This window comes from Kogia breviceps, chromosome 8 (genome assembly GCF_026419965.1).
Source record: "Kogia breviceps isolate mKogBre1 chromosome 8, mKogBre1 haplotype 1, whole genome shotgun sequence".
Classification (NCBI taxonomy): Eukaryota; Metazoa; Chordata; class Mammalia; order Artiodactyla; family Physeteridae; genus Kogia; species Kogia breviceps.
Genome location: NC_081317.1, coordinates 21,715,564 through 21,859,742, shown reverse-complemented (window position 1 = coordinate 21,859,742; position 144,179 = coordinate 21,715,564). Strand labels below are relative to the sequence as shown.

The 144,179-nt window shown below is 37.5% G+C and overlaps 3 protein-coding genes, 1 non-coding gene and 1 pseudogene across 6 annotated transcripts; 2 read left to right on the top strand and 3 right to left on the bottom strand.

Moving 5' to 3' along the window:
* Positions 1-3,418: 3,418 nt before the first annotated feature.
* LOC131762100 (U6 spliceosomal RNA) lies at positions 3,419-3,524 on the bottom strand. Its single transcript, XR_009337178.1, has one exon. It is a non-coding gene; the product is annotated as a U6 spliceosomal RNA (small nuclear RNA).
* A 912-nt stretch (positions 3,525-4,436) lies between these two features.
* On the top strand, positions 4,437-21,403 carry DNAJC25 (DnaJ heat shock protein family (Hsp40) member C25). Its single transcript, XM_059072260.2, has 4 exons — positions 4,437-4,883; positions 17,371-17,523; positions 19,339-19,809; positions 20,966-21,403. The coding sequence occupies exons 1-4, from the start codon at positions 4,551-4,553 to the stop codon at positions 21,086-21,088; spliced, it is 1,080 nt and encodes a 359-aa protein (XP_058928243.1). The 5' UTR covers positions 4,437-4,550; the 3' UTR covers positions 21,089-21,403.
* Positions 21,404-30,472: 9,069 nt separating this feature from the next.
* On the top strand, positions 30,473-38,099 carry GNG10 (G protein subunit gamma 10). Of its 3 annotated transcripts, XM_067040953.1 has the most exons (4): positions 30,806-31,028; positions 32,962-33,029; positions 35,797-35,928; positions 36,945-38,099. In XM_067040953.1, exons 2-4 carry the CDS (start codon positions 32,975-32,977, stop codon positions 36,992-36,994), a joined length of 237 nt encoding a protein of 78 aa, XP_066897054.1. In that variant the 5' UTR covers positions 30,806-31,028; positions 32,962-32,974; the 3' UTR covers positions 36,995-38,099. The 3 variants fall into 3 exon arrangements, with proteins under 3 accessions (XP_058928261.1, XP_058928262.1, XP_066897054.1); XM_059072278.2 differs by lacking the exons at positions 30,806-31,028; positions 32,962-33,029 and adding an exon at positions 30,473-30,647; XM_059072279.2 differs by lacking the exons at positions 30,806-31,028; positions 32,962-33,029 and adding an exon at positions 30,492-30,647 and having other exon boundaries at positions 36,948-38,099.
* Positions 38,100-43,672: 5,573 nt separating this feature from the next.
* On the bottom strand, positions 43,673-130,921 carry SHOC1 (shortage in chiasmata 1). The gene is made up of 27 exons (XM_059071547.2): positions 130,877-130,921; positions 128,108-128,231; positions 124,315-124,402; positions 116,554-116,738; positions 110,367-110,532; positions 110,051-110,162; positions 108,753-108,903; positions 107,698-107,799; positions 106,509-106,617; positions 100,400-100,494; positions 99,426-99,668; positions 92,955-93,368; positions 89,429-89,548; positions 88,276-88,452; positions 84,141-84,245; positions 80,433-80,611; positions 70,903-70,975; positions 66,486-66,552; positions 64,404-64,582; positions 62,608-62,725; positions 61,303-61,414; positions 59,660-59,781; positions 54,768-54,861; positions 50,668-50,799; positions 48,043-48,192; positions 46,421-47,381; positions 43,673-43,773 (listed from the first exon to the last, which is right to left on the bottom strand). Exons 1-27 carry the CDS (start codon positions 130,919-130,921, stop codon positions 43,673-43,675), a joined length of 4,524 nt encoding a protein of 1,507 aa, XP_058927530.1.
* Positions 101,360-103,027, bottom strand: LOC131761145 (heterogeneous nuclear ribonucleoprotein K pseudogene; annotated as a pseudogene).
* Positions 130,922-144,179: the final 13,258 nt, after the last annotated feature.

Sequence of the window (144,179 nt, the reverse complement as noted above, 5' to 3'; positions counted from 1 at the left end):
ACAATGGTTGTGGGGAAAGGGACTTCCCTGGAGGCACAGTGGTTAAGACTCCGCGCTCCCAATGCAGGAGGCCCGGGTTCGATCCCTGGTCAGGGAACTGGATCCCACATGCATGCTGCAACTAAGAGTTCGCATGCCACAACAAAGGAGCCCTCGAGACACAACTAAGGAGCCGGCAAGCTGCAACTAAGGAGCCCATGAGCCACAAGGAAGGAGCCTGTCTGCCGCAACTAAGACCCAGCACAACCACATTTAAAAAAAAAAAGGGTTGTGGGGAAAACATGACAAATGGGTAACCCTGTGGCTGCAGTTAGTAGTACATCCATTCCTACTGGATCAAGATGTAGGGCTTTTTACAAATACTGTTGGATTCAATTAGCTGTTATTATTTTCTTGTATTACCCTTATCTGGCTTTGGAATCTATATTACACTAACTTCATAAAACCAGTAGGCAGGTTTTGAAAGTTGTCTATTTTTTTTGTAACCACTTGTTCTTTTCAGGAGAACAGTCTGATGACAGTCTGATGACTTTTTCAGTTTCTTTAATATTTATACAAGCACCACTTTTGGCACTTATATATTTCTAGGAACTTTTGCATCCCATCCATGTTTTCAACTTACTATCTATTTGGTGGTTTTCCTAATATTTTATTCTAGATTCTGTTTCATGGAGTTTTCTACAATGAGAGAGATGAAGTGAAACCTGAGCAGGTCAACATCTTTCAAACACATCATCTACCTCTCTGAGTAGGGTAATTCTGTCCAGGATGTAGCACCCCCATGACTAGTCTATCATCTGACTCTCACCTGGCCTGGCCCTTCTGTGGTCCTCCCTGGTTGCCATCTGGTTTGTCTTACCTTCTCTCAGAGTTCTAACCCCAGCTTAGGCATCCTCCTTGATGATGCCGGCCATGGTTAATTACCAAAAGGGGTAAAAGAGAACTCTAAGGGGTATAGAGGAAAGAAGTAGTAAATGCGTGCTTTCTAGGTACAGGATCTCCTTCTGGAGTGATGAAAGTTTCCGAACCTAGATCGTGGTGATGGTTGCACAACTTTGTGAAAGTACTTCATGCCACTGCATTGTACACTCACTTTAAAATGGTATGCCTGAAACTAATATAATACTGCATGTCAATTATACATCAACGTAAATACATGCATACATACACTGGTTCAGATGGTAAATTTTGTTATGTGTATTTTTCCACAATAAAAACAAATTAATCTCAGACTTGGGGCAAGAACCTCCTCTGAGTTTCTTAGCTCCTTATTTATTTACATTTCCTTCAGTCGCAGGGGTAGTAGCTACCCTTTGCATTTACTATTTTTAAAATTTTTTGTTATGTATAAACATAACAAAATCTACCACTTTACCCATTTTAAAGTGTACACACACTTTTGTTTCACAGTTCTAGAGGTTATAAGCTTGAAATCAAGGTGCTGGCAGGGTTGGGTCCTCTGAGGGAGAATCTCTTCCACGCCTCTCTCCCAGCTTTCGGTGGCTGCTGGCAACCCTCGGTGCTCCCTGCCTTGTGGCAACATAAGTCCAATTTCTGCTTCTGCCTTCCCATGGCTGTCTTCCCTGTGTGCACGTCTCTGTTCTCTCCTCTTATAAGGTCACTGGATTCAGTGACTTCACTTTAACTGATTACATCTGCAAAGACCCTGTTTCCAAATAAAGTCATATTCACTGGTACCAGAGGTTAGGACTTGAACATATCTTTTTGGGGAGACACAATTCAACCCACAACAGGAGTCATCACCAATGTGGTGGCAAAGGAAACTGATGCCACACAGAGAAATCTGCACATAGACCTGTTTACCTGAGGGAAAAAAAAGTCCCCTTTTCCTTTTCCAGCCTTGCAGTGTGCTTCAAGCACCCTCTACTGGCAGAGTTTAACATCCAGCCAGCTGGCAACACCGAAACGCAGTCTGCAGAGTGCTGTTCCCTGGGGCAAGGGATGATGGGCTTTGCAGCTCAGAGTCAATAAATTCATAACAGCCACAGACTGAAGTTCTGTCTGCTTTGAAGTGAGCCTTCCCTACGTTAGTTTTAGCTTGACTGCGGAGCTCTAAATCAGCTCTGGGACTAAACCTGGGAAGGGAAGAGTCCAAAGAGAGGAGAGGCTTAGGCTAGGTCTGGTAGGTTATAGGAGGTCGGAAGGCCTTGAAGTGGGAGAGGGGTGCTATTTTAGGCACAGGGGCCAGTATGAGCAGAAGTAAAGCAAGTTTACTTTCCTCGTGTTCCTCGTTTCAGGAATGGCACCTGACTTCCTAATCTAGAAATCTTAGCGTTATCAGGACTCAGTGCTCTCCTTCACTCCTCCAAAACCAATGATTACATACTGCCCATTTTGCTTCCTAAATGCATCTCAACTTTTCTCCATTCTCAATGATGCTACCTTGAAACACGCCTGTAGCATCTCTTACTCTGACTCTTACAACTGTCTCATAACGGTCTTCCTGATATCACCCAGCTCATTTTCTCAGGCAGAGTAATTGTTCTGAAATGCAAATCTTAAGGTGTCACTTTATTACTTAAAAACTCTACACTGGCTCTCCATTGCTCTTAGGATAAATAGCAATTTCTTCAACATGGAACAAAATGACCTCTCATAATCTGGCTTTTTCCAGTTTCATCTCCTCCACTCCTCATCCCTCAGCTCCACCCCCAGCCCAGCCATATGGGTTGGCTTTTATTTCTTGAAAAGCTTCACGTGGGACTTCCCTGGCGGTCCAGTGGTTAAGACTCTGTGCTTCCACTGCAGGGTTCCACCAGGGCACTGGTTCAATCCCTGGTCAGGGAACTAAGATCCCACATGCTACACTGCAGGCCAAAAAACCAAACCAAACCAAAAAAAGCCAAAACAAACAAACAAACAAAAAAAGAACCTTTAAAGTTCAGGTTGGGATATGAACCACAGGGGGAAGGAGTGGCTAGAGGGAAGAGGGAGATGGAGATGGTATAATTAGCAATATGCCTAAGACTGGGAAAAACAAACTTGCTCTTTAAAAAAAAAAAATCACGTTTTTTTCCTTGACTGTCTCTTTTTCTCTTCTTGGTACTTACGTCACCACTCCCTTATCCCAAAACTTCTCCCTTACTCCCACCCCTCAAATTATCCTCTATTTTTCTTTTAAAGTCAGTTTAGATGTTAATTCCTCCTAGAATAATTAGTCAATGACCCTAACACTTGTCCTTGACTCTCATAATTTCAAGTTCGGCAACTCTCCTATGTGTTTGCATTAATTCTGTTCTCTCTCTTTCCTATATATATAATATACATATATGTGTATATAATATACATACACGTATATAGTATGAATATGACATATCATATTTTAACCTTTATTTTGTTCCATTTTCTGAAAAGAATTTATTATTTCTTAAAGTTTATTTGCTTGTTTTTTTTTTTTTTAAATCTGGAACGCTTCACGAATTTGCGTGTCATCCTGCGCAGGGGCCATGCTAATCTTCTTTGTATCGTTCCAATTTTAGTATATGTGCTGCCGAAGCGAGCACTATTTGCTTGTTTATTGTCTGTCATCCTCCACCAGAATATATGCTCCTTGAGATTAAGAACCTTGTCTACCTTGCTCACCACTATGTCCTCAGAGCCTACAACAGTGTCTAACTCATAGTAAAGACTCAAGAAATATTTAGAGTGAATGATAGAAACAACTTTTTTTGAGGTAAAGTTCTTCATGTTGCTATAGAGTCCCATGCAATATTTTGGACATAATATACTAAAAAAATGTTTATCTGAAATTCAGATTTAACTGAGCGACCTGCATCTTTTCTGGCAGCCGTACCCCTAGAACACATTTGAGAATACGTGGATACATTTTTGATTGTCACGACTGAGGTGGTGGTACTGCTGGCATCTAGTGTGTAGAGGCCAGAGATACTGCTAAACATCGTACAATGCACAGCACAGTCCCTACAAGGAAAAGAATTATCCAGGCCAAATGTCAATAGTGCGGAGGCTAAGAAACCCGGAAGTAGATGGCCATGAACTTTAAGGCAGAGAACGCCTAGAATCTCTAAGTTAAACGTCCTTTTGGAAAGGGAGAATGGAGTTAGTGGGACGGAGTCGGGGCTGAGACCCAGCTTTAAAACCCTGGGCACACATCTTGAGGCTGATAACCAGAGGGCAAGAGAGCCAGACTACCTACCAATGGCAGCAAACGAAGTCATGATGCCTAAAAGATTGCCTGGGAAGGGCCCTGTGGACAGTAAAGCACTCTGCATACACTGGTTAAGTGCACCTCAGACATAGAGACATCCTTTAGGTCCGTCCAACTGAGAACAAATCCTCTGGCCGCTGAGACTAGGAACGCGTTCACAGACACAGCGGAAGCAGCCGTGCGGCTGAAGCGTCCTGCTCCCCTAGCAACGGTCGTGACGGAAGTGGTTGAAGCAGCCGCGCCCGGTGCGCCTGCGCGGAGGCGCCGCGTGCTGACGTGGATCTGGGGTCCAGCAGCCCAGCCGGGCGCGCGGTGGAGTGCCGAGGTGCGGCTGGGCTAGTGGAGCCGTGGCCCAGCCGGGATGGCGACGCCGATCGCTCCGCGCCGGGGAGCCGGCGCTACCAGCCGGCGCTGGTTGGTGCTGCTGCCGCCCCTGCTGCTGGCGGTGCTGCTGCCGCGGCCCGCGGCGGCCCTGGTGGAAGGGCTCTACTGCGGCACGCGGGACTGCTACGAGGTGCTGGGGGTGAGCCGCACGGCGGGCAAGGCGGAGATCGCGCGGGCCTACCGCCAGCTGGCTCGGCGCTACCACCCCGACCGCTACCGGCCCGAGCCCGGCGACGAGGGCCCCGGACGGACGCCGCAGAGCGCTGAGGAGGCCTTCCTGCTGGTGGCCACCGCCTACGAGACTCTTAAGGTAAGCCTGGGGGCGCGGATGGGCTGCGAGGACACGCTGGCGAAGCGCGCGGCGTGGCCTCTTCAGCCCCTGGCCCGTGGAGCAAGGCTCCTTGTGACTCCGGCGCCGGGCGCGACCACCGCCACCACCCTTAGGATGCTCGCGCTTCCCCACGTGAGAGAGCGCCTGCGGCCCACTGACAAAGATGGGAACCCCCTCGGTCTTGGAGGGCAGCCAGCTCCCTCCTTTTTGTTACAGTCTTTTTTATGCAAAGCTTTGGGCTTCTTACGATTTAGTGAAAATGTCTTAATAACGTGCAGCTCACTCTCGGAAATCAGGGTGATTATTATTACCAAGATCTGTGATAGAACACAGGAAAGGGCTCCAGTGACAGTTGAGATCGCCCGAATTTGAGTTGACAGAAACTTGGTTTCTGGGGATGGTGTTAATTGTGACATTTAGCTTGGGTTTAAGGCTGTAGAAAAATACTAAGAAGAACACCGGATGTTTGACCCCGGCTCTGAACACCCCTGTATGACCTTGTATAGTGACTTAATAGGTCAGAGTACCTGTTTCTTCATAGGCACAATTAAGGCCATGATGCCTGCTCCACGGGTTGTTATGAGGTTAAATGATAAATGAGAAACCCCCTATACAGGACCTGCAAATAGGTGCTTAATGACTTGGGTTTCAAGACTGAGAATTTCTAGTAGGAAATATTTTGTGAGTATATGTGTAGTCATTCGACAAAGGTTTTATTGAGTCTTGTGGGGATGGGGAGATTTAACCTGATCCTGTTTTCTTCTACTGCTGGGAAAAGCAAACCATAAGAAATCACTAAGTACAAATCATATTTGGTGGAAGTGTTACTGCTTCAAGGGCCCCATCATGCTAATGCAACAGCAGTTGCAGTTGTAGGGTACTTTTTTCTAGCTTTTTTTTTTTCCTTTTCTTTTTGAGGCAGAGTTTTCCGTGTTGCTGTATCGTCTGCTTTTAGTGACTGCTTTGAGTGGGTATGCTATAATTTAACCATGGATTATTTTTCCAGGTTAGATTTCCAGAGCTGAAAATACTGAGTCAAGGAGTTAATGGCTTACTTTCCAGAGCAGTTTGGATAATATGGAGTCATAAAATTCACTAAATTCTCACCAGCATTGGTGAGATTGTAATTTTTATTGGCAGTTAACTGAGGAATGGGGGGTTTGGGAAAGTGCTGAGTCCAGAGGGCTTGGTTGCCTATTATTTGGGATAGAGAGTGATTGAGGAAAGCCTTCAGAAAGATGGGAAAGAACTTCATTCAAGGCAGCCCAGCATCTGAAGCTCCAGTCTGCTTTTCTGCAATGAGGAAAGATAGTGGTCCAGACGAGCATCCAGAAGGCCTACCACTGGTCCTCCAAAGCCTTTGTGGCACAAAAGGGAGCACTGGGCAGGTGAAGAACTTCCTGAAGAGAGGCAGCAGAAACAGTGGCGACTGTTCCCTTCTGCTGGGGTTGGAGATGGGGAGATTTGGCCTGAACATGATAGTAAGAACTTTGAAAAAAAGTGCCAAGACTACAGAAAATCTGGCTGGGAGGAATCCCAGGACTCTAAATATTCTTGCCATTTTCTTGAAGAGACAAATTCAGAGGCTGATCTGGCTGTAATGGTTGCCTCTAAATGCTGCTATGAGTTTAGCACTGATTTGTCAGCTAATAAAAAGCTCAATAAAATAATGTGTCCACTCAAGAACAAGGAACTTTGAGGCAGTTAAAAACTAGTATGTCTGTTGAAAGTAACACTTACTCTTGATTGGAACAGGTTTGTGGTAGCTGCAAATGCCTCCAAACAGGAAACTAGAATTGGAGTTGCACAGATGGAGGGTGGGAGAGAGTGATCTATAGCTTCCCCAACCCCACTCATTATTACTGCAGGAGAACGGAAATTATCTGTCAGAGAAAAGGGGTGTCTGGGCTTGGTTTGGACTTAGTTGGGCTCTTGTGAAAACTCCCATGTGAAATTTATAGAGATAGATAGGGATTCCACTTCCAAGTGGAACACCTTCAGAAACTTTTTTAAAAACTTCATTGCAGGTGCTCTCTCCTGGAATAAGGAAGAGGACTTTGACTTGCCATGTGTGAAAGAAGTTATTAAAAACAAACAGGGTGGTCTGATTTTATTGCTGTCCTAATGGAGAATTGTGAGAAGGTTGCCAGAAGATATCATTTCTGGGTAATGCAGAGATCTGATAAACTGGGGTCATTCCCTTGAGACAACAGGGATGTAACCACTGTTTTGCTTGGATTATATCCACAGACTGGAAAGAGGGCTTGTGAGGGATAAGAGGTCCACCTGGCCTTTATTACGAGCAGGTCAGATAGAATAGTGGGAGAAGCCGATAAGTTCCAGTGGCTCTGGAATGAAGACGAGCCGCAGAAGCCTACCTGAAATTCCATATATCATCTCATGGGGGCAGCAACTGCAGACCTGGGACCACATTTCATTTCTATTTGCTCTTTTTGTTATACGCTATATATTTCTCCATAAAGAATAGCAATAAACCCTGTGAGAGCTGAAAAGGAGGGAGGGCCTTGGGAAGACTGTGTCCTCCTTCACAGCCATGTTCAGTTATTGCTGGCATATGGAGGGAAAAGTTGATTCTATATTTGCTTTGTAGAATGCCCAGGTAGATTCCACCTCTGGAACGGTGTATCTAACAGAAATTGTGTCTTTTGTGAAATCTTAAATAAATTAGTCGTAAATTCATTGGAGCCAGGAGCATTTTTTCTCTCCCCATAATTTTTTTTTTTTTTTTTTTTTTTTTTTTTTTTGCGTTATGCGGACCTCTCACTGTTGTGGCCTCTCCCGTTGCGGAGCACAGGCTCCGGACGCGCAGGCTCAGCGGCCACGGCTCACGGGCCCAGCCGCTCCGCGGCATGTGGAATCCTCCCGGACCAGGGCACGAACCCGTGTCCCCTGCATCGGCAGGAGGACTCTCAACCACCGTGCCACCAGGGAAGCCCTCTCCCCATAATTTTTTGATAACCTTCTTAATTTCTTATTCTTGGTCTGTTCAAGTCTCTTAGCATTTTTAACATGTATGATATAAAAAACTACATTATATCCTCATTATAATCTTACAGTGGTGTTCCATCAAAACTTATAACAACCAAGCATCTCTGAATAACCAAAATGAGAATTATATTTGTGTAAGATATAGTGGATTTATGACTCTGGAGTTGTCTTGGTTAAATAAATGCCTCTTTGAGAGAGAGTTTTTTAAGATGGAAATTGTTAAAAACTAAGGAAACTAACATGATTTAAATGCAGTTGGTCAGAGAAGGAGATATTATCACAGTTGGTCATTGTTTTCATAGCAACAGAGATTCTACCCGTGAATAGAGAGATTGAGAAAAACCAGAAAAAGAAGGATGGGTAATAATGTGGAAGGCAAAGGGACTTGTCAGAAGCTTTTACCAAGTCATGCTTAGTTCATGTTCTCAAATAACTTAAACCTCTAGATCTCAGCAGGACTTGAAACCATTATGATTTCACACACTGCTTAATATTTGTTGCATAATGAGTTAAGTCGGTGAAATAACTATTTAGTGTATTTGACTACTGGGGATTCAGGGACACGTGGACTTTGGAAGTTAAGTAAACCGACTCTCACTTGCTGTGTCAACATTGGATCTTTTTATGTGGATATAGCACTTATCACACTGCACTGTAAATCCTGAGTAGCCCTTCTCCCCTCTCCACTAAACTTCATTTTTGCATGTATATCCATGGCACCTAGCACAGTGTCTGGCACATAGATAATGAATGCTTGTAAAATAAAAACTCCTATCTGGAGATAGATTCAGATAGGATGGAAATTGAAAGTGGATTTCTGGTGTTTTGACATTGTTATGTGAAGCCTACTTTGGCATTTTACCCCAAATTAATTGTAGTTTTAAAGAGTGGTACAGATAAAGTAGATTGGATGGGTATGAATGAAAAATTCCTGCATGAGAGAAAAATTATACTTCTGTTTTTAAGGAGAAATTATTTTCTCAGGGTCTTTGAGAACATTAATTATTTTTGATATAGATGCGAACTGGATGAATTAGGTAAAATGAGAAGGATGGCATAGAAATAAGCAGATGAGGGAACAGGTGGTAAGGATGCACTTAGAAAAACTGTAATTGGTAGAAAATGGTAGAGTTTGACAGCATTTTGCAAGATCATGAGAGAACGTAGAAAAGGTCTTGGAAGTATTGCCGGCGTGCCGATTATCTGGTAGATTGAAGGGAGGTGTAGAGACAGCCTTGTCTTGGCAGGGAAGTCACAGGAACACGTCAGTTTCTTTTTGCCAGTCTGGTTGATGTGGCAGGGCTTTAGCACTTAAGAACGATTTGACAAAAAGGGGATTATGAACTTCCTGCCCTGTTATGGTTACTGTTTATTGTTCTCCCTTTGTATATTCGCTTAACCCTTTTTCTAACTGGCACTGACATAGGTGCTGGGGGAGGAGACCATAACAATGAAAAAGGCACAGTTCCTGCCTTTAAGCTTTTAATATAAGAAGAATACAGATACTTATTGTTTGGTTATTATTTATCTAAGTTATATAATAAAAACGTGTAGGTTATATTGCAGCACTGAGAGAACACAATTATTTCTTCTCAGGGGATTGGAGAAGAATGTACTCTTTGATCTGGATCTAGAACAGTCACCAAGGTTGACTGTGGAGGGACATTTCTGGTAGAGAAAAGTCTTGATCCATGAAAACATGGAGTCATGAGTATGCAAGGCTACTTCCAGGAATGAGATGTAGGATCACTTTTATTATGCTTTTCCCAGGGACTTTTCGTTTTGGAGGAAAAAAATTAGCTGCACTTATTGGTATTACTATTTTTCTTTTCCAGCACCGATCCAAATTTTAATCAGGCATTCATAATAATTGGGTATTCATAAAACTAATAGAAATGATGTAAATTTCTATTACAGTTGTGATGCTGATATACAGCCAAGTTAAGTAAGCTTGATGGCAGATAATTTTCATTTCACATGCCAACTGTAATTGGTCTCGACTTCATGTAACACTTGTAAATTTGGGGGCCTTGTCTGGGTTTAGTGGAAAAGATGACATGTTAAACTGTTCTCCCATGGGCCCAGAAGAAGGGTGTGGTACCTTATGTGCCACATTTGCTATTTCTGCTGTGAACCCGTAAGTGTTTATTTTTTACTCATCCCTTAATTTCATCTGTTATTCCCTACTTATGGCCAAGGTTGATTATACACCAGATGTGTTTAAATCTAGTGCTGTGACTACCTGACACATGATGGTATCAACAACCCATCAGAGCTTTTTTGAGTAACACAAAAACTACTGAGTTGATATAATTCTAGCCAGAAACTAAGCACTTGACGTTTTAATTTTGCTTGTGCAAATTTATCATGGGTAAACAGAATATTTTGAGATAGTCACAGCACAAAGACCCTTACTGTATTTTTAGAGACTGTAGGGGATCTACTATTTCTAGGTTAGAAGCCTGTCAGGTGCATGGTAGGGAGAATGTTTCAGGAGACTGGAAATAGTTTGGGATCGACCCTTTAAGCTGTGTTCAGGCATGTGAACCTTATGTATTGAAGAGTTACCAGAGGTTTTAAAGTGCATAAGTAACACAATCTGATGTTTGTTTCAGAAAGTAAGTTCTGGGAACAATATGGAAGATGTGTTGGGGGAAGGCAGGAAGGTATTCTTGGCTGAACTCATTTTATTTCTGTCTTAGTCTTCTGGAATCTCATCATTCCTCTTTGGTAACTTAAGAATCTCTTATTTGGTTCATTTCTCATTCCTTAATTTGCTTCTTTTAAAGCTCTGGTCACATTTTTCTTCTTTCTTCATTGTTGGCTATCCTTACTTCCTCGTCCCCCTTTCATTAAAACTGTCATAGACTGACATGTGCATCAGCACACGTTCTGGAGCTGTTCTTCCTAAGATGAACAGTGATGCTCTAAGCATCAGATCAGAGGGCTGCTCTTCCTTTTGGAACTATTTGTGGCATTTGATGTTGACCATGTAGTTCTTTAAGCTGTTCTCCCTTGACTCCCTTCATGTAATTCTCTCCCCTTTCTCCAAGCTTTCTAGCCATTTCTTTTAGTCTGTATTTCTTTTCCTCTGCCTTCACCTTAAACATTGCATTTCCTTAGAGTCCTGTCCTTTGGGTACTCTTTTCTTTTTATTTTCTAAGCTCATCCTGATGAAACTCAACTACATCCTTGACAACCCTGAAATCCGTGTATTCTCTAGGTTCATATTTTTCAATTGTCTCTCGTTTGTAGCACAGGTACCCAAAATTATACATGAAACTAATCCTGTTTTTTTTGTTAAAGCATAAATTTTAAAAGAGGTTGACTCTTGTACAAATACAAAATGAACATGTGTCAAATATTTTATTTAACTCATTAATTAATGAGGGAACCAGTAAGATATTAAAACTGGTTCAAAAGAGAAAAAGTGCCACACAGTTTACAGTCAAGACAAGGAGTGCTGAAATGCCTGTAATACTGGTCAATATGATAAGGCAGTTATCAGTTGCCTTAATTCCACTGGTCACAATTTGTCTTTTTTTGTGAATAAGAATTATTTGCATTACTTCCAGTTTACCACAAGTTACTTCTTTCTCTACAAAGTTAAAATAGACTTTTCAAAGACAAATAAAGGCACACCCCTCTTACAGGAATAGATAATCCTTGGAGGCTCCAGGCATTGAAAAGCTATCCAGTAATTTTCTTTCCTCCCCATTTCAGAATCTTCCACAATTTTCCCCTGCATCTTCTCCACACTTGCTGTCCTCTTCCTTTATTCTTAAAATAACATGGTTCACATAGTGACTATAATTAGAAACATCACTGTCATGCTCAACATGATTGATTCCTGTACCCTTTTAATCACTAAGTCCTATTTGTTCTACTTCTTAGTCTCTAAAAATCGATTTCTCCTTCATTCCTTTCTTTACAATACTATCAGAGTTATCGTCCAAAAATATATACTTCTACTCAATGCTATTTATTTTTCTCATACTTGAAAACATTTTATGTTTGAATAGCACAGACAGTACACCCTAACACTTTAGCATGGCATATAAGATCCCCTGTGGTTCTTATCCAAACCTATCTTCCTGGCCACATTTACTACTCCTTTCTTCCCTCAACTTCCCCAGTGCTTAAGCTTCACTGAATCTGTTCTATACACTGATGCTTCTGTACCTTAACACTTGCTATCCCCCTTGCCTGGAACAAACTTTACCACATCTTACTTGCTTTTCAGGACCTAGCACTCACTTCCTGTCTTCTGTGAATCCCATTACCAGTGGTCTCAGGCAGAGTTAGTCCTTAGTACATTGAATTGTGCTCTTCTTGCTTGCTAGATTCTTCTTGTAGATGGGAGTGTTATTGAGGCCAGGTCCTTAATTTATTTGTTTTTTTATCCTCCTTTGTGCTCAGCACATGGCTTAAGGCCCTGCATAACTATTTTCTGAACTGAAAATAACTAAGATTTCTTAGAGCTCAGGTATCCAAGTAGATGGTGATACCGTTAGATGAGACACAGGAGCAGATTTGGGTTTTGAGCATGTTGAATTTGAGATATTTATGTTACATTTAGGAAGTGTTCAGGAGGTATCTGAAAATAGTAGGAGCAGGGAAAACAGATCTCAGTGTCACTCGTATATGATACATAGGTGATAATGCAAATGATGAGAGTTGCTATGACCACATGTAGACTGAGAAGAGAAGACGTAGAAGATAGTTGCACGAGTGGCTGGTGGGTAGGGAACAGGAAGAGAAATGAAAACTCAGAGCAGTTAACTTTCTTCCTCTTTAGTAGGGTGTAATGGCCTGGAAAAAAACTTAGGGGAACAGTTGTTATTTTCTTAAAGGATCATTTGTTTGTGTATTTCTCTTAAAAACAGGATGACTATATATATTTAAGAATGAACAAACTATTACTATATTTTCATATATTATTGATTCTTGGCCTTTGCCATCCTAAATGGTTTCTATTATTTGTATAATAGAAGATTTTTAATGTAAAACTGGCTGCAATATCTAATTATTGCAATTTATGTTTACTGAAATCAAACAATTCATTATTTCTTTCAAGGACAAGAACATAATATATTTTTGCCTCTGGGGAGGGGGGAATGATCATTTTCATAAGAGAAGGAAGGATTCAGTGCTTTCTTTGCTTGTGGGTTTCCTCTTGTTCACTTTTGATCTAGATATTGGTGGTTATGTTCCAGTCCTCCTGCATATGCCCAAGAGGATTGGGAGTGGAGTGGACACCAGCAGAAGCACCGTTTTTTCCTGTAGAGATTAGAAACAAGGAGCTTATTGCCCTGCTTGTCAAGGCTCAGGACAGAGAGGAGGAAGAAACAAGTATAAAGGTTTTGGTTTTGGAAAGAAGTTGGAATCTCCTGACCCTGGGACCTTAAGATCCACAAAATTGCTGAAAGAAAAAGTACTACCTTATTGAAAGGTAAGATATTACACTGTTTTAAGGTTTAAGCTATTTTAGCCACATTAGCATATCTTCATAAGCTATGAAATCAAGCAGTCATTTCTGCCAAGCCCAAGTTTTTGTGGCATAATCACCCGTCTCGCCTTCCTGGTGAGATGGAGACCTGTGTGGCTGGAGAGATGTCTAGAGTGAGGGAGAGCCTTTACAAAATTTCAGTTTTGAAATGATATTTATTGAATGCCAGGCACTGTGCTAGGCCTTGGATATACAAAGATTAAGGAATCACCCTACCTGCCTTCTAGAAGTTCTCATTCAAGGAAAAGAAAAAAACTGATGATTACAATGTGATAAGTGCTATAATAAATAGGTAATAAGTGTAATAAGAGTGGTCTAAATCTGTCTACTAATGTTTATGTTCTAAAGGATTAATAGGAGCTCATGAGGTTGGAAGAAAGGCATGGGCATTTGAGTTAAAGTGAATTATCTGTTCAGTCATAGATATAAAAGAGCATGCTGTACTTGAAGAACACACCAAATTCCAGAAATTGCTATCTGAATGTTTGCTATGGGCAAAAGAAGGGAGAGTGATAAGATGTTTCTTAAGTAGGTAAGTTTGGGTCAGTTATGGAGGCCTTGTTGCATGACAAGGAAAATTGAACTTACCTTACTAGACATGGAAGCATTGGACAGAACAAATAAAAAAACTGTGAGGCTACTTTAGTCCCAAGATGGGTAGGAGAAAAAATAAATATATGGTATTAAAAATAAATATATGGTAAAAATATGTAAGAATGTACGTGAAACTCTCTAATTGAGTCCCAGTCTGTCTTTTCTTTTTTGCTAATATGCCTGGTATCCTGTGTTCTTATTAGGTTGATTCTAAACTTAGTAGGCTACTGAAGAGTAGGACTTTGACTTAGATTGTTGAGAATCCCTAACTCTTCCATTTGTGCCAACCTTGAACAACCTTGTAAAGTGTATTATGCATGCCTCAGCCTAAAATCCATTTTCTTCATTCTGGAGAGAAAGCTTTAAACACATTAAAGAAAGAAGATTGTGGCTGAATAAACTCTGTAACAAGGAGATCGCAGACCACCTTGTCTCTAATCATGACCAAAACAGGGTCATGAAATTATGGTGGCCCCAAGGAAAAGAAAACCATTCTAAGAGAAGTCAGACTTGACCCTGAAACCTTTTACAGGCATGAGGTAGTTTGAGGACTCATTATAGAGGGCCCTGAATAGGCCCTACAGGCTCTGGTCACAGTAGAGAGGCTAGGCATAAGGTATAAATTTTGGAGTTGCTGGTACTAGAGCATTAGCTGACCATCCTGTTAAATGAAGCTCTGGACTTGATGAAGTCACAAATCTAGGGACCAGTGAGAAGATGGTGACTCTGGGGGAAGATATGGGTGAAAAGCTTGAAGAAGGATATCTGCATTCTATGGACTGTGACCTTCACTAAGATAAGAGAATAGCCACTAGACGCATGACATCACAGAGCAGATTTCAGTGACCCTCACAGATCTTGCTGTATACTTCAACCAGGAGGAGTACAGACAGTCAGAATGGGCAATGGACTGTGCAGAGATAGTGATGTTGGAGGACTGTAGGAATCTCATCTCATGGGGGCAGTTAGTTTCAAAACTACTTGTAATCTGGTTGGAGCAAGGAGAAGAATCGTGTTTGAAGAGATACATTTCAAAAAGCATCTGCCAAGATTGGGAGGCTGAGTTTAAAAGGCAACGAATTCAGGCCAAAAGCAGAGCATATCTATAAAATTAGCCCAAAGGGCAAAAAAATGGAGGGAGAATGGAAAAATTCTCAAAGGATGTCTTGAAGTACTCAGAATGAAATACATCAAGGGACATAGGCTTTAGTCTTCAGAGCTATCTGTATGACCTGTAACGTTTTGCCCTCTTTAGGTTAGAAACTCTAGAATATGATGATGGCTTATAGGAGGAATAATGGACTGACAGTTGAGGTGTGTGGCGCACAGCTTGCAGGATCTCAGTTCCCCTACCAGGGACTGAACCCAGGCCATGGCAGTGAAAGGCTGGAATCCTAACCAGTAGGCCACCAGGGAACTCCCGAGAAAATCTTTTCTAATGGAAGAGAACATACAAGGAGTGAATTTGAAAATAATATCAGCCTGAGCTCAGCTTTCCTTATATAGTAGATGATTCGCATATTGGCCCTCCATACAGTGCCATGGAATAGACTTTAAATATATTTACATCTAATTATACTAGATACTACTTCATCTAGCTTCAAATTCTAGTCAGAGGTAAGAAATATTTTGAATGTAATGAGTGTAAGAACTGTTACTGAGGGCTTCCCTGGTGGCGCAGTGGTTGAGAATCCGCCTGCCAATGCAGGGGACATGGGTTCAAACCCTGGTCCGGGAATATCCCACATGCCGCGGAGAAACTAAGCCTGTGCACCACAACTACCGAAGCCTGCATGCCACAACTACTGAAGCCCACGCACCGAGAGCCCATGCTCTGCAACAAGAGAAGCCACCGCGATGAGAAGCCTGCGCACCGCAACGAAGAGTAGCCCCCGCTCGCCATAACTAGAGAAAGCCTGCGTGCAGCAACGAAGACCCAACGAAGCCAAAAATAAAATAAATTAAAAATAAATAAATTAAAAAAAAATGTTACTGAGAATGTGCTCATTCAAATTCAGAATTCTTAATAGAAAATATATAATGATATTAATGGGTACAGGAAAGATTTATCATGAGCAAACGTCTTATTTTAAATCTAAGAAACAGTATATTGGAGGACTCGGGAGGAGGCCCTGAACAGACCCCAGCGCCTCTGGTAACAAAGCACTAAGTGCAGATTTTGAAATGTTTAGCTAATAATCTGCAACTTTATAAATGTTGAATAATTAATTTATCATAGAAAGAAGTCATCTAGGTTAAAGAAAGATTTTTTTTCATAATGGTTTATGTTGTATTCACTTATAGAGAGTAAAGAATTTGCTGTAGTTTTAGTCTTTAACATTTTTTGGAAACAAGACAAGTTGAAAAATAGGTTTCCTGTGGGATTAAAAAAAAAAGCAAATCATAACCTAGTTTGGTAGCTTTTCAACCTATGTAGCTCAGTAAAAGATTGGCGTTTATACCTTTTAGAAACATTAAAATTAGAGAAGGTTTTAAGAAATGTTTTATTTGTGACCATTTGAGCAGCATTTCAGAAGGCTGTAATTTTTTCAACATGTTTGCATGATTAAGAAAGAGCTATATATTACCTTATTTATGAACTGGGCTGTGAAAATGTGTTGTAATAGTGAAACACTACATATTTTTAACCTGTTTTTGTATAGTGTTTGTCATCTGATATACAAAATAACCCTGTAAAATTAGTAGGGCAGCTATTAATATCTCTAATTTACAAGTGAAGAAGAGTGAGGCTCAGAGAGGCTAAAAGTTTTGCATAATACCACAAAGCGAGACTTTGACCATTATACTGCATCGATGTCTCAGTGTTTCCTTGGGATGAGCATAATTCAATTTTGAGGGCATAGACTGGTTTTGTCTACTTTTTCGTTGTTTTAATCATTGCTTTCAAAAGAAAACCTTCTCTACAAGGTTGGGAAATGATTGTGAATATATACGACAGAGATAAACATTCTTTTTTTTCTATCAGCAGTTGCTAAGAGTAGGTGTCAACATGCTCTTAAATTATAAGAACATGGTGACATCCTTATTAGCACCACAGCACTGGCTAAAAAGGCATGGTTCATTGCTACTGAAGTGTTTTTATTTTTTCCAGGAGGACTAATACTCCTCAAGAATTTGAGGAAATTTTTTTATTATGCTTTATACCTAGTATTAAAGTCTGGAAACAAATTTGTGTGTCCCTTTGAGGAATTATGGGAAATTTTCTGATTTTGACAGTTTGTTCTTTTATTCAGATTACATAATTACAATATTCTAGATTTGACTTTAACAGATTATTAACTAAGACCATTTTATGAGCTGTCCTATGAAACTGGATATCTTGTTATTTTACAGGATGAAGAAACTCGAAAAGATTATGATTACATGCTGGATCACCCAGAAGAGTACTATAGCCATTACTATCACTACTACAGCAGGCGCTTAGCCCCTAAAGTGGATGTGAGAGTTGTGATCTTGGTCAGTGTGTGTGCTATTTCAGTGTTTCAGGTGTGTATTGATGGATGTGTATATCTACGTGCATGTGCAGGAGTGCACATTGGCTAGTGCTAGCCATTAAAACTGAACTAGAAGTACCTTTTTGTAGAATTTTACTTCCAGGTGAGATTAATTTTTTATATTAGAAAAATATTTATTTAACCAATTGATAATATTGGAATCTTTGTTGGCAGGCAATCTAAGAAATCATGAATGTCATTATAAAACTGTCAAAAACAAACAAACAAAAAACTCAGATCTTTTTCTCGTTGCCCCCTCTAGAGTATTTCCCATATAACAGCCAGAGTGAACGCCAACTAGATCATATCATTTACAGGTGACCCTTGAACAATATGGGTTGGAATTGCAGTGGTCCACTTACACACGGATTCTTTTCACTAAAAGCAGTACCGAACTGTAGCAGTGCGCCATCCGAGGTTGGCTGAATCGGAGGATAGGGAGGAGCCGTGCATACGGAGGGCCAACTATACGTTGCACTCAGGTTCTGCAGAAGGTGGTGCCCCCCCCCCCCGCATTGTTCAAGGACCAAACTACTTTCATAGGACTTTTCAATGATTTCCCATTAAACTTGGGGAAAATTCCAAACTCCTTAATATGGCCTAACAAGTCCTGGTACCTACCCGCCAAATGCCAGGAGTGTAGAGCTTGCCATCATTGTAACAAAACAAATATGTCTCACACATTTCCACATGACAGCTAAGGGCACTCCTGCTCAGTTTGAGAACCACTGAAATAGACTAAAAGTGCTACAGTAACTTTTTATGTTGTTTTAAAATATCACAGAAATATAAGTTTAGCCTGAAATGAGTTTTCCCTACTATTATTCCTCAACCAACCACACCTATCATATCCTCCTCTAGAAGAAAAAACAAAGTGACTAGAATGAAGCAATTTGCTAGTTTCAGAATTACTTCTCCAGTTTAATTCCCAGAAATGAAATTCAATCGATATGATAAAAGAATTCCTATTGAAAACTAAAGCTGTATATTTTAAATGTATCAGCTTTTGTAGTGTTGCCTTTTCAACAGGGAGAGGAAGGGCAACTTTACTTTTCTGTTTTAGATAACGTAATACCCTAGTCACTTTTTTTTCTTTTTTTTTTTGCTATTCCTAATAGATTGCTACTATCATATTTCAGGATATTATTGGTACAACTGCTGTATTTATTCAGTAAAATAGCTGAAATGTGTGGAGGTACTATATGAGGAGTAGGACTTTTTCTGATAATAAAACCCTTTGTGGTTGAATATATTTATGAAGTGACTTAATGTCTTCCTGTCAAAATAAGTAGAGTTCAAACATATTTGAATCTTTCAGTTCAGAATGTGATGAGCATTACTGTGGTATGTGCAGATGGTTTAGAGTTGCCTGAGTCTATACCCAGGGATTTTGTGAAAGAAACTCCTCACTAGCTAGTTTTACTATTCGATTCTTCCTCCAGTAAGTAGACTGCAACCTTAAAAAAAAAAATAGAAGAGGGATTTCTTAATTGTGATCTAGGGAAGAGTCAAATGGTAACGGTGTGAAATCAACAGGTGTGATGTGATTCCACCAATCCATCCTCTGATCCTGGGTGTCTCCTGTGGAGAAGCAGTGGCTTTTTGACTCAGCTCAGGGCTTATCCGACTTATCAGGCCTGGAGATCCCATGTCCACATGGGCATTATTCAACTGTATCTTTAACTTACAGAGTAAGGTTTTTGAGGTCCCTGTTTTTAATCAGAATAGGTTTGGGGCTGGGGGTTGTGTTCACCAAGATGAATTTCGGTAATAAAAATGACCCAGTTTTCTTTGTTAAATATTCTAGTTTTTCAGCTGGTGGAACAGCTACAACAAGGCAATCAGCTACCTGGCCACGGTGCCCAAGTACCGTATCCAAGCCATGGAGATTGCCAAGCAGCAGGGATTGCTGAGAAAGGCCAAAGAGAAGGGCAGAAACAAAAAGTCCAAAGAGGAAATTCGTGACGAGGAGGAGAACATCATAAAGAACATTATAAAAAGTAAAATAGATATAAAGGGAGGCTATCAGAAACCCCAGTTCCGTGACCTTCTCCTGTTTCAAATTCTCTTAGCTCCCTTTCACCTGTGCTCATATATAGTCTGGTATTGCCGGTGGATCTATAATTTTAACATCAAAGGCAAAGAATATGGGGAAGAAGAAAGACTATATATCATACGTAAATCTATGAAAATGTCAAAGTCTCAGTTTGATAGTCTAGAAGATCATCAGAAAGAAACTTTTCTTAAACGGGAGCTTTGGATAAAGGAGAATTATGAGGTGAGTAATTACTGTAACCTTCCTTACCAACTTAAAACTAGGTATGTGACAAGGGATCACAGAAGTGTGCTCAAATTTCTGAAATGGAAGAGGTAAATATAGAAAGATCTTACTTTTGTTGACTGTATGACTATATTTAGTAGTGGTACAGTGGGTTTTGAACCTATAATTTGTCTTTTTAAAAGATGAACTTCAAATACTTTAATTTACTAATGCTAAAAATTTAAAGTACAGTCTAATTTGTTGTGTTAAACTGTACTATGAATTTCCAGAATGATTTGGCAAGTATATATATTCAGCCTACTTATAAAGAACATAAAAATGGAAGGTAACATTGTAGCTCCTAAATTATTTGATAAGTTTTCACTTAGGCAGTTGAAGCTGCCCACTATACAATAAACTCTGTCTGTCATAGATTGCTATCCTGGGCTGAATTATCACAGTATTACATGAGATTATCTTAGTTGTTACTTCCTGAAATTTGTAAGTAAAGTAATTTCTTTCTGAAATTTGATATGGCTGTGTAATTGGTTATGAAAACTTGTCCATTTAGCTTCAACTGATATCCATGAAAGGTTATAGAAATGTAAGATGTTCTTTGTTCTTAACCTCTGTGGTTTATTTAACCTTCTTTGGGAACTTTAGTTAAAAATATTTTGAAAAACCAATAATTATCATTGAAGATAAAAGTAGTTGTAAGTTCAATTTGGAAACAAATGTATTTGTAAGGTCACTTTGTTCCTTGGTTAATATCAACAAAACTGAAAGTCATCCGTTAAATTTACAGAGTACCATGTTAGAAAAATAAAGTGTTGATTCTTTAACATTGGACATTAGTTGTAGAGAGGAAATGTTTAAACCCTTTAAACTCAGCTTATATCTGATTTCAAGGAGGAAAAGAATGTATTTCCAGGTTACAGAAATCAGTGAAAAAAATTACCAGTTCTTGCACGTTATTCTTTTTTATTGAACATTGAACATTAAAATGCTTAATTGCTTAGTAATCTTAGCTGCATGGTCTTCAGAAGACAAACCAATACATTCATTGGAAACTTTTACCTAAAGTTATATTTGAAAAGTATAAACATGCCATAAAGCTAATGACAAATGTTTCTCTTTGGATTGTCAAGTCAGTTTATGTTATTTATACTTACAGGTCTACAAACAGGAACAAGAAGAGGAACTAAAGAAAAGATTAGCAAATGACCCTAGATGGAAGAGATATAGGAGGTGGATGAAGAATGAAGGGCCCGGACGGTTAATGTTTGTGGATGACTGAAGATTGCTGGAATGCTACTATGCCAAACCTTAATTGTGATACTATTTTCATAACTGAATTATTTTAGAAATGTACTGACTGTTCCTCGGCAGTAACTAAAATTCCTCAAGTATGTGATTAAACAGAATAATGTAGAAATTTAAACTTTCCCTTTAAACTTTATACATAAGACATTTATGATTGTTCAATTTTTATAATCAATTTGTGGATTTTGTTAAAAGATTTGACATGAAGATTTATTAGTTGCCATTTAAAATTTTTATATGTTTGGTTAAAAAATTTGACATGAAAATTTATTAGATACCATTTAAAATTTTTACGTGTTAAGTGTTTATTCTTCAAAAGTGTTTCCTTATTTTGTTACAGTGCTACATTTTTCTGCTTTCGTGGCCTCTAATAGTTTCACAAAACATAAAAATTATAACAGCATTTAATTACATTTTTGAGTGTCTTTCTAGACACAGACTTCTTCAGCAAAATTATTCAACTATCATGTCATCTTTATAGGTTTGAAATATGTTCAAAATATCTCTCTAGGAGAGTCTTCTGCTGGACTGTCTTTATAATATCTCCCCCCAGTCATAATATTCTTACTAAGATCAGAAACTCTCCAGGAGAGTGAATCTGCCTTCATGTCCTTGTAGGATGATCTTGATTACAGTCATTATAGGACTATAACTGTATTCTCAAACATTTCTCCAGAAAGAACCTTGTAAGAAGGTCTTTTGTACCACAGTATTGCTTTTTTACCCCCCTTCAATTAAAAAAAAAAAGCAGAAATAGTGTCATGAAAAGTTCATATATTATGAAGTCCTTGAGTGGTGAAAAATCCATTTTATGTGAGCATATTTACATGCATATAAACCAGAAAGAAGAAGTGCATGGCTGTTCTATCAAACAATGAAATGTAAATGTTTTATACGTGTGAAAGTGAAAGTAATTCACACGTAATTTGACTCAATCAAGTATGATACTGCAGCAAAGTATCGAAACACATTCATGGTAGTGAATCAATACTCCTGTTAAAAGACATATCCCAGTCCATCATATTAATAAAACGGTTGCAATATATCACAAGTTTGTTGGTATGACATTTTAAGTCAAAGTAACATATTGCTTTTGTATTATATAATTGTAAAAGACGTAGCATAAAAGTGTAGCATAGGGCTTCCCTGGTGGCGCAGTGGTTGGGAGTCCGCCTGCCGATGCAGGGGACGCGGGTTTGTGCCCCGGTCCGGGAAGATCCCGCGTGCTGCGGAGCGGCTGGGCCCGTGGGCCATGGTCACTGAGCCTGCGCTCTGCAACGGGAGAGGCCACAACAGTGAGAGGCCCGCGTACTGCAAAAAAAAAAAAGTGTAGCATAGTAGCTATGCAGAGTCTGTTTCTACTCAAAAGTAAACTAGTCCTTTCAAGAGCTCAGCCCAAATATGTGACACATACAAAGATGCTGAAGGGAAGAGTTCCATCTTTGCTAATATAGCAAAAGGCCTGAGGTGGGTTATTTAACCTGTGAGTGAAGGCCTCAATTCCTCATTGGAAAATTAGGGGAGGAGTTTGACCAGATTATCACTAAGGCCTTTTGCAGCTCTAAAATTCTGAAATTATATAATATTTATATTTTTGTAAACTTCAGACGAACATGTTTTATGCATCCATTCTTTTTTGGGAGGCTGGGGAAATTACAGTGCTAAATTGTAGGAAGCTGTGCTTCAAACCCCAAATGCCCAACTCTAAACCATAGGTAAATGCCTTTGAAAAGTGCTGTGGTTGCAGTCAGTAACCCGTCCCAGTGAAGATGTTACCACACACATGCCAAACAATAGCATTATCACCTAAGATTAGACGTGGGTACCATATGTTATGCAGACCAGAAAGAAATGGAGGCTCTTGCCCTTCTTTTAAAATTTCAAATAAATTTATGATTAACTATATTTCAAAAAAAACTAGTGATAAGGAAAAATAGGAGGACTGAATATGTTAGCATTCATAAATGTTGGCTGATAAAAACCATGTATCTTTGGATATTATTTTGCATATATACTAGATTGCTGTATTTCTGTCTTTTTAAAAATTTTTATTTTTGTCTGTGTTGGGTCTTCATTGCTGTGTGAGGACTTTTCTCTACTTGTGGCAAGTGGGGGCTACTCTTCGTTGCAGCGCATGGGCTTCTCATTGCGGTGGCTTCTCGTTGCTGAGCACAGGCCCTAGGCGCATGGGCTTCAGTAGTTGTGGCACGCGGGCTCAGTAGTTGTGGCTCACGGGCTCAGTAGTTGTGGCTCACGGGCTCTAGAGCACAGGCTCAGTAGTTGTGGCGCACGGGCTTAGTTGCTCCGCGGCATGTGGGATCTTCCCGGACCAGCGCTCGAACCCATGTCCCCTGCATTAGCAGGCGGATTCTTAACCACTGTGCCACCAGGGAAGCCCTTTCTGTCTTTATATAGAAGTCTAATTTCTGGAATTGTTCCTGGCAGCCTGCTCACTTGGTAAAAGTTTGGTTGGTCTTTTGGAATCATGGTCACTGTATGGGTGAGATGAATGGACTCTCCTTAACGGAAGGACTATGATTCTTTTCTCCCCTTCCCTCAACAAAATGGCTTTATGCTTCAAAATCCTGGAAGGAAGGAAGGGCAATTAGTTGTGTCACAAGTGTCATTCAGGTATTTTGGTATCTTTGCAATCTCCATACTCTGCCAATCCCCCACCAAAGAACCAAAAGTGTCTCCATTTCAGAAACACTTGGAGAAGAATCCTGGGTAGGGGATCCCAGAACCCCACTATAGTTAGAAAATTTCTCTTGTGCTTCATTTTAGGGCTATCACCATTTCCTCCTTGCTTGGAATTCAGGGGTTTATAGAGCATAGCTGCTTATTGCTTTCTATTATCACTTCCTATAATTGAGGTCTGTGCTAAAATTACCCTTAGGGTTACTTATATTCATGTTAAATATCCTCACAGCAGTTTCTAAAACTCACCCTTCCCTCACTGGTCTTATTTCTTTATGAATTCGCCAAGTTCTGCAAATCCTGGGTTGCAGCTTCATAACACATCTATCAAGTAGGGGCCATGCGTAGAATTTTAAACACTACAAGTGGTATACAGAAATTTAAAATGTTACATGAAAAAATAGTTCAGTCTATAGAATTAACTATTTTAGTACTACTGAATTTATGTTTAGAAAAACAGTAGTTTTATTTCCTTTGAGATTCTTTTTGAACTGAAATGGCAGGAAACTTTTTTTTTTTTTTTTTTTTTTTTGCGGTACGCGGGCCTCTCACTGTTGTGGCCTCTCCCGTTGCGGAGCACAGGCTCTGGACGCGCAGGCTCAGCGGCCATGGCTCACGGGCCCAGCCGCTCCGCAGCATGTGGGATCTTTCTGGACCGGGGCACGAATCCGTGTCCCCTGCATCGGCAGGCGGACTCTCAACCACTGCGCCACCAGGAAAGCCTGCAGGAAACTTTTAACACCCACACCTTGGAAATATTTCCTTGAGTAGAAGCCAACTGCTAAGCTAACATGCAGATAGTATTATGGACCAGTGTGCCAGCCCCATACTGAAAGTTCTGTGGAAATTAAAGAGAAACAGCTTTTATTAGACATTAGTATGAACAGGTCTAGCTACTTAAAGACTTTAAATCAGACATGGTCTCTGTTGAGTTATAATTGTGCAATTGAGGCAGATAAATGTTGGTATTGATACAAAATAGTTGTGTACGGATGAATTTCTTTTTCTGTTTTAGCTGCGGCATGTGGACTTCTTAGTTGTGACATGTGAACTCTTAGTTGCAGCATGCATGTGGGATCTCGTTCCCCAGCCAGGGATCAAACCCAGACCCCCTGCACTGGGGGCATGGAGTCTTATCCACTGGACCACCAGGGAAGGCCCCGGATGAGTTATAATTAATTTTATTTACAAAGTGTGATACTCTTCACATTTAAATATGGGCTAAGGCCGAACCCAGCCCCTGATAACCAAATAAAATTTGCTAAACAAATTTAACCTTTCTGGTTTCCTCATCTGTGAAATGAGGGGATCTTTTTAGATAATTAGGACTTAAAAATCTATAAGCCTGCAAATTTACATAGGTTTAGGGTTTGAAGGAGATTAGATTGCCTGCAACTGAGAAATGTTATGAGTATTTAAGTAAAAAGCCTATATGATTTGTCATAAACTTTAATCAGTTTCTTAATGGATTCAGAGTATCCCTGACAATTATGTATGGAGTGGATCACATAGTCTTAGAGCAGTGACATATGGGATTTCCTACAGACTCCTCCCCAGTTTCATTAGGGGATGAAGAAACTTCCTCCCATTTGACAGTGTCTCCTTTTATAACCTCAAGAAGAGTGATCAGGATGCAGGGGAATGGCTCAGGCTTTGCAGCCAGATAGACCAAAGTTTGGTTCCTGGCTCTGCAACCAATAGTTTGACTTTGGGCAGGTTAACCTCTGAACCCCATGTTTCATCTCTAATAGTTAGTAGGGATACTAACTACTTCACAGGATTATCATGAGAATTAAATAAGATGGGGTAAAATGGCTGGCATATATTAATGCTCCAGAGGGAATAGGAAAGTCTCGTTTGTTAAAATCCATGGTAATAGAGTGTTTAGTGATGATTACAAACCCGTTATTTCTTTAATATTTAAATAGATATTTGAACCCTTTGCTTTGTGCATAGTATAGAGTGAAAAAGTGATGCTCCTTAGGATTGGAATTGTGTGTCTTAAAGGCAGCTGCCTGCCCCTTGTTGTACCCTGGGGTACAAGGTGAAGCAGCTGAGATGACAGCTCAGGAAAGAAAGAACTTTCAGAGCGAATAGAATAATCTGCTACTCACTAGTTCAAGGCCTGCGTTTACAGAAGGGACACTTCTAGTGAGATACAGAGGCATGCCTGGAATGGCTGCTCAAAAGAACATCAAGTAGCCCTAAGTCACACTGCCTCTCAAAGTCTCAAGCAGCCTGTAAAAATCTCTCCAGAGAAGCTGAATCCACACACCTGTTGGTGAATCTTTCACTCCTGAGTCATTAAGTTCTAAAAATAATGCAATGGGTAGAAGGAAGTGAAATGATTTTTTCTGGTACATCATACTGTGTCACATTAAATATAGTTGTTAATGTGTTTCCCTGTTTCCTTTTTAGAAGACTGAAGGTAACAGAAACACCTTCCCATTTTATCATTATTTTTATGGAGAAGAGTCATTTAAAGCTGCTTTTCTGGAAAAATAACCTACTGTTAGTAAAAGGGTGACAAAATACATGTCAAGAATGAAGAATTACAGATCACAACAGGGAAACAAATGAAATGTTTGTTTTTACAAGGACACTGACATTTCTCAAAAGTACTGAGACTCTTAGAAACAGTGGAAATTTATAAGTTTTTATCTTAACCAAGAAAAAAATGTGTAACAGATTATCTAAAATAATATACTGGTGATCTGTGCGTTTTAGCTGGGGTGAGGAGGAAAGGATACTCTGTCCCCATGCCTCACCTTTCAGAGCTCTGGAAATAACTGCATCTGTGGGGACAGACTCTAGTCCTCCAGGTGAGCAGTGACTTCTCTTAAAAGCTAAAATGGAAGTTCTTTTCCTCCCACTTTGCGTGATACTAGGCAAGTCACTTTTCTTAGTGGGCCTTAGTTTCCTCGTCTCTAAAATTGGGAATGGACTACCTCATCTGAAGGTCTCTTTCCACTCTGAAGTTCCACGATGCAAAAATAATGGATGAGAAGACATTTTGGTGACGTATAAAGCAAAGCACAGATGGTCAGCCCTCTGTTACAAGTGGCACCTAGCCTGCCTGTCCATGGATCACTGCAGGAGGCTGGATGCTAAAACCTGGCTGTTTCTTTCAAAGGCAGACCACTTCTCTCCAAGAAAAGCACAATCAATCATACAGCAGCAAGCAGGGTGGTGGGTGTGATCGGGCATGAAGGGGGGAGATGGGGCACACTCCTAGACCTTTTCTGCTACCTCATGGCTGACACACAAGTATCACCTTGGGTGTTCCCTCACCATGGGCAACCGCAAAGCCCCCTTTTCTAACTAGAGATCATTTCATTTCTTCAGCTACCATTAGGTTGTGCAGATGTCTCCCACATCAGCATTTGCCACTAAACATTTTCAGCAACCTAGAGGCACGAAGCAGTACAGTTGAAGACTTACTTTCTCCTAAGCCAAACTCATCCTTATTCTTCGCTCCTACCTTCAAACCTAGTCCTGTTTCCTAATTTCTGTTTCAGGCATCAGATCTCACCTATTCTCTGCTTCAGAAGCCTCTGCCCACTTTCCTTTGCATTTCACAACTACAATGAATTCCTACTGATTTAGTCTCTTGAATTTGTTCTCCATCCCACCTTCACAGTGCTCTCTAGGGCCTCAATCCCGCCACTCCACCAAAAAGACAAAACTACTACTGAAGTCATCTTGTCTCCCCAGCTTCAGTTCATTTTCTATCCTCATCCCAGATTAATATTCCTAAAATGTCTTACCATGTGGCTACCCTGCTGTTTCCCACAAACTCGTTTCTTATGAGGTTTTCTGTGACTTTTCTGTTACTCACTAGAGCCTTCTTTTATTCATTAACTAATTCATTCCACGTGTGCACGGCCTCCTGTTCTCCCTGCTTTCCCCCTTCCTTTCTGCCATCTGCAGGACACATGTTTCCAAGGTCTAGGTCTCACCATCTAAGATGAGCTTTTCCTGATCCTTCCAGTCTATATCTTTGCTCTGAGTTCTTTGCCTCATCTTTCTGACACACAACTTTTCTATTCTGTCACCAATTTAGTCACGTTTCTAACGTGTACTTCCATGTTTTGACAAGAATATACGTTCTTTGTGGTGAGGGAGCCCACGGGAGAGGGCTTTAAAATTTGCAAATCTGCTCTTGTCATGAGATAAGAAAAACTCTTTAACACCTCAAAGATTGAACACATAGCTCACAAAAGGAATAGAAGAAATGTTCAGCCTCAACAGTTAAGACATCTAAAAGCTTAAGACACCACTTTTCATCTATTAGATTTTTAGAGATAAAGAACCACAATACAGAACTGTGAGGGTGCAGAGAAACAGGCAGCTTTCTGGTGGGAATAGCAATTGCTACCACCTTCTGGAGGATAAAGAAGGGAAACGTTTTTAAAACTGTTTTATATTCTTTGATCCACTAATTCCACTTTTAGGAATGCATCATAAGGAAATAAAAAACATACACAAAGCTGTATGTTTAAGGTGGCCACCACAGTGTTAAATAATAAGGCAATAGGTAAATAAATTATGACCCAGTTGTACAATGGAATATCATGCAGTCATCAAAAATAATACTTGAAGAGCAGATCTTTTTTTTGACTCCCCCTGGCCCCCTTCTAGTATCAGCATCCTGGTTTTCCTTTAGGGAACTGATCTTCCCCTTTCAGTCCATATGGTTTGGGTGGGTGTCTTAGTTTGGGTTCCCCAGAAAAACACACTCTGAGATGGAGATTTTCATGCAGAAAGTCTGCTGGGGAGTGTCAAGATCAACACCTGAAGGGCGGTCCAGGAACTGGGGATTAGGCAGAGGCAGGAACTGAACTGTGAGGCAGCTGCCATAAAGGCCTCAGATGACCCCAGGGGGAGCTCTGAGCTGCCATCATCCTTCACTGCTGTGCCAGCTTGAGGCAAGGGGGTTGGGGTGCAGATCTTATGTATCCCACACATCCATCACTGGATGAGAGATGACCCTGGGAGGGGTGGCTCTCGGGCTAAGGGCAGTTTCCAGAAGGACTCAGCTGGGAGGCATCAGCTGCTGCTACTCCCGGCAGGTGGGGCAATGAATGCCTTGGTCCTAAATGGGAAGTTGGGTGGCACACCACAGGGCCCACTAGAGGTGGGGCTGACCCCAGCCCGCATCCTGCTCTCGGCCAGGGGCAGCTAATCCGGGCATTCCAACAACACACAAACCCTTGCCTTCAAATAGACTGGTTCAGGGGTGGACACATGACTCAATAAGGTCAGTGAGGTCCATTATGGGGATTTTTGCTGCAGCTATTAGAAAGACATAGGCTGGGGCAATAAAAGCATGAAACTTTCCTTCGCAGCACTAGAGGGAGTCTATTTACCATTGGAAAAAACAAGGCCAACACTCAGAAAAAGCAGAGCCAAGAGATGGAGAATGAGAGCCCTACAGCTATTATTTGGGCAATTAAACCCATTACTTTAAAGTCCTTGGGCTTTTCAGTTACACAAGCCAGTGTATTACCTTTTTGCATTACTCAGTTTAAGTGGGTTCTAACAAATACAATGGCGCACAAGAATAATAAGGAAATATTCATAATGCATTAAGCGAAAAACAAAATCAACAAAAAACACACGTTTGGGTCTTCCCTGGTGGCTCAGTGCTTAAGAATCTGCCTGCCAATGCAGGGGACACGGGTTCGAGACCTGCTCCGGGAAGATTCCACATGCCGCGGAGCAACTAAGCCTGTGTGCCACAACTACTGAGCCTGTGCTCTAGAGCCGGTGAGCTGCAACTACTGAGCCCAAGTGCCACAACTACTGAAGCCCACACGCCTAGAGCCTGTGATCCGCAACAAAGGCAAGCCACAGCAACGAGAAGCCCACGCACCGCAATGAAGAGTAGCAATCACTCTCTGCTACTAGAGAAAGCCCTCGTGCAACAACGAAGACCCAACGCAGCCAAAAATAAATAATAAAATAAAATAAATTAATTTAGAAAAACCACACATTTCACATATAGTAATGATGCCACTTTTGTGAAACAAACTAATGTCCACCATTAAAAAAATGCAGCACAACAGAAACAATGGTTACAGTTGAACGGCGAGACGGGAGTGAGGGGGGCTGAATTTAATTTTCTCCTGTATGTTCTGCAGAGATGTCAGGGTCTGCGATTTTCCTCTGCTTACTTTACTGACTCTGCCGGGTCAACCGCTAGGATTCCCCTCACAAAGTCACAGGCTAACGCAGAAACCTGTTTCTGTTGCATGGACACCCCATCGACCGTCCTCACCTACCCGAGGATAACTCCCTGGCAGGGCTTCGAAGCCTTCACACGTGGCCCCTCATTTCTGCCACTCGCTCCACGCCTTGCTCCATCCACACGCAGTCACAGTTCCGAGTCTCCAGGAGAGCCTCTTCACCTTTTCCATCCCCCACACCCACTCCTGCTCCTCCTAGAAGCTTCGATGTGCAGGTGGGCGCCCTGTGTAGGCCCCGCGACGCGGCTCGGGGGACAGGGGTAGACGCAGGCGTCCTCCCTGCTTAGAACGCAGAGTTAGGTGTCAGTCAGCTCGGGACCCCAAGGTGTCGCTTACCTGTTGCGTCTGCCACTGAGGGGGGCGGCTGCCGGGAGAGGCCGGGAGCAGCCGGCGGGAGGTGGGGCAGGCGCAGCGGCTTCCCCGCCCCGGGGCGGTGCCGGGCCTCGGGGCCTCGCGTCTCCGCCCGCCCACCGGCTCGCTCACTCGCTGAGGGCCCGGGCCGCCGCCATGTCTTCCGGGGCCAGCGTAAGCGCCCTGCAGCGCCTGGTGGAGCAGCTCAAGTTGGAGGCCGGCGTGGAGAGGATCAAGGTGAGGCCCGCGCCGGCGCCTGGCCTCGGGGTGCGGAAACCGCCCGGCCGTCCGCGGGCCTGGGAGGAGGAGGCCGCGCCCGGGCGGACAGCTGCGGGGCCGGCTAGAGCGCGAGCCGGTTGGCCGGACGCGGGGGGCGGTCCCTGAGGACGGCGCCCGACGAGGCTCGCGGCTCGGCCTCGGGCGGTGGGAGTCCGCGCAGGGCCGGGCCCGGATCCCGGCACCCGGGAGAAACGCACCTGTCCCCGCGAGGGCGGTCCGGGACCGAGAGCCCCGGCGCGGTCACGTTTCAGTGATGGGGACAATGACTCGGGGTGCCCGACGGACACGAGGACACCAGGAATGCGGGCGACGTGCTGGTGGCCCCCCCGGACTTGGCTGGTGCGGTAGGATGGGGTCCAGAGCTGCGGAGGAGACTGAATGGATGGGCCTCGGTGATGGGTTGATAGGATGAGGCGGGAGGAGGGCGCTGCTCGGGTTTCTGGCCTGGTGACAGGATGGATGGCGTTGCCATTCGCTACGGTAGGGAGGAGAGATGATGCGTAAGTTTCGGATACGTGGACTTTGAGGGGATGCCCGGGAGGTGTTTGACTACCTGGGCCGAAGCTCAGAGAACGAGGCTGAAAGAACGTATGGGAGTGAAAACTGTAGGAAGTGACCAGAGCGTGGAACCCAGGGACCCGCCGAAAGAGATGGCCGCGAGAAGGGAAGCAAGGGAAAGCAAGGGTACTGAAGCGAGGAAGGAGGGTTTTTCACAATTCTGGGGCTTAGTCAACGTGTCCAATGTTTAGTCAATTGATTAAAAAGCATCTGATGTGTAATTGTGTTTACCAACTAGTATATAGCATTATTTGTAGAATGTGTGTGTGAATGAATGGACACTGCTGCGATAGTCTGTGGACCTCAATAGTGCCTTTTCTTTGTACCAGGCCCTATTCTAGGTACTGAGAATACGTCGTTCTAGTGGGGAAGATAAACAATAAACACACTAACCAATACATAAAATAATTTCAGAGAGTAATTGATGTAATTGATTGTAAAACAAGGTAGAGAGAGAGCTGTGGAATGTAGAAGAGGTTTCAGTGACACATGTAGTAGTAGATGCTGAATCTAGATTGTAATAGGATAGAAAGACTTTTTTGAAAAAAAATGGTTTTAAAGAGGAAACCTTTTTTTAAGAAATTTAGGAAATGAAAAGCTGTATTTTGAGGTTGAGAGGAAGAAACACTGTCTTTTTAGGTCGGGGGGGAGAAACAAATGGAGAAGGAGAACTGGAGGTAGAGACAGGTAGTCTGTCTAAGGGGGTCTGGGGTTGGAGGGGCACCTTCTGAGACAGGAAGAAAGATATGTGTTAACATAGATGTTTCCAGATAAGGTCTTAAGACCTTGTATGATGACAATTTTCTTTGTGAAATAGGAGGCCAAGTTTTCTTTTAAGGCAGAAAAAAAGGGAACTTATGGTGTCACAAGCGCTGAGGATGAGGGAGAGAGTGCTGTTGGGAATGGGAGAGGACCCCCTAGCAGGCACAATCATAGACACCTTGTGATTCTGAAGACCCAGCTACTGTGAGATTGATTGTCCTACTTTTTTTGTGTGTGTGTCTCCAGCAGTATTTGTCTGCCCAGGAATCTGAGTGCCCAAGGTGAATGGTAGTTGATCCAAGTAGTGGGTTAGTGGGGGAGTTTTGCCAGAAAGATAGAAATGGGAGTGGAGAGCAAGGAATTTGAGGGTCTGGCCGGTAAGAGGCTGAACCCAGGCTGACTGGAGAAGGAACAGAGCCAGCCTCCCTGTGATGGGCCAGACAAAAAAGGAAGAGAGGTTCCCCCTGAGGTCAAAGAGCAGGTGTAGTGAGGAGAAGGGAAGCAGTACCCTGGATGAGCAGGAGAGATTGTGATCAGAAGGCAGGATGTTGGAGTGTGAAATTACAGATGTGGAACAGTTACAGGTGTTGGCTGTAACGACTGCTGTTGAGGAGAAGGTTGTTTGAAGAGAGCTCAGGGAAAGGAAACTAGGGTTGTTGGAAATGTTTAAGATGATGTGGGGACCTGAAGTGGAAAGAAAAACTGTGAGCCAGATGCCTGCCTACCCTGTGAAGTAGCTGGGGAAGGTATTCTTATCTACATTTAAAAAGTAGCTACAGGTGATGAAACTGAGACACAGAGAAGTCAAGTGAATAACTCAAAGTCACACAGATAATAAGCTTATTTGCGGGGTGTCCTCATGGGAGTATGGTTTGGGGTGCTTGGCAGGGCTTTTCTCAGGCAGCACCTTAGGGAGTCACAACCTTCTAGGGTCTGGTTTGACTCATTTCAGGGCTCAGTGACGGATGGGTGTTCTCAGCACACCCAGAGACGTCTTCTCTTTCACAGACTTGCCGACTGGTAAATAAACCAGAATACCAGTTTCTTAGCGTATGATGGAGGGCACCCCTTCCCAGTGCTTCAATGCTCAGTATCCTTCACCCATCCCCTGTAGATAACCAGTCTCATTAATGTCTGGCTCATCATCCCTGTATTTCTTTTTTGCATAGTGACCAAAAATATATATACTTTCTTATTATACTTTCTTATTTCCCCTTCTTTTTTATACAAAAAGTGTCTTATTATGTATTGTTTTTGTAATTTGCTTTTTTAAAAAAGTTTAAAAATATATCCTGGAAATCACTACTATCAGTTCAGATTTCCCTCATTCTTTTCTACAGCTTAGTACACCTTAGTGTAAATGGACAATTTAATCAGTCTCCTATGCATAGGTTTTTAGGTTATTTGTAATAATTCGCAAGCACAATAAACACTAGAAATTTTCATACTGTTGGAAATGTATCCCCAGAGTAAATTCCGAAAGAGGAATTGCTATATCATAAAGTAAACACATGAATAGTTTTGTTAGATATGCCAAATTCCCCTCCATGAGGGTTGTACTACTTGGCATAAAACGTTGAGAGTACTCAGTATCCTTCCAAGGACCCCTTCTTTGCTTTGGAGAAGTCTCTCAGAAGTTGATGGGTCAGCCTGGGCTCAAACCAAGGAAAGTCATATGATTTGGGTAGGGATTATCCCACTTCCATTGGGAGGATATAACTTCTAAGGGTTTGGGCTTGTATTCTCCCAGGCCAGAGTTTCTTTCCCTTGAAAGTTCTAGAGAAATGCTGACCACTTTACTCTTCTCTCATTTGCTTTGCATATCCCTCACCTTAACTTTTTGACCATGTTCTTTAAGCTAGGGTGCAGTTAGTCCCATTTCTCTGGGAGTCCTGGGAGACAGTCTCTTTCCACCCATCATGTGTGGAGTTCACTTGTTCCCTCTGAAGCTGAGATAACAAGCATGAGCATAATTGGTTCCAAATTTCTTTTGAATTAATAACATATATATATATATAAAATCAGTAATTCCAATTATAATTAACATGAAAATATCAGAACTTCTGTTGAGGGAAAGGCAAGCTTAAACATTAGTTTGGCAATATTATATTACATGCTTATATGATATAAAGTAAACTGTTATTACATTAATGAAACTAAAATTCCTAAAGTATTCTAGAAACTAGATAGTAACTGACACTTAAGGAATTGATTTTTTCAGTTATTTGGAAGCTTGGAAAATTAACACAAATTAGTAGTAATACTTGAACAGCAATTGGAACATTTTTGTACAATATGGATGAGATTTTATACAAAACACTTTTTCAGTACAAGAAAAATGGAAAGCAAGGAAAGCCTCCAAGTACAAATATGCATCAAATGGAGGCTAAGAAGAAAGGCAGAGGGCTTCCCTGGTGGCGCAGTGGTTGAGAGTCCGCCTGCTGATGCAGGAGACACGGGTTCGTGCCCTGGTCCGGGAAGATCCCACATGCCGCAGAGCAACTAAGCCCGTGAGCCATGGCCGCTGGGCCTGCGCGTCCGGAGCCTGTGCTCCGCAACGGGAGAGACCACAACAGTGAGAGGCCCGCATACCGCCGCCCGCATACCGCAAAAAAAAAAAAAAAAAAAAAAAAAAAAGAAGAAAGGCAGAATAAAATTGTGTCAATGCTGCCTAATACACTTCTTCAAAACTTAGTGGTTTAAAACAACCTTTATAAACTCGCAATTCTTGGATCAACAGTTTAAGCTGTGCTTAGCTGTATAGTTTTGCTGGTCTTTGCTGGGCTCTCTGTGCATCTGCCATCAAATGGAGGGTTGGCTGATGGCTGGATGATCTAGGATGGCCTCACTTATATGTCTGGAGGTTGGTAGGCAGGTGGCTGGGGTTTGGCTGACTGGTTCTCCTCCACAAGACCTCCAGTAGGCTAGCTTGGGCTCATTTGATGGTGGTCTTATGGTTGCAACCATAGCAAGAGAAGTAGCTGCAAAGGCTTTTGAGGCCTAAGCTTGGAACCTACCCATTATTTCTGCCATTGTTCTGGTCAAAGTAAGTTTCAAGCCCAGCCCAGATTCAAGGGATGGATAAAGACTTTACTTCTTGGTGGTAGGAGCTGCAAAATATTGTGACTGTTTCTGCAGTCTGCCACAAATGATTGCTAACTAGTGTCAGTACTATTCTAAGTGCTTTACGTGCATTAACTCATTTAATTATTACATCAACTCAGGGAGGTAGGCACTGTTACTAAATACATTTCACAGATGAGAAAACAGGTACTGAGAAGTTAAGTAACTTGTCCAGAGACTGCACTCTTAACCAATAAGCTGTTCTGCTTCAAAAACAAGATGGAGGGACCTCGTCACTTGTTTTGAGCAGACCAGATAAGGCTCCATCCAGCCTTGTAAACATTAAAATAGTCTGTTCACATGGCAGACCTGGATATATCAATGCATGCTTTATAAGTGATAATTTGTAAAGGGCACACTAGGATAAGCTATTTCTTTACAAATTCAGTCTCAAAACTAGGATTCTAAATGGATAAAAGATACGGCCTTATCTTTCCTTTGTTGAGTAAGCCACTAAACCAAAAATACCCTAAGTCAAGGTTATAGAAATTGTAACTTTTCCTCTTTGGAGTTCAATTATTAGAACTTTCAGCAAAAAAGACTCTTGGAGGTTGTACAAAGTATGACCTTTGTCAGGTTGTTTGATCATTTTTCAGAGTCTCAAGTGACTGCTGGATGGATCTGGCTGTGAGCAGCGTGTCAAGCTCTTGTCCCTTTGTTTCAGGTCTCTCAGGCGGCGGCAGAGCTTCAACAGTACTGCATGCAGAATGCCTGCAAGGACGCCCTGCTGGTAGGTGTTCCAGCCGGAAGCAACCCCTTTCGGGAGCCCAGATCCTGTGCTTTATTCTGAAGACTGGTGAGTAATGATACACCAGGCCGTCTTGGGGCCATGGCATTATCATGGGGCTTCCCAAAGGACTTGGGCAACTGAGTTTTAAATATCTACTGTTCTTGGGGGAATTAAAATAAACCCACCAAAATGTACAACTTTCCCTGAAGGGTGACTCTAATCTGCCTACTTGTGGAATACATCTAATTAGAAGAGTCTCTATGCTCTTTGCACTAACTCATGAGATGCTAATATCCTTATGTACTTGAGCTTTTGAACTGAGCTGGCCAATAATAATTTCTTGACCTCAATACCATCTTCTCTGTCCTTACACCATCCTGGAGTTGTGATTTGTTGCTTGGTGCTATCAACTGACTTGTTACTCTTGGGACTAAGGACTCCCCAGAGGAGACTTGGTCCTATCACCAGCTGTGATTTCTTTCCTAGAAGCTTTCAGAATGTATTTCTGTGTTTTAATGGAGGAAGAAATGGAGTAACTGGGGAAAGTGACTAGGGTTAAAAGACCCTTAAAAATTTATTCTTGAAATGAAAACACCTCTTTGGTGGCCTGTAATAAATTTCCTGGGTTCTAGTGTGTTGTGTGGGGTCTCATTCACATTTTCACTGTTTTTTTTTGGAGGCGGGGGAGCAGGTCAGGGCATAAATTGTTAGAGTCTTTTGGGGCCAATATATTTCAAATTACATCTTCTAAGGGGTGTTTATACAAGAAGTAATCATCTTAGGTCTTTTTTCATATACTTGAAAAGGAAATTATTCACATTAGCAAGAAGGAAGTAATCATGCGCTCAGATACTATTGTACCTATTAATGGAAAATGTCCACATATTTGGTATTAAAATAATAGTCTTATGCTGGCATAGCATTTTTCTTTTCACAGAGCACTTTCATGGTGTAGTTTGGATTTTCGGGTATTAACATGTTGCTTTCTTCTTTGAGAACCCTAAAGTGACCTATGAAATGATGACTAGTTAATTTTATGTATCAATCTTACTAAGTGAAAGCCTACCAAATTCTCTTTCCAGTAGGGAAGAAGTCCGCTGAGGAATGCTTTCAAGCACCAAGTGATGAATGACTGCCTCTAAATCTCAAGAACACACTTCTCCAGCCAAATGACTTTTAGATATTTCACAGGACCTTTCCTGAGGCCTGGTCCTTTAGCCAAAATTCTATGGAAATTTATGAATTTCTACTCAAGGAAACTGGGTGAAGGAGTAGATTTTAAATAATAATGGCCTGGTTCTTTGTTGAAGTGCTTTATACTTAAACAAAAACCTTACCACCAAATATACCAAAATACACCTCTTTCATTAAGTGAATTACTAGTGCTTCTATACCTGGAATGTTACGTATGTTTTATTTACTAGTTGTTTACATTTGGGGAAGGAAAACAGTATTGTTTGTTAAAAAAATTAAATATTTGTAATTTGTTGTTCCCGACTAAGATTTTTATACCATAACAAAATTTGTTCTTTTCTCATGAATTTATAATTTCTAAATGAAGACAAGCAAGTATAAAATTGGGGGAAGAATGGGCTTTATTAATCAAATGATGTCTTGATTTTTCTAAATGAGAAGATTGTTTTATTTTTAACACTAAATATGGGAGCTGTTTCTTAGCAAACTTGTTTGAAAGGATTAATGTTGTGTTGTGTATTAGATTGCCCCATCCTGTATATGAAGCAGATTTGATCTTTGTCTTCTTAAGTTCCTCTATTTTATAATGGTGGTTTTACTTAAAAAAATGTTTTAAATGTGATCTACAGAATATTGCAAATGATTAAAGAAAAAAGTGGGGCTTCCCTGGTGGCGCAGTGGTTGAGAGTCCACCTGCCGATGGAGGGGACACAGGTTCATGCCCCGGTCCGGGAAGATCCCACATGCCGCAGAGCGGCTGGGCCCGTGAGCCATGGCCGCCGAGCCTGCGCGTCCGGAGCCTATGCTCCGCAACGGGAGAGGCTACAGCAGTGAGAGGCCCGCGTATTGCAAAAAAAAAAAAAAAAAAAAACTAATGTGAAAATATTACAACCTAAATGAATTCTCAGTGTCACAAGTGTTTTACTTTGATGATGTGCCTTTGACTTAATTTGGGACACTTAAAAGAATACTTTATATGTCTGTTATAATCTTTGAAGAGCTTGGAAATAAAATTTCTGCTTAATTTCTGCTAATGACAGCAACATTTTGTGTCTGATTTTGTTTTAAGGCTTCACAGATTTTGTTTGCTTGTAAGATTGAGTGCTGGAAGTGGGAGGTGAAATTTTTGTTTACAAGTCCTCATAGAATTTTGTGAAAAATAGATATATGTATAACATGCAGAAATATCTCAATTACTGGCAACATTTGCTCTTTGAAATAGCTATGTATAAATCCATAAATAAATAAATGAGAATATATTTGAACATAAGTAGTGTTATAGTAGAGAATGTAGAAGTCATAAGATGGAACTTTTTTAACTTCCAGCCACTAAACTTCCAAATCTAAGTGATCTGAATCCCTTCCATTTGATCAAAATTCAGGTGTCCTTTTTCTAACCCTCTATTCTGTGGATCCGTTTCACCTCTGAAATGTCACACTATCAGTTAGCCTTTTTCTCCTTTATCTTCAACTTCTCTACTGCATCCTTTTATCAGCATTTAAACATGTTCCATTCTCCATCTTAACAAAAAGCATTAAAAAAAATCTCCATTAAAAAATAAATTTTGGGGACTTCCCTGGTGGTCCAGTGGTTAAGACTCCAAGTTCTCAATGTAGGAGGCCCAGGTTCGATCCCTGGTCAGGGACCCCGCATGCTGCAACTAAGAGCCTGCATGCTACAGCTAAAAGATCCCTCATGCCGCAATGAAGATCCTGCGTGCCACAACTGACACCCAGCACAGACAAATAAAATGGAAAACAAAAAAACAAAAAACAAATTTTCAGCTCTAAAAGATGAGTATATACTAGAAATCTGCTGTTCAGCACAGTGCCTGTAGTTAACACTGCTGTACTGGATACTTTAAAATTTGGTAAGAGGGTAGATTTTATGTTAATTGTTCTTATCACAAAAAATAAGGCAGGAGGAAACTTTTGGAGGTGATGGGTAAGTTTATGGCATAGATTGTGTTAGTGGTTCATAGGTGTATACGTATCTCCAAATTCATTAAGTTGTATACGTTAATTATGTAGAGCTTTTTATGTGTCAAAAAAATCTTGATTTCACTTTTCCTTTGGCAAAAACTTGGTAAGATAGTACAAGAAAACTATAGACATCTCACTTATGAGTATAGATAGGTCTTAAATATAAGCAAGTCAAGTTCTGTAGTTTATCAAAAGAAGATACAGCCTTACAAAGCTAATTCAACATAAGCAAATCTATCAATGTCATTCATTACATGAAGGGTTTAAAGAAGAGAATGTTTACATCATTTCATTTTTTCATCGTACTGCATTAGCTAAGACTTCCAAAGTAGTGCTGAATACTAGTGGTGATAAAAAGTATTTTGTTTGTTCCTAATATGCTGAATGCTTCCACATTTCACCATGTAATATGAAATTTGCTGTTGATTTTAATAAACTGTCTTTATCATCTTTAATTTCTTTCTCTTATTTCACTAATTCACTTAGATTTTATTCAGAACAGCTATTGGATTTCATCAAATGACTTGCTGGCATAAACATTTAAGAAGAAATAATATCTGTATTTATGGATTATATAATTTTACACTTTGAAAACTCAGTTTAGTAAAAGAAATACTTGAATTTGTAATATTACAATTTGGGAGGCTGGCTGGATACAGAGTATATATAGAAAAATAAAAAGCATTTTCTACACTGACAATAGCTAATTAAAAATGGAAATGGGCACAACTCTGTAAATCAACTATAATTTTAAAAAAATACAAATGGAAACGATCCCATTTCCACTTCAATGACAAAACTATAAAAAACACTTGAAAATACATTGAACAGAAGTATAAGAATCATAAAAGATTTTACTGATGTTTACAGAACAGGGTCCAAATAAATTTCAGGATATTAGGACAATTTCATTAAAATGCAATCTTAATAAAATTTATATAAATTTAGTGGAATTCCTATTTTATTTTTTAAGGGAAACTGGTTAATATATCTAGAAGTTTATATGGAAAATCAAGTGTCCAAGAATAGCTTTTAAAACTGTGCATGTGGGCTTCCCTGGTGGTGCAGTGGTTAAGAATCCGCCTGTCAACGCAGGGGACACAGGTTTGAGCCCTGGTCCAGGAAGATCCCACATGCCACAGAGCAACTAGGCCCATGAGCCACAACTACTGAGCCCGTGCACCACAACTACTGAAGCCAGCAAGCCTAGAGCCAGTGCTCTGCAACAAGAGAAGCCACCGCAATGAGAAGCACATGCACCACAGTGAAGAGTAGCCCCCGCTTGCTGCAGCTAGAGAGAGTATGCATGCATCAACGAAGGCCCAATGCAGCAAAAATAAATAAATAAATAAATAAAACAAAATCGTGCATGTGTGTGTGTATGAAACATGGGAGGGTGAAACTGGCCTTACCAGATACTAACTTACTTTGAAGCTGCTGAATCAGAACAATATGACTTAAAAAAACAAAATATTCAAAACAAAATGCAAAATAAACAATATTATTGTAGTATAGGACTAGACAAATAGATGATTGGATGGATCATAATAGTTCAGAAATAGACCTGACTCTTTTTTTCTATTCAGTGGAAAGTATAGTTAATTTAACAAATGGTGCTGGCATTATTGGCTATGCATTTGGAAGGAAATAAAATTGGGCCTGTATTATACTATGCAAAAAAAATTCCACATAGGTTAAAGAAAGGTGATAAAAAAGCATTAGAAGAAAAGTTAGGAGAATAGTTGTGTAACTTCAGGGTAAAAAAGGGCTTCGTAAGCAAGGCAGGAAACCCAGAAATCAAAAAAGAGAAGATGTGTATACTTGATGATCAAATTAAATTTAAATAAATAAGCAATTTAAACAAATAAATAATTAAGTATGGAATTTAAAATTCTTGTATGGTAAAAATGATAAACCAAATAAAAAAGCAAAAGACAGAAAACGTATTTTTTTCAGCTTTCATTTTGGATGGCTACAGTTTGCACTCCCCATCCCCTCCAACCTAGGCTACTCCATTTATTAAAATCGTTGGATAATTTGCTTTAGGGCAGGCTTGTTATTTGGGGAGAATAACCGGGCTCTTACTGTGAGAGGCAAAGCGTGGGACACCCTGGTGTTGATCCCCAGTTGTACGCCGAATCTCGCTGATGACGGAAGGAGTATCTTATGTCCACCCACAACTGGAAGGGACAGCTGGTGTTCTGATGAGTCCTACAGAGTTTGGGCTGGGCCTAGGAACTTGGGGGTAAGGCCACTCAAAAGCCCTCAGAGGTGAGCATTACAACTACCAGGCATAGACCTAAGGGCAAGTAACTCCCCTTAGAACATGTAAAGCCTCATGGGGAAACACTCTCAGAGAATCCAAGTTTCTATGGCAAGAGCCAACCTGGGAAGTTGGGCCTATGCTAAATAATTCCATGTGATATGGTGTTTGGGAGAGGATCTGGAGGCTGGACTGACAATTCTGACCCCCTAACAAGGACCTATCCAAACCCTTCAGGCTTCTCCTATGGACCAACCCAACCGGTCATGTGACAATCGCTCCCTGGGAGTGCTCTGCTGAAGCAGAACTCATTTACTTTATCCTCTGTTCCCAGGCTACCAACACAAGACTTGCCTCCCAATAATACTTCTGATGGGCAACAGCACTAGAGGCTGCTACAGACCCAGGCAGAATGAATGTGTCCTTAAACACCGAGCATCATTGAGAAATACAGGCAGGAGGACTCGGATGCTTTCACTCTATTTGGTGAGGAAGCAGAGGGTTGGGTGTTGATAGCTTGGCCTAAGCTTGCCGCAGTCTAGGGCCTGTAAAGAAACTCCTCTTCTCTGCAAGCTGATTAAAGATGGGATCAAGGGACTTCCCGGGTGGCGCAGTGGTTAAGAATCTGCCTGCCAATGCAGGGGACACGGGTTCGACCCCTGGTCCAGGAAGATCCCACATGCTGCGGAGCAACTAAGCCTGTGTACCACAACTACTGAGCCTGAGTACCTAGAGCCCATGCTTCACAACAAAAGAAGACACTGCAACGAGAAGCCTGCGCACCGCAACAAAGAATAGCCCGCGCTCGCGGCAACTAGAGAAGGCCCACGTGCAGCAACGAAGACCTCACGCAGCCAAAAATAAATAAAATAAATAAGTAAATAAATTTTAAAAAAGTTAAAATAAAAGATGGGATCAAGGAGATCCGCAAACTGGTAAGACAGCCTTACCTTAGTTTAGGAGAAATCCTGCCAAAACTTTAAGAAAGCACAACAGAAATTCCAATAAAATTTCCAGAAATAGTTTCTCTTTGAAGTCTCCACCCTCCACACACCCAAGCAAAACCAAACATCCTATAAATAAAAGTGTAATAAAAGAGTAAGAGAGTTGGTTTAAAGTCAAGTTAAGCCAGTTTCAAAAAGGAGGACGTGATTAACAGTATCAAACACTGAAGAGAAATCAAGTGAGGTGATGTCTGAACGTCCTTTGGGTCTAAAAAGGTAGAGGTCAATTTTGGTAGTAACAGGGTAATAATTTCAGAAGCCAGGAAAGAGAGAGAGAGAATGCTTGTGGTCTTCAAACATTTTTGCAAAAAGGATGTCCCAAATCCATGTACCTCCATTTTAGAGTTGACATGTAAAAGTTTCATCAGAACTTTGAATAGTTGCAAAGAATAAAATTTTATTAGAAATATGGACATTTTAAAATAAAATTATTACATCTTTCTTTTAAATGTATTCAATGGAATACAAATACTATAGTAATTAGAAACCTACAATCATCTATGTAAAAATATACCAAATATCTTCCCCAAATGTTGTACCAACAATACAGGAAAGCGTTCTTTCTCCCATATGCTGACACTGGAATTCTCAAAAATTTTGCTGATCTGATATGTGAAAAAGCAGTAATTTATTGTTTTAATTTGCATTTGCCTAATAAATAATGAAGATGCATATTGTTTCAAATGTTTATTGGCTATTTTTGTTTCTTCTGTGAAATATCTATTCATATATTTTGCCCATTTTTCTATTAGGTTGTCTTTTTTCCTATCAGTTTGTAGGAATTCTTTGTATATTAGGAATGTGTGCCCTTTTTCTGTCATGTGGGTCGCAAATATTTTCTCTTAGTGGTTTGTTTGAAAATTTTGTTTATGAAGACAGCATTTAAATTGGAAGTTCTCTAACTTGAATTTTGCCCTAGGTTTTAACTTTCTTGGTGGTGGAGGGTTGACTGTGGTGATCTTCACTTCTGGACTCAGAGGGTCAGATTGAGATGGAGGCTCATTTCAAAGGCTTTTGCTGGAGGAAAGGTGGAGGCAGCAGGCCCTTCAGGAGACAGCAAACAACCCTTTGATATACATCTGGCAAGGTTTTCTATTTCTCTTAAAAAAAAAAAAAAAAGGCTTTTTACGTTTAAGTGAATCTGGGAGCTATTTGGATCTTAGAAACAATATTATGTTAATTAGAATACTTTACTTACAAAGATATAAACTATGAGGCGATATACATTATGAAAATTTAATGTAGAAACACCGAGAACATTAAAGAACAATTGCATTTTCATTGATATATGAGCAAACCTAAATCATTTTATTACTGGTTTATCATAAAAAAGAATGAAATGTGGCATGCAGCACTATCCTTTCTTTCAAAAAAACCTCAGACGAGTTTGTCCATCATGTCTACCAGGGACTTTTTCATACACTAGACGTCGTTTTTTGAATGGTGGTAGTTGTGAGCACGTGAAATCTGTTAAAAGGAGAAAAAGGAAAACCATTTTATTACTGATAATAATACGTGTAGGTATTTTTTTTTCAGCTGTTCAAATGGATCCTGTATCTTCATCATCTATTTACAAAGCGTTAAAATTTCCAAACTGAGATAAAATAATTATTAAAAATTACATTTTTTTTTAGCATATATGTGCTTGTTCTTAAAGGCCCAATACTGATTGGTGTTAGATACATGTATTTGTATTTGTATGCTCATGCCTTATACAAACAATTAAATCTTCCTGGATTTAAGACTCTTGCTTTTAAGTTTTCCTTCATTAAGCCTGTTTCTTAATGCATATCTGTAATGTTGTGAAATTTATCCTGAGCTCTGATATATGATAGGTAGTGATCATGTATAGACTCATCTTTTATGATTGTATTATATATGACACATTATCCTGAAATATTCTAGATTTGGATACTTATAGAGATTGATTCATTAAATCAATAAAAAGGGAGGCTAAAATATTTAAAACAGTAGTAATTATTCCTGGCCATATAATCTCAATGGCAAGAGTTGGATGCCATTATAAGCAAATTCAAAAGGCAATGCAATAAATAATTTTATCATAGAGACCACAAATATACATTCAGAACAAACGGAAAATTATCTTGAGGTTATACCAATAGCTCTGGACAAATTTTCTAGGGTTGCATCAATATGAATTCAAAAATGTTACATCTTATTTATTTATTTTTTATTATTATTATTTTTTTCGGTACGCAGGCCTCTTACTGTTGTGGCCTCTCCCGTTGCGGAGCACAGGCTCCGGACACGCAGGCTCAGTGGCCATGGCTCATGGGCCTAGCCGCTTGGCGGCATGTGGGATCTTCCCAGACCGGGGCACGAACCCGTGTCCCCTGCATCAGCAGGTGGACTCTCAACCACTGCACCACCAGGGAAGCCCATAGTGTTACATCTTAAACAACATAGTTCGAGGTAATGATGTGCTATGAAAAACCACAGTAAAAAAGTCAAAAGTTGCCATAGTGATAATGAAGATACTAGCATCAAAGATTCTTGTTAACTGTTTGAATTAAGTTATTTTATAAAAATAATTGCAAAGTGGAAAAAAGCAGTATTTTTAAACCAACATTATTTATATGATATATGATTTAAAAATATATTTATAACTAAATTAATGAATTAAAATATAGGTAGACATTGACTATTCCATCTATATCCCTAAACCTTAAATACTAAAATTTATTAAAAAATAATTTCTGAGATCTTCTCATTGAAAAAATGGGTTATCTCATACATTGGGATGCCCTATGTTAAAAAAATATACAGTAATTCACATGCTTAATTTGCTCCAGGGTGGAAAAAAGATGAAATTTTCATCCAGTTCATTTATGAAGCCAGAATCACCTTACTGTCAGACTGTTACGGAGTACAAATAGAGCACAATAAATTAATTTCATTATGAATGTAGATATGAAAATCAAATAAATATTAGCAACCATATTTAATAGCATATTTTAAAAAATCATTCCTTAAAAGCCAATTAGGGGGATATGGGGATATATGTATACATATAGCTGATTCACTTTGTTGTATAGCAGAAACTTAACATTATAAAGCAATTATACTCCAAGAAAGATATTTTTAAAAAGTCAATTAGGTTTATCACAGAAATGACAAAAATGATTATTAGTAAACCTGTAAACATTTACATTAATGTCAACAGAGAGAACATGTTTGATTTTCCCCAATAGACCAAAAAGAGTTTGAATAAAATTCAGCATCTATTCCTCACAAAAGTTCTTACAAAACTAGGGATAGATTATTTTCCCTTAAAATCAGGAACAAAACAAATTATGACTATTAAATGGGACCAAATCCAAGTTTTGTGAGTCTGGGACTTATATAGTTTGAGTGTTCCTCTTTTAATAAAACAAAGAATATAAGATTTTCTGGGCCCCTTTTGGCCTCACAAAATGGCCTGGGCAAAAGAGGAGTTTTGAAGCTTCCAGCTTCTCCTTTCTTTTTGTTTTTTCCCCATCATAGTAAGGCCACCTTGGTATGACCATCAGAACTTAATATTTTGTTCTAAATGCTTAGGCCAAGGCAATAAGAAATGACACAGAAATAAAAGATATAATTACCAGAAGTGAGAAAATAAAATTGTTCTTTTAAAAAATTGATGACTATATGTTCAGAAACATCAATTGTAAAATAGAGAGCCAATAGTAGTATCTATTTAATAGGATTGTCGAAATTAAATAATCCACATAAAGGAAATATAATAAGTTCTTAATAAATGTTAGCTCATTAAATATCCCTGCTTGACAAAAAGGCTACTTTTCTAATTCACTAATTTCTTTATTTAATCTTTGTTAATTTTAGTCTTCTGCTAGACTTAGATTTGTTCCATGTTTTTACTTGTAACTTCTTAAGTTAAATGCTTAGTTCATTTAAAGCTACAAGAATTTGACATATTTTCTTTGCCTTTATTTTCTTAAAAGTTTATAATTAGAATTTTGATTTTCTTTGATGCCAAAGTTATTGAAGATTCTTAAGTGTAGTAATTAAAACAAAACTTTTTTTTAACTTGGAGATGAATCTATCTTTTAAAATTACATTAGAGAGTAGTTTTATCAACTATAGACAGTATTACCTGTTGATTTCTTGTCTCCTGTGTTAGGTGAAGATACAGAGTGCCTTTTCTGTCCTAAACATTTTCCAGCTCTTTGGTAGAAATAAACACTGTTGAATTCTTGTTGACTTACATTAGAATCAGAAGCACAAAATAAATCCAAACTGGGGACGGATGGTAATTCTTTCCAGAAAGTCTTTTTAGTCTCAGCATTTGAACTTTCACATATGAAGCCTTCTAACTCATCCAATAGACATTTTTGCTGATTAGTGAATAGGTTATCTTTCTGAGAGTACCATTTGTCACATGTATTCTGCTCTGCACCATATTGTAAGTTGAATGAATGATTCTGTTGTTGCCACACATTTCTCTTAAAGTTCCAATGAAGAGGAGATTGAGAACCCTCTAGTGAAAAGACAGGGGCAGACAATTCTTTATTTGTAGGTCCTTTTGCTTCATGTGTTCCCTTTTTCTGATAATTTATAAAGTTAGGGGTAACTCTCTTCTGAGTGTCAATTGGTGATATCATGGTTTCACAATTCATTGCTGTTAGACCCAAAGAAAAGACATCTGACTCTGAATCATTCTGGTTCAGAAAGGAATTACCAGACACATTCCTTGCTTCTATATTAGTCAGGAAAGAATTATTCTGCACTATGTTAGGGTTACAGCTGGACTCTTTCCAGTAGCTGGTCTGATTGTAAGAAGTCACAGGTGGTAAAATGCATGGCATTTCTTTTAGTTTCATAAGAGAAGAGTTATAATTTGAAGTGGTGTTTGTGTCTTCGTGCACTGTCTCTCCTAAGTCTGAATATTGGTAATATTCATTATGTTCTTGAATAACAGAATCTGAAGAGCCAGAAGCTGAACTCTGAGAAGTAAAGGCACTAGTTTGATTCCTATTTTCCAGAGGTGATGAAATTTGAGGTGATTTTGTTACGGAAGGACTAATCTTGAATAAGGAAGTGATGTCACAAAAATGCTAAAAAAATTTTAAAAATTAATTAATATAATAAAAATACAACATAAACATCAGTCAAGTAAATATAAGTGATGACTCTTATCTAAATGGAAATAAGGAAAAATATAAATAAGTAGTCCATCCAAAGGTATTATATTGATCCATGTAGTGAGAACATAACTTAATTAGGCTCCATTAAAAGAAAAACTTATTGTAATTTGCATCTATTTTCTAATCACTTAAAATAAAATTTTTAGCTACACAATTTACATGAATACCATTTCCTTCATAAAAATTAAAGAAACTTACTGATAAGGCTAAAATTCTCTTTAGATACCACTACTAAGAAGGGTTTCAGGATTATTTGGAAGAGATAATGTAAACACATATGAATAGAGTGTGTAATTGAATATCTGTGGGCAGTATAACACTTCAAAATGATTTGAAGTGTGATAAACGATCTGTACAGAATTATCTATATAAGATAGCTTTAAAATATATAATGCGATTGATGACCAATGAGAATTCTGTATGAAATTTAGTTTAAGTAAATCATTTCTTTGCTCTGTGAAGTCCAAAACAAACTTGGATAACTTCATTTTGAAAACCCTTATGGTAAAAATAGATACTCAGATGCAAAGGAAATAAACTCATGGAAGACTATGGATCTCAAATAGCTAACCTTTAACACTTTTTCTGGAACTTCAGGTAGGAGTTCCCGAAGTTGACAAAGAGTTGCTAATAGTATCCAGTTCAGTGAAGGTCCTTTATTTAACATGAGCTGAGCCACCAATGGATTAACACTTGGAAAATCAAGTAAGTACATTTCTTCCTAGAAAAAAGTGTAAGGAATAATCAGCCAGTGTTTTTTTCTTACTCTACTCACTCTAGCAGATTAAAATTTTTGTTGTTGCACCTACCACTCAATTTGAGATGCTTGGGGGAAAAAAGTATGGCCAGGAGGAAGGAAACTTGTTTGTCAGTAAAGATTCATACACCCAGAATTGGGAAGGATCTTAAAGTTCATTCAGTCTAATCACTCATCCAGAGACTCATTACAGTCCATTTCCTTCAAATGACAATCGTTTTATCTAATGACAGCTCTTCTACCTTTCAGGGCAGGGTTCCCCAGCCCCCCGCCCGCACAGCAGGAGGTGGCGGAGGGCCAGCGAGCGAAGCTTCATCTGCTGCTCCCCATAGCTCGCATTACCGCCTGAACCATCCCGCCCCACCCCAGTCCGTGGAAAAACTGTCTTCCACCAAACCGGCCCCTGGTGCCAAAAAGGTTGGGGACCTCTGTTTTAGGGGACTTAGTTATTTAGCTCAAGATTTCTTTAGCTCTCCCTTTGTAGACCATATACTATCATGGTTTGGTTAAATGAACCATGTTTATGATATCTAACAGATGTTATAATTTCAGGAAAGGCTTATTGTGAAAAGTACAGGAAGAATTACTATCAACCAGAACTGACCCTGACAGTCTAAAAATATACATTTTCAGAGAGATCTCATAAATGTCTAGAAATGTAGCAGCCACCTTTATTGCCAAATTTCTTTTTTTTTTTTCCTGGTTACACTGGCTTTTTGCACCCTCTTTTAGTTTATCAAATGACAGACATGTGAGTAGATTGGACGTGCCTTTGTAGGAAGGATATTGCACATACATACATATATGTCATAATTAATTATACCCATAGTTGTTGATAGTGCTATGTTCTGTTAGGCATGTAAAAGTCCTGTGATTTAATATATATGACTGTTTTATTTATTTGTTATATAATTTTATTTTTTCTGTAAGTAAAATTCAAAAGGCACTAAAAGGTATACAGTGAAAAGTCCCATTCCTACTCCATTACCTCAGTTCTCTCTAGAGATAATCAATGTTATAAATTCTTGGTATCCTTCCAGAGATATTTTATTCATTTACAAACAAATACATATAAATATTAATTTTCCCTGTTTTACACAAATGGTAGTGTACTGCATGCTCTGCACTGCAACTTTCATGTTTCACTTAATATATTTTGAAGGTCATTCCAAGTTAGTACATAACGATCTTCATCATTCTTTTCTCATGGCTTCAGGATTTGAATATATTAAAAATAAAGGTAACAGAAACACTAGGTTGGTATGAAAGCCTGGAAATATTTATGCTTAAACAAAAGGAATTTCTAAAAATTAACTATTTAATCTTATAACTATTTCATAACTCTACTTTCAATTATATAATTGAGTTATTGACAAATCATAGAATGACAGAATTTTGCTATTCTCATAATATACCTACTATTCTTTTTTTTTTTTTTGTGGTATGCGGGCCTCTCACTGCTGTGGCCCCTTCCGTTGCGGAGCACAGGCTCCGGACGCACAGGCTCAGCGGCCATGGCTCACAGGCCCAGCCGCTCCGGGGCATGTGGGATCCTCCCGGACCGGGGCACGAACCCGTGTCCGCTGCATCGGCAGGCGGACTCTCAACCACTGCGCCACTAGGGAAGCCCATACCCACTATTCTTGAGTGCTGAAATGTAGGAATTAGAAAAATTATTTTATTTAAAAAATATTAGACATTGAAGCCATTGGATCACCTTATAATAAGTTAGATTTGAAAGTTCATTATAAAAGATCCCATTAAAATAGTTCTATGAGGGACTTCCCTGGTAGTGCAGTGGTTAAGAATCTGCCTGCCCTCAAATCAACTTCAGGATTTTAATGTACCTGTTTACCTTTTAACAGGCCAAGAGCTAAGGATGGTTTTTACTTTTTTAAATGGTTGGGGGGGAAAAAGACTATTTTGTGACATTTGAAAATTATATTGAAATCAGATTTCAGTGTGACCAAATAAAAATTCTTGGAAGAATCCGCCTGCCAATGCAGGGGACAGGGGTTCGAGCCCTGGTCCGGGAAGATCCCACATGCCACGGAGCAACTAAGCCTGCGAGCCACCACTACTGAAGCCTGCGTGCCTAGAGCCCATGCTCCGCAACAAAGAGAAGCCACTGCAATGAGAAGCCTGTGTGCCACAACTAAGAGTAGCCCCCGCTCGTCGCAACTAGAGAAAGCCTGCATACAGCGACGAAGACCCAACACAGTCAAAAGTAAATAAATTTATAAAAAAAAACAGTCCTTTGAGATTGAAAAATACTCATAATTCTGGAAAACTGTCTAAATAAATGCTGTGTATTATGGCTATTGTTACGTATGTTCATGCAAGCATGACAGAACAAGAAAATGCTACCAGAAAGAGAATTCAAGTACATGTATTTATATTTGCTTTGCAAACATCTAATTTATATATTAGGAAATAAACCTTAGATGGTGAAACTTCAAGCCAGGACTTATCCAACCATTCATGAGGATCCCTCTTCGAGGTCATTAAATTGTGGTCAGCAATTTGTCGAAATAGCAGTGCAGTCTCTTCCACTCCTGGGGCAATTATAAGCTAAAATATATTTTTATGTTAGATTATAGGAAATACTAGGAAACAAAATATATCACTCAAAAATTGTTTGCAATTAGGAGAAGAAGACCCCCAGAAGATTCTAATCTTTGTACACTATTTTAGATATAATTTACGAATTTATCTATGTGAAATCCAGGATGTTTTATTTGTGAGGATAAACAATTTACTTTCCTTCTTTAAATATGATATCCTTGTAGTTTCTAATTTTTGGAACTAAATTGTTATTCTTCACTTCCATTTGGCATTTATTAATAAAGTCTTTTAAACATATTTGGTGTTTTATTTCATCTGTATTAGAAAAAAAGCAATTTGGATGTCACTAGCAATAATTAATATTTTGTTTTTTCTAGGTTAAACTTAATAGTTCTCAAATAAAATAAAAATTAAACAATAGTGCAAGATTTTTCAAAAAAAAAGTTGAAAAATAAGGATATTTACAGATTAACTTGATGCTGTATTCAAAAAGAAGAATATGTTTTGATTTAGAGTATTCTTGGAATTGTTCATCCAATCTTGGCTTATTTGATGGTAAGATACCCCTGCCAAAAATGTGTGATGTGTGTGTGTGTTAAACTTAACTCTAAAAAGAATTTCTTAATATCCCCTATTTCCTGTCTGTCTCTTGTGTTTTCCTCCATGCCCTTCCCTCTTCTGAAATGCCAGCCTTTTCCTTCCCCTTTCGTTTCTATTTTTATCTTCTTCTTCATCTTTTGGCTTTGGTTGAAGGAAAGATAGTTCATGGGTTAGCAGTTTAATGTGGATAGAGAACACTGCCCTAAAAAATCACATCTTAAAAATATGAATATTCTGTCCTGTAGTGGAAATTTAAGAAACAAAGACTGTACAAACCTCACAAAATAATTATGACATTTTTTTTCTCCCATAAGAATAACAAATACAAAACTGCTAGCATATACCTAGGGGTATATGCATGCTAAAGAAGGATTTTCTTTTTATATTAAATATATAGAGTACACAGAAATATACTGTTTGATTCCAAATTTATTTTATTAAAAGTTTTGGACGTTTTGAGAAGATTTGAGACTTTTATTTAAATATAAATTTTATTTTAAAGGGCATAATTTTATAATAGTAATGAATATTACCTTAACTTAAGGGTAAGGATTCTGGAGCTCATGGCTAGACTTTGGGAGATTCAAGAACCCCTGCTAACATTGTTTTCAAAAATTTGCATATGTGTGTATCTATGCATTTTTCTGCAAAGAGAATTTATAAGAAATTTATAGAAGTTTTTTATATTAGAGTAAAATATGGCATGACACTACTAGCTGTGTTTTCTTTTAGTTTAAGAAAATGTACTTAAATTTCTTAATATTCCCTTTATGGCTAGGCTCTCCAGATGCTTGGAAATAAAAATTAATCCAACCTGATGGATTTTTTTGGCCTAAGAGGCCAAAAGCCATATTACTAAATGTATTCTAAAATAATACGAGTCTGGGAACCCCCTTTAATGTCATAAGGTCATCAAGTTAGGAGAATGGGAGGCTTGAGTATTGGTGATACATTGATACAAGAATTAGAGCAAATTAATCATCTTGTTTCTCAAATTCCATGGAAAAACGGACATACTTTTAAGATTATTATGTAAACTTGAAAAGCTTTTGGAGTAGTTTGATCCAGGTGGGAAGGAACTTTCATTTGGAATGGATTGTGCCTGAGCAGTACCTCCTATTTCATCTCCAAATGCCTTCCTTGGAACATGTCCTCTGTGGATCATGTCACTGGACCTGAATAGGGTCACTTACTGGTGTCAGATACCCCATGTATAGATTTTTTAAATGATTTTCTAAAGCATATTTTGCATATGACTGCTTTCTATTAGCTGAAGAGAAAAGAGGCTGATTAAGTGGTAAAACCTCACTTGAATGAATAAATGAGACAAATTTATATTTATTTAGATAACTTTTCTAAGAATTTTACTTCTATGTTTAACATGCATCACAGGATCAAAATTATCTGGATTCTATTTCAAATAGATCATTTGTTGATTTTCTTAACAGGTTCTGCTTTCACTGAATTCTATTTAGTAGATGTTTGTTGAATATTTTTACTGTGTACAAAACACTGTGCTAGATGCTATAGGTTTTACAAAGAAAAGGGCCTAGTTCTCACCATCCAGGGTGGAGGATATATGAACAAATATCTCATATTATAATAAAGGTATAAAGCATTATTAGGAAGATGGGAGGAGAGATTCATCTTGAGAGAGTATAACTGGTGCAAATTTTTTAAAGGAGGTGGTATTTGAGCTGGGTGGAAAAAGAACTATGAAGACTGGCAGTAAGGGGATGGGAAATAGTATTTCTGGGGGAAGACAGGACAGAATCAGATGGCTGAGAGGTGGGGGCATATTCAGGAAAAGGTGAGTAGAATGATGTTAAAGGAAGGATTACTAGGGGTCAAATCATTGAGGAGTTTGAATCCACCTAAGGTTAACTCTATTTTGATGAAGTAGGAAGCTACAGAAGGTCTTTTGAGCACAAAAATTCAATTCAACAACAAATATTTATCAAAAGCCTACTACGTAGGCTCTGTGCTTGGTGCTAGGAAGACAAAAATGAAAAGTATGTTCCCTTTCTTTTATGCTTACAGTCTAGGGAGTGAAATATTCACAGCTGTATTTCAGAAATGTAATTGGTGTCAATATACATGATGCACAGGAGTGGGAAAAGAGTAGAAATAAAGAGATTAATTAGGAAGTTACCTTAGAACGCCAAGTGACAAGTGAAGGCCTGAATTTAGGGAAATAGAAATGGGAGTAGAAAGGAGAGGCATACTCTAGAGACACTGCAGAGTTAAAAGGAAGATTTAGCTACTGATTAGATTAGAATAGTGATGCCGTAAACTAGGTGTAAAAAACTAACAGAAACCTTAATTAAAATAGAGTTGGGAGATGAGCAGGAGGAGCTCTCATGCCCTACCATGATAGTACAATTCAATAGGAAGAAAGACTTCCTCTTCTTTCCTAGCAAGAGCTCAGCCAATAAGAGGCTGTCACAACTCAGCCAATGAAAAGCCACTATACTTCGAACTCTCAACTCCTCCAATGGACTCTTTGTTTACTATAACCCTCCCAACTTCCTTTTCCCCTCTTTAAAAGATTTCCCCTCACCTTGTTGTGCCCGGACTTGCACATGGCTTGCCATGGTTGCAGGCCCTGAGTTGCAATTCTTTGTTGATCCCGTATATAAACCCATTTTTGCTGCAGAAATAACTGGCAGTCTACTTGTTTTAGGTCAACATCAAGTTTGGGGAAGGATGAGAAGTTGTGTTTTGGATATGCAGAATTTGAGGTACCTGTGGGATATTCATGTAGGGATTTCCAGTAGAATTCTAGAATATAGGTACAGACCTTAAGAAAAGTTAGAAAAATTTTAATGATTTTCTTAAAATGAAAGCTAAATTTGTGGGAATGTCTGAGTTTATCAAGGAAAGAATATAAAGTGATAATAGTAGAGGACTGAGCCCTGAATTTTGAGGAAATATATAAACTTCAGAGTGGGACATTGAAAAAAAGCCAAGAAAGGAGACTGATTATAGATCACCAAGATATTGCTCTATTCATATGTCATAAGATTTCCATCTTACAGCAGATAAAAACAGTAATGTTTCTCATAAGTGAACATTTTTGATCAAGGGATATTTATTTTTATTAATATCCTGACCTGTTTCAAAAAATCTTAGTAATGAAGAGATAAAATATGAATTTAAATTCATTAAAGGCTTTTAGAGCAGAAATTTAAGTGGAAAGAATATTTGTTAATTTGAAACTGTTCTTTATATGGCTTTTAAGTGTTTTTTAGTTTACCCATTTAATGTTTCTTCTCACTGGGCAGTTGAGTTTCAGATTTCATAAATTTTGGTATGAAAATACAAACATACATACATAAATGAAAAATACAAACAAACATATAGAAAAAGAATACCTTTACATCCAGTTCTTCTGATTTTAGCCCAGATGAAACCAAAGCTGCATAAATCAAAGCTAGGTGATGAAGTGTCTTTTCTGTAAGATAGTACCTAAAAAAAATTATATTATTATATTCTACTCATTTGATGTCTGACTATACTTACTAAAATTCATTTTATTTTTCACATTTTATAAAGTTTTTAGAATAACCTGGCTAAAACAATGCCTGTGTGGCAGACTCATGTTTTTGTCCACTCAGCACTCTTTTGTAAGAACAGTTCCACCTTCATTCTTCAATAGTACTGTTAAATCTAGGGGATGCTGAGTGTGCGTGTGTGTGTGTGTGTGTGTGTGTGTGTGTGTGTAGAAGAGTTTAACTCATCCCCTTACTAGCCCCAGGGATGGCTATGTGACTGAAGCCTAGCCAACTACCTGGCCAAAGTATCAGGTTCAGATATGAACATATGACCAGAGCCAGGATAACTAGAATCCTCCCCGGGTCTTTTCCCTGAACTGTTAGAAAAAACACCCTTTTAAATGATCATTATATGACGTGATAGAGGTGTTAATTAACACTAAGGTGGTAATTATATTGCAGTATATAACTGTGTCAAATCAACAGAGTGTACTCCTTAAACTTACACAATCTTATATCTGTTACATCTCAGTAATTTTAAAAAACACCACTATTGGGCTTCCCTGGTGGCACAATGGTTGAGAGTCCGCCTGCCGAGGCAGGGGACACAGGTTCGTGCCCCCGTCCGGGAAGATCCCACATGCCGCGGAGCGGCTGGGCCCGTGAGCCATGGCCGCTGAGCCTGCGCGTCCGGAGCCTGTGTTCCGCAATGGGAGAGGCCACAACAGTGAGAGTCCCGCGTACAGCAAAAACAAACAAACAAACAAAAACAAAACACCGCTATTTTCCTGTCTATAGTTATTAAGCAGGTCAGATGTGACTCGAGCTGTGGGTGGATATTTCTACTATCTTTATCCACTTTAAGTACTCCACGCAACAAAAAAGAAATTTATTGGCTTATAATACTAAGGGGTCCAGGAGAAGACATTTTTGGACCCAGGGACTCAAACAATGTCATTGAGACAATGGCTCTCTCTTAATCTCTTTGCTCTTCTTTCCTCTGTCGGCTTCTTTCTCAGGTAAGCTCTTTTCAAAAGAGTGGCTGATAAGAGAGACACACTGTGCCTAAACTGTTCAAACAATGTGGTTTCTATTGAACACCTGCTTTCTTTTTGGAATCTAGAGTTTTGATTTGTGACTAGCTCTTAATAAAAGCCCTGGGCACTGAGTGTCTGGAGAGTTTCCCTGGTAGACAACATTTTACAAACGTTATCACAACTTGTTACTGGGGAAGTTAAGCATGTTCTGTGTGACTCTCCTAGTAGAGGACTCTTGGAAGCTTCCTCCTAGTTTCCTCTGGACTTTGATCCATGCCCTTTTTCCCTTTGCTGAATTTGCTTTGAGTACAAGAATACTTTCAGTGCTGTGAATACTCCTAACAAATCATCAACTTGGGGGTTGTCCTGGGGACTCCTGACACATTTCCTCAAACAAGAACTAATGGCATGAACTACTAAAGTAATTTAAAAATTTTATTTTGTAGTTTCAATTCTCCTCATTTGGTCAGTTGATTAAGATACTTTAAAAATGTTCCAATGATCTAAAAATACGAAACCGAGATACCCAGATGTCTGAAAAGAATTACATTTTATAATAATATATTATTGTGAATAAATGATAATTCTATCCTGAACACAAAACAATCTGAGTGTTACATAATCAATTTTTTTCATGAACATCTGGATAAAAATAAGTGTAAATCTCCTATTATCTCTTGTACTTCAATTGCACCTCTAGGTGGATAGCAATCTAAAAACAACTTTAAAAAATTTCAAATCAATTATTTATCCAGAATACTTCCAAGTTCTTGATAAAGCTTAAAATGCTTTACAGGCTTTATTAATCTCCAAAATGAAGATTTTAGACCTGAATAATTAAAATATATATATTTATTGGAATATAATTGCTTTACAATGTTGTGTTAGTTTCTGTTGTACAACAAAGTGAATCAGCTATAAGTATACATATATCCCCATATCCCCTCCTTCTTGAGCCTCCCTCCCATCCTTCCTATCCCATCCCTCTAGGTGGTCACAAAGCATTGAGCTGATCTCCCTGTGCTATGCAGCAGCTTCCCACTAGCCACCAATTTTACCTTTGGTAGTGTATATATGTCCATGCCACTCTCTCACTTTATTCCAGCTTTCCCATCCCCCCGTTAGAACTGAATAATTATTTTAATTTTTCAGTTCTGGTAGAAAGGAAAAACTACGTTAAGTGACTGCTAGAGGTTATTGTTAATAGAGGAAGGAATAAGAACCAAGTTGTTTGTATTCTTACATTCTAACTTACACTTATCCTCACATGATAATAATAATTTTATACAAAGAGCTTGGTACAGTAAGGTAAACAAAAATGGAGTCAAACAAGAAAGTCAATAAAGGAAAAAAATCACAAAGATAATATAATGTTAAATAATATAAGATATCTGTACCTCATCTAATAACTAAAGAATATTTTTGAAACTTCTTCTATGATGTGGTATGTGTAATGTAGTATTGTAGAGATTAAAAAAGTGAATAAGACTAGTGTGCAATTTAGTTGGGAAGATTCATTCATTCAATCAAGGAGTATTTACCAAGCATCTATCATATGAAAGCAATGTTCATTGCTGTAGGGCAAGTGCCCCAAAATGATAATACAAAACAAAATACGAGGGCTTCCCTGGTGGCGCAGTGGTTGAGAGTCCGCCTGCCGATTCAGGGGACACGGGTTCGTGCCCCGGTCTGGGAGGATCCCACATGCCGCGGAGCGGCTGGGCCCGTGAGCCATGGCCACTGAGCCTGCGCGTCTGGAGCCTGTGCTCCGCAACGGGAGAGGCCACAACAGTGAGGCCCGCATACCACAAAAAAAAAAAAAAAAAAAAAAAAAAAAAAATACGATAATATCAAAGATGAGGAAAAAACAGGGAGCTAAGGAGTTCGAAGGTTGTAAAGGTTACAATATCTGTTTATATGCATGAGTGGGGGATACTGAAGAAAGGTTGAATAGAAAAAGTAGATAGGTCCTGAAAAATAGGCACAATTTCACCAGATGGAATAGCTGGAGGAAGGAAGGAATATCGTAGGAAGAGAGAACTGTATGAGCAGAAGTAGAAGTAGGACAGCAAGGAGGATGTTTGCAAGCCAATGAGCAGAGCTTTTGATTGAAATGGAAAGCAGTGAAAAGTAAGCCTGAAAATGTAAGTTAGGATTATATGCCAAAGACTTTGAATATTAGGGTGAGTAGTCTGTATATATTCAGTAAATAACAGGGAAGTCAGTGAAGGTGTTTAATCAGAGTGAAATAATAAGAGCCTGGTTTTAGGAATATTAATTGAGTGTATGACAGATTATAGAGAGTAATGTTGAGAGTCATCTGGAGGTGGGAAAACCGTTTGTTATAATAGTCCACATAAAATAATGGGAAACTGAACTAAGATGTTGGTAATATAAATGGAGCGAGGGGAGAGATGAAAGTCCAGTGGTTGAATCTATAGGATTTGTTTTCCAGTCTTGATGACTAAAAGAAAGGCAATGGTCATAAATATCTAAAAGGCAGAAAAGAGGAGATACAGTTTTGGAGGGAATAGAGAATAAAATGAACTCATACTATGTTAACTTTGAGAGCCTGTGGAATATCAGAGTGGAAATATTATATATAAAATTAGAGATATTATGTCAGGAATTTCAAAGAGAGAATGCAGCTGCAGATAGAAATATAATAATTATATGCAGAAAGATGATAACTGAAGCTATGGGAGAGGATAAGATTTTTAATGGACAAAATAGAAGAAAAAAGATTTCATATCTATCTGGAGATGGGACAAGGAAGAAGAGGTAAAGACAGAGAAGAAGTAGAGAGGTAGAAGATCAAAAACATAGAAGTGCCATGGAACTGAAGAGTCTGAAGACAGAAAGCACTGACAATAGTCTTAAATACTTCAGAGCAGTGAAAGATAAAAATATTTTTGGATATGATCATAAGAAAGTCACAGATGATGAGTGACATCTGAGAGATAGAGATCAGTATAGAGATAGAGAGAAAAGCCAGATTGCAAAGAATAAAAGGAGAAACTGAAAGCAGTACATTCATAAAATTTAGAATGAGGGAAAGGAGAGACATATAATGATAATTTGAGCCAGTGTCTCGGCGTGGATTTGGGGGGCAATTTTTCAGTTAAGCACATCAATGAAAGAAAGTATAGTAAGATGCTAGTTAGTTGGTATATCTAATAAAATTTTAGAGAGAAGTGATTTAAGAATGACATTTTTTGGGCTTCCCTGGTGGTGCAGTGGTTGAGAATCCGCCTGCCGATGCAGGGGACACGGGTTCATGCCCCGGTCCGGGAAGATCCCACATGCCGCGGAGCGGCTGGGCCCATGAGCCATGGCCACTGAGACTGTGCTTCCGGAGCCTGCGCTCCGCAACGGGAGAGGCCACAACAGTGTGAGGCCCGCATACCAAAAAAAAAAAAAAAAAAAAAAAAGAATGACATTTTTTAACAGACGAGTCCGGAATTAAAAATTAATACAAAGTGAAACACTCACAGCAGCAATTCTTAGTGAGGTAGAGGAGGGGAGCATGATTTGCACTGACTGTCCAGGGGAAATATATCATCTCCCAAATTCCGATTTGTTTTCCTATGGGCATGCCTTCACCTTGAGAATCCCTTACTTAAAGCAAACTAGATGAGTAAGAGGAAAATTTACATAGCTACTTTTATTCAAAGAAGAAGATGGAATAACTTAAAAGATATATATGTGACTTTGGATGGAGATGTGTATACTTACTCTGAGTTTAATGGTTTTTTGGCATATAAAATTATCCAACAATAGCTGTACTGGAATGATAATGCCATCAGTCTCATAATGATATTGTCGGATGCCTTCTCACAGTTTAATTCTTCTAGGTCCTACCAGAAAATAAATAAAATAAAAAGATTCACTAGGTTGACCAGTTGTTATGAAATTATTGTTGCCATATTTCTAGAATCTATGATATATAAGTTATAACTTGAGAAGAAGCATGGGTATGGGTTCCCATTTTATGGAAAAATTAAAGTCACACTGGAAGTAGTAGGGGAAAAGCTACAGTAATTGTAAAACGGTTAATGATAGCCTCAGCAAGGAGGGTTCATGAATCTCCCAAAGTCCTAGACATGAAGCAAGCAGTCTGCAGAGTGCTCCTATCTGGGCAAAGTTCTTTGTAGACAGGGATCTGGCTACTCTTAAGGACAAAAACCCATGGGATAATCTGCACTTAATGCTTACTTAAGGAAGATGAAAAAGCAGCAGTTAATGGACTTATAGGAATGTCTTTCTAATGATCTAGAATCCCTTTTTTCCTTTAACAATATTAATTTTTGATAGAGTGAATAATTCAAGAAGTATTTTATTCTAACAGTAAGTTATGTAAGCACGGATTAAAACAGTTTTCCCAAACAGGATTTTCCTCCCACAAATAATTGTTATTTAATAACCTTAAATATGCAAGACACAATATTCCATAAGAATCTTTCTAACAGAGCTTTTTTGTTTCCATCATATAATTCTTATAGTATTAACATTTGCTTATCAAATCAGACTTCTACCTTACCATAATACGTGCCATTAATTTATACTCCATACCATCAAACTGCTTTCTGCTCTCCACTCCCACACTATTAAATTAATTGTTTTGTAATTTGTACTCCAATCAAGCAAACATATCAGGGAGATTCATACATCTTAAATTCTAAAATATATGGATTTTTGAAGAGATTTTCTCTCTCTTTCTAAAAACTGACTAATTTATAGGCAATCCCCACTTTAGAGGAAATCCCGTATTACCAATTACAGATTAATGTTACCTCCTTTTAAGAAACACAGTGGCTAGAATTTGATTTTTAAAGTTTTCAACACTATAATTATTCTGTAAATGTATTTTTAAAAAGGTCAATACATAATATTAAAGATACTATAGGGCTTCCCTGGTGGCGCAGTGGTTGAGAGTCTGCCTGCCGATGCAGGGGACACGGGTTCGTGCCCCAGTCCGGGAAGATCCCACATGCCGCGGAGCGGCTGGGCCCGTGAGCCATGGCCGCTGAGCCTGCGCGGCCAGAGCCTGTGCTCTGCAACGGGAGAGGCCACAACAGTGTGAGGCCCGCGTACCGCAAAAAAAAAAAAAAAAAAAAAGCAAAACTATATTTGCTCTATCTTCTTTAAAGTATGTTAAAAATTATACAAGGCATTGAAAAAGCTTGGTTATAGCCATTTTCCACGCTGATGATTTTAGCACTTATGGCCCATTTGCAAAGTTTTGGAAGAAATCATGAGTAAATTATAGTTAAGCTCTCTAAAGCTAATAGATTACATGGTTATACATGTATTTTAATATATTTGATTTATATATATTTTTTGTTTGTTTTTGTATATTTTTTATTGTATAGTTTTACCTGCAAAATTATGGTGGTGTCCTCATCAATTGTCACCACTACATAATGTTCTGTACCTCCAAAGAGTTTCAATGATTCACTGCAGCATCTCTCCACCAATGTGATATTATACCTGTAAAATATAATATTTTGGGGTGACAGATGGTTAAGAAAAATTCTTTAAGAAAAACTGTATTGTCCTCCTGCATATTAAATTATTTGAACTACTGTTCAAGTTTCATACCTCAATTTATTCTACTTAAGAAATTTGAGGAATGAAATTATGAATTATTCAGTTTATGACAAATTAGTTGAGATATGTGTTGCCTTCCTTAGGTATTTTGCCAAATATTACTGTACATGATACTATTATAAATGTCTTTTTTGTTTGTTTGTTTTTTGGGGATTTTTTTTGCCCAACCCACGTGGCTTGTGGGATTTTAGTTCCCCCACCAGGGACAGAACCTGGGGCCCCGGCAGTGAGAGTGCAGAGTCCTAACCACTGGACTGCCAGGGAATTCCCCTATTATAAATGTCTTGACCAATTTATTCTGGCTCCGTAAGTAATAATTCATGAAATTAAAACATTGTGTTATGAGACTAAAACATTGTGCATTTATCAGAATTTTCTTTTTTCTCCTGAAAAGTTGCCTAGATTTAAACAATCTTTTATAAGCTCACAGTTTTCTGTGAATGCCCCACAGCCTTAAGATATAAAAACAAAAGCATGGAAAATAGATCTGCATTTTAACGAAGGTCACAGCATAATTATCCTTCCTTGATACATAGCCCAATGTCTAAGCTTCCTGTGACAACTTGTATGCTATGATAGTGTTTTAAATCATTTAGAAATGCTCCGTGTTGGTATGATGTTAGAACTAAAGGTCTAAAAACTTGAGAATTCATTTAGAACTTCATAATCTTGTTTCCTAGTCAGTATTTAAAGTCCTCTAAATAAGAATACTCATTCTCAATAATATCAATGACCCAAAGACATGACCATGTAATTCACAGAACCCCCCGCACATAAAATGCTCATATTTGCTGGTGACAAAAGAAATGCAATTAAAATATGAACTGAAATAATAATTAACTATTTTTTCCCCACAAAATTGATACATAACCAAAAAAAGACAATATTCAATAATTATGATGGTGTACTATAGGGAGAGAAGTATAAGTTGACATACACTCTATGGAAAACTATTCCTATGTGATATAATTCCAGGCTTGAATCAGAAATAAATAGTGCCACATATATAGCATAATATTTAGCCAATTAGGGTATATATATATCTTTCCTAAGTTATGAAATCAATAACTTACTTGGATTCTAACAACTGAAGTATTTCTGGAGTATTAAGAAGTCCTTCAGATGCAAAAAACACATATGGAATCTGAATTTCCAAAAGAAAACCACCAAAACTATCCAGCAAGGTGCTTCCTAAATATGAAAACATTTATAAATATTTCTCTTTTTTCTCATCCCTCGGTTCTTTCTCTTTTTACTAAACATGAGAATAACAGGTGTATGCTCAAGGAGTAGTATAAAAATAAAACATATTCATTGTAAAAATATGAATTCAGAATAAAGAAAGGTCTGAAGAATAAAATAAAAATCACTGTTATTCTACTCCTAGAAATAATAGTTAATAGAATTTATTAAAACTACTATATACTAAAAACAGAGTTTAACACATACTTCCACTCTTTTTTCCATATGTTTGCTTGTCTATACTTACACATGTACATTCACTTGAAAAAATAAGGAAAAGAAAAAACAGGATCATACTCTACCTGAATGTTAATATCTGCTTTATTCAATTAGTACATATTGGACATTTCCTGTGTAAATATATATACTGATTTACATCAAAATTTAAAATTATGCACAATAATCCATAGGGAATGCAACAGATCAATAGGAAAAAGATCATATACCTCAACAAATAAGTGGACAAAGGACATAAACAGGCTATTTATAAAAGAATGGCTATACAAGATCAATTCACTTATGAAATGATATGGATAATCAAAGAAATGCAAATTAACACAAGTATAAAATATTATTTGCCTCTAATCCTTTCAAAAATTTAAAAGATTAATAATACCTACTCATAGTAAAAATATGAGGGAAAGGATTCTCTCACACTTTCGGCATAAATATAAATTGGGATAGAATTTCTGGAAAGCTCTTGGCAATATATAAATGTGTGTATACCTTTGAACCAGCAATTCATTTTACCTTGGAATTTTTACTTCTTAGAAAAAGTACATAAAGATATATAAGATATATAAACTACTATAAATCTTGTGGTATAATAGTAGAAAATTGAAGCATTATAAATGACCCAAATAAGGAATTGGTTGAATAAATTCAGTTTAAAGTTGAATGTTTACCTTTTATTCTTTGTTGAACCCATGTTTTAATTATTTAATGAAGTTAATGCTTAAACCTCTGTATCAAAGATTCCAAAGTAATAATTATGGTTACTGTATTTTTAGAATTGAATTGGAATGTCTCAGAATTCAAACTTCTTACTCATACTTGAGGTGGATGGAAAGTGACTTATGGCAAGTTTTGAATGAGAGATGCACTGGGACTAAAAATATACAGGCTTTTTAATTTAATGGATCTGAGAATTCGCAACCTTAGTCATGTGTAGTGTTACTAAGAAATACAAAGAAACCAAATGCTATGCAAAGTGGTTTAGACTCTTTGCCAAGCATTTGTGCATAATTTTTTGTTGTGTATTAAAAGTTCTCTGTGTCAGTCAACATACTATAACATATTTTTCCCTAAAATTCAATAAAAATATTGCTGTATAAAAGTCAGATTAAGATTAGATATAATTATAATTTAATCGTGCTATTATAAGTAAAATTTAGAAGCTAAAGGGATGAAGACAAATAGAATCAGTAAAGTCTATTTTACAAAAGAGGAATATGAGGCAAGAGATAGTTAAAGGCCTTGCTCAAGGTCACACAGTTGGTGGTGAGGTTAGAGCTTGAACTCAAGTCTTCTAATGCTATAGTTTATTCTCTTTCCATAGATCAGAAATAGAAAACAGAAAATTTTCATGCTAATGGAACAAAAAAGGAATTTTAGTTTATATCCTTACTCTTTAAAACTGTGTCTGGAAGAATCACTTTAAGGGCCAAGTAAGGAATATTCAATTTTTCGCAATGTTCAGCCCAACAAGAGTTTTCTACAAAATTGTATTCCACCACAAATGAGAAATTACTCCAGGGGAAATCTGCTCCAATATATTGATTGTGTACAACTGCACAGAAACTTGTACTGAAGACAAAAGAAAGCCAAGAAAATAGAATTAGTCTTGTGTCATTATACACTTGGAATGCTAAAAGATGACTGTTTTGGCTATTTTATTCTTCTCTAATCTATGCTTACTTATCTTGGAAGGACACTGGTGTATTGTCTGTTGACTTGTTTTCCAATTGTGCTAATCTCTTTTTATCTTTCTTTTTGATGGTCATACTTTAAAAAAAAAAACAGGATATAAAAAAACTGTGGACTATTTCACATCCTCATATGCAAGGGACCCTATTTTATTACCTGAGTCTTATCACTAATACACAAATCACCATGAGAAATCAACCTCATTTTCTTATAAATGTGAGATATTAATCTTTGAAAATCTATATAGTAGAATATTACCTGATTACTTTGTTTTTTATTTATTTTTATTTATTTTTATTGGCTGTATTGGGTCTTCATTGCTGCATGAGGGCTTTCTCTAGTTGTGGCGAGCAGAGGCTACTCTTCGTTACAGTGCGTGGGCTTCTCATTGCGGTGGCTTTCTTGTTGCGGTGCATGGGCTCTAGGTGCACAGGCTTCAGTAGGTGCGGCACGCAGGCTCAGTAGTTGTGGTTCGCGGGCTCTAGAGTGCTGGCTCAGTAGTTGTGGGGCACAGATTTAGTTGTTCTGCGGCATGTAGGATCTTCCCAGACCAGGGCTTGAACCCGTGCCCCCTGCATTGGCAGGTGGATTCTTAACCACTGTGCCACCAGGGAAGTCCCTACATGATGACTTTGAAATGGCTTTTTTTTTTTCCTCAATGGGCTTCATAAGTGATTTAACAACAAAAAGGTGGGTACTTAAATATCATAAGTTTATCTTTCCCATCTTTGAATTTCATATAACATAGAATTTACTCTAATTAAAATTCTCTACTGCTGCTTTCTATCTAGAAATAATTTCTTCATAAAATAAGGCAAAACGAAAACATTTTTAGACAAGTCAACACTAAATTTATTATTAGCAGGCTATCACTGAAAAAATTTCTTTTTTTTTTTGTGGGGGGGGTACCCGAGCCCCTCACTGTTGTGGCCTCTCCCGTTGCAGAGCACAGGCTCCGGACGCACAGGCTCAGCGCCCATGGCTCACGGGCCGAGCCGCTCCACGGCATGTGGGATCTTCCCGGACTGGGACACGAACCAGTGTCCCCTGCATTGGCAGGTGGACTCTCAACCACTGCGCCACCAGGGAAGCGAGAAACCCTGCAGGAATTTCTAAGTGATGTACTACAAGAAGAAGGAAACTCAAAAGGAATGAAGAAAATATAAGAAACAATGTTGAGCAAAAACACTGGTAAAAAAGAAACAAGTGTAAGTCTAAATAGGTACTACTTGTACTGACACTAACAATAACAATGATAATTTGGAGATATCAAAGAAAGATTGAACTAAAATTCTGGACGACAATAATACATAATACACAAGGCAATAAACTTAGTTAAAGCATTTTTCAGGAAGAGGGTAGAGACATTGATTAATTTCAGGTTTTATTAAACCTTTTTGGGGACTTCCCTGGGTGGTCCAGTGGTTAAGAATCTGCATTCCAAAGCAGAGGACATCGGTTCAATCCCTGGTGGGGGAACTAGGATCCCACACGTTGCAGGGCAATTAAGGCCGCGCGCCACAACTACTGAGCTTGTGCGCTCTGGTGCCCACATACTGCAACTAGAGAAGTCCACGTGCCTCAACGAAAAGACCCGCATGTCGCAACAAAGATCCCATGTGCCACAACTAAGACCTGACGCAGCCAAATAAGTAAATAAATAAATAAAATTTTAAAAATTGGTTTAAAAAAACTGTTTAAAAAGTGAAGTTCTAGGAGAAACTGCACTTTTCCTGTGGAACTGGTATGTCTCCTCCCCATAGATGAACAAATATGTTTTTACCCATTTAAAACATCTTTGGATTCCAGAAAATCTTTTTTGTTTGAATGTAAGACAGTCAGTGTCAAACCTGTTGGAAAAAAGAGTAATACAAAAAGTTTTTTTCAATATTTTGTTCATATATATTTTTAGGTGTGTTATATATTTCACTACCATAAAAATGAATTAAAGATCTGTGAACAAGGATTATTTTTTTCTAAGTCTAGGGAATCAGAAAGTTTGAGCCATGGGCACTGTTTCTGGTGTGTATGTAGGTTGTGTGTATATAAGCCTGGAAATTCTGAATTTATTATGTAAAATAATAAAATGGATTAAAAACTTAATGTTAAAATAACTAAACACTCACCAATTCTATGCAGTTCATTTTATTTTGCTAAAAATTATGGTAGATTTTACCTTTTTTCTAGCCAAAAATTTAAGTACATAACTAAATAGCAAGAGACTAAATTTCAGTGCAGTAGGAATTTTTTTTCCTTTCTCCTTGCTGTATAAGAAAAAGACTTCCTGGACACTACGTGTTTTGTAGATTCACTCCTGCTTCTCAATTATAATTTAAATTACTTATATTATTTATGCTATATTTTAAACAAAATATAATAAACTTAAAAATTTTATTATACCCACATATATAGTTTATTTTTGGTAGACATAATTGATTTAAGAGTAGCTAATTCTAGTAAAAATAAATTCTATACTCTATTAGTGAACTTTTGTCAACTGTAGAGTTCCCAAAGGTGTGATGTAATAATGGCAGGGTAATGTTTAATAATTTCATGTTTACTTGATATGACAGTAGTTTTGGTGATAATAAGAATGGAGTTAGTAGTATTTCTCTTTTATAATTTATCTTTCTTTTTTTTTTTTTTTTTTGTGGTACGCGGGCCTCTCACTGTTGTGGCCTCTCCCGTTGCGGAGCACAGGCTCCGGACGCGCAGGCTCAGCGGCCATGGCTCACAGGCACAGCCGCTCCGCGGCATGTGGGATCTTCCCGGACCAGGGCACGAACCCGTGTCCCCTGCATTGGCAGGCGGACTCTCAACCACTGCGCCACCAGGGAAGCCCCCTCTTTTATAATTTATAAGGTCATATTATTTAAAACCTAATCTCCTTAAGTGGTTTGTACTAGCTTTGATCCCAAAGCAGATTACTTGCTGAGCACATTACTAGGATCTTTCAAACACATGGAACGATGGAACCACATCTTTATTTTCTAACACTAGACAGAAAAAAAAGGCCTAGTTTCTAGATACAGAGGATAGTTGCCAGTTACAAAGAGAGTAAAAACATTTTTCAGTATGTAGAGTCAATATTTTTGTGTCAGCAGACGTTGTTGAAACAAAACAATAAGAGTAGTAATGATATAATCCCAAATGGCAAGAGAAATAGGAACGTTTGGCATGAAGCCTACATAAGAACCGATATATATACAGCAATAATTTGCCAATATATCTTATGTGACATCAAAGGAAAATGTGTCTCATTTACTAGGTTTAAGTATTCTTTTCTGTGGGGCAGGAATATTTCCTCAGCTTCTTCACAAAAATATTCCTTTAGTTATCCAAATCTTTTTGTCTTATTAATATTTTAAAATTTACTTTTTAGAATTTTTATTGGAGTATAGCTGATTTACAATGTTGTGTTAGTTTCACGTGTACAGCAATCAGTTATACATATACATATATCCCCCTTTGTTTTATAATGCTAACATTGGTCAGTGCAATATACACTACTATGTATAAAATAGATAACTAATGAGAACCTGCTGTATAGCATAGGGAACTCTACTCAGTGCTCTTTGGTGACCTAAATGGGAAGGAAATCCAAAAAAGACAGGATATATGTATATATATATATATATGTATATATATATATATATATATATAGCTGATTCACTCTGCAATACAGAAGAAACTAACACAACATTGCAACTATACCCCAATTAAAAAAAAAAAGTTTCCAATTACCCTGATTGTCTAAACAACTGTGGCAGCTTCAGCTCCACAATTGTTAAGTATTGCTCTAGCATTTTGGTACTAGTAAGGATCTTGTGATTTGGTAAATATGAATTTATCTTCCCAGGACTGGAAAACTGAACGAAATAATAAGATCCAAGCTTGAAAATTTGGACTCTAGCACATGATAACATCGGCAAGAAATAGTACCGTATAAGGCTCTGCTTAAAAGAGCTTTCCATTCTCACATTACTATTGATATGTTTTAATTGTTTACTTACTTCACAGAATAGCAGATATTTGTCACACTACTTGCATATATTTCAGTTAAATCTTTCTCACTAGTCTTAGTCTAAGTAGGGTATATAGGGAGGTATTCAATAAATCTTTATGAGGTGCCTTCCTTGTTCCAGGCATTTTTGTGGGTGCTGGAGGTACAAATCAGGGCATGGTCATTACCTTCCAGAAGCTGAAATTTTAGTGAGGAAAACAGACAAGATAATCAGTTATTATAGCCCAGGATGGTAAGAAGTGCCTTAGAAGGATGCACATAATATCCTGAGAGTAGAGAGGGAAAGTATTTAAATCAAGGTTTCCTAAACAAATGTTTTAACTAATTTTTAAAGGATGTGTAGGAGTTAGCTTCCTAAAGAAGAGAGAAGAGCATTATGATAGCAGGAACAGGAAGTATAAAGGCATGGAGATAGGAAACAGCAGGATAAATAGTTTGGTAGGGTTAGAGCAAAGAAATATTTTGGGAGATGACAAAAGATGCAGTTCATAGAGGGAAGAGAATAAAAAAAAGGTTGACACAGGTTGAGGGTGGTATTTTATTTTATTTTATTTTTAAGACTGGAAGTCTTAAAGATTAAGAGAAAGAGTCATTAGGGAAGAAGGCTGGCTAGGAAATAACTGATGGAACAAAGTGTTTGAGACTGCATGAAGAGATGGGATCCACAGCACAAGTGATAGATTGGTTCTCAAAGGGTGGAGATTCACCTCCTCTGTAGAGAAAGGAGGAAAGATAAAACAATAGAAGAAATAAATGTAAGTTTGTAGATGGTGGGGAAGATGAAACCGAGGAGGATTATTACTGGACTAAAGGACATTAGAAGGCATAATTCCCTTCTCAAAATGAGGGGATGAGTGGCATGGTACGGGTTTATGGTACAGCCATTAGTATGATAGGAATGGGAACTAAGAACATATAGAAAGATTGTTAAGAATTATTAAAAACCCTTATAAGTTCAGAGAACCTGATTTTGTAGTGGTACCAATCTATCTGATTTTCTCCAGTAATGCTCAGCAGCTCAGGTGTAGGAATAGAGAGATTAAATCTTGATTGATTGAGGGCTGAAGTTTAAATGGAAGGTATCAATACAATAGAAGAACAAGACTGATTAAAGTGATGGCCACCACCAATTCTGGAAGGAGAATAAAATGAAAAAAGGAGTTGACAATTTACAAATCTCTAGAATGCTGAAGATCATGAAAGAGCTAGAGGTAGCTGTAGACAGAGAACAATGTATCAGAGTTTAAAGTTTAGAGGCAGGACAGTTCTGTATTATCACAAGGTCAATAGCAAAGTGAAGGAGTGAATATCATATTTGTTGTGAAGGTCAATGAAACTAAAAGGTCAGGGTATTGAATGAATCATTCACATTAAAGACATCTAGGATAATGGCAGGACCAGGAATAAAGAGAGTACCATGAACCAGGTGCAAAACTGTCCATGGATGATTGTGGGGTAGTAGAGAATGACATGGAAATATGGCATAGCCTCAAAGGATGGAGGAATAAAGTTTTGGAAAGGATAATGGAAAGCAAGAAATGGCCTTCTCATCCCTATACATAGAGAAAATTGTCAGCTTCTATATGAAAGGGATACAGGGGAAGCATTATCATCTAGGGAAAGTTGGGTCTCACTTAAGACAAGGAGATGAAGAAGGAGAAAAGTTTACATCTTAGCAATGGATTCCACAGCACAGGTGGAAAGCGTTGACAGAGAGGGCAGTAGTGGGTTGAAGAGTTGAAAAATGACCCTGGAACAAGAGAGACTTAGGTTCAAATCCTGATTCCCTCACTTACTACCTATGATTTTGGTGTGATACATCACTTTTATGAATTTTAGTTTCTTCATTTGTAAAAATTGACTTAATAAAACCTATTCATAGAGTTGTAAGTATCCATAATATTAGCGATTAGTAGACAATAAAAGATGTCAATTGGTAATAATAATTAACAGTAATGATAATGTATGTATAAGTACATTGTAGTATATTTATATTGCAGACTAATATAGTCCACATTGATTTAAAAACTGATTAGATCCCACTGAATTATATATTTTTAAAGTGTGAATTTTATGGTGTGTTAATCATATCTTAATTAAAAACTTGGTTAGATCAGCATATTTTTATATATTCAAGCATTTGTTATCAGATGAAGCATAATTTAAAACTCCCTACCTTCTATTTTGTTAAGGATTTTAATGAGTAAATGTTTTTCACCATCTGAATCCATTCTTATTATAATCAGCACCTGTTCAAAAATAAGAATTTCATATACATGTATATCTGAATGATTATTCTTTTTCATATTCTTTTGCTACACTGACAAAAATAACAAACTTAATTGGTTACATGAAACTAATGACAATAAGGTGGCAAAGTAAATATTTGCGTTGCAAAAGATATCAGTGCTTGAACACAAGGGAATAAATTCTGGTAAGATCAAATATTAATGAGGAAAGTATTTTGGAGTATGGCATTCTTAGTATTCCTAAAGAATTCCAATACAGGTGACTATATATAAGTTGTCTCTGCCTGTACTGTAAGTGTTAAATTTAACCCAGGCAGGTCTGAATTGCTGGAGAAAACCAAAGATTTGCTGCTATACTTTCCTACTTGCCATTACAGTTTTGGGGGCATGTAGGGTGGAGATAACAAATCAACCATATCTTGGCTATTGTAAATAATGCTGCAATGAACATAAGGGTGTTATCTTTTCAAACTAGTGTTTTTGTATTCTTTGGTCAAATACCCAGAAGTGGGGTAGATGATTCATAAGGGATTTCCATTCTTAATTTTTTGAGGCATCTCTATACTGTTTTCCATAGTGGCTGCACCAACTTACGTTCCCACCAACAGTGTATGAGGGTTCCCTTTTCTCCAAATCCTCACCAATATTTATTATTTCTTGCCTTTTTGATAATAGCCATTATGATAGGTGTGATGTGATATCTCATTGTGGTTTTGATTTGCATTTCCCTAACAGTTAGTGATGTTGAACATCTCTTCATGTGCCTATTGGCCATCTGTATGTCTTTTTTTGGAAAATATCTATGAAGCTCCTCTGCCCATTTTAAAATTTTTTGGTAGTTGTTGTTGAGTAGTATGTGTTCTTTATATATTTTGGATATTAGCACCTTATTGAATATAATAATTTGCAAATATCTTCTCCTATTCAATAAGTTGTCTTTTCATTTTGATGATTTTCTTTGCTGTGCAGAAGCTTTTTAGTTTGATGTAGTCCCATTTTTTTATTTTTGCTTTTGTTTCCCTTGTCTGAGGAGACATAGCCAGAAAGATATTGCTCAGACTGACGTCAAAGAGTGTACTGCCTATGTTTTATCGTTTCAGGTCTTACATTCCAAGCCTTAATCCATTTTGAGTTGATTTTTGTGTATGGTGTGAGACAGTGGTCACTTTATTTTTTTGTATGTGGCTGTCCAGTTTTCCCAACACCATTTATTGAAGAGACTATCATTTCTCTATTGTTTCTTCTTTGTTCCTTTGTTGTAAATTAATTGTCCATATATGTGTGGGTTTATTTCTGGGCTCTCAATTCTGTTCCACCAATCTATGTATCTGTTTTTCTGCCAATACCATGCTCTTTTGATTACTATAGCTTTGTAATGTAGTTTGAAATCAGGGACTGTGGTGCCTCCAGCTTTGTTCTTTTTTCTCAGGATTGCTTTGGCTAGTTATGGTCTTTTGTGGTTCCATATAAATTTTAGGATTTTTTTTTCTATTTCTGTGGAAAAATGTCCTTGAGATTTTGATAGGGATTGCATTGAATATGTAGGTTGTTTTAGGTAATATGGACATTTCAACAATGTTAATTCTTCCAATCCATGAGCATGAAATATCTTTCCATTTATTTGCATCTTTAATTTCCTTCAATAATATCTTATAGTTTTCAGTGTACAGGTCTTTCACATCCTTGGTTAAATTTATTCCTAGGTATTTTTTGTTCTTTTTGTTGTGATTGTAAATGGGATTGTTTTCTTAATTTCTCTTTCTGCTAGCTCATTTTTAGCATATAGAAATGCAATCGATTTTTATATGTTGATTTTGTACCCTGCAACTTTACTGTATTTGTTTTGTTATTTCTCATAGTTTTTTGGTGGAGTCTTTAGGGTTTTCTAAACATAAAATAATGTCACCTGCAACAGTGACAGTTTTACTTTTTCCTTTCCAATTTGGATGCATTTTATTTCTTTTTCTACCTAATTGCTCTGGCTATAATTTCTAATACTATATTGAATAAGAGTGGTGAGAGTGGGCATCCTTGTCTTGTTCCTGATTTTAGAGGGACAGTTTTCAGCTTTTCACCATTGAGTATGATGTTAGCTGTGGGTTTGTCATATATGGCCTCCATCATGCTGAGATACATTCCTTCTACACCGATTTCATTGAGAGTTTTTTTTTTTATCATAAATAGGTGTTGAATCTAGTCAAATGATTTTTCTGCATCTATTGAGATGATCATATGTTTTTTATCTTTCATTTTGCTAAGGGGTATCACACTGATTGATTTGAGAATATTGAACCATCTTAGCATCCCTGGAATAAATCCTACTTGATAATGCTATATGAACCTTTTAATGTATTGTATTTGGTTTGCTAATATTTTGTTAAGGATTTTTGCATCTATATCCATCAGAGATATTGGTTAGTAATGTATATTTTTTGTATTGTTTTTGTCTGGACTTGGTATCAGGGTAATGCTGGACTTGTAAAATGAGTTAGAAAGTGTTCCCTCCTCTTCACTATTTTGGAAGAGTTTGAGAAGGATGGATATTAATTCTTTAAATGTTTGGCAGAATTCACCTGTGAAGCCATCTGATTCTGGGCTTTTGTTTTTTAGAAGTTTTTTTTTCATTACTGTTTTACTCTCTTTACTAGAAATCGGTCTATTCAATTTTTCCATTTCTTCATAATTCAGTCTTGGAAGGTTGCATGATTCTAAGAATTTCTTCATTTCTTCTAGGTTGTCCACTTTGTTGGTTACTAACTATTCAGAATATTTTCTTACAATCTTTGTATTTTTGTGGCATCCATTGTTATTTTTCTCCTTTATTTTCTTATTATATCTATCAGAGCCTTCTCTTTTTTTTTTCTTAGTTAGTCTGGTTAAAGGTTTGTCATTTTTGTTTACCTTTTCAAAGAACCAACTCTTAGTTTTGCTGATCTCTTCTATTGTCTTTTTAGTCTCTATTTTATTTATTTTTGCTCTGATCTTTATTATTTCCTTCCTTCTACAGACTTTGGGCTTCATTTGTTTTTTTTCTAGTTCCTTTAGGTGTAAGGTTAGATGATTTATTTGAGACTTTTCTTGTTTCTTGAGATAGGCTTGTATTGATATAAACTACCCTCTTAGTACTGCTTTTGCTGCATGCCATAGATTTTGGTATATCGTATTTTCATTTTCATTTGTCTTAAGGTATTTAAAAAATTCTCCTTTGATTTCTTCATTGACCCAATAGTTTCTCAGTAGCATGTTGTTCAGTCTCCACATATCTGTGATGTTTTCAGCTATCTTCTTATAGTCTCATAGTGTTGTGGTAGGAAAAGACGGTTGATATGATTTCAATCTTCTTAAATTTATTGAGACTTGTTTTGTGTCCCAACATACGGTTTATCCCTGAGAAAGTTCCATGCATGCTTGAGAAGAATGTGTATTTTGATGCATTTGGATGGAATGTCCTGCACCAATCTATCAAATCCATCCAGTTTAATGTTTCATTTAAGACCACTGTTTCCTTGTTGACTTTCTGTCTGGATGATCTATCTATTAATGTAAGTGGAGTGTTAAAGTCCCCTCCTATTATTGTGCTGCACCAATTTCTCCCTTTAGGTCTGTTAATAATTGCTTTATATATTTTGGTGCTCCTATGTTAGATGCATAGATATTACTAACTATTATGTCTTTTTTTGTTGTTTGTTTTACTATTATGTCTTTTTGATGAATTATCCCCTTTATCAGAATATAATGTCTTTCCTTGTCTCTTGTTACCTTTTTTTTGGCTTAACGTGTATTTTGTCTGATATGAGTATGGCTACATCTGCTTTCTTTTGGCTGTCGTTTGCTTGGAGTATCATCTTCTATCACTTCACTTTGAGCCTATGTTTATCTTTAGAGCTGAAGTGAGTCTCCCAGAGGCAGCATATAGTTGGCTCTTGTTTTTTAATCCATCCAGCCACTTTGTGTCTTTTGATTGGTGAATCCAATCCATTTATACTTAGGGTGATTACTGATAGATGAGTACTGAGAACTGCCATTCTATCTTTTGTTTTCTGGTTGTTCTATATCTCCATTGTTTCTTTTTCCTGTGTTTCTGTCTGCCATTTTGGTTTGGTAGTTTTCTATGATGTTTTTCTCAGTTTCCTCTTTTTTTAATGTTTTGTGTCTCTGTTCTAGATTTATGCTTGGTGGTTACCAAGAAGTTTGTGTGAAATGTATCATAGATAAAGTAGTCCTTTTTCTGCTGATAGCATCTTATCTTTATTTGCCTATATGGGTTCCCCTATTTTCCTCTTCCCCTTTTATGTTTTTCTTGTCTCAAATTATCCCTTTTTATATTGCATTTGTTACCAAATTGAAGTAGCTATTGTTTTTTTCCTGATATTTCTCCCTTTAACCTTTATGTTGTAATAAAGTATTTAAAAACCTATTCTGATACAGAGTTGCAATTTTCTGATTCTGTTCATCTATTTATCACCTTAAAGTTTTATGTACTTTTGCCTTTTTTTTTCTGGTAGCAGAGCTCCTTTCAACATTTCTTATAATGCAGGTCTAGTGTTGATAAAAATCCCTCAGCTTTTGTTTGTCTGGGAAAGCCCTTATTTCTCCTTCATATCTGAATGATAACTTCACTGGATAGAGTATTCTTGGATGACAGGTTTGTTTTTTTTTTTTTTTTTTTTTTTGTGGTACGCAGGGCTCTCACTGTTGTGGCCTCTCCCATTGTGGAGCACAGGCTCCGGATGCGCAGGCTCAGTGGCCATGGCTCATGGGCCCAGCCACTCTGTGGCATATGGGATCTTCCTGGACTGGGGCACGAACCCGTGTCCCCTGCATCGGCAGGCAGACTCTCAACCACTGCACCACCAGGGAAGCCCTTGGATGACAGTTTTTATCTTTCAGTATTTTGAGAATGTCATTCCACTCCCTCCTGGCCTGTTGAGTTTCTGCTGAGAAATCTGCTGATCTGCTAATAGGGATTCCTTTGTAGGTTGCATCCTTTTTTCACTGACTGCATTTAAAATTCTTTTTCATTGACTTTTTTTTTTTTTTTTTTTGCGGTACGCGGGCCTCTCACTGTTGTGGCCTCTCCCGTTGCGGAGCACAGGCTCCGGACGCGCAGGCCCAGCGGCCATGGCTCACGGGCTTAGTTGCTCCGCGGCATGTGAGATCTTCCCAGACCAGGGCACGAACCCGTGTCTCCTGCATCGGCAGGCGGATTCTCAACCACTGCGCCACCAGGGAAGCCCTTCATTGACTTTTGACAGTGTCTTGGAGAAGATCTTTTTGCATTGAAGTGATTAGGTGTTCTCTTAGCTTCATAGACTTGTATATCCAGTTCCTTCCCCAGGTTTGGGAAGTCCTCAGCTGTTATTTCTTTAAATAAACTCTCTGCTACCTTCTCTGTTTCTTCTTCTGGAATAATCATTATCCTAATGTTGCCCTTCCTAAAAGAGTCAGATAACACTAATAAAATTTCCCCCTTTTTTATATCTTAATTATTTTTCCTCTTCTACCTGTACCGTCTCTAGATTTCTAAATTTGAGCTCAATAATTCTTTCTTCCATATGGTCTTCTCTATTTCCAGTGCTTCCTAATGAATTCTCAGTCTCATTTATTGAGTTCTTCAGCTTCAGAATTTGTTTGGTTCTTTTTTACTTTCAGTCTCTTTGGTAAAATATTCCTTCTGTTCATTAATTATATTCCTGAGCTCATCAGACTGTCTTTCTGAGTTTTCTTGTAGCTTGTTGTTTCTTCATGACAGCTATTTTGAATTCTCTGTCAGTTAGATTGCAATATTCCATGACTTGAAGTTTGATTTCTGCTGAACTGTCATTTTGTTTTTGTGATACAGTGTTGCTGTGGTTCTTCATGGTGCTGGATAAGTTGTTCCTCAGCTGACACGTCTGAAGTAGTGAACACCTTTCTTCTTTAGGTAAAAATAATTTTTTCTACTTGATTTTAATGAACCAACAAGTTATAAGTTATAAGCCTTTCTCTTTTTTTTTAAAAAAACATAAGACCCTGTTAGGAGATTTATTTATCACAAGGAAAAGATTTATCCAGCAAAAAAAAATCTACTGAGACACAGCAATTCTCTTTTCAGAGGTGCTGCAATAAAGAAGACAATAGCAATATCTTTACTGTTTAGGTCGATACAATTATTGGATGGGTGAAAGCAAGGAGCAAAAAATATAAATTTCACACTCAGTGACCTAGTAATTTGTCAGTCGTTTTTCTTCATTAAACCTAATGCATCCTCTGGGACTGGGGCAGAGGATTCCAGAGAAATCACACTCCTGGCCTGGCCATGCTCCAAATTCCACACCATCTTTTCTATTCCTTTCTTTCTTTTTAAAATTTTCATTGAGGTATAGTTGATTTACAATGTTGTATTAGCTTCAGTTATACAGCAAAGTGAATCAGTTATACATATACATATATCCATTCTTTTTTAAGATTCTTTTCCCATATAGGTCATTACAGCATATTGAGTAGAGTTCCCTGTGCTATACAGTAGGTTATTATTAGTTGCCTATTTTATATATAGTAGTGAGTATATGTCAATCCCAATATTCCAATTTATCCCTCCTCCCTTATCCCGTTAACCATGTTTGTTTTCTACATCTGTGACTCTATTTCTATTAGGTAACTAAGTTCATCTATACCTTTTTTTTAGATTCCACATATAAGTGGTATCATATATTTGTCTTTCTGTGTCTGACTTACTTCACTCAGAATGACAATCTCTAGGTCCATCCATGTTGCTGTAAATGGCATTATTTTGTTCTTTTTTATGGCTGAGTAATATTCCATTGTATATATGTGCCACATCTTCTTTATCCATTTCTCTGTTGATGGACATTTAGATTGCTTCCATGTCCTGGCTACTGTAAATAGCGTTGCATGTATCTTTTCGAATTATGGTTTCCTCTGGGTATATGTCCAGGAGTGGGATTGCTGGGTCGTATGGTAGTTCTATTTTTAGTTTTTTAAGGAACCTCCATACTGTTCTCCATAGTGGCCGTACCCCTTTACATTCCCACCAACAGTGTAGGAGGGTTTCCTTTTCTCTACACCCTCTCCAGCATTTACTGTTTGTATATTTTTGATCATGGCCATTCTGACCCATGTGAGGTGATACCTCATTGTAGTTTTGATTTGCATTTCTCTAATAATTAGTGATTTTTAAAAAGATTTATTTATTAATTATTTATTTATTTAATTTATTTTTGGCTCCATTGGGTCTTAGTTGCTGCACTTCGGGCTCTTCGTTGCAGCACATGGGCTTCTTGCTAGTTTTCTCTTCTCTAGTTGTGGCGCATGGGCTCCAGAGTGCATGGGGTCTGTAGTTTGGGGCCTGCAGGCTCTCCAGTTGAGTCGTGTGAGCTCAGTAGTTGTGGCGTGTGGGCTTAGCTGCCCCATGGCATGTGGGATCTTAGTTCCCTGACCAGGCTTTGAACCTGTGTCCCCTGCATTGTAAGGTGGATTCTTTACCACTGGACTACCAGGGAAGTCCCTAATTAGTGACGTTGAACATCTTTTCATGTGCTTTTTGGCCATCTGTATGTCTTCTTTGGAGAAACGTCTATTTAGATCTTCTGCCCATTTTTTGATTGGGTTGTTTATTTTTTTGATATTGAGTTGCATGAGCTATTCGTATATTTTGGAGATTAATCTCTTGTCGGCTGCTTCATTTGCAAATATTTTCTCCCATTTTAAGGGTTGTCTTTTTGTTTTGTTCATGGTTTCCTTTGCTCTGCAAAAGCTTTTAAGTTTAATTAGATCCCATTTGTTTATTTTTGTTTTTATTTTCATTAGTCTAGGAGGTGGATCAAAAAAGATCTTGCTGAGATTTATGTCAAAGAGTGTTCTGCCTATGTTTTCCTCTAAGAGTTTTACAGTGTCCGGCCTTCCATTTAGGTCTTTAATCCATTTTGAATTTATTTTTGTGTATGGTGTTAGGAAATGTTCTAGTTTCATTCTTTAGCATGTAGCTGTCCAGTTTTCCCAGCACCACTTACTGAAGAGGCTCTTTTCTCCTTGTAAATAGAAGCCTTTCTCTTATTTTCCAGTAGGTGGCACTATAGCACATTGTTTTCTCTTGTGCTGCCTCTGGTTGTGTTTGAGTATTGGCACTTTCTACCCTCCGTGTCTACATCAGAGGGGTCACCCAAAGCATTTGTTGTCACTGCTTGTGCCTCTGGAGTTTTTGGTGCCTTGCTGTTTCTGGTGTTACTGATGTCACTGCCTGAGTACTAGGATGGTGGCCTCATTTGGGATCCTTGAGTCACAGGCTCTGCCACTGCAGGAGGAGCAGGAAGGCCGGGAGGAGGAACTGGGGTGGCTTTTCTGGTGGCTCTTGGGTTTCTGGGCTCACCCACTGTTGATGGAGGGTGGGGCACCAGAGCTGTGGGTGGCTCTGAGCTGGAGGGACAGGGTCACAGGCCTCGTGCCACGGCAGCTCAGCTATCTGTGGCTGTGGGTACCAGTTCAAGTACGAGGCCAGGGTCATGTGGGATGCCGCCCTTGCTGCTACTGGGTTCTCTGGACTGGGGTTCAGCTGCTGCAGCCCAGCGGCCAAAATTGTAGGCACTGCCTATGTTGATCCTCCACTTCCGCCTCTTCTATGGGTTCCATTCCACCTATCTTTACATGTACAGATAGGTGGAACTCTCCAGTGTCCTGGTGTTAGGCAAAGGCCCCTTTGTTGAGTTGTGGATGTTTTCCTGGTTGCAGATTGAAGGGGAGAGCCGAGAGAGCATTTCTTCCTGCCATGATGCTGACATCACTCCCCAATTTTAAATTTCTTAATGATTGATTTAATTTGTTTTAATGACTTAGGCAAGTTACCCAAGTAACCATAGAGTTGGGGATAAAAATATCCCCAGCAGGGACAGAGAGGAAAATGAAGAAAAAGGCCAAATTTGTTTCCAGATTTAGTGTAAAGATTTTGAGATGCTTTTCTGCTTGAAAATATTTTTTAAAGTATTTTCTCTTAAATCTTTACTTACGCAAACTTTGTTCAATGCTTGAGGTAGAGTGGGCAAAAAGTTTCCAACATAATCCAAGGAATAAACAAGTGCTTTTTTTTTTTTTTTAGAATTATATAAGATGAGATTCTGGCTCAATATCTAAAAATTAATTATTGTAGTTCTATTGTTGGGTATGTATTCATGAACTTACAAGTAGAAAACAAAATTTTTGAGATTTAAAGGATTAATCCACAGAAAACTATGTATAATAAAAATTAAAGTATTTAAAAATTCAATACGTATAAATAATGATGCCAATGATCCTTTCTCTGGGTCTGATTCTGTCCTATTAACTTACTTAAGGTGAAAACTGTCAAGGGACCAAATAGTATATACTATACTATTTCATAATTTCAAATTAAATGCAAAAATTTATCTTACATCCAATTCTTATATAAGCTGATTGCTGTTATCTGCTTTATTTCAGTACTTACCTTAATTTGCTGTCTACTTTGCATCCAATTTAGTATCTGACATTGCAATTCTTGTATCTTGTAGTTGGTTTCAGGCTTTTTTTCCCTACTAAACTGTACAATCTCCAGTTGTCGCCAAATGTCATCCAAATAGGAGCCTAAAATGCTTTTGTAGATATCTTTTGCATTTGACAAATATCCTGTTAAAAACAAAAGTGGGAAAAAAAGCATGTCTTTTTGTTCTTTTGGAAACTGCATGGTAAAAACCTAAAAGGAAATAAGGGTCATAGCAGAGACAGTTAAACTTCCCTTTACTACTTTTCTGATTTTGATCAAAGATAGCAACTAATGAAAACCTTAAATTTAAGTGAAGCTGAGAAATATGTAGCAAATGTCTATTTTTAAGCTACATAACACCAATATAACTGGATATACTCTACATATTCTCTGAATATTTCTCATCCTTTCCTGCTTCTGGCTTGTTAAATGTTATTGCCTTCTTCCTAAACCCTAGAATCTACACTTACATGCAAGTCCTGTGGTAATGCATTTCACTGAGATTTTCTTGGTACGCTATCGCTACAGCTTTGCACTTGATTTCTGGTTATTTATGTATATGACTTAACAACCTCACTAGTCTATAAGCTCTCATAATCCATGATATTTAAGCATAATTAATTTATGTAGCTGCTAAAACATCAGTGCCTAAATTCAGACTCACTAAGAGCAATTTTAAACACAGAATCCTGAGACCTATCCTTGAAGGTTCAAATTTAAGAAATCTAGGTTGAGTCTCAGGGATTCCTATGTGTAAAACTTCTCCCAGTGATTCTACTGCACAGTGAATTTTGTGAATTACTGAAGTAGAGCACCTGGCAGAGTAACTTATGTAGATCAGGTATTCAATGAATATCTGGACAATAAATACAATGATAAATCAAAAATTTAATGTTCATGTTCATATTTTATACTATATACATATTAATTCTAATTTTATATTAATACAGCTAGAATGGTGGGCAATTTAGAGACTGACTTATGTTCTTTCTTCTTACTAATCTCCAAACTTCCCACTGATTCTCCATACTGCCATTAGATGTAACCTTCTGAAAGACAAACCTAATCCAGTAGCTTCCCTGTTTCAATGGTTCCCTATCATTTACAGAGTAGTGACTGAACTCTTTTGTGTAGCTTAAAAGGCTTTTCATGATTTGGCTCTTTCTTACTTCTTCAGGCTTAGCTCTCTTTGCTTTCCACCTTGTACTCTTCAATTTAGCCACATGGAACTATTTGTCACACACCCACTAAGTCATTCTTCTGTGCTCTTAATTCTGCCTACAATACCTTTTCATACCTTATTTACTTGGCAAACTCCTACTTATTTAAAAAAAAATTCAGCTTGAAAGGGTAACAGTCACCATCCTTTGTGCCATTACTATGTATCTCTACTACAGTACCCATTACACAATACTGAATTTATTTCTGGGTTAAAGCCCAGAAGTGAAACTCTATACTTTTAACCTTTAAACTAATTACCTTGCTAGTTTGGGAGAAGAAGCAAATTGGAAGCTGGGAGAAAATACAGAATTCTGGGTCCAGGTTAGGCAGCCAGACCCACATGGACCTTTCTTCCTCTGTCACTATTCACAGAGAAATAAAGGAGGACAACCTAACTTGCTCTTTGATTTTGAGAGGTTTAGAGGAGTGAGAAAGCCTTCTACTAAAAATGTCCAAGGCAGCAAGGTTACTCATTATGGCTTGGTACCTAGTGTTTAAGAAGTTATGTTTTCCAACAAGGATTTTACTTTTATAAGTATTCCTCAAGGTAGCCAAATAGTAATGCCAAAGTTTGATTTAGTAAAGGCATTTCTTTGAGGAACAGAAACAATTCAGTTCAAGTATATAGCTCTTAATGGTCTCACTTAATCCTAGGGTAAAATATAGAGTATTTAAGGTGAATATACTTTAAGCAATCCTCCATAAATATTATTTCTCTAATTCAAGATTTTGAGAAGTATTGAGCACGAGTGAGTCACAACTGCACCCTCCCTGGGAGCCCAAATATTCTAGATTCTGATATTCTGCCTTACTGTTATGCTTTTATAGTTAGCTTACTTGTTGGTAGGACTGACAATCTTCTATGGCAGCTGAAAATTATAATGAAGACAGGTGACTAAACAGAAGCATGTGACTCTATACCATTATACTAACTACAGATACTGTAAACTAGGGCTATAGTTGTCTGGGAATGGAGACAAGACAACTTGATCCAGCATCAACACTCAAATGCTTTAATTGGAGAAGAAAGGAAAAGCACCATGTTGGGCTTTCTAAAGGTAGCTTTAATTTAGTTACAATACCTGGCCAGATAATACTAATATAATACTTGGCCAAGTATTACAACTCCCAGTGATGTAGAGGGAGTACAGTTGTAACTCGCTGTTGCCCAGTACTTATCCAAACCTTGGATTAGAGAAATAATATTTGTCTGAGTCACGGATAAGAGAAAATGTCTGGGTCACAGATCAGAGAAAAATTATTTTCACTTTGCATATAATGGGTTCTAGAAACTTTAAATTATAAAACATAATCCTAAAAATATATCATTACTAAACAAGTCTAAACAACATGCAATAAGGGGCCTAAAACAGTAATGCAGTCAGACAGATACTTTAAGGATTTTAATAGTTTAGAAAAAATTTCCAAAATCTGTAAAATTTTCAATACATTCAAAATAGTTTGATTTTTAATACTCAAGTAATTCATATCCTAACTTACATGCACAACTAAAAAAGAAGTTGCAGAAGATCTTGCTATATAGCTATATTGCATCTAGCAAAGATTCGAAGCCACAGATATTCAATGAGGACCTAAAATGTATATGTCAAAGTGTCATCTTACATTAAAAAGCAGTGCATAACAAAAGGAAACGAAATTGAGTTATTTGTAGCAAGGTAGATGGACCTAGAGACTGTCATACAGAGTGAAGTAAGTCAGAAAGAGATAAACAAATACCGTATGCTAACACATATATATGGAATCTAAAAAAAAAATGGTTCTGATGAACCTAAGGGCAGGACAGGAATAAAGACGAAGATGTAGAGAACGGACTTGAGGACACGGGGAGGGGCAAGGGTAAGCTGGGACAAAGTGAGAGAGTGGTATGGACATATATACACTACCAAATGTAAAATAGATGTCTAGTGGGAAGCAGCCACATAGCACAGGGAGATCAGCTCGGTGGTGCTTTGTGACCACTTAGAACAGTGGGATAGGGAGAGTGGGAGGGAGACGCAAGAGGGAGGAGATATCGGGATATATGTATATGTACAGCTGATTCACTTTGTTATACAGCAGAAACTAACACACCATTGTAAAGCAATTATACTCCAATAAAGATGTTTAAAAAATATGCAGTGCATAATAATGATTACACAGTCAAATCCCTTAAGGCCATTAAGAGTCTGTAATTCACGCCTAGAATAGAGAATCCTACACCTATTTTTCTAGGTGATGATTGTTGTTACAGAAAATTTCTTTTAATGAATATAAGGAGAATAAAATATATATTCCATTATAATTATGTCAATATATATATAATGTTTAATGCAGAAGGAAGAAAAGTATATAATTTCTTACAAAGCACATCTTTTTCAGAAAAGTAAACGTTATTTCAGACAAAATATTTCAATAGGAAGAAAAGGGGAAATAAAAAATTTTCACACCAACCCAATGCTGTGTCCAAGCTACATGTTAAAAGGACATCTCTAATTGTTACCAAAAGGTGTAAGACAGCAGCATACTTGAATGTCATTTCTCTTTCAACATTTTTACCTAGGTAAGCAAAAACATATTTAAAGATAGAATATACATTAGAATTTTAGAATATATATCAGAATGCTTAACAATAATAGATAACATTTATTACTGAGTGCTTACTATGTGCCAAGCTGTATATAATCTGTTTATTTCATTGAATCTATAACAATAACCCTATCAGACAAGTTTACTATGATCTTGATTTTATGGATGAGAAAACAGTCTTAATGAGGTTAGGTAACTGCCCAAGGTCAATTTGTGAATAAACGATGGAGCTGGCATTCCAACCCCTACAGCTAACCTTAGAGTTCATACTTTGCTGCTTCCAAAGAATGTTCAATTATTTCTACTCTTGGTGGGAAGAAGGACAATGGTTCCCAGTTATGAAACAAGAAGAAAATTAAACTCATAACTTGCCAACTGGTTTAGATAAAGGTGGACAATAATAACGTAAAGCAATACATTGAAATGGAGGTAGACACCTGGGAATATTTGTCCAAAGATATGACTCAAACAAAAGAGGTACTTATAGGGACAAGACAATTATCTAATTAATACGTTCCATGTAGTTCCAGAGCTTATTGAAGATGATAGATCGGATTTTACTGCATGCAAAAGTGGGGCCAAGAAGACTGGATTCCAGGCCTAATTTAACCAGAGAAGCGCTACTTCTCTCTGCTTTATATAGTGGGATGCCATGTAATATTTATTGAACAAAGAGTTCTGCTAAAACGTATATGTATAGCTGATTCACTTGTTATAAAGCAGAAACTAACACACCATTGTAAAGCAATTATACTCCAATAAAGACATTTAAAAAAGTATGAAAACTATTGATTTAAGCAATGAAGATCAAAGCAAATAATCAGTGGTCACTGGGAATCTCCAGCCCTGAGGAGGACTTGTGTAAACAAGTCAATCATGACCAGGAAGGGAAAAGAAGAGAGCAGAAAAACCAAATTTGGTATCATTTTCCTCTGTCTTTAGGAGAACATTTCTTACAGTGCAGATCCGCAGCCAATGAATTCTTTCAGCTTTTTTTGTATGTCTGAAAACACCTCTAATTCCCCTTTGTTTTTTGTAATGTATTTTTGCCTAGTACAGAATAGGTTGGTAGTTTTTTCTTTCAGCTATTTTAAAGATGTTATTCCACCGTCTTTTCACTTGCACTCTTTCTGACAAGAAATTTGACGTCAACCTTGTCATTGTTTCTCTTTTGCAGCATATAGTTTTTTCCTTCTGGCTGCTCCTACAATTTTCTCTTTATCACTGGTTTTGAGCAACTTGATTATAATATGCCTTGGTGTAGCTTTATTATGCTTCTTGTGCTTAGGGTTTATTGAGTTTCTTGGATCTGTGGGTTTGTAGTTTTCACTGAGTTTGGCAAGATTTCAGTCATTATTTCTTCAAATATTTTATCTGTTTACCCCCTTTTGCCTCTCCTTTGAGAACTCTAATGCTAGTACATAAGGTTATTTGAAGTTGTTTCACAGCCCACTATGCTCTTTTCTTTCCTTCTTTTTTATCTTTTATCCACCTGGGTTTTATTTTAGATAGTTTCTATTGCTATGCTTACAAGTTAGCTAGTCTTTTCTTCTGCCATTAACTCCATCCAGTGTATTTTTCATCTCATGCACTGTAGTTTATTCTCTAAAACTACGATTTGCATCTCTTTTATGTCTCTAGCTTATTGAGTGTATGGAATACAGTTATAATAAGTTTCAGTGTCCTCTCTGATAATGCTAACATCTTTGTCAGCTCTGAGTTTGTTTTGATTGATTATTCTCCTTATTGGCTGTGTTTTCCTGTCTCTTGTTATGCTTGACAATCTTTGATCAGATGTCAAACATTGTGAATTTTACCTTGTTAGTGCTAAATATTTCTGTATGCATATAAATAGTCTTAAGCTTTGTTCTGGGATGCAGTTAAGTTCCTTGGAAATAGTTTGATAACTTTGAGTCTTACTTTTATGATTTTTTTAGGCAGGCCCAGAGCAGTGCTAAATCTAGGGATAATTACTCCCCACTACTGAGACAAGACTTCTCTAAATATGGTGATCAATACTCCATGAATTATGAGTTTTTCTAGTCTGGCTGGTGGGAACAGACATTATTTCCTGCCCCATGTGAATTCAGAGTACTATTCCCTCTAATCCTTTCAGATGGTTTGTTTCCCAACCTCTGGTAGGTTAGCTCCTCACATATACATTTTTTTTTTTTAGATGGCTGTTCTTTTTTTTTTCCATATTCTTTTCCATTATGGTTTATCACAGGATATTGAATATAGTTTCCTGTGCTATACACTAGGACCTTGTTGTTTACCCATTCTCTATATTATAGTTTGCATCTGCTAATCCCAAATTCATAATCCATCCTTCCCCCACCCCACCCCCTTGGCAGCCACAAGTCTGTTCTCTATGTCTGTGAGTCTGTTTCTGTTTCATAGATAAGTTCACTTGTGTTATATTTTAGATTCCACATATAAGTGATATGGTGTTTGTCTTTCTCTGTCTGACTCACTTTACTTAGTATGATAATCTCTAGGTCCATCCATGTTGTTGCAAATGGCATTATTTCATTCTTTTTTTATGGCTGAGTAGTATTCTATTGTATGTATGCACCACATCTTCTTTATCCATTCATCTGTCAGTGGGCATTTAGGTTGTTTCTATGTTTTGGCTATTGTCCTCACATATACTCTTTGATCAGTACTCTGCTGAATACTTCAGGGAGACTCTGCAAACTTCTAGGACTCTCCTTGTGAAGCTCTCTGCTCTCTAACCTTCTATCCTTTTTTTAAAAAAAAATTATTTATTTTAATTTATTTATTTTTGGCTGCATTGGGTCTTCATCGCTGTGCATGGGCTTTCTCTAGTTGTGGCAAGTGGGGGCTACTCTTCACTGCGGTGTGCAGGCTTCTCATCATAGTGGCTTCCCTTGTTGCAGAGCACGGGTTCTAGGTGCACAGGCTTCATTAGTTGTAGCACGCAGACTCAGTAGTTGTGGCTTGTGGGCACAGTAGTTGTGGCTTGCAGGCTCTAGAGCTCAGGCTCAGTAGTTGTGGCAAACGGGCTTAGTTGTTCCACGGCATGTGGGATCTTCCCAGACCAGGGCTCAAACCCATGTCCCCTGCATTGGCAGGCGGATTCTTAACCACTGTGCCACCCTGGAAGCCCCTAACTTTCTATCCTTTGAATTTTAGCTGCCTTGGTCTCCCTGGACTCTTAGCTCTGCTTCTTCAACTCAGATTGTCCACTGAGCTCTGCCTCTGGTACCTCTCCCTGTGCCATGGCCTGGCATTTCTTTCAAGGCAGTAAGCTAGGGCAACGGTAGGTCTCACCTCACTTGTTTCCCATCTCTCAGGAATCATTGTGCTTCGTTGCCTGATGTCTAGGATCTTAAAAACTGTTTCATCTATTTTGTCTTTGTCTTTTTGTTTGTTTGTTGTTGTTAATTCTGGAAGGAGGGTAAATTCAATCCCTGTTACTCCATTTTGGCCAGAAGCAAAAGTCCAGGATTGACTTTAATCAATTTACTTTTTGACCTCCCCCCACCTTTTCGGGAGGGATCTAAGTGGTTCAGATGCTAACAATAATAGGGTTAATTTGGTTTCTGCAATAGGAATCTGTCAAGTAATATATATGTCAACTAGAAGCTTTACTGAGAAGCAATGCCAGATGATACAGTTTTCCCCCACTATCTGAAAATAGAGAGTTCCTATGAAACCTTTTATAAGCTGAAATGTAGTAAAGAAGCAAATACCTTTTTTCATAAAAATGAAAATCCTCTTTGATTTCTTTCAGTTAATGAAAACAGATATTAATGTAGGTCTTCATAAAATCAAAGTGACATAAAGTAAACATGAAAAGCAGGTGACACTTGTATTTCTTACCTTTTTATCCTTGCTTAGCTGATATTCCAGCATTGGTCTGTGGGTGCCATATGCTGTATTACAGTTATGCCTCCATCTATGACTAATTTCTGCATTTTCTAATAATTCATAAATGTATATCCTTTAAAATAATGTGACTTTTATTTGTACTCACCTTGGTGAATAGCATCACTTATTACTTTTTCTTGTTCTTTTAAGAGGAACCTTGTTTGGTCAAAAATGACAGTGTCAAATTTCCAGTTAGCAGCAGGAAGAGTACAGAGGCATACAAGTTTTTTTAAGATAGGAGAAGCTGCTGCTTCTAGGAGACAGTATGCTTGGCACTGGCTATCTGCAAAAATAAAAGCATTAAAGGCAGTGTTTTTATAAGGATGGTATGTTCTTTTTGACAAATCAATCATACATGTTACTTCATGGAAACCTGAACTCTATCCAAATTATTTTCTGAGTTAAAAATCATTAGATTCTATAGAGGCTTATTTTAGGAATTTTATTCTAAATAAACTAGTAAAAACAAAAAAAAAAACCCTCTGTAGAATTAATATAATTTTATGTTTACCTTGTTTATTAGAAAGGATTTATTCAGTGACTAATTTGGCAGGGCAAGTATGAGGAAGAGAATCACATAATTTTTTTCTTTTCCCTCCACTATTAGCTTACAACCTTAAGATGAACACATTTATAACAATGACAAATTGTTTTTAGTTTTCACTAGAATATCAATATTTAAAGATCTGCATTGTCATCTAAAGGTCATAAATGAAATTTAGCCAAAAGAATGAAATGATATTCAAGAACTAGTGTCATATTTCCTTATCGATTTTAATAGTGAGCATGATGTTCTTAAGCAGGCTGTTCTTTAGGGGTCAATGTAAAGAATATTTTTCTTTATAGCAGAACAAATAATTTTAATTGATATAGGAATCAATAATAACTTATTTACACCACCTTGATCGTGGGTAAGAGAACAGAGAGAGCAGCCATCAACAGTTCATTTTTCCAGACTGGGAAGAAAAGTCTGAGTGAGGAGTTGCAGTTTGCTGTTCTCTGATGCATGTAGGGAAGCAGCAGTTTAAATGAAGAAGATATAACACTTAGTGGACTGCAATAGGGTGATGGCGAGGGAGGGGGAGAGGCAGTGAATAAGGCACTCCAGGTTTGGAAATAACCTGAAAGTAGGACTGGAATGAAGAAATATCTGAAACAAGTGAAGAAAATTACATGGAAAATAAGGTGTGTCCTAGATACCCAGGAAAGGGCTTTCAAATTTACTTAATTTGAATGCATTTAAAAAGCATAATGCATACCTGATGCTTGAATTTCAATGACATTATCTGCTCTCCTTTCCTGATTTGCTTTCTCTAGTGTTTTATTAGTACAAACAATAGGATTTTCTTCTTGAAGAGTTAAAGAACATTCTTCTTTGTCTTGAAGTTCTAATAAAAATATTAATTTGTATTGTTCAGGGAAACTTAATGTTGATTAAAATGCTCTCTTGTAATATGATCATAATTGTTAAAATTCTTTGAAATGCATCAGTATTAAAGTGAGCAACTATTCAGGTCAATGGACTTATTGTGTTGGGTAGGAAGCTGAATGGTAATAAAGGAAGGAACTTTGGCATCAGATCAGTGTTTCAATTCCAGTTCTGACACTAGCCTCAGTTTCCTCATTGTAAAATATTGATTAATATACCTACTTCGAATATTGTTGTAAGGTGTTATAAACACCAAGGATGATTCCTGACACCTAAAAGGCACATACTGTTTTACTTCATTTCTCTGTGACTGTCCACAGACCCTTCCTCTGTTACTAATTCTCTCCTATGCTCCAAACCCTACCTGTCTCCATCCTTTCTTAATAAGGTCATTTCTTACTACTTACCCTTTAGCTCTCAGGCATTTTCTATAGGAAGCCTTATAAAACTGCCCACTCTACTTCCAGGCCAGCAAAGTGCCTCTCCTTTTTGTTTCCTCAGCACTCAGCATAGTCTCCTGGCAGTGACAATGCTGTATGGAAATCATCTGCATGTCTGGTCCACTCTATTACACTGTAAGTTTCTCAAGGTCAGCAACATTATCATATTTATCTCTGAAATGTGATTTAGTGCCTGGCACACAATGTTCAATAACTGTAGTTTTCTTCCTTCGTTTGTAAGTATTGTAGAGGATTAAAAAATATATATATAATTTATTTATGATTAGAGTTATATTAACTAGATTGCAGTGTTGTCCATTAATAATATGATTACAAGATAATTTTAGAAAAACATTGCCATCTTGAAACGTTTGACTATATGAGCTTTAAATACACAGTGAAAAAAGAACACAGTACGGGCTTCCCTGGTGGCGCAGTGGTTGAGAGTCTGCCTGCCGATGCAGAGGACACGGGTTCGTGCCCCGGTCTGGGAAGATCCCACATGCCGCGCAGCGGCTAGGCCCATGAGCCATGGCCACTGAGCCTGCGCATCCGGAGCCTGTGCTGTGTAATGGGAGAGGCCACAACAGTGAGAGGCCCGTGTACCGCAAAAAAAAAAAAAAAAAAAAAAAAAAAACAGAGTAAAATATCTTAAACTAGCTTTTGATTATTTTCAAGTAGACTTTTTATTAACTATAAATAATTTAAATAACTATGATTAAATACTACAAATTATTGGAGTTTTTGAGGGGGCCTAATCAGTTGTAGCATTCTTTCTCACCCCTGTATCAACTATAAAATAAGACAAGAAGTAAAATATATATCAAAATATTACCTCTGTTACTAATAAAAACTAAGTTGGAGAAAGGAGCTTGGTTTGAGAGTCAAAAGAGCTTGTTAATTAAACAACAGAATTAGAGTTACCTACCCTGCCCCAGGCTATACTGGACTGGGCCAGGATTCTGCACTGTTGGGGAACTGCTTGGGAAAGATTCATGACTTAGAGAAGCAGAGGAGAATGCCTGTTTCTTGTGAGGCAGCTCATTCCTGCAAGCTTATGCTCACTTTATTCTTTTTCAAATTTACAATACAGATAATTAATTCCAGTTCCTCTGGGGAGAACACATTAAAGGGCAAAGAGGCCAGGAACATAATACTAATAGAGGAAACATCAGGAGTACAGAGCATTCCCAACCTAACAACAGTATTCCTTTCATTGTTTAATTAATGGCTAACTTTTAAAATAAGAAAATATTCTTTTTATCTTTTTCTCCTTTCTTGTTGCTTTCTCTCATTTTCTGTTGCCAGTATACCTTGTTACAAGACATCATCACAAGTATGACAACCAGAAAAGGATGTCAGTGCTAATTTTGGATTGGTTTCCTTTTTTTGTTTGTTTTTTGGCCTCAAATATGAATAGAATCTGAAAACATTCACAAACCTGAAAACAACAAATCTTTAAAAAAATTCCTATTTATGCATCACATTCATAAGATAATTCTTTATATTTTGCTTATTCTTTCATGTAGAAATTATGCTCTGAATTATGGTGCAAATTGGTTAGAAAGTTCTGTTACATATAGAATTGTCACCTAACAAGGTAAGTTATAATGTGGTCAAACAATTACATAAAAAGAAACTTTATGACAAATATATATAAACATAAAGGGTCACAAAATTCTGAGATCTTTAAATACTTTTCTCAATTTTTGTTGAATTTTTCATTGTGAAAATGCACTGATGGACAAAGTAATATAACTTTATATAGATCTATAAAAGGCTGTCATATCATGCTGCATGCAAAGAACAAGCATTCTTTTCTGCTTTTCTATGTCATGACTTTTTCCCAAGCAGCTCCCCAACCATGGGGAATCCTGGCCCAGTCCAACATAGTCTGGGTCTGGGTAGGTACTCTGCCCAATTCTGGTGTTTAGTTAGCAAGCTCATTGGACTCTCAAACTAATTTTTGGTATATATTTTACTTCTTGCCTTATTTTACAGTTTATTCAGGGGCAAGACCTTGTGTACATGAACAGTATCAATACATAGGACAGTAAGACCTAAGTATACTCTAACTCTCACAAATAAATATTTTTGTACTTATTTCATTTTGGTAATCTGTGTCAAACACATTCTAGAATACTAGAATTCTAGAATTTTTTTTTTACCAGAAGTGAAATGATATGATGCATTATACTACTTTGATATGTTTATAAGCGATGAATGTAAAACAGTTACAACTTAAACAGAAACTCTTTGATAAAGTTAAAAAGAGTAATAGGCAATCAAACAGGCAAAAGGTTCTTAAGTACACATTAAAATACAAGTGAAAATATGGAGGTAGAACTGTGAGCTAAAAGAGAAAAAAGAGGGTTTCCCTGGTGGCGCAGTGGTTGAGTCCGCCTGCCGATGCAGGGGACGCAGGTTCGTGCCTCGATCTAGGAGGATCCCACATGCCGCGGAGCGGCTGGGCCCATGGGCCATGGCCGCTGGGCCTGTGCGTCTGGAGCCTGTGCTCCGCAGCGGGAGAGGCCGCAGCGGTGAGAGGCCCGCGTATCGCAAAAAAAAAAAAAAAAAAAAAAAAAAAAAAAAGAATGGCAGAATGATCAGCAAAAATTAGAAATGTTATGAATCTGTATGACCAAGTTGTGGAAAGTGAGTTTCTACAAATAGTGGCTTTTCTTAAAAGTTCAAATGCACTTTTAAATTTTTTGGAAAATACATATATACATCTATATCTGTATATCCCATATCTATCTCTGTATATAATGTGTCATGAATCAATGACATTTTCTTTGACTTTGAAGAATAATGTGTTTTATCTGAAGAGCTTTATTTCTTTACCTTCTATAATAAATTATACATTTAGTCCTTGAAGCTATCATACTTACACCAAAATATTACTAAATTACTCACCATCATTTCCATCATTGTCTGTGACTTCAGTCTTTGAAGTGCAAGTCTTATACTTATTTCGCAGCATAATAAAGTCATTCAAAAGGTCCAAATTATTCTCCCGTTTTTTACCATGTTTAAAAGGTGCTTCTTCAATTTTGGAAGAGGAAGATGATTCAGTAGATGGTACTGTGCTGTCAAGTTCCAAGTAATCTTTATTTTCTTTAGTTCGGATTATTCTATAACTTAGTTCTAGGTCATTCTTTGGTTTTTCTTCTTTTCGTGGTCTTTCAACAGCAACATATTCATCAGAAAAATACGAGTCTGTTACTTCTTTTGCCAGAGGTGGAGTCTTTTGTGAAGGTGATAAATGATCATTTGTAGATATCTCAATAAGTTTAATAGGTGAGGAACAACTTTTATGTTCTAGCCATGCTGAAAACAGAAAATGAAAATATCCAATGACTTCCATGCCTAAATGAATGATCTACTAGGGTATTAAGATAACCTTTAGTTCTGGGTTCTTATTAATATAATTTGATCCTTACGAGTACTTTGTTTACTGTTTTTTTTTTTTTTTGCGGTATGCGGGCCTCTCACTGTTGTGGCCTCTCCCATTGCGGAGCACAGGCTGCGGACGCGCAGGCTCAGCGGCCATGGTTCACGGGCCCAGCTGCTCCGCGGCATGTGGGATCTTCCCGGACCAGGGCACGAACCCGTGTCTCCTGCATCGGCAGGCGGATTCTCAACCACTGCGCCACCAGGGAAGCCCTGTTTACTGCTTTTAAAATCAATTTTTGGTCTGAATAAAATAATTTTTTAAAGGATAAAAATTCAGCACCTCTTTTTCCTACTACTGGAGCTAAGGTTACTGAGCAAAGAAAGAATTCCAGACTATTGTCAATAGTCTAACAACAAGTCATAGCCTTGGAGCTATTATACCTACAGTTATTCTAAGGGTCAAAAACTTACATACAAAGCAAGCCACAGACCAGAAGAAAATACTTGTAATACATATACTTTAAAAAAGACTGTATCCAAAATATATAAAGAACTCTTATAACTTAATATTTTAAAAGAAAGTCAATTAAAAATTTGACAAAATATTTGATCAATATTTCATATAAGATATGCACATGCTGCAATATGGATTAATCTTGAAAACATGCTAAATGAAAGCAGTCACGAAAGACCACATATTGTATGATTCCATTTCTATGGCACATACAGAAGAGACAAATCTATAAAGACAGAGAATGGGAGTGACTGCTAATGGGTACAAGATTCCTTTTGGGGGAGGATTAAAATCTCCTAAAATTGATTGTGGTGATGATTATACCTCTCTGTGAATATACTAACTTTGAATGGTAATTCAAAGGTTTTTAGTGTATTCACAGAGAGGTGTATACTTTTAATGGGTGAATAGTACGGTATGTGAATTACATGTCCATAAAGCTATTAAATATTTTTTAAAAGAAGGTATAAATATAAATATAGCCAATGAGCTTGTAAAAAGATGGCCATCGTCATTAATTATCAGGAAAATATGAATTAAAACCACAATGAGATACCACAACATACCCATCAGAAGGGCTAAAATTTAAGATTTTCAACGCCAAGAGTTGTCAAGGATATAGAGTAACTGAAACCCTCACACATGGCTGGTGTAAATGTAAAACAGAGCAACAACTTTGGAAAAAAGTAGTTTCTTAAAGAGTTAAACATACATCTACCATAAAACCTAACAGTTATACTCCTAGATATTCACTGAAGAGAAATGATAACAAATGTCCACAAAAAGACTTCTACAAGAATATTCAGAGCAGTTTTATTCATAACAGTAAAAAACTAGAAAAAAATCCAGGAGAGTTGATAAACAAACCTTGGTACATCTATATAATGAAAAATTCCTCAGTAATAAAAAAGTAATGAACTAGAGATACACACAACATCATGAGTGAATCTCAAAAATGTTATTCTGAGTAGAAGTCAGACACAAAAGAATTCATACTGTATGATTCCATAAATGAAATTCCAGAACGAGGGAAACTAATATATAGTGACAGAAAGTAGACCAGTGGTTACTTGAAGTCAGGGGAGAAGGTTGGTAGGAGAGAAGGGTGGGATAGAAGGAGAATCACTATAGAATGCAATGGAGCACAAGGGAGCTTCCTGGTGATAGAAATATTTTATATCTTAATGGTGGTGATAGTTTCATGGTATAAAAATACATGTGTCAAAATTCATTAAACTGTACAGTTAGAACAAGTGCATTTTATTATATGTAAATTATACCTCAAAGTTTATTTGAAAAAAACGTAAGTGCCTTATAGGCCAGCTAAATAATGTAAATGAGTGAAGTACAGGGCCAGTGCTTAAATCATAATCTTTGGGAAGACAGATTTTGTTTTTTTCTTCCAAAATGTGGTCTATAAATTTTTTTGCTTTTGCTTTTATTAGAGATACTGGTATTGGAAACATTTTACTTTTCTCTTAACTATTATAAACATAAGACGAAAGTGCAAGAGTAATGCTAAATACCAACCAACACCTGGCCTCAATTTGTGAGTGCTGGGAACTACGGTGAACTGGAGGGTGTATTGTCTGTCTAAATGGTGAGCTACTACCAGCCCTAACCAGTTGTTGCCATGTGAGAATCTGAGTCTGATTTTTGGAATTTTAAAGACAATTTCAAAATACAGATCACTTTCGTACAACCCTCCAAATTTTAAATGCTGGTAACTAATTAAAATACCATATGGGTCAACAGTACATGGGCTGAACAGGATCTGAGTGCTACCAATTTGCAACCTCTGAGATATTTTCTAGAGATATTCTGGAGTGTTTAGTAGGTAAATAAGAACTGTTTACTATTTCACTTTTCTGATTATTTTCCTCTACTACTCTCTTTAACCACCCGTATCCTGACAATGTGGCCATGGGCTCCTGATAAAGTTATTGCTTTTTAAACTTCAGAATGAAACTTCAGGATTCATAATTCTACTAGATAACAAGATGAGTTATATGTTTCATTTTAACCTCAATATAGTTACATATCATAATAAAGATTATACATAGTTTTATAGATTTAATACATTATGGATATCGGAAGACTCCATAAAATCATCTTCTCTCTTTTCTTTGTCTCACAATCTGACTTCATCTCTTTTAAAATTCTTTTTCTACCATGGGTAACCATCTGGGTCTTAGGATAGACTGGTGTGCATCTGCTTGACATAGTCTGCTTATCTACCCTCTTTTCTACCACATCCAAAGCCCTCTGTCTTCTGTCTTTGAAACATCCCTTGATAACAATTCTCACCCCAATTCCTGTCTCCTTAGAGCAGTCTTCCAACGTACACAATAATGTCTAAAATTCACTTTTAAAAAATATTTATTTATTTATTTTTGGCTGCTTTGGGTCTTTGTTGCTGCGCACCGGCTTTCTCTAGTTGCGGCGAGTGGGGGCTACTCTTCGTTGTGGTACACGAGCTTCTCATTGTGGTGGCTTCTCTCGTTGTGAAGCACGGGCTCTAGGCACGTGGGCTTCAGTAGTTGTGGCATGCGGGCTCAGTAGTTGTGGTGTACAGGCTTAGTTGCCTGCAGCATGTGGGATCTTCCCGGACCAGGGCTCGAACCCGTGTCCCCTGCATTGGCAGGCGGATTCTTAACCATTGCACCACCAGGAAAGTCCCTAAAATTCACTTTTAAATATATTTACTTACTCTGTAATAAAATAAAAGTAAACTTCCAGCTCCTTTAAAAGCTAAATTTATTAACTATTGCACAAACTGATTTTAAAACAATACATATTTAAAACAATACATATTTCAAAAAGGTATAATTGAGTCTAAGTATGTTCCATTTACTATAATGGCATACATAGCAACCAAAATAACTCAAAAGAGGAGGGGGAGTGGCCAAGATGGTGGAGCAGGAACACCCTGAGCTCACCTCCTCCCATGGGCACACCAAAATTAGTACAACTATTTGCAGGGCAACTATTGATGAGAAAGACCTGAAGACTAGAAGAAAAAGATCTACAACTAAAGATATAAAGAAGAAACCACAACGAGACAGAGAGGAGGGGTGGAGACAGAGTAAAGTCAACACCCATACCCCCCCACCGGGTGGGTGACCCACAAATGGGAGGATAATTACAGAGGTTAATTGCAGAGGTTCTCTTCAAAGAGTAAGGGGTCCGAGCCCCACATAGGCTTCCATGGCTGGGGTCATGCACCAGGAGGATGAGCCCCCAGAACATTTGATTTTGAAGACCACAGGGGCTTACTTTTGGGAGAGCAGGAGAGCTGTAGGTAACAGTCTCCACTCTCAAAGGAGGCACACAAAATCTCACTCACCCTGAGACCCAGGGCAGAAGCAGTACTTTGAAAGGAGCCTGGATCAGACCCACCAGCTGATCATGGAGAGATTTCCAAAAAGGCCAGCAGCAATTGGAGCTCACTCTGGGGACACAGAAGTTGGCAGTAGCCATTTTTTGGGAGCTCATTCTGCCATGAGGATTCTGGTGATGGCAAGTGCCATTTTGGAATCCTCCCTCCCTCTAGCTTATTAGCACTGGGACTGGCCCCACCCATCAGCCTGTTGACTAGTACTGGGACGCCTCAGGTCAACCAGCTAGCTGTGTGGGGACACAGCCCCACCCACCAGCAGGCACCCCTGAACCTCTAGCTGCCCTGGGACCTGGTCCTGCCCGCCAGAAGGCCCAGGACCCATTCCTGCCCACCAGTGGCTGGACAACAGCCCCAGAATCTCCTAGGCCTCAGCCCTACCCACCAGCAGGCCAATACCAGTTATGACACCCCAGGACCCTGCAGCCAGAGACCCCAGCACCTGTCTCCACCCATCAGTGGGTGGGCACTAGCCCTGGATCCCCTGAGTCCCACTGCCACCCCCCAGTAGGCTAATGTCAGCTCTGGGACACCTTGGCCCCTCAGCCAGCTACCTCAGGGTCTGACCCCACCCACCAGCTGGCCGACACCAGCTTCAGGACACCCAGGCCCCTGAAGTGTCAAAAACCAACCCCGCCTACCAGCAAGCTGACACTAGATCTGTGACCCCCAGGTCTATAACCAGCCATCCTAGGACCTGGCTTTGCCCATGAGTGGGCCAACAGTAACCCCGGGGGCCCCCAGAGCTCCAGCCACCTTGTGACCCAGCCCCGCCCACTAGTGGCCTGCAGCCTCCACACAAGGGCAGGGCTTGGCAACCAACTGGACAAGGAGCCAGCCACGCCTATCAGACCACTCACATTAGTCAGTCTGCCACAACAGAAGTGCCTAGACAGCCCACATAAGAGGCACCCCTAGTGCATATAGCTCTGGTGGCCAGAGGGGAGTGTGCTGCTGGGACGCATATGACATCTCCTACAAAAGACCACTTCTATAAGACTGGGAAACATACCCAACCTACCACGCACATAGAAATAAAAACTGTGAATCAGGCAAAATGAGGGGACAGAGGACTATGCTCCAAATGAAGAAACAAGATAAAACCTCAGAAGAAGAACTAAGTGAAGTGAAGATAAGCAATCTACCCAATAAAGAGTTCAAGGTAACAATCATAAATATGCTCAAAGAACTTGGGAGAACATAAAGTTCCTAGAAGAAGAAAAAAAAATTAACTCAAAAGACATTTTGAGTTAATTATACAAGTAAAAAATTATACAAGTAAAATTATACAAGTAAATTATATAAGTAAATTATACAAGTAAAATTATACAAGTAAAAAATTATACAAGTAAAATTATACAAGTAAAAATTATACAAGTAAATTATACAAGTAAAAAACCCTTAATGAGGGCTTCCCTGGTGGCGCAGTGGTTGAGGGTCTGCCTGCCGATGCAGGAGACGTGGGTTCGTGCTCTGGCCTGGGAAGATCCCACATGTCCGCGGCTGGGCCCATGAGCCATGGCCGCTGAGCCTGCGCGTCCGGAGCCTGTGCTCCACAACGGGAGAGGCCACAGCAGTGCGAGGCCCGAGTACCGCAAAAACAAAAAAACAAAAACAAAAACAAAACCCTTAATGAGTAAACTTTTTGGTAACAAAGGAAGATTTTCTATTGTTGAAGAGAGATTACTAGATATGATTGAACACTTAAAGCTCAGCTGTCAGGTTGAAAAATAACAGTGCTGGTTTGTATCTAGGCTGATGTAAACAGAAAATGGGCTAGAAATTAATCATTTATGAAAGAAAACAAAGACATTAATTGAAAATGGCTAGACATTTCAAGCTGAGACTATAGAATTTTAGGACAGAAAGAGATTTAATGATTAGCTAGTCAAATTTCCTCATTTTTTCAAGGAAGAAAATGAGGCTTAGTGAAGGTCAAAGTTATAAATTCTGGCAGAGCCAGAGCTATATTGAATGTTGGAATTTAGTTTTATTTTCCCAGTAACCTAGTGGAAAGCCAGTATCTAACACCTCATTCTGAAAATGTTTACACAAGTGATATTTACTATTACATACTTACATTTTGATTGAAGCACATTGGTAGGCAAAAATGTCTCCAGTTTACTATCATCAGAAGATAGATTATTATGATACAGATATGTACATAGATGTTCCAAAGTTTCTGTCATTATCAGATTTAGTCCTGCTCGTTTCCACCACTCTGCATTTTCAGGATTAACCACAAGGCTTTCTTCTTCAATAGAAAACATCTTTTTAAAATCTGCAACTGAATATAGACTGTTGGGCTCTTCAGTTCTTGGCACTTAAAAAACCACAACAAACCAAAAAACAAATAGTGAGAAAGAGTTCACAGGGCAAAAAAGATAAAAAAACACAATAAACAGAACCATACTGGAAATTTCTTACAAAATAGATTCTTACAAATTAGAAAAATAGTAAAATAAAGTTATGTCTAGTATTTCATCTTCAAGATGCTAATATTTGTAAAAGTCCAAAATATTATAGCAATAGAAGTCACATAAAGGTTTATTTCAACTTATGGAAATATCATGAAGTTAAAATTATTCTACTATTTAGTAGGAGATAGGACTATTATTTTGTTTGACCATTTTAGTAATTACTAAATTAATACATTCGACAATATTTTGAAGAATTAACGTAAGATTTATTAAATCAGAAATTCCAATTCATTATAATGAGCCTAAACAAGATGATATATTTTATCAGATTTTTATGATGACTATCATTTTAAATATTTTGACACAGAACTTTCCGCTTCATTACTTTTTAGCCTAAGTAGGGACACAGAATATTGTATGGAGGAACTGAAGTAGCACAACTACTTAATATTATTAACTGCATTCCAGCCTCAACCCAAAATTAGGATTATAAATTTTGAAATCCTAATTTTGGAATGGTGCTTTTTATGACAGTATTTTCAATAATAATAATAATAATATTACAATACATTTCTACTGATTGTACCTTTTATCTATACTTTCTATTTAGCATTCAAAATCAATTAACCTTTACCTCTAAACAAAAATGGATTCAAAGAGCTTCTGCAACTTTCTGATTGCCACACCATACAGTATTTGTTAGCTGATTCTTCAGCAATAAGCAAACTACTGAAAAAGAAGAGTTAAAGTTTAATTTATTAATTATATTGTCTTTTTGCATAATAAAATTTCAAAAAAAGTATTTTTTTTTTTACATGTAGCAGGAACTCAGAATATTTGTTAACTGGGCATACCTCCAGTCAAAGTGTCGTGTTCTGAAATAAAAGTAATTAGGGCCATAAAAGCAAGTTAAGAGTATAATAACATTACATATTATTTTTCCTTTCTGTTTTTTTATAAACACTTTTTCTCTTTGTTTTTAGTTTCACAGTTGAGGTGAATAGGAATTTTAAATAGGAATTTTTAAATTTTTAAGGAATAGGAATTTTTAAGTTTTAAATAGGAATAGGAATTTTAAATAGGAATTTTTAAATAGGAATTTTTAAGTTTTAAAATAGGAATAGGAATTTTTAAATAGGAATTTAAAAAATATTTTTAAATAGACTTTTAAATAGGAATTTTTAAAGTTTTTGTATTCATGAACAAATGGAAACGATTTACATTTCGCCAGTGATGAGACAATTCCTTTAAGTTGTTTCAAATGGTCCTGGAACCTTTGGCTAATTTATTTATTTATTTTTTAGGTTCACTAAATTTATTTTAAAAATCATAAAACGTGTCTTACAAAAGAGCATTACATTCTGCACACTGCTCTGACTAGATGCCAGGGACATATGGACTATTGCTACTTTTCCTCCCTGTCCCACCCCCCAAATGTTACAGTGACCACAAAGCAAAGTGTTCACAATAATTACATGGGGGAATTTTTTTTTAAACTACCACCAATAAGCAAAAATTAAAATTCACTCACTCTACTGCTGTTTCAAAATTTCAGTGTTTTTGCACACCCTCCCCCACCCCCCACCCTTTTGTAAGGAACTGAAACATTACATCTGGTGAACAGCAAAGATTTCACTACACCTCAAATGCAGAACACCTATGAAGCAGAGGAATGTTGGCTTTTTAAACAGAAGCAGATAAAAAAAAAAAAGATGCAGGACTCCTTCAATTCTTCACTAGTCTTAGAAAAACTTTCCAGAATACTGCTTCACACTGTTCTGCAGCAAATACTGTGCAGTCTGTATCTGGTCCCGTGTTCCTGTAATGGTGATCCGATCTTCAGACGCTTCTAAAGGCTCATCAATTTTGATCGAAGCTCTTGACTCATGACGGGTTTGTTTAATCTGCTGACTACCTTTGCCAATAATAGATCCAGCGAGATCTTTGGGAACAGTTACTGTGTAGTAATAATAGTTCCACCAAGATCACCATATGAGCCACGACCCCCAGCATAGGAATAGTCACATCCAGAGCCACCCTGTGGTTCATAAGCCATCTGCCACTCTGATGGGCTCCATGTATCTACTGCAGAGTCCCAGGTTTCATCAGCACTGAAACCAACCACACCATCATAACGGTCTCCAGGTCTCCCTCTTCTGTCATAGGCCATTAGATCTCCTCCTCTAGGTGGTGGTGGTGGAGGAAGAAGATTCCGAGCTCTGCCACCAGCCGGGCCCCTCGTCCAGGAGGAGGTGGAGGAGGTCCTCGGCGAGGGCTCCTATCATCATAATCTCTTCTGGATGGAGGCATGGGACGCCCACACCGACCAGGAGGCATTCTGTCAGAACCACCTCTTCCCCACATGGGAAATCCCACGGGACGTCCATGGCGGTCATCAAACATCATTGTAAAACCACCATAATCATAGGTTTCATTGTAAAAATTGGGATCATAAGGCTGAGCACGTCCTTTGATGGGAGACTCTGATATAAGATCAAGGATGATCTTTATGCACTCTACAACCCTATCAGGTTTTCCTCCAATAAGAATGACTCTGTCAGTGGAATGAGGACATTCCTGGAAAAGCTTGATTGTTGTCTGAGTGTTCTCTCAAAGTTCTTTGATTTTAGCACCTTTGACCCCAATAATTCCTCCAGCCAGACTCTGATGGATCAACAGTCTCAATTCGCAAAGTCACTTCCTTTATAGTGTTGGTAATTTAAGCATTCCACAGCATCAGATTCGAGCGGGAGCAGTCTGGTTGCAGTGGGTGATGTCAACTGCAGGCCCTCTTCCAAGGTAGGGATGATTTTCTTCAGAATTTCTCCAATTGTTTCAATATCAGCACTGATACTCAACATGCGCTTGGGGCCACTGCTGTCTGGGACTGAAACACTGGCATTGTAGTCTGTACGGAGAGCCTTAATATTCTTGCCTCCTTTTCCAATCACTTCCCCAGGATTCTTGCTCTGAAGCAGAATGCGTAATTCAACCATCTCATCAGTGTTTCTAGATCTTGTAAAAGCTTGTTTGTCTTCCTTATCTTCAGCAGGGCGTTTACCAAATTCGCCATTGGTTCCGGTGTTGGGAAAGGTTTCCTCTGGCTGTTCAGTTTCCATTTTCTTGTATTAAAGGGACACACCAATCAGTTATTAAATATATCCTTGCAGGGCAGAACTGAAGTGTTCTGGGCGGGACCAACTGACACCCTAGTGCTGCAGTAGCCAGGCAAGGCTACCGTCCCTATGCCGCCGTGCTGCCTCAGCCAGTCACAGCTAGACAGAGAACAAGCGTAGGCTTTTAACGAGCGTAACGCTTTGAACGAGCGTTAGAAGTCTTTTTGTTCGTTTCTTTTTATGGCTGAGTAATATTCCATTGTATATATATATGCCACGTCTTCTTTATCCATTCATCCAATGATGGACACTTAGGTTGCTTCCATCTCCTGGCTATTGTAAATAGAGCTGCAATGAACATTTTGGTACATGACTCTTTTTGAATTACGGTTTTCTCAGGGTATATGCCCAGTAGTGGGATTGCTGGGTCGTATAGTAGTTCTATTTGTAGTTTTTTAAGGAACCTCCATACTGTTCTCCATAGCGGCTGTATCAATTTATATTCCCACCAATAGTGCAAGAGGGTTCCCTTTTCTCCACACATGTACATATATACACCACCAAATGTAAAACCGATAGCTAGTGGGAAACAGCCACATAGCACAGGGAGATCAGCTTGGTGCTTTGTGACCACCTAGAGGGATAAGGAGGGTGGGAGGCAGGGAGAAGCAAGAGGGAAGAGATATGGGATATATGTATATGTATAGCTGATTCACTTTGTTATAAAGCAGAAGCTAACACACCATTGTAAAGAAATTATACTCCAATAAAGATGTTAAAAAATAAAATAAAATAACATTGCTATTTAAAACACCAAAAAAAGTCTTTTTGTTCTAACTTTGGCAAATCATAATACACAGATAAGACAAGTTTCATAAATTCTCATTAGATATTTGAATTATAACAATAAGTAGGTATATATCTTGTGTGATTAAAGAGTTTACTGCAGTTTAAGTAAATACTTTCAATATCAGATTGAAATTCAAGATTATACTAATTTCAGCTAGTTTTTGTTTCTAACTGCCAATCTGCCTCAACAGATGGATTAGGGTATATGGAGTTAAAAAAAAGTGTAAAAGAGCACACAAAAAAAGAAGTATAGGTCCTGCAAATAAACATCTTGCACCTTAACAAGGGGATTAAAAATATTTAAACCAATTATAGGTAGTTTCTGTACTCATCCCATACTATTTTTTTAGAGTTCATATCTGATATGGGCAGTTCTAGTTCATGGTAGAGTTCTGTATAGCACAAATTTATCCCCCAAAGGAAATACCTCTTTGCCAGAAGATGAAGATAATTGGGGCCCTCAATGTCAGGCTCCTCCATCTCATGCTGTGACACCTTCCTGAGACCATTAATAGAAGCCTGAGCCGCTAGTGATGAGATGCTCCAGTTGCTTCCAGTAATCCAAGAGCATTCTCCTCTGGCAGATCAGCCAATCACAGCTAAGAACTCAAAACCCAGCACACAGTGTCCACTCTGGGAATAATTTATTAGAGACTTGGAGATGTTCCTGTAATTTTCCTTAAAATGTGTTATTTTAGGACATATTAAGTTCCAGGATTACAGTGGGGAAGAAGGGCATTGTACTGGTTATGTTCTTAGTTGTGTAACTAGCATAAGAAGTAGGGGAATGAGGTGACTTTATGCCAGGATGGCAGACTAATCTAACATAAAAAACATTAAATTACAGGTATGCTGTATGGTATAAGATAGCAATCAAAGCTATCTCATACTCAGAGGACAAAGATGCTGGGCTATTAAGCTATGCAATTTTGGATCAAACTAGAATACGATGATCCAACCCTGCAGTATAAATTCTGAGAAGATTACAGACCATCCTGGGCTGTACTGAACAGATTTGTGGCTCAGTATTTGGTTCTACATATCTGGTTTCCCCAACACCAGTACCAACCACATTGACACAGGTAAAGAAGGTCAGTGGATGTCCTCTGTTAGGGAGGGGATATGATCTCTGGTATTCCTAGGGAAGTAAGCTGAAAGCCAACTCTATTGTTCAACCACTGAACACACTGCTCTGTTATCCTTGGCTCTTCCTGGTCAGAGAGGTATGACAAATCTTTTGGAAGACCCCAAAACAACCCTATGAGGTATGTACAATTATTATCCCAATATTACAGATAAAGAAACTGAGGCACAGGGCAATTAAGATCACAGAGCTAGTAAATGATACAGCCAGGCAATCTGGCTCTAGTTCAGAGCTCTTAACTACTTATTATGGGCTGAATTTGTCCTCCGCAAAATTCATATGTTGAAGCCCTAACTCTCTGTACCTTAGAATGACTGTATTTGGAGCTAGGGCCTTTAAGAGGTAATTAAGTTAAAATGGGGTGATTAGGGTAGGCTCTAATCCAAATAACAGGTATCCTTTTAAGAAGAGGAGATTAGGACATAGATGTGCATGGAGGAAAGACCACATGAAGACAAAGGGAGGGGCTTTCCTGGTGGCACAGTGGTTGAGAATCTGCCTGCCAATGCAGGGGACACAGGTTCAAGCCCTGGTCTGGGCAGATCCCACATGCCAGGGAGCAACTAAGCCCGTGTGCCACAACTACTGAAGCCTATGAGCCTAGAGCCTGTGCTCCACAACAAGAGAAGCCGCGATAGTGAGAGACCCACACACTGCAACGAAGAGTGGCCCCTGCTTGCCGCAACTAGAGAAAGCCCTCGCACAGAAATGAAGACCCAACACAGCCAAAAATAAATAAATAAATTAATTAATTAAAAGCAAGTTAAAAAAAAAAAAAGACAAAGGGAGAAGACAGCTATCTACAAGCCAAGGAGAGAGGCCTCAGAAAGAATCCAATCCTGCTGATATCTTGATCTTGGACTTCCAGCCTCTAGACTGTGAAGAAATAAATTTCTGTTGTTTAAGCCAGCTAGTCTATGGTATTTGTTATGGCAGCCCTAACAAACCAATATACTGCTACACTGTATTTCATGGTAGTAAGTGACAATAGAGGCAGTGCCATTGGTAAGCATCCACTGGCAATGTTCTAAGCAGATTTTTTAAATTTTAAATTTAAAATTAAAATTTTCAAGTTGTTTATATTTAATGGTAATATATTCCCATTCAAAATACTAAAAGTATAAAAGAGCCTAGCTTGATTACTAACTAGCTCCTATATTGCCAGGTTACCCAGTTCCCTTCTGGGCTCAACCAACAGTACCTGATTTTTTTTTTTGTGGTATGCGGGCCTCTCACTGCCGTGGCCTCTCCCATTGCGGAGCACAGGCTCCGGACGCACAGGCCCAGCGGCCATGGCTCACGGGCCTATCAGCTCTGCGGCATGTGGGATCCTCCTGGACCGGGGCACGAACCCGTGTCCCCTGCATCAGCAGGCAGACTCGCAACCACTGTTCTACCAGTGAAGCCCAAGTACCTGATTTTTGTGTGCCCTTCTAAAGATATTCTATGCATATAAAAACAATTATGTACATATATATTCATATATTCCCTTCAGTTGCTTACTATGAGCACCATTTAATCTCTTACATTTTTTTCACAGAGCTATCTGGGAAATTGACTTTATATGGAGAGATTTAATTAAAGATTGCTTCTTCTGAATTGCAATTTGAGTTCTAGATTTAATCTTTACTTACATTTTACAAGCAGGAGAAGATGGAAATTTCTGAAGTTCTGCACATAATGAATTCACTGAAGAATGTTCGTTTGTTAGGTGTAGATGAGTTAATGGCATTTCTAACTCTACTAGAATATATAAAAATTTTAAAAATCATATTACATAAATATTGAATAAAATTATGTATAATTCATAACTTTTTGTAAGCAACTATTATGTTTGATCATTGTGTTACAACAGAAATTTTCAATCAAAAGAAATTTGGGTTATTTTAAATAAAAAATAACAGCTTTAAATTTCCATCCATATAAAGGATTACACATATACCACATGGTGTCTCAACTATGATACTACTGATTTTAAAAAAATACATTGGCAACTAAACTTTATTGTTTACTATATAAGATAAATTCTAAGACTTTATGTGTAATAATGTTTTCAATTCTGACAACTTATGTTGTCAGGACTTAAGAGGTAGTATTATTTTTATCTCCATACTAAATACTGGTGATGTTAAACAAGTAGTATTAATAGACAGTAATTTTTCACCTTGAAAAGTATGGAGTCTAGGTAGCCTAGCACAGAGTTATATCTTTTATAGGGTGGGCTTGAAAAGCTAATCCTCATTTATCATAAGTAGTCAGTGTGTTTCTGTCACTTTCATAAATAAAGCAGTATACTTCCAAATAGATGATTAATATGATCAGATATAAATGTAACTAAATAATAGCATCATCAATATAGTTAGGGAGCAATACAATCTGGCATTACACTGGAACAAGAGATGATTCTGAGATTCCAAATTTGGTAGGATAGTGATAGTAACAATAATGATGGGATTGCTTTGGGGATTAAAAAGTTAAATTTACAAAAGTATAACAAGGGTCAGCAAGATTGCTAATACTGAGGTAAAATATAAAGTTCTTTTTAACTGAGCTATAAAATTATAAGATTTCTATTTTTAATATTAATGCTATTTCCTCCATTCCTCTTCCACAATCTTTGTAACTCTCCTCTTTTGATGCTAGAAGGATGTTAATGATAGTAACAAATGTAAAGGGATAGATAAGAGAACAACTTGGCTTGCAATAATCAAATTTCAAACATGAAAACTGTCTCATAGTAGACTTTATATGTGAATGTATTGTACTTTTACATCATATATAGATATCCCCTGATAAGCTCCATGATTTATTCAAAATTTCTACCTGGTTCCTTGTACTCTGGTTCACATTGACTTTGAATGGCCAAAATTTCTGTGGAGCTGCATTTTATATCCTCAATGTCAATTCCATGCTTGATAGTAAGATCTGGGAAAAAAAAAAAAGGAAAAAGTCTACTACCAGCAGAAGTACCATGATATTAGTTTTTCTGTAATCTTGTTCATTCCGCAGTGGCAATGATTCTGAGGAGTCATTTAGTACACCATCAGGGCCAAGTGAAGGCTGGGAGTGTAGCACCACAGTCATTCAGTACATTCACCTGTCCTTTTCCATTACCATGCATATATTTGTGTCCTTCTAACAAGCCCATGGGCCACTTGCAGTTTTGAGCTCTGCTAGGTTTTCAAGTTCTGGTATAAATTTGATCTATTTATTTAGGTTGGCTTTTCATTACCTTGCTTGACTTGCAGGCTCATCAGTAATCCCCTTGATTTAGTCTTGTCTGCAAGAATTCCTTCAAGTCTGTTGATGGCAAGCATCCCTATTCTCAGTGGATATCACAAATCCCCCCTCACTCCTCCCTAATATTATTTATCTTCGATTATTTCAACTGAAATGTATGAGAGGACAGTTAAATATTTGGGTTCAAATTATATTAAAAGACTTCGACAATATTTACTAGTCTAACTGGGAAGAAACCATCTAAATTCTAGGTTATGACTCTCCCAGTCATCTGATTCCATGAATCATAACCTTACTCTGGGCTTCTAAAGTCAGCATAGAAGTTGTTAGTGCTTTGTCACTATGTATAAGAAAATAACTCAAAAAAATTAATACAGTCATATGGGTTTTAGTTCTATCTTTATAATTATCTTGAAATGGTTAGATTAATTTCAGAGACATTTTAAGCTTGCAAGTGTATAAAGAGGAGACCATGAGAAAAGTGTCTTATCAATAATAATTCTGAGATTTCGTTGTGTAAACTTACAGGACACTTTAAAAATCTGAAGGTTCAGAAAAAAGTTTAACGAACATGAATTTTTATAACAAACATTATTAAGTAGTTCTAACAAGTAATAGATTTAAAAATTAACTCTCACCTCTTTTGAAAAGCTTTTCATTTTCATCTACATAATTTATTATTTCTGGCATTAAGTTTAATGACTCCTTCAGTTCTGAGAGTGATGGAATATCAACTTCTTCTCTGAGGCTTGTAGATACTAAGAATTCACACTCAGGCAAAATTGATGACTGAAATAACATATAGGTAAAACTAGTTTTTAGTGAGGTTTTCCAGATAAATACTTCTGAGTTCATAAATGGATACACTTGCTTAATTGGTGTACCAATTTTTTTTTTTTTGCGGTACGTGGGCCTCTCACCCTTGTGGCCCCTCCCGTTGCGGAGCACAGGCTCCGGACGGCTTCACCGGCCTAGCTGCTCCGCAGCAGGTGGGATCCTCCCGGACCGGGGCACAAACCCGCGTCCCCTGAATCGGCAGGCGGACTCTCAACCACTGCGCCACCAGGGAAGCCCTGTACCAAATTTTAAACTAAACCCACACTCAAAAACTTTAATGCTCTGCATACATTTTATTTTAAAAGTAAGTGTAGCAGCCAAAAAAAATATTACAAGCAATGTTCTCTCTGAGTAATATCCTTCATGGCCACCGATTACATTAGTGACATACAATATCCCTAGATGCAGAAGTATCTTCTTTTATTTTAATAACAAATTTTCAAAATTCTAAATTAAAAAAAATCACCGAAGCAAATGAGGGCTGGTGAATGGAGAGAAGTAAAAAGAGCAGATGGAATGGAATGGATCTTTACTGCACTCCACAGAATTTATTTCTCTTTCATTCCTACAGAACTGGATTCTTCAGCAAGTGAGACTGTATGTGCATAACTCTCAGAATTAACAGGGGAGGAAGAGGGGGACTGTAGAAGAGGGGCTAACAGGTGAATTAATATTTTTACCATGTGTGTTAAAGTTTTTATTTAAAAAAAACCTTTAAACACCTTAAGACCTATATATATATATATATATATATATATATATATATATATGACCACTTAATGTCCTATACCAGGTATATTGATTAAATTATTAAAAAATTCCCTATACCTGGGCTGTACACCAGACCAATTAAATCAGAATATATCTGAGTAGGATCCAGGCTTCAGAATTTTATTAAAATGTATCAAGTACTTCCAATGTGTAGCCAAGGTTTAGACCGCTGTCTCTGAAGTAAATTTGACTCCTTAATTGATACACGTTCAATCCGTTATCAAGTCTTTTTAACTTCACAATAGTAGATGGCCAATGTATATTACTACATCTTGTAAAAGTGTGATTTACTAACTTTTATTTTAAAATTACTGAAAGCAAATATTACAGCTTCATTTAAACCTACCTTGTCTTCTAGCTTCTCCTGACAAAAGTTCTCTTTATCCATGTAAAAATCTTCCACAAAACCTTTCATATCTCCTTGACAAGAGAAACACCCCCTTAACAAAAAATAAAACATTAAATTAGTGTTTACTAAAAGCAAGGTACATACCAAATGTAGTTAATCAAAATACACAGTGATTAAAATTAGAATTCAGGTAAATAATGATAAAATACTATGATTGATAACATCTAAGACTTGTGAGCATACACAGAATATTTTCTTCTCTTAAAAATATTCACAACACGGGGCAATTAAGTACCTGAAAAAATTAGCTTCTGTGAAGATCTGTCCTTTGAAATCTAACAGGGGATCCTTTACCGAAAATAGCTTTAGCCTACTCAACAGAGTATTCGAAGTTGGTAGCTGATTTCTATAGGCCATCAAATTATTTGCAAAAATTATTTCTTCATCATCAATAGACAAATCTGAAAATAAATAAGAAATATAAAGGAAGAAGAGGAAATCTAAAAGTTATACAAAAGGATTTAGATAGTTACTGTAGTCAGCCATTGATACAGTCGGGGTTTTCAAACGCATTTTTAAAATTTATTTATTTATTTATTTATTTATTTATTTATTTAAAGTATAGATGATATACAATATTATATAAGTTACAGTGTACAATATAGGGATTCATAATTTTTAAAGGTTATACTATATTTATAGTTATTATAAAATATTGGCTATATTCTCTGTGTTGTACAATATACTGTTAGAGCTTATTTTATACATAATAGTCAAACACATTTTAAATTCTTTAGTTCTTCATTATACTGTGCAAATAAATCATGTAGCATAGTACTGGTACATAGGCAGAAGCTCAATAAAATTTAACATTAGTACACTGAGTGGTGACCAAATGTCCTGAAAGAGTTGTAAAGGCTCATATTTTTTTCCAACAAAATTAATGTAATCAATGGAGGAAAATATCTTGTGGTCTTATGCCTCAAAATAGCCAGGTTTAGCCTCAGCAAGATGGTAAAGAAATAAAAGCATTTGACTTTTGCTGACCCTAGTGTTTTCTTCTCTGTAAGATTTTAACTCTTAAGGTCTCCAATTCATCCCCAGAGAATGACAGGTAGGGAATGGAGATGGTCTAAAAAGCCTATAACTGAGACCAACTCTGATTCTAGCACGCTAAGGTTGTTCAAACATGTTTGTTATAAAATTAATTACAATGGAAGCTGTGTAGTGAAGTATCTACTAGAGAAGTGTGACACAGCTTACATATTAGGAAACACAACTGCTAACAGTTAATTGTTGGAATAGGTTTCTCCTCTCTATCCCCACCCTATCATGTTTGGGTCACTTTAGAATCTTAGCTAACAGTGTCAGTGCTTTAGCAGTTTCTAGGCCCAGGAGGGAACATAAAACCTACTCCCATTCCTCAATAATCTCTGAGTGGAAAAAGAAAGAGGAAAATATAAGCTCAGATGAGGAACTACTTAGAAAACCAAGCTCCCCAAAGTGAAAGCCACCTTGAAGGGGAAGCAATGGTCTCTTGTTTTGGGCAGTGGCCTTTCAGTTAAGTAATTTTAGAATGGTATGAGAGAAGGATAGTATGAAGTGATGTCTCCCATGACCAGCCACATCACTGGTATACATGTGCTTAATAAATATGTGGTGTAGAGTAGAGAGGCAGGGACCATCTCTTTGCCTAGTGCTAACTTAAAATACCAAAAGAGAACTTGTGTAAACTAGCCTCCTAAGAGATTGTTTATCTGTTTATTGGAGCTTGTTAAGTTCTTGACAATCCTGTGGCAAAGAGCTTCCCATGCATGATGTACCGCAGAAAGCTAGCCAAAATCAGTTCCATGTCTAAGCAGGGTTTAACTGAGACGATTTAAAGATGGTTTGTTTGTAAATCCATTCTGTAAGTACTAATGAAGTCATGTTAACAGTAAAAATCCAAAGAGCATTCATTTATATCCCCATCTCCACCTCCCACTTTCAATCACAGCCCCTCTAGCCGTCTTTCCTTCCTACAGGCTCATCCTGGTATTTCTGGGAGTCCTTGAGGAAGTCTCATATCAGTTATGAGGTCTTGTTTCTAATCACCTTTTTTTAAAAACATCTTTATTGGAGTATAATTGCTTTACAATTGTGTGTTAGTTTCTGCTGTATCACAAAGTGAATCAGTTATACGTATACATATATCCCCATATCCCCTCCCTCTTGTGTCTCCCTCTCACCCTCCCTTTCCCACCCCTCTAGGTAGACACAAAGCACTGAGCTGATCTCCCTGTGCTATGTGGCTGCTTCCCACTAGCTAGCTATTTTACATTTGGTAGTGTATATATGTACATGCCACTCTCTCACTTTGTCCCAGCTTACCCTTCCCCCTCCCTGTGTCCTCAACTCCGTTCTCTACATCTGGGTCTTTATTCCTGTCCTGCTCCTAGGTTCTTCAGAACCATTTTTTTTCTTTTTAGATTCCATATATATGTGTTAGCATATGGTATTTGTTTTTCTCTTTCTGACTTACTTCACTCTGTATGACAGACTCTAGGTCCATCCACCTCACTACAAATAACTCAATTTCTCTTTATGGCTGAGTAATATTCCACTGTATATATGTGCCACATCTTTATCCATTCATCTGTCGATGGACACTTAGGTTGCTTCCATGTCCTGGTTGTTGTAAATAGTGCTGCAATGAACATTGTAACCACCTTTTTCTGTTGGAGCCACTTGAGGGCAGCATCACACCACAACTAACGTTCTTTATAACTATCAAAGGTTTTACCAGGGGTGTTACTTCCTTATATTCTAAGAAATCCAGCATACCCTGGATTTCTTACCTTATTCACTAGTATATGTACCAACACAGATATGAGGAGACTGTTTTCCTCTATTATAGAGGAGTGTTAAATTGTCATTAGGAAACATAATTTTGGCTAGTTAACTATGAAAAAAAGCAGAAGGAAAGGGGTCTACTGACAGGAAAGAAGATAGGGTTATTCTTTGCAGAAGATACTTTTGTATACTTATATACAATACTTTGTATTGTATATAACAAGGGCTATATACTATAGCCCTCCCAACTTCCTTGTCCCCTCTATAAAAGAGTTCCCCCGTTGCTGGGCAAGGACTTACATGTGGTTCACCATGGTTGCAGACCTGGAATTGCAATTCTCTGCTGATCCCAAATAAACCCATTTTTGCAGGAGAAATATCTGGCAATCTATTTCAGGTCAACAATACATTTAGGAACATACTTTTAATTAAAAACAACATTAATTGGGAAATCTATAATACATGAATAAGATTAAAAGCTGCAGTCATTAAAAGCCATGATTTGGAAGAAAACTTAAATATATGGTGAAATGTTCCCAAAATACTGTTAACATTTAAAAATACTATAAGGCATATACAATAAGATCACAATAGTAAAACAATTTTGTTTAGAATATAGGATTATAAGTTTTTAGTAAAGGAACATTCTATGTACTTAAGATGTAGGAAAACATAAAATTCATTAATAAAATTTTAAATGAATGAGAACTGATAAAATTCATTCCTCATTCATGATCAAAAGCTCTTAGCAAACTCAGAATAGAAGAAGCTTCCTCAACCCAATAAAGTATGTAAGTTTTTCTAACGTTTCACCGTTGAAAATGATGTAAACATTGAAATAATATTTACATCATTTTTAATGGTGAAACAAAGTATTTCCTTTACTATCAAAACAAGACAAGGATGGCAACTATTACTGCTTCTATTGAACAATATACTGGAGATCCTAGCCAGCACACTAAGACCAAAAAAGATATAAACGTTGTAAAGGGAGAAACAGATGTCTAATGAAATCACTATCTCGACGAGAGTCTTCCCACATTCACTGCAGCATTATTCACAATAGCCAACAACCTAAGTGTCTGTTGAGAGATGAATGGGTAAAGAAAATGTGATACACACACACACACACACACACACACACACACACACACACACGGAATATTGTTCAGCCTTGAAAAAGGAAATCCTTCCATTTGCAACATGAATGAAACTGGAGGGCATTATGCTAAGTGAAATAAGTTAGAGAACAACCAAAACTACCGCATGGTATCACTTATATACAGAATCTAAAATTTTTTTAAATTAAAAAATAAAAAGCCAAACTCATGGAAACAGTAGAATGGTAGTTGCCAGGGGCTGTAACAGGGGTGTGGGGGAAATAGAGAGAGGTTGGTAAAGGGTACAAACTTGCAGTTATAAGTAAATAAGGTCTGAGGATCTAATGTATAACATGGTGATTATAGGTGATAATACTGTAGCGTTTAAATTTGCTAAGAGAGTAGAACTTAAGTGTTCCCACCAAAAAGAAAGAGAAAAAATAAGGTAAATATGTGAGGTGATGGATGTGTTAATTAACTTGATGGTGGGAATCCTCTCACAATGTATACGTATATCAAATCATTACATTGTACACTTTAAATGCATTACAATTTTATTTGTCAGTTATACCTCTATAAAGCTAAAATACATGTGGGTCATTTATGAAGCTAGGGGGCTGCTGCTTTTTGTTATAACATTGAATAACTATTTGACTCTCTAAACTATGTACATGTACAATTTTTTAAAATTAAAAATTTCTATTTGTTTATATGTTCCTGGGATGTCTAAAAAGATATTCATAAAAATGGTTACATTTATTGACAAATAATATGTGAATATTATAGAAAAATTAGTACATATCAACAAACCAACAAACAATAAAAAAAACCCACTGATTTTATGTCTTAAAGAAATATGTTTGGAATTAACTTATAATTTAGTAATAACTATATTTGACAGAGCAAATTTACAGTATCAATTGAATCTCAAAGTATAATACATTCCTTTCAATTTAGACAGTGAGACCAAAGTATCTATAAATCTAGTAGCAATCAATATAACTGCAAGGAAAATAAATGGAATTGCAAAATTAAATTTATAAAGTGACATCAAATGACACAGGACCCTTAAGGAGATATAGGATATGGACAATTCATATGTATTTGGGAAACTCAAGCATATTTTCATTCGGTGTATAATAGTTAAAGAAGCTTCTGGTTCTAGATGATGACAGATATTATGAAATTTCCCAATAGATGCTTCTAGCTTGCCACATTAATATAATAACAGCTGTGGTTGGGTAGCCTGTTATTTTTTATAAATCATATCTTTACATGTACATATATATAATTTGATCCCCACAAAATTGTTTATAAGAAATTAAAAGAATGAATTAAAAGAATGAAATTATAGAAGAAAATTGAAAACCATAAACTTTTTAATAACTGTCAAAATTGTACCACTTTTTTTTTTTTTTTTTTGCGGTACGCGGGCCTCTCACTGTTGTGGCCTCTCCCGTTGCGGAGCACAGGCTCCGGGCACGCAGGCTCAGCGGCCATGGCTCACGGGCCCAGCCGCTCTGCGGCATGTGGGATCTTCCCGGACCGGGGCACGAACCTGTGTCCCCTGCATCGGCAGGAGGACTCTCAACCACTGCGCCAACAGGGAAGCCCCTGTACCACTTTTAAAGATTAGATTTAGACTATGATCAAATCTTCTGACTCCAAATTCAGGCTCTTCCTATTATAGCATGCTCTCAAGTTTAGTCTTTAATGCAATCTCTATCTTCTCAAACTATAAGAGGGATTTAACTCTCTCTATATCACACACATATTTGCCAACACTAAAAATTTTATACACCATTTATGTATCTACATAAAAACAGCACTAAAAGAACCAAATTATTTTTCATGTTCAAGCTAAAGCATATCTTAAAAGATAGTAGCAATTATATAATGGAGACATAAGTTTTATAATATAAAAAGGGAATAGGTTGTTATACATACAAGAAAGGTAGTTCTCAGCAAGTTTTTACACAGTTGGAAAAATTTATCACCCTCTAGTAAGATGAGAGATTTGGAATATAGTTTGGATAAAATGTATCTTTAATTATTACTTACTGTAAATTTGTAAAAACTGAGTGAATTTCTTGACCTAATACGGCAACTCTTCTATCTCCACTTTGAATTATGGTTTCATATAAATTAGATAAGTTTGAAAATCTTTAGCATATTTGAGAAAATAAAATAAAACTATCACTTAATAATCTACTAGTTTAATGTTACACCAGACTGCTGTGTCATCAGATCTGTACATAGATGCTAATAGCGTTATAGCAATATGTTGTGAGCAACCTATGATCAAACCTCTGAGGCTATTCTGAAGCTCAGCACACTTAAACTCCAAAAACAACTACATTTACAAAAAGGGGATTAATATGAAAGAAAATATTTCACTAATGTGAAACTTAGAATTACAATTTTGTGGGTGAATACCCTTAGCAAAGTTAAAAATTTAAAAATCCAATAAAAGAAAAAAGAATCACCGAAATGAAAATTTGTATATTAGTAAGAAATGTTTTATAACAATGGAAATAACAAATGTTTTACCTTGCTTCTGTCCTTGAAGTAATGGACATTTTTCTAAGCAGTTGACAAGTGTAAAGACTTCATTGTACTCCTTATAGGTATATAAGCTGGCTTCTTCTACTTCAGTTTGGGAGTCTGGGTTTGAACTTGGAACAATTTCCTCAAATTCACAGTTAAGCTCGGTCACCATTCCTGTAACTGTTTTCCTGTGACATTAGAAAATTACTGAGTTTGTGTATGTCCTATTTTAAAACATCTTTATTAACAAATAGTATATGTTCACTGTAGAAAATTACCAAATTCCAACAAATCCAGAGAAAAATTACCCATAGCTCCACCATTCAAGAGATGAATTTTAAAATTTTGTATTTTCTCAATTATTTTGGAATATTTTAAAATAAAAGTGGATTCAAGTATATAGTATTCTGTAACCTGTTCTTCTTCTGCTAAACAATGAAGCATGAGCACATTTATATGTCAATAAATGTACATTCACTTCATTTTTGAGTGGATGAACAAGAATCCATTGTATTGGTAAATAATAATTTATTCAACCAGTTCCCTAGTATTGGAAATTTAAACTTGTTGTAATTGTTTGCTATTATGAGCAACAATGCAAGGAATATCTTTGTGCACTTGTTTAATCGTTTTCTCAAAATGCAGTTCCTAAAAATGGAAATGACGAAGTTAAAGATACATAGATTTTTAGACTTTGCCATGCATTGCCCAAATGCCCTTGTGCTGGATATTGAATGTCTGCTTTTCCATGTCATTATCCAACCTTTTACATTCTGTTCTACAACCTCGGAGACTGATCTCTGTGAACCAACTAGGCTGCCTTGCTCTGTCTTCTGGTTGCATTCAACCAGTGGAAGCATTGGCAGGAGATCAAAGGTGGGAAAACAAACAGGTTGAAATATTATTCTTTCCAAATCTTTCCCTCCTGGGCCACAGTTTGGAGAAGTGGCTGCATTCTTCTACCAACAGTTACATCTTTTATCAGACAGCCTCTCTCCCATAGCTGCAGTTCTTACTGTTTTGGTTACTGCTCCTTCAAGCTTAGGGTGGTAACAACTTCCAGCTGTTGTTAGTCCTGGGAACTTTTTTTTTGGCTCTCTTGACCCTGCCTGTACCTTACCTGTTTCCTGATTGATCCAGGTATATCTGCCATTGTCTACATCATTGGGGTATTTGAACTTACAAGAGCTCTTTCCACTGATTTTTGCAACAGATAAATATATTATTGGCAATTTAACTACACATTCTGATATACATTTTTTATGATATCCTAAAATATTTTAGCCTTAATAATTCTCTGTACAGACTGAAAGAACCAAAATCAATATAATTCCCCAATGTAATTAGAGAAAAATAATGAACATGTCATACCCAAATCATATATAGAAAAATCTCTAAAGTTTCTGCTTTACTCTTTAAGAAAATACAAGGTACAAGAAAAAATATTTCATCTCACCCAGGTCCATATTACTCATAAGAACACTGATTCCTATGTGGATCTTTATAGACTTCTAAATTTAGTGCTTAGATAACTGCTTTTTTAAAAAATAAATATTACTGACAGAGTCAGTACTTTATAAAAATGCTTGGTACTACAGTTTTGAGAAAACCCCATCAATTCTCTTTCCCTAGATATAAGTGAACTGTAAAGACCAGTATTTCCTGGATCTCCTCCTTGTCCAATATTATCTATTCTTTGTTCATTGGTGTCACTCCCTCTAACTACAAGTGCTGATGTTCCCCCGGCTTCCAGTCTATATTGTCTTTGCTTTCTTTCCATATAATTCTTTTTGAGCAAATTCATCCACTGCAGTTCACGAATTCCTTAACTTAAATGAAATATTTATTGAGTGTCTACAATGTGCTAACACCTCTTTAGGCACTGGGAGTGGAATGGTTAACAAAACAAAGTTCTTGCCCTCATGAAGTTTACCTGCTAATGGGACAATAGACAAATACATAAATAAGTAAATAACATAATGTCAGGTGGTGAAAAACTGTTATGAGTGAAAAAAAAAGAGATATTAGAACATCAAGTAACAGCCAGAGGGTTGACAAAAGGTATATATATATATATATATATATATTTTTTGGTGGTACGCGGGCTTCTCACTGTTGTGGCTTCTCCTGTTGCGGAGCACAGGCTCCGGACGCTCAGGCTCAGCGGCCATGGCTCACGGGCCTAGCTGCTCTGCAGCGTGTGGGATCCTCCCAGACCAGGGCACGAACCTGTGTCCCCTGCATTGACAGGCAGACTCTCAACCACTGCGCCACCAGGGAAGCCTGACAAAAGGTATATTTTAGAGAGTGTAGTTAGTAAATGGCCTTCTGAGGAGCTACAGCTACCTGAATAATGGTAGGGAGTAAGCCATACAGAGGCTTAAAATAGGGGAGCAAGGTTGGCATAGTCTAAGAAAAGCAGAAAGGTCAGGGTGACTGGAACTGAGTACGATTAGATAGGTGGGCAAGGACCAGATCATGTTGGATCTTACAGGACTTGGTAAGAACTTTGGATTTTATTTATGTGAAATGGGATACTATTGATGAAATGGATAAACCACCAATAACTGAGACATTTCATGATCTGATTTATGTCTTTAAAAAAAATCACAGGCAAACTCTTAGAAGAAAATATAGGAGTAAATCCTTGTAATTTTGGTTTAGGTAAAGGCTTCTTATATATGACACCAAAAGCACAAATAACAAAAGAAAAAGTAGATAAATTGAACTGCATCAAAATCTAAAAATTTTGTGCTTCAAAGGATACCACCAAGGAAGTGAAAAGACAATCCACAGGAGAAAATATTTGCAAATCACATATCTAATAAGGAACTTGTATCTAGAATACATAAAGAACTCTTAAAACTCAATAATAAAAAGGCACATAACACAATTTGAAAATGGCAAAGGACTTGAATAGACATTTCTGCAAGGAAGATATACTAAAAGCCAATAATTACATGAAAAGATGCTCAACATCATTAGCCATCAGGGAAATGCAAATCAAAACTACAATGACATGCAATGAGCCACCCACCAGGATGTCTATAATCAAAAAGACAGATGATAACAAGTATTGACAAGATGTAAATAAATTGTAACTTCATATACTGCCGGTGGGAATGTTAAATGATACAGCTGCTTGGAAAACAGTCTGTCAATTCCTCAAACATTTAAACACAAAGTTACCATATGATCCAGCAATTCTACCATTAGACAAATAAAATCATATGTCTACACAAAAACTTGTCCACAAATGTTTATAGCAACATTACTCACAATAGCCAGAAAAGGGAAAAAAATATCCATCAACTGATGAATGGATAAATAAAATGTGGTATATCCATAAAATAGAATATTATTTGGTCATAAGAAATGAAGTGCTGGGAATTCCCTGGCAGTCCAGTAGTTAGGACTCCATGCTTCCACTGCAGGGGGCAAGGGTTTGATCCCTGGTCAGGGAACTAAGATTCCTCATGCCACGTGGCCAAAAAAAAAAATGTTGATACATACTACCAAATAGATGAAACTTAAAACCATTATGCTAAGTGAAAGAAGCCAGTCACAAAAGATCACATACTGTATGTGTAATATCTTTGGTTATGTGAATAAGGTGACTTTTGGAAAGCACCTAAGGATGGGGACTGGTTGCCACGAGAAACAATCATGTGAGTAGACGATTGGAACTTTCAGTTCCACCCCTCTGACCTCCAGGGAGAGGAGAGGGGCTGGAGGTTGAGTCAACTGCCAGTGATGTAATCAATCATGCCTATGTAATGAAGCCTTCCTAAAGACCCAAAAGGACAGGGTTAAGAGAGCTTCCAGGTTGGTGAACACATGGAGGTTCTGGGAAAGTGGGGTGATAGGAGAGAGTATGGAAGCTCCATGCCCTTTCCTCATGCCTTGCCCTATGTATCTCTTCTATCTGACTGTTCCCTTTTGTAGTAAACTGGTAACCCAGTAAGTAAAAAGTTTCTGTAATTCTATGAGTCTATCTAGCAAGTTGATTGAACCCAAAGAGGAGGTTGTTGGAACCTCCAATCTATAGATGGTCAGTCAGAAGCACAGGTGATAACCTTGCAAACGGCATCTAAAGTGTGGGGTGTGGGGGCAGTCTTATAAAACTAAACCCTTAACCTGTGGGATCTGATGCTATCTCCAGGTTGATAGTGTCAGAATTGAGTTGAATGTAAGACACCCAGCTGGTGTTAAGAGCATAACTTCATGGTGTGGGGAAATCACCACCACCGCCCCCCCGCTGGGATTGGTGTATGATTTTAGTTAGATTCCATTTAAAAGAAATGTATAGAATAGGAAAATCTGGAGAGGCAGAAAGAAGACTAGTGGTTGTCCGTCCAGGGTAAGGGGGAAACAATAGGGAGTGATTGCTAATAGGTACAGAATTTCTTTTGTGTTGATGAAAATGCTCTAAAATTGATTGTAGTGATGGTTGTACATCCCTGTGAATATACTAAAAACTGTTGAGCTGGACACTTTATTTTTTTAATTTTTTAAAAATATTTAAAAAGATTTTTTTGATATGGACCATTTTTAAAGTCTTTATTGAATTTGTTACAATATTGCTTCTCTTTTATGTTTTGTTTTTTTGGCTGCAAGGCAAAGGCAGCTAAGAAGCTGCCCAACCAGGGATCGAACATGCACCCCTGCATTGGCGGGCAAAGTCTTAACAATTGGACCACTCGGGAAGTCCCAGAGTTGGACATTTTAAATGGGAGTTATATGGATATGAATTTTATCTCAATAAAGATGTTATAATAAACCAAACCAGAGTATAGGGTGTGAAGTTATACAGACTAGGGTTTGAGGGTTTGAATCCTCACTCCAACTATTGACTAGCTACATGTCTGTGGGCAATTGACTTACTCTGAGTCTTAGTTTCTTACATGTAATGTTGGGATTGTAATACCCATCTCACAGTTATTATGAGGTGTACATGAACTAAATATATGTGCAATGTCCTGTATTCAACTGCATTCATCTGAATGCAGCAAGCCACAGAGGAATAGAGAATGTTGTTATATGTTCTTCCTCCTGTTCTAGTTGGCCATGAGCTCTGTCCTGGAAGCTAGGAAGCTTACTGCATGGTTCTCCATGATATTTTTGCATTTTGCCCTTGCCTCCATAATTCAGTAGCCTCAACTCCTCCTTTAGCCTGTCCATTAAGATCTTCATTTTTTTCAAATTTCTATATTTACCCTAATATGTATTTATTTGTTAGGAATTTAACATGTCTTTTCGAGTATGCTGGTGGTCTTTTTTTAAAACAAATTAGAATAGCTATTACTTTTATTAGTGCTCTGTTGCAAGTTGCATAGCTTTGACTACAGAAGCTAATTTTCCTGTATGCCCTGTTATTTTTAGTGTGCAGTTTTGAAGAACATAAGGTTTTTCAGGACACATGGCAGAAAATGCCTATATATGTTAAAACACTATACCAACAAATTAATAAAAGTAAAAAAACTGAGGTCTTAGAATCAATATTAAGAAGTAACAAAACAGGAAGAAGAAACAGAGGTGAGAAAGAGAGGAAAAGCAAGGTTCAGGAAATCTAGGTAGTGCTAATGATCAGAATGTTTATTCTTAATTTCCATTAGGTAACAAAGCTCCCGAATTTAAAATTAAATTTTGATGTGGGAAATCTCTAAACCTTCTGCTCAATTTTGCTGTGAACCAAAAACTGATCTAAAAAGTAAAGGCTATTAAAAATTAAATTTCACTTCATGAGACAAACTTGAAATTAATGATGGCTAAAACACACACAAAAAGGCTCGAGGCTAGAAGGTCATGGCTAGTGAGACAGTTTCACAATTCAACAGGGACTGAGGCTTCTTTTGTTCCACTCTGCCATTCCTAGATTTAGTTCTTATCCTGTATACTCCAAGGTGGTTGCTGGAACCAATTGTTACATCTGTATTCTATCAATAACATCAGGAAGGAGAAAAGTGAGGAGAAAGACATACCACTTCCTTTTAAGGACATTCCTCAGACATTGCATAAACCTCTTTTGCTTATATGCTTTGGGAACAGCTCAGTCACCTGGCTACAGGGAGGCAGAGAAATATAAATTTTATTCTAGGTGGTGCCACAGATTCCACCTTCTTTGCCATGGTCATGATCTTGGTACTGCAAAATGGAGGGTCAGATATGATGGGGTGCCCATTCCTTCAGGGCCTTGCATTTCTCTCATACAGGAATCGTTTGTTTGAGCCTGATCATTGCCTTTGTTGAGCAATGATTGTACATTTTTGCCTCTATTCAGACAGGCTGTTTTCTTTACCTGAAATGCTTTCTCTCAAGTTAGTTTCTCCTTCTTTGTCCAGCTCAAGCTCAGTTCCTACCTCTTTGTGAAGCTGATCTCTCCTGCTTATAAAGGCACAGCCCTACCAATCTAACTCTTAAGGTGAAAAGAAATTTTAGAGAGCATCTTGTATCTTGTAACTCAAAGTAGGCTCCTGGACCAGCAGCATCAGCACACTTAAGAGCATATTAGAAGTGCAGAATCTCAGGTCCCAACACAGACTGAATCACAATCTCCATTTTTAATAAGATCCTCAGTGATTCATATGTACATTAAAGTTTGAGAAACACTGACTCATTATCATTATACTGATACAGAAAGTGAGGATCAGAGAGAGAAAATGACTTGTTGAGGAGTCAGTACTTGACTTTTCAAATCAAGTCCACATCTTTTATTTCATAGTGCAGAACTCCTTTTACTACACTTTTCTGCTTCATCCCTGCTCTAGAGTTTAGTCATGTGATAGATACTTTGCATTGACCTTATACCTTGTGATAGACCTTTTGATGATCATTTTATATTATCATTTAATTCTTAACATTGTTAATTTTTTCTGCTCATATATTATCTTCCTAACCTGATTTTTAAATTCCTAGATGACAGAAATAGTAAATTGGGCTTCTCTGTATTTAGAGGCTGGACACATTTAAGTTGGTCATTTGTTTCTTTCAAGAGTAACTAAGGAAAACTTAAATTACTAAAACTGGAAATCTGAACAATAACTAAATCCTTCCTGGGTCTGATCAGTACTCTTTGCATGAAGTGAAGCAGCAGAGTAAATTATTTACATTTGCACTAAAATCTCTACTTTATGTCTACCTGAACATCATAGAATGGGTTAGATGTTCTTCCTCATACTATGCTCTGTGTTCCTATCTCTGGCATTGTACTTCCCACATTCTATTGTAATTATTTATTTATAAATCTCTATTCCCTATTTTCCTGTGTTCTTTGAGAGTAGAGACTGTATCTTATTCATTTTTTATCCTGTATCCAGCATACAGAATGGTATGCAATAAATATCTGATGAATGACTGAATAATAAATAACATTTTGACAAAGTATGTTAGAAAATAGCCTTAATCTGCATTTCTACTACAGGGATAAAAAGACTGATTTTAATATAAAGGATTTTTTATAGACACTTTCCACCAGAAGTCTACTTATTGTTAAAAGCATAATAGCATCTTGGCTTTATTTCTGTCTTTTGCAATACAAATGCATAGAAAACTGTTAATATGTGATAAATGAGGGAAAGATAAAAAAGAGGCTGTAAATCATTTTGATTAACCCCTCCTTTGTGGTTCAGACTAGGGTTTGTGTTTTGGATAAAAGAAGAAAACCTGTGAGGATATAAAGGAAAGGATCTTCTCTCTTAGGTGTCTGGAGAATTTACTATTCATCTTCTAGATGTAAAGGGGAAATTTGGGATTAAGGACACATACTTCTCAGGGAACTCCTCCACAAAGAGACTTGCTTTCCATTGATCCAAGACTGAGATTTCTGTCATTCCCCTAACTGAAACAGCTGAAACTAGAAAGGAGAATGGTAAACGTTAGCTTCTGGAATTTTCTCTTAAACTTAATACAAGGAAGCCAAACATTCATCTTTTACATTATGGTGTTATCTTTATTTATTCACAAATGTAATTTTTTCAAAGTTATACCAGATTCCAAATACTTAAATAATCATTCTCATTATTACAACCCCCACTAAAAAAAAAAAAAAAACAAAACCCTCTCTACCAGTCAGAACAATATCACCTGAACAGAGCATCCTCATTTTTACAGCCTCTCTTTTGCTTATACAGCACTACCATCCCAGATAATCCTGTTCAACAGCTCATGTAACTTCTCATAAAGCCTTTATTTACCATTCCAGCTCACTCTGATACATTCCCCTTGAAGGGCCATAATATTGTCAGTGGCACTCACTTCAGTACTTAATCATATACAGTCACAGCTTAAAATTTCATGTGTATCTAATAGCTTGTCTCCCAAATTAGACCCTCCGTTCCTTAAGGAAAGGGACCACATCATACGCTAGTGTCAGAAGCAGCAACTGAGTGAAGAGGCAAAGGACCTGTATTCTACCTAAGTGTTAGCTCTTACTATTGTTACCTTGAACAAATAACTGAACATCTGAGTCTGCCTCACTGAAAAATATAAAAGTTTAGTGTTTAAGAATACAGGTTCTGGAATCACCCTGCCTAGATACTTATACTGCTACTTATTAATTTATGATCTTGGGTAAATCTCTTAACCTCTTTCTACCTCAGTTTCCTTATCTACAAATTAGGAACAATAATGGCCTTTTCATAGTGTTGTTGTAAAGATTAAATGTGATAAGACATGTAAATTGCTTAGAATGGTGCCTGACATGGTGTAAATGCCTAATAAATTTTGGTGTTATTGTTATTTTTAAAAAGAAGAAAAGGAAAAGAAATAGGAAAAATAATTAACTCATTTTTTTCCTTCTATAGTTTTAGAGAAGCATTTGATGAAAGCTACTCTTTATCTTATTTCCAACCTGATTGAGACCTTCAATCCACCGACCCTTCCATTTTTACAATATATTCATCCTCCCTCATGTCCTCACTTCCTTTCTCATACAGCTTAGGTTCCATGGCCAGTCTCATAATCACTCCCTTACAAAGACTCTTAATTACCTTGCCTCTCTTTCCCTTATACCAATTTAGGAACCCCCCTACTCTTCACTTTGTATATGTACACTAGAACAGCTGAAAATTATTTGGGAAAAATACCCCAGCCATTCTGAATAAGCTCACTTGAGATTTTGACCATAACTTTTAAATGGGCATCCAACATTGACAGATGATAATGGTAATTCATCTTAATATCCTTCTTAATAAAATTGACTTTCTCATTCTTCAGGACAACTATTTGACACTCCCCTCCCCCAATTTTTGATACTTATCCCCCTACCCACTCTCTATGTCCTTGCCTCCACACAAAAAATTAGTAATAAATAGAAGAGAATGACCTCAACTTCTACCACCAATTCTAACATCTCACTAGCATAAATACCTACAAACCCTGCCTTCCTATCCTATCATAGTGGAAGAACCATCCTGGCTTCTAATACCAACTCCTCCCATTGTGCTCTTGATACTATCTAATACTATCCTCTTTTACTAAGTTATCCTTTTTATTTCCTGCATCATCGTTTTCTTTCTTTTTACCAAGATTATTTCCATTGGCAGACAAACATTTCATAGTCTCTTTCCTTATCACACATATATTTTTAAAATTCACACATCTAAAAAAATAAACTCTTTACCCCATTTCTCCCTTCAGCTAATGCACCTCTATTTTTCTATTTACCGTCATAACAAACTTCTTCAAAAGAGTTGTTTATAACTACCATCTCACATCCCACTTCGCATTCTCTTCTCAACACACTCTGATCAGGCTTTCATACACAATATTCCAGTGGAGGCGCTCTTACAAAGGTCATCAATGATCTACATTTAGTTAAGCTAATGGTCAACACATTATTCTCATCTTACTTGACACTTTAACATGGACCAATGCTTTTGACCACTTCTTCCTTCTTGAAACGCTTTCTTCTTTAGACTTCTACAACACCACACTCTTCTGGTTTTTCTACCTCACTTGTCTTCCTAGCTGGTTTCACCTTCTATATCAGCCTTTTAATGGTTGGAGTGTTCTACTGCTTTGTCCTAGGTTCTCTGCTCTATCTATACTCATGTTCTCAGTGACTTCATACAATTCTACAAATTAATGTGCAGTCTACATATCAATGACCCCAATTTGAAACTCCAGCTGTGCTCAAGATTAATATAACCAATTGCCTCTTGATGTCTCCAAGGCATTTTAACCTGGCCAAAGCAGAGCTATTGACTCCAGCCACGAATTGGCTTCCTCACAAGCCTTTCCCCATCTTAGGAAATAGCACTGCCATCCACCCAGTTGCTCAGGTCAAAAACCTAGAAGAAACTCTTTATTCTTTTATTTTTTTAACCCTCTCACTGTTGGCTGGACCTCTTAAATAATCCCAATCTCAACCACTTCTCACATCTTTATTACTATAAGCCTAGTCTAAGGTACCATCTTTTATGTAGAGTATAGATTCACCTAATAGTCTAGATTCTGAACCATACAGTAGATTCCTGATTGATTTTCTCACCTCTACCCTTGCCTCCCAATCCCTACCCCTTCCAACCTCCAAACAACCAGAATGGTTTTTCTAATGCAAAAATCAGGTTATGCCACTTTTTCTTAAAACTGTCCAATGACTTACCAGATCAGCTATAATAGAAACAAACAAACAAACAAACTCCATCTTATGGCCTTCAAAGCCTCATATCTTTCAGAACCTGCCTACTTGTCAGATCTCCCCTTTTTTCATTAAGTAGTCATGATGACCTAATTTTCTAGTCCTTACACACATCAAATTTATTCCTGGGTCAGGAACTTTGCATTTGCTTGAAAGGCTTCTCCCCTATATCTTTTTTATGGCTGCTGCCATCTTATTACTCAGATCTCAACTCAAATGTCCACCTCTTCATTGAAGTCCTACCCTAACCATCTTAGGAAATAGCATTCCCTAATCCTGAAATTTCATATAACATTACACTATGTATCTTCTCTATACATTTATCAATACCAAATATTAGTTTACATATTTAATGGTTTTATTGTTGCATCCTCCTTACCTGTCTGAAAACCCACTGAAGGCAGGGACTATTTCTATGTCTTATTAGTAACTGTGTTCTTAGCACCTGTAACGGTGCCTATACAGAATACAGGGTAAATAAATGTTGTTAACTGACTTGTATCCTCCAGGGAGGCTAGTCCTTTTTAAGTCTATGACATGATAAAAGTAAAAGATGGTATTTTGTACATATACATTTAAAAATAGTTTTATATCCAGTGTATTATTACAACTTAAAGTAGCCTTCCTACAGTTGAACAAGATCCTATTATAGTACAACAAATGTTACAATGTTAGAATATTTTAAAACTTCATCACCTACATATCTTTTATTTGTTCTATTCATATCTAGTAAAAGCTTTCCAATTCCTTGTCACCTAAATTCTGTCATAAAAATATTAATTTGTAAACTTCTTGGAATTCTGATATGAATACACTTTTATATAATGAGAAAATCACTGCATTTTCTTAATAATTTATTATGCTAAACTCTGAAATTCTTTTAAAAATAGATTTTTAAAAAATAAAAATAAAACATACCTCTTGTCCATGGCCTCCTATATTTATTATCAGTAATTCTTGCAGGATAATTTTCATCTTGATATAAACATGATGGGATTTCAAGCAATAAAGCATCTCTGCAAAACTTCTTTCTAACTACATTCTATGTAAGAAGGTAAGATTATAAAATTTTTTAGTATATAGTGGATTAAAAATACTTATCTGTCAATATTCAGAATATTAAAATTCTCTATTCTTTCAAATTTATATTATATTTATTTAAAGGTAATACATGCTCACTATAAAATATCTAACACAGAACCACATAACTGAGAAAGTCAAGATCCCTAGTCATATCAATAATAGTTTGGTGTATTTTCCTAGATACTTTCTTTTCTAGATTAGGCTAAAATGTGTGTGTGTGTGTGTGTGTGTGTGACAAAAAAATGGGATCACATCATTTATATACCATTTAGCAATGTGCTGTTTTTCACTTAACAGTATAATATTGCTATCTTAACTTTTGTTTTCTACGTCTTTGCACAGTTTCACTTGTGACATCCAGCAAATACGTTACTAATTTTTAAAAAAAATCTAATAATTAAACCTTAAAAGGATGTTAAATCAGTTAAATAAGCTTATAAATCAAAATTCTCTATACTTGGGTCTGCCTTTAGTTTCCTGTTTTATTTCCCATTACTCTTTAATACTAACTGTAGTCTTTAAATAGATCAATTACTACCCCATTAACATTTAGTGGTCACTTCCTCATCAACACTGTGGTCTACACTGTGCCTCTGAAAAATGCCCTGATACTCTTCTCTAGTTATCAAAATTCTATTCGTCTTTCAAGGATCATCTTAAGCAATATTTCCTCTATGAAGCCGTCCCTCAGTGACTCTCAACTTCTCACAGAATTCATTATTCTATGTATTTGGACAAATGATAGTTTCTTGCATTACTTCCCAAGAGTTTTATGTTTGCTGAAGGTATAATAACATATTAAATAAGAGGTCTTCATTATCTAAGAATAAATGGTACAAAGGAAAGCTCAGTTAAAGTAATTTATATAAAATGAGGACCAAAGATTCATAGTAAAACAGAAAGAAAAGCTTGATTAGAACTTTGTCTAAAAAATGAAAAAAAGTTATAAAAATTAAAATTTATATTTAATGAATTTTGTTCATAGTTAGCTTATATTTATAACTGATTTTTTGTCATAATTTCCCTCAAAACTGTATTATATGATGATATGCATGATACTAGTCATTACTTCACCTTTGATCATAAATATTTCTAGAAAATATTTGAGGATTTAATCAAATTTTCCCAAGGCATCTCTGACTCCTTTGATATTCAAACCATTCTCTTTCTCTTGTCTGTAATCTGGTCTAATTTTGTAAAATCTTCGTCTGATAATAGCTTTACCTGTTATTTGAGTGGTTCTTCAAGACTGTTTTCACGAACTTTACAAAACCCATTATCTTTTGCAAGATTTGCCATTGATTAGTATATTTGTATTGTATCATGGCAAGAAACTGAGATACCAGCAAGAAACTAAGATACAATTGGCGAGGATAAAAGTTTGAGGATGTTTGAGTATAGACTAATTTTGCAAGTGGATAAATACATTCATAAATATTTGTGTAACAATGACCTCTGATTCCCTACCATATATATATGTTATAATGATACATTTGCCTTCCTCGGTTATGAGGGAATAAGAAAACCTTAAGATACCTATATACCTTTTTTATTTCCTATGAAATATAACACAGTTTTAGTTATAGTGGAGCAATAGTTATAAAGCAAGGTTATAAAGAAAACCAAAATTTAACTTGTTAATTAAGATCATAAGAACTATGAACTGTTGTGTGACAACTATTCTAATTAGTTTCTTCTTTCTTTTTTTTCCTGTGCTACATGCGATATCTTAGTTTCCCCACCAGGATCGAACACATGTCCCCTGTATTGGGAGCACAGAGTCTTAACCACTAGACTGCCAGGGAAGTCCATAATTAGTTTCTTAACAATGTGCCTGGTTTGAATTGAATAGCTTTGTACAAGCTATTTAACTTCTCTAGACACCATTTTTCTAACCTGTAAAACTGTAAAACCTGATAAGATAATAGTATCTTCCTCATGGAGTAGTTATGATCATCAAAATGACATAATCCATCAAAAGAGCAAGTGATCAAATGATATAATCCATTAAAAGAGCAAAGTATCTGGCCCATAGTAAGTGGCCAATACATACTGTTACTGTCATTTTATCATAAAGATAACTGGGATTGCTTTTTCCCCACTCCTCTCAAGATCACTCAAGATCATTCATAAAAGCAGTCTAAACTCGTCAAGAGTTTCTATATTTTTTCCTGCTGACAGCTTCAAATTCATGCTAAATTGTCAATAATTTCCTTCCCAAAGCAGCATTTTTAAGGTATATTAAAAGTGGAGGGCTTCCCTGGTGGCGCAGTGGTTGAGAGTCCGCCTGCCGATGCAGGGGACACGGGTTCGTGCCTCGGTCCGGGAGGATCCCACATGCTGCGGAGCGGCTGGGCCTGTGAGCCATGGCCGCTGAGCCTGTGCTCCGCAACGGGAGAGGCCACAACAGTGAGAGGCCCACGTACCGCAAAAAAAAAAAAAAAAAAAAAAGAGTGGACAGTAATTTTAAATGAATTTCAAAGTAATTAGACTACGGATTACTCTAAGGACTACTGAAAAATAATCATAATCATATAGTGAATGTAGATAACACTTTTATATCATAATTTTTAGTAAACAGGTAGTGATCCAGTAACACTCTACCTCATATGAATAGTCTATTGCGCAATATTTGAATGCCGGAAACATGTCTTCTTTCTTTGGAAGCAGTACAAATTTCAACGTCCGGAAATATAAAAATTAAAAGTAAATGTTGGTAAAACAGCAAACCCAGGAGCAGAAAACCATTCTTAATCACAAAACATTGGTTCATTCATTTTAAAAAAGGCTCTGAATGATAAAAATTTAACTATGAAAATAACATTTATTACTATGATTTAAATCTAATATAAAAATAATATATATTGGTATAAAATTGTTCATATATTTTTCATACTATTTTATCCATACAACTCCTAGTTGGTGGATTGCAATACATTTAATGTGATCATTTTGTTGCAGAAGAGGCTGGGGTTCACAAGACTTGATAGAGTGATTTTCTCAGGATAACTGTATTTCCTAAGTGGTCTTGAAATCGAATAACCAAGGGCAAAACTGTGCTGAAGCAGTGGAGTAGGATTTGGAAAATTCCACTGTCTTAGAAAATAAAAAGCCTGAGTTAGAATTCCCTACTAGCTCATTTGGAATAAAGCAACTATGGTATATTATTTTAGGTCATTGGGTCATTATTAGTAAATCAACAAATTCACCTAATGAAGTAAATTTTTTTTTCTTTTCCATTATGGTTTATCACACGATACTGAATATAGCTCCCTGTGCTATACAATAGGACTTTGTTGTTTATCCATTCTATATATAATAGTTTGCATCTGCTAGTCCCAGATTGTCTCAATAAATTTTGAATGCTGAATGAGTCCAAAATGGTTCTCATTTATGTGAGAATCAGAGGAATTACAGCTTAGAATATTTACTCTAGGACACAGTCCAGTTTATCAGAAAGTTCTTAGCATTTTGATCAATCATTTAAAATGTTTTTGGGAATTCAGATATACACTAGGTGTTGTCATACAGTAGTAGTTTGTCAGTAAGCTTTCAGTGAATGAAATATACATTTTAATCCAAATGGTCTTGCCTTGGTTTCATTACCATTTAAAATCTGTTTGAGGTTTACCTATTTCCAAATAGTAAAATTGCTCTCCAGAAGAACTGAAGATCTCATTTACTTTAATTGGCTATGAATCTATTCCTATTTTCAGTTATCGTCAAGTGAACATTCTTAACTATTCAATTACTGGGTTAAAAATCTAAGTACAAACTTCATAATATAGAGCACATCAGAAGACATTTTGGATATTATATAAGCATTCCAATGAAAACAAACCCAATAAGTTATATGAAAACTTTTTAATGTTAGATTCTGTGATATCAACAAATGTGGTGAACACATAGTGTTGGTGCCCTCTTTCACTCTTACTTAATGCCAACATAAGCATCTTCTAACTGGTGATTACTTCTCTGGAAATACTTCCAATCATTGTACTTCCATACCTTTTCCATACAGAGTATCACTGATCTTTGAAGCAAATATTGATTCTAGAATTTCTACTTCTTGATATTGCACTTTCAGGAAAAATTATCTGAATGTGCCTGATAGTGGAAAAAGTTAAAAATCAACTAATTCTACCTAATATATCCATTCAGTTTATTGTCAACATTTATCTTAAATTTTCCTTTCTTGTGAAGCCTAATATTCTATCAGCTTGGGATTCATCACTCTCATCAACTACCTTAAACAATAATTACTGTTGTATTGAAGTTAATTGTTTAAATTCATGCTAAATGTATAGTACTTATATAAGATACCAGACATCATATACATTCATAAAATTTCTTTCATCTGTCAACTGTATTTCACTGCATTACAGATATTTGAATCCATCTCATAGCGGTGGGTGGACAGGAAGAGAGAGAAACTGGCCTTACTTCTAAAATCCAAGACAAGGGGGAAAACAAGCAAAATCATGGTTAGAGAGAAGGTATCTTAAAATAATCAACTTTTGAATTGCAGCAATTCCTGAAATCGTTTTCCTTACATATTCCTAAAAATTTTATTGCTCCTGTGCTACCTCCTGACAGGACTCTGTTGGGTCAGAATAGAAATGCATACAAATCATTAGGTCAGGCTCTTATGCACAATGCTAGCAAAGTTAGGTTTCCCAAGATTTTTTCCACCCAGCTTTATTGAGGCAGAACTGACAAATAAAAATTGTATCTATTTACAGCGTACAAATATAAAATGGAATATTATTCCCAAGATTACTTAAGATCACACAGAGGTGAGCGTGGATTGCAGGCTTCCCATCTCCTTCCACCAGCCTCAGGCATCGGGAGATTTCTTCCCTTCCTCACTTCCTTGCACAAAAAACACACTTTAACCATTGTCAAATCGCAGAGGAGGTAAGGTTCACGGATATTCTCAGGTTGTTTAATCTGTGCAACCTAATGAGTGGCTAGAAATCCTATTGGCCTTTCTGTTCCCTTCACACCCTCTATTCTTGCCCAGTTAGGTTAGGTGGGCGCTGGTTCTGGGGTCTTGTCGCCACAGAACCACATCAGCCGGGCCTCACAGATCTGTTTTCTAGAGATTTTGGAGCCACCGTAACTCTAGCCCCAGCCCGACCTTTTCTTCCCCTCAGCTCAAGAACACCTTACCTCCCTCCTCTCTCCAGCCTCTCAGGGTTTTTACCAGAGGTGAAATCGCCTCCTCCCGCTCTTCCCAGGAGAAAATTCCCGCCCACTGGACACGTGACCTCTGACCTTGATCTCAGTGCTTTCATTGGCCAGCCGGGCCAGGCGTCGCCCCTCCCCGCCTTCTTGCCACGCCCCTCGGGATGAGGGCACTTCCGTCTGCGGTGGCCCACATCCTGGGACGCCCAGGCAGGAGATGGCCCGAGCACGTGATATGGTCAGCGCCGATGTTCTCACGGGTGAGCAAACCTTCGCGGCACAGGATGGACAGTGACTGTGGGGATGGTGGCGGGAAGCCGGTGTGAAAAGTCGCGACGGCCACAGGAGTCTGGAATTCTTTGGTGTGGCTGCGCCGAACGCGGAGGGACCAGATGAGGGCAGGGGCAGAGGCGTTCCAGAGGGCAGATGAGAGGATTTAGCAGCCAGATTCAGGGGCAAAGGAAAGCAAAAGGGAGGAGGCAAACGTGACTCCAGACATGTCTGGCTAGGTGATGGTGGTGCCTTGGCAGAAGAACCTTCGAGGAGGGTCAGGAAAAGAACGAGTTAGACTGGGGAAATGCAGATTGTATACTTTGATCACAGCCGCCCTTTCACCGACAGACTCATTTAGGAGTCCCTAGATCCACCCGAGAAGGAAGGAGACTTGTCCCTTTCTTTCCATTTCTTAACTCCTGCCTTCCTGACATAGCTTGGCCTTTAATTCCTTCCCAGAGGATTGCAAGAAGTAACATAGACTTATTTATTTTACTAACAGATGGGTTTCTTTCAAGTTAATTATTAACGAAATACTAATTATGAAACTCAGTGGTTAAGCCACAGTAAGTTACTTACTTCATTCTACGTTGTAGAGGTTTGTGCAGTTTGCCACAGCGATACGGATTTTATGTTTAGCGAGAATAAATTGTAAAGGTGTTCATCTGGCATTGAGGTACATTAATTATTCTGTGTTCTTGGATGTATACCTTTTATTAAACCAATTTTAATTTAATTTTGCAAAAATTACAAAAGTAACACGAAGTAGTTTATACTCATTCTAACCAGTAAAACCATCTCAAGATGGATACAGAAAAAGTAATCTCTGTGACCACCCCAACTCCCAGGTAGATGATGTTAACAATCTGGGGTGTATCTTTTCACACTTTCCTGCATGTTCATACAAATTCATACAGGTATGCATGCACAAAATAGTTTGGCCAATTATATAAAAATGGGTTACTTATTTCTCTCACTAAACAATACATCCTGAGCAACCTTCCAGATCAAGACATACAGATTTAACTCATTTTTAAACAGGCACATATTTCATAGTAAGGATGTGCCATAATTTATCCAAACTTTCTACTAATGATGGATTCTAACAGATTGTTTCCAGTTTTTTACCTTGAAAATAATACCATAGTAAGAATTCTTGGACATATGGTCTGGAATATTATTGCGTTATTTCTATGGTATATATTTGTGTTGTTTTGCTGACTAACATAGTGAGAGCATTTCAGATTTAATAGATATTGCCAATTTACCTCCCCAAAATTTATGCATTTTATGTTAACAGTGCCGGAGAGGAACCATTTTCCTGAATACTCAACAGAAATGAATATATTGCTCTTTAAATAGTTTTTGCTGATCTGATACGTGAAAAATAAATTTGCATTTCTCTGATTGCTGCTGGGATTAAGCACTTTTTAGAAGTTTATGAGCCCTTTGGATTTCTTCTTCCAGGAACTAATTGCCCAGGAATCGTGTGTGTGTGTGTGTGTGTGTGTGTGTGTGTGTGTGTGTGTGTGTATGAGATCAGGCAGTTTTTCTATTGAGTAGGTTGTCTTTTTGAAGATCTTGAGTATAGGTATATTAGTTAATATCAAGTTTGGCTGTGTAAAAAACAGAAAATTCCAAGATAATATAAAATTTATTTCTCTTTCATGTAAATGGAAGCATAGAGGTAAAAGGTTCAAAACTGATATGGCAACTGTCCTCACAAAGTTCTCAGGGACTTACCTTCTAGCTCATTACTCTGATATTCCTAGGTGGTGATCCTTGTTTTCATGGTCTCAGGTGACAGTATCTATGTTTCAGGCATCAGGATGGAGGAAGGACTGAAAAAGAGGAGAGACCAAGGGCACAATGTTCCTTTATATAATCTGTAATTAAAATTGTGAAATACAATGTTCATGTAGAAAAGTCCATAAGACAATGTATAGTTTAAAAATTATTTTAAAGAAACATCCATGCAAACTCTACTCAGAAACAGAGCATTACAAGAATTTCAGGAGCTCTCCGTTTCCTTTTTAAATCATAACTCTCCCTAGAGGAAGTCTCCTAGATCTAGAGATTACTGTAATCCTGACTTTATGATAATCATTGCCTTGCTTTTCTTTAAAGTTTCTCCCAAGTATGCATTTCTAAATGATATAGTTTTGCCTTTTTTTTTTTTTTTTTTTTCGGTACGCGGGCCTCTCCCTGTTGTGGCCTCTCTGGTTGCGGAGCACAGGCTCCAGACGTGCAGGCTCAGCGGCCATGGCTCACGGGCCTAGCTGCTCTGTGGCATGTGGGATCTTCCCAGACCGGGGCACGAACCCTTATCCCCTGCATTGGCAGGCGGACTCTCAACCACTGCGCCAGCAGGGTAGCCCGGGTTTTGCCTATGTTTGAATCCTACTGTTTGTGTTAGTTTGGTTCTTGCTTCTTCCATTCAGTGGATGTTGTTGTATGTATATATGTTAATTAAATTTCATTGTTGAATTACTCCCTTCATATAAATATACGTCAACTTGTTTATCCATTCTGTTATTGATGGATCTTTGGATTATTAGTTTTGGGCAATTACAAATAATGCTGCTGTCAATATCCTTGTACATGTATCTTAGTACACATATACCATTCTCTAGAATATAAACTTCAGAATGAATTTCTTGATTATTGAGAAATGTGCATATTTTTACATTTAATTCAAGAATGCCAAATTGTTTTCCAAAATGATTATACCAGTTTACATTCCCACCAGCAACGTTTGAGAGTTCCTGTTGCTCTATATTCTCACTGACCCTGATCAATTTCATTCTATTTAATTTTGAGAATCTGGTAAGTATCTAGCTGTCTCTTAAGGAAGGTTCCCGGAAGCTTCCACATGACACTTCTGCTTACTCTCATTGGCCAGGCCCTAGTCACATGATCAGTCCTCTCTGTAATAAAGGTTAGAAGATTCAGGTTTTATTCTGGACAGTCATGTGCATAGTTACAACTTGGAGATTCTATTACTAAAATAGGAAGGAGAGAACAGATCTGGGGGACATACATAGTAAGTCTCTGCCACATTAAGAATAATAATTTAAAAACAAGTAACTTTTATTGAGCATTTACTATGTGACAAACACTATTATAAACACTTTGCCACTCTTTGTAAACTAGATACAATATCACAAACCCCAGTTTACAGATAAGAAAACTGGGACATTGAGAACTTAAGTATCTAATTTAAGTAGTGTTAAGCTAGAAAGTGTGAGACAGAATTGTAAACCCAGACTGTCTGGTTCAGAATCCATGCTTTTAGCTAGGCCATACACTCTTTAAAAGGAATATTTGTTCTTAGTCTGCTGTATGTTTTGCGAATATTTTCTCCTTGCTTCTCTTTGGAAATTTCTAACAGTTTTCTTTATATATCTACAGTGAATTTTATCATATCTAAATCATCTATATTTTTTCTCAGTAATGTTTCTGCATAATTTCTAAAATTATGCATTTAAAGAGAATCTTAGGACAATTACTTTTCCCCATAAGTTTTAATTCACCATTATTTGCACCATTATTATTTTGAATCTAGGTAGAAATAAATGTTTAGATACACTTGAATATAAACTAAGTTGAGGAGCCATAAAAGAAGGGGGGAAAGCTCCCTTTCTATCCAGATTAATTCCACACATTTGGGGAGATCTCCCGTGATGATGTTAAGCTTCATTGTTATATTCACATGCTGTGCTGTCGAGGCCATAGTAATAATGTTCAATGTTTTTGAGAACATACTTTGTGCCAGGCACAATAGAAGCACGGTCGATGCAAAAATAAGGAAAACAAATCTTTACCTTTAAGAAGCTTACAAATTCTTGCCTGAGGTTGTTTTTCATCTCTTCAGACAATTCTATATACTGCTGCCAGGATGATATTTCTAAAACAACTAACTGAGAATATCATTCTGCTGCACATTCTTTCATCTTTCTCTCACATACAGGATAAAATCTGAAATCCTTACCAAGGAATAACTACTCACTCAACCCCATTTACTTTGGAACCCTGAACCACTGGCCATTCTCTGAACATCTCCCAGATCCTCCCACTTCCAAGTCTTTGTTCCTGCTGTTTTATTTTGCTTTCTGGTCACATGTTGAAACCCTATTTATTCTATAAGGTTCAGTTCAAATGTTTCCTCCTCCCACTGATACTTTTAGAATTAGTTGTTACCTTTTCAGCACTCTTAGAGTTTTTGTCAACATCCCACTTTGGGAAATTTTCATGCTTTGCATTATAATTGTTTTCTTTGCGTCTGCTTCCCCCACTGGACTGCAGTCTTCCTGAGATGGTAGACCATGGACCCTGTCTTAATTATATATTTTGTAACTAGCACAATGCTTTATCTAGACTAAGCTCTGAAATGAATATTTAATTTACTTAAAATCTGGCACTAGGTCATTTTGAAATAATAGCTATCAAAAAAAATTTTTTTGGTATTTTTAGGGGTTTGATGTTTTTGCAAGAGCACTAATGTGTATGAAATATTACACACACACATCAGCCAAAGGGAACATGGCATGAATATGGCAGATAATCATCTTGAAACAGAATTGCAGGTTAGTGTGAAACTGATAATGGAGAAAATCTGGATATATAAAATGAAATAATATTGCACAAATGTGTTGCATAAGTAGATTATTGTCTTGTTTGCTAATTTATGGGTATAGCCTCACATACTATCTTTTGATCAGTAAGGGACTATTTCACATAAATAGATTGAGAGCAAACAATTTAGCACAATATATTTCATCTAATTAACCTAGATAATAGTGCTAGAAAAGAGCTGTGGTAGCATGTAAAGAAATTTTCTCAAGTGTAGAAGAGAAACCTAACATTTCATATTCACGGAGTTTACTTTTTTTTTCACATAAAGAAGCCAAATGTTATTGTAGCTTATTTTTGCAACATTTGTCTCTATAAACACTATCACTTTTCTCTGTTCCACTTGTCCAACCCCTCAACATTTTTCTAATTATGAGCCATCTCACACCTCACATGTTTATCAGATCTTTCACACGCATTGAAAATTCACAAAAGTGAAGTTTCTGGCCAGGATGAAAACTTTATCCATGCTTATATTTGACTGTGTACCCACCAAAGAGAACACAGGCTGGAATAAACAGTTATGCTTTAGTGACCATTTCCTTAGGAAAAATGAAAGAGACAACTCTACACTTTAACATTTCCCTGGGTAACATTTACCCTAACACCTTTCATATTGTTACCGAACCAAACTTGGGTCCACTCACCCTTATGCAGTAAAGCCAATCTACTGACACCAGGTTGTGGTAAAGGAAGGTGCAGCATTTACTGCAGGGCACCAAGGAAGGAGTTCAAGACCGCTAGTGCTGCAAAAAGCCAGAACTCCTCCAATGGGTTTCAGCAAGGCATTTTAAAAGGCAAAGTGAGGCAGGGACATCCCAGGGTATGTGATCAGCTCATGCACAATTCTCTGACTGGTTGAAAATGAGGTAACGGGGCATGTGACAGGGGCCAACATTATCAATCCTTAGGCGACAGTAGGTCTGGGGGCTTCGTGCTTATGATCATCAAGTAGTTAATTTCTTCCATTTGGTGGTGGTTTTATCAAATGTAAAAGAACTCAGGAAATATGCATCAGATACTGTTATGTAGGTACTTCAGAGAGGAGTTAAAGCAGGGGATATGGGGGAGAAGTCTGTCCCAGGAAGGCCCGGTAAGGTCCTGCTCAGTTACAATACTTCATGGTCCAGTGAGGTTAAGCAATTTGCCCAAAATTACATAGGTAGGTCTAGAACACAAGTCTTCTGACTTCAACCAGTGAGGTGTAATTGTGCAGTCACTGATTTATCCATCAATTATTTTTAAGCATATATTATATGGAGGAACCATGCTAGTTGGGGAGAGCAGATGATTCTACTGTGTCACTGTGTCAGGGAAAAGAAGACATTTACATAAATAACTAGTTATTCCCTCAGAAAATTAATGTCATGAGAGTTATGGGAGTATAAAAAGGAGAAAATGTTGTATTATTTTAACAAATAAGTTGTAGAGTTACAGAAGAATAATTGATTAGGTAACTCATTTAGATATTTCACCAGATGAACCACAACTATGGGAAATCTAGCTGTTTGAAACCACAAAAGCTGTAACAGTACCACTATGTACCTAATGAACAATGAACCAATTTATAAAATAAGTAACTTCCTAAGGTCTAAATTTACAAATTCAAACTATAATTAGTTATAACAAATGTCACAAATATCTAAGGTAGCCAATATCATACTTAAAAAAGGTGGGAAAACTATTACTTCTGTTTTTCTCTCCAAAAGAAGTCTTAATATTGTTTGAGGCATCCTTGATTGTATTTATGCTTTATATTTTTTAAATGGAGGAGATTGGGCATTAAACTAAATTTGGGAAGAGGATATTACATTAATAGCTACATTTCCAAGTGCAGGAAAAATAATTATATGAAAAACTGAGGGAGTGCTTTTCCCATAAATCAAAAGATTTGAATTGTAAACAGCAATTCTCACCACTTCATATTTTATTCTGTTTTATTTTATTTTTCCTTATTTTCCTATTTATTTGATATTTCATAGATATTCCCACCACCCAGAACTAACAAATATTCAATTTTTGTATTATTTATTTCAACTAGGTTTTGTTTTGTTTTTTAGTAACAAAGGATGTAATTAAGGTCTACTTTATTTCTCAACTTCCCTTTCAGACCACTTCATATTTTGAATTTAGACCCAATCTTGTACTTTAGAATATAAATTAATTTAACAAATAATTTTTAACAACTACTATGTGCTCAGTATGTACAAAGTTAATAGGAAGTTAAACAACTTGTACTGTCTTTTACAGGAAAAAAAAGAACAAAAAGAAAAATAGCTGGAAGCAAAGACAACTAACAACTAACACTATTTGACCTCCTTCTCCTTTAAATACTTTCCTCTTTTGACTTCTAGCTTTCTGGTTTCTCTCACCTCTTCTGGACCTGGAATATCCATAATTTTGGGAGAAAATATTAACTATAAAATCAGTCTCATTGGTTCCACTACAAATGTACGCCATGCAACTTCATGTAGTCCTTCAATGCCAATTATCAATCATTATTTCCCTTCATTTTCTTCCTATCTATCTATCTATCTATCTATCTATCTATCTATCTGTAGAGTCAGTATGTGCCAACAATGTCCTAGATGTGAGAAATAGCTTCAAACAAGACAATGTCTCTATCTTTAGGCCCCTTATCGTATTCCAACAACACCTAGGCCAGTGGTTCTCAAATGGAGGTATTTTTGTCTCCCAGGGGGGCATGTAAGTATGTCTGCAGACATTTTTGGTTATCACAGCTGGGGGAAAGGCTGCCACTGCCATCTAATAGGTAGAGTCCAGGATGCTGCTAAACATTCTAAAAAGGAGAGGAAAACCCCACATCTTCCCTAAAAAAGATTGAATTATCCAGCTCAAAACATCAATAGTGCCAAGGTTGAGAAATCGTGATATTAACTAACTAAAGACTAAACTATTTCCACACTTTTCTAATCATATATATAAAACCTACTGCATTCCTTGCAGATGGCTTCACATTCTTCTTGAATGAGAAGTTGTGTTCCTTCACTTTTCTCTTTTTGTCTCAAAATGCCTATGTAGCCTCATTTGGCATTTTCTTACTCAATTTTTTCTATGGATAAGTATTTCTCTTTCTTTTCAAGACCATTTTCATTCAATACTTATGCCCTACCTTATTCCCCAAATTATGCTACCTACAAAAAGCATTCTGTATCACAGAATAAAACCAGATAAGAAATCAGGCAGAGTACTATTCCCCTTGGATTCTTATTTATTTTAATTTAAAAAATTTTGATGAATATTCTTTTATTAAAATGAGACAGTTCAGCATCAAGTCTTTTTTTTTAAATTTTTTTAAATTTTTGGCTGCGTTGGGTCTTCGTTCATCTGGGCAGGCTTTCTCTAGTTGTGGTGAGCAGGGGCTACTTTTCATTGCAGTGCACAGGCTTCTCATTGTGGTGGCTTCTCTTGTTGTGGAGAACGGGCTCTAGGTGCTTGGGCTTCAGTAGTTATGGCATGTGGGCTCAGTAGTTGTGGCGCACCAGCTTAGTTGCTCCGCAGCATGTGGGATCTTCCCAGACCAGGGATCAAACCCGTGTCCCCTGCATTGGCAGGCGGATTCTTAACCACTGTGCCACCAGGGAAGTCCCTCTTCTTGGATTCTTTATCTCATCCCCACTCACCTCCTCCAGAATTTAGTTCATAGCTTGTTTCCTCTCGTGTACGTTGTCATTCTCTCTGCTGCATTGCATTTTCACTCTGTGTCCAAAGTCCGCTTAATTATATTCTATCCTAAAATATTCTCTAAAACTTATTTTGATCCTTCTACTTTTTAACTTATCTGTATCCCCTAGGACTCCTAGACTGCTGTAATTTTCTCCTAACTTATCTGTATCCCCTAGGACTCCTAGACTGCTGTAATTTTCTCCTAACTGTTCTCCTAGCCTCTAATGTAGTCTGCATAGTGCTGTAGAATTTAGATAAGTCCACTATTTTCATCAGAGTCCTTCAGTAGTCAACCAATGCTTATACATAATAACTATGCCATATCAAGCATCTTCTATTTACAAGGTGCTATGCTTGGAACTTGACCCAAGTTAGTAGTATCTCCATCACATAGAAGAGAAACTGAGGCTTAGAGAGGTTAGGTGGCGTCAAAACTATATGGCTAGGAAGTGCGGAGCCAGGTTTCAAATCCACGGCAGTCTTACGCCAAAGTCATACATTTTACTGAACTCTTCATTCCCTAAGGAATCAAGTCTAAGCTCCTTAGTTGGGCCTTCAGGATTCTTTGTGATCTGGCTCCAAACTTTTTCCAGTTACTGCTGACTTTCATCACCCCACACTCTTGTTAAAGTGCTGTTGTTTTCTTCACATTCTCTTTGCTTTCTTTTCTTCTATTTGCTCTCACTTGTATCGTACCCTTTGTCTATGTTATCCTTCTCATACAACTCTAAAGGTCCAAATACCCACCCACCTTTCAAGCCCAGCTCAAACTTCCCAGATGAATTCTCTAATCTTCTCTGATCCTCCCTTCCTTCCTTCCTTCCTTCTTCCTCCCTCCTTCCTCCTTCCCTCTTCCTTCCTCACTCCCTCCCTCCTTCTTCCCTCTTCCCTACCTTCCTTCCTTCTTTCCTTCCTTCCTTCCATCCTTCCTTCCTTCCTTCTTTCCTTTTATCCTCCTGGTGGAGCTTTCCTCACTTTCAGACTTTGTTATTATTAATCATATGTATGCTTTTTGCCCTCCTTTAGAGCAGGGAACTTGTTATGTAATAGTAACATACTTTTGTGTAGAATTTTACAAAAACTCTTTTATACATGCTAAGAACCTGGCAAAGAGTAGGAGCTCAGTAAATGTTTGTTTGTTTGTTTGTTTGATTCTAATCTGCATAGCAATTCTCCAGGGTGTAATTATACTTTACAAAAGATAAGGGAACTGAGGCTCAGAAAGATCAAGAGACCTACCAAAGAGCAAAATTGTTCTAAGCTCTAGCCCAAGAGTTATGTCTCCAGTTAAGGGTTCTTTCTAATACACTACCTATGGCTTCTGAGTTTGGTTCCCCCCCCATATATTCTAGCAATTTACCTTGGTCTGAGTAGTTATTGAATATGTTCTGAATGAATGAGTAAATGTCTGTTAAGAACATATTCTTTCAATTTGAGAATCATGAGAGGTTTATTGGCCACCAGGAATAAGAGCACTTCAGGATGTGACTCATCCCAGTACATGGTATTTATTGTTCATTTAGGCAGAAGGAAAAACAAACCCTCCCATTCTGATAAAATATCTTAGGCAACATTAGGTTGAAGTCTGTATTATCCAGTTAGAAACACCAGTGCCACACACTTTTAACAGACAAGTTTTTTTATGTTATTTAAAATCAGCGAGTAGGAAGAAAATGGGAGAGTAATTTTTCAATTTTTGTTTTTCATTTTTATGTAGCCAAATTTATCATTCTCCTTCTTACTGTTTCTGCTTTTAGGGTCATGGTTAGAAAGGCCACCTCCATTCCAAAGATTCAAGTATGTTTTCTTCTGTTTTAATCATGTCATCCTTTACGTTTAGAATCTCTGGGATTACGTGTGTGTGTGTGTGTGTGTGTGTGTGTGTGTGTGTGTGTGTGTGTTTGTGTGTATGTGTGTGTGGCATAACATAGGTTTATAATTTAATATTTTTCGTATATATTTTAGTGAGTTATTTATTGATTTACCCTTCTGACTTTAAATTACATACTCCCATATGCTAAATTCTCATATATGTATAAATATATCAACTTTCTAGATCTGTCATTTTTTCTATTGATGGTTTACTCCTCAGCTGCTTTTATTTATTGATTTATATTGTTTTAATTAT

Bases quoted from the DNA above. Each gene is read 5' to 3' on its own strand.
- GNG10 (XM_067040953.1), top strand. From the start codon at position 32,975: ATGGGTGTTCTCAGCACACCCAGAGACGTCTTCTCTTTCACAGACTTG. The intron at 33,030-35,796 runs GTAAATAAACCA...CCTTTGTTTCAG, and splicing joins TTTCACAGACTTGCCGACTG to GTCTCTCAGGCGGCGGCAGA. The intron at 35,929-36,944 runs GTGAGTAATGAT...TTCTCTTTCCAG, and splicing joins GTGCTTTATTCTGAAGACTG to TAGGGAAGAAGTCCGCTGAG.
- DNAJC25 (XM_059072260.2), top strand. From the start codon at position 4,551: ATGGCGACGCCGATCGCTCCGCGCCGGGGAGCCGGCGCTACCAGCCGG. The intron at 4,884-17,370 runs GTAAGCCTGGGG...GTTATTTTACAG, and splicing joins CCGCCTACGAGACTCTTAAG to GATGAAGAAACTCGAAAAGA. The intron at 17,524-19,338 runs GTGTGTATTGAT...TAAATATTCTAG, and splicing joins GTGCTATTTCAGTGTTTCAG to TTTTTCAGCTGGTGGAACAG.
- SHOC1 (XM_059071547.2), bottom strand. From the start codon at position 130,921: ATGTTTCCGGCATTCAAATATTGCGCAATAGACTATTCATATGAG. The intron at 89,549-92,954 runs GTGAGTAATTTA...TAGAACTTCAAG, and splicing joins AGACAATGATGGAAATGATG to ACAAAGAAGAATGTTCTTTA. The intron at 54,862-59,659 runs GTAAGTATACAC...AATTTTTTTTAG, and splicing joins AAAAAACCATTAAACTCAGA to GTACTATCTTACAGAAAAGA.